At 42.8% G+C, this 144,179-nt stretch overlaps 2 protein-coding genes across 2 annotated transcripts; both read left to right on the top strand.

Annotated features, from left to right (window-relative positions):
* Positions 1-14,532: 14,532 nt before the first annotated feature.
* Positions 14,533-102,796, top strand: MLPH (melanophilin). The gene is made up of 16 exons (XM_063115868.1): positions 14,533-14,604; positions 28,195-28,322; positions 39,857-40,078; positions 41,806-41,960; positions 46,230-46,268; positions 48,785-48,876; positions 50,523-50,648; positions 51,105-51,303; positions 57,442-57,605; positions 72,710-72,793; positions 75,493-75,696; positions 89,209-89,364; positions 90,067-90,159; positions 92,371-92,463; positions 93,315-93,372; positions 102,657-102,796. Exons 2-16 carry the CDS (start codon positions 28,213-28,215, stop codon positions 102,794-102,796), a joined length of 1,935 nt encoding a protein of 644 aa, XP_062971938.1. The 5' UTR covers positions 14,533-14,604; positions 28,195-28,212.
* Positions 102,797-127,518: 24,722 nt separating this feature from the next.
* On the top strand, positions 127,519-141,528 carry PRLH (prolactin releasing hormone). Its single transcript, XM_063118541.1, has 2 exons — positions 127,519-127,621; positions 141,365-141,528. Exons 1-2 carry the CDS (start codon positions 127,519-127,521, stop codon positions 141,526-141,528), a joined length of 267 nt encoding a protein of 88 aa, XP_062974611.1.
* The last annotated feature ends 2,651 nt before the right edge of the window (positions 141,529-144,179 follow it).

Genomic DNA, 144,179 nt, shown 5'->3' on the forward strand with positions numbered 1-144,179 from the left:
GCTCGGCCCCAAGTGCCCACAAAACAAATAACAGTGGCCCTTAGGATATTATGTTTTAACCACAACACATTAAAGTACCCACCCCATAAAATTTATTTATTTATTTATTTATTTATTACATTTCTATACCGCCCAATGGCCGAAGCTCTCTGGGCGGTTCACAGAAATTAAAATCATAGCAAGACAATCAACAGGTTAAAAGCACAAATACACAATACAATATAAAAAGCACAACCAGAATAAAAACCAAGCAGCAAAATTGATATAAAATTAAAATACAGAGTTAAAACAGTAAAATTTAAATTTAAGTTAAAATTAAGTGTTAAAATACTGGGAGAATAAAAAGGTCTTCAACTGTGTAGGCGCCAGGCGGACCTCTCTGGGGAGCTCATTCCACAACCGGGGTGCCACAGCGGAGAAAGCCCTCCTCCTACTAGCCACCTGCCTCACTTCCTTCGGCAGGGGCTCACGGAGAAGGGTCCCTATAGATGATCTTAAGGTCCGGGCAGGTACATATGGGAGGAGGCGTTCCTTCAAATAACCTGGCCCCAAACCGTTTAGGGCTTTAAATGTCAATACCAGCACTTTGAATCGGGCCCAGACCTGGACTGGCAGCCAATGAAGTTGTAAAAGGACTGGCGTAATATGATCTCGCCGGCCAGTCCCTGTTAGTAAACATGCTGTCCTATTTTGTACCAGTTGAAGTTTCCGGACCGTTTTCAAAGGCAGCCCTTTGACAATACATTTTAGAAATAATTAGTCAGATTTAATTCAATTGTGTAGGAGTCATTTGACAATTCATTCGTGGATTGTGTCTTCAATGTAAACATCCAGTGTTGTAAGGTAGGACAGGATTTCTTTCCATTTTTCTTGTCTGAAATAGGAGGAAATTTTGTTGGAAGGAATCTTTTCTTGGTTGGATTAGCTGAAGTCACTGAATATTTTTGTTGAATCTATTTATTTACAAATATATAGACTGAAAATACAAGGATGAGAGTCACAAACTAACCTAATCCACACTCTTCCACTGCCTGCCTCTTTCATTGCTGCATCTATTTCTGCACGCAAACAGTGATACCAATATCTTTTCCAGCTCTGGTTTGAACCTGCCCTCCCAGAAAAGACATCCCAGGGACCACAGGCTAAGATGATCAAACTATCTTAGGGAAGCTCTCCCACCCTGCTTGTATCATCTGATCATTTTATCAAGTGATAAAGAAACATGTATCACGTATCAACAGCTAATGTATGGTTTTAAAAAATGGTTTTTCACAGCACTCTATCCATTACACAGGATGGGATAGTAGACTGAATAGGAAGAATTATAGACTGCGCAATTTAAGGTTGCAGGTGAGTGGTCATATTTTGGATTACCCATGGGAAACGATCCTTGCATGAAGTAAGTTAGCACATTTACCTGATGTGCAAGTTATTTATATGCAGGTTGGTTTTTGTTTTATTTTGAATGCCTGAAAGCATTAACAAAATGGAACCAACTGCTTCCCACTTTGGTCTGTAATGGTATAGAGCTCATGATTTCAGACATATCACTTCACCACCTCCAGGTTCTGCAGAACTTGATGAATGGCTCTGTCCTTTCTCTAACCTCCTTCAGAATACCAGAGTTTGGCCATGTTTAGATGGAACTTGGGGAAGGGTGGATAGGCTAACCTTGGTGCATGGTGGTTACACTAACCTCTCCACATGTGCCTGCCACCTGTGCACAGAACCACGGCCTGCAACATGGTTACCTTAACTACCCTCCACCCTAACCACCCTTCTTGAGTGTGTATAGCTTCTCCTTGCACTGCTGCAGGGTGTAGGAGTAACTGTCCTCCTGCAACTGCTTGGAGAACCATGAGAAGACGTCCTTGTGCCTGATGGTGCTGAGGATGCCCTGGCCTTGGGTCTGACCCAAAGTGCGATGAAGGCTCCCACCTCAGCCTCGGAACATGTCTGTGCCCTCGTTTATTTACACCTGTAATGTTGCATAGATGGGCCCTTTACGACTGCCATTTACGCAACATTTCATTTACAGAAAAGCAAAAACCACCGTTTTGCAGAGAAATGGTGGCTCAGTAAGGGAGCAGGCTTGCTGGGCATCCATGGGCACTGGTGGTGTGAGCCAGCAAACAGGGCTGGCCAGTGGGGCTTCAGCGAGAAAGGCGTGAGGTGGGCAGGGGTGAGTTCACCCATCCCTGTGAGGGAGCAGCTTAATTGTGCGTGTTGTGACTTTGCCCTCCCCCTGTTCCCCAGCATTTTGGTTGTGTGTGTGTGTTTCTGAAAGGGGTTGGAGACTCTGCATCCATGCAAGGGAGGAGGCAATGATGGCAGCAGTGGCTCTACCTACTGGGGCTTCACCTTTGTGGCAGTGGGACTGAGAGAGCTAGCACTTCGGGGGAAGGAGTGTGGTTTGAGCCAGGGATGACACTGCTTGGCTGGCAGGTGGGAATGCTTTCACTTGTCAAAGCAGACACAGATATTGGAGCCTGTGAGTGTGAAGCATTCAAGGTCGCTGTGCTGATAACAGCAGTATGAGATCAAAAACGTCTTTGCTCCCCACACTCTTCTTCAATACGCAGGCAGGGACGGAGAGCAAGGAGGCTGTCTCTTGGCTTCCTTGTCATGTGTTGCTAGGCAGACTTCTACCATGGAAATTTAGCATGCTGGCAGGAGCAGCCACTCTTGCTGTGGAACTCTATGGTAGTTTATTTATTTATTTATTTAATTATTACATTTCTATACCGCCCAATAGCCGGAGCTCTCTGGGTGGTTCACAAAAATTAAAACCATTCAAAGTATAAAACAACAGTATAATTAACCAAGGGGCCTGACAGGCATCACACTTAGGCCATGGAAGAGGCCAAACTATCCTGCAGCAAGGAGTTAGTGAGTGTGGTTTTATAGCAACAATGGTTTGGGAAAATGGCCTCCATACGACACACTCAAAATGATTAACCATCATAGCTTAGCACTATGGCTGAACAGGGGGGCATTGTTTATTGCCATTTCAAAATCCCAAATAATTCTGCCAGATCATTATTTTAATAAGAAAATCAACACTATGAGCTTCTCCACATTTAGCAAAAATCCCGCAGCCTTACCGGGGCTTTGACTTCCAGAGTTTTTGCGGATTTAACTATCAGCACAATACTTCCCCCCCCACCTTTGTTTTTGCTGGTTTCTTCCCATATGTTTGAGTTTTAGCACCAAGAGATCATGCTCCCTTATTGTGCAATTTTGATTTATTACTGTATTGTCAGGGGTTTATGAAATGGTGGATTCCCATTTGAAAACGACGGGAGAGGCATCAGAGGCTGAGGGCATCAAAACAAGGACCCGTAAACTTCTGTGAGTGACAATAAATCACTCATGTGCAGAAGCTCTATAAATTCTTAAACTGTTTAAGCAACATCACTATTAAAAAGGATTTAATTGAAAAATGGCCACCTTCTGAAATAAAAGAAAGAACAAGCAAAAGAATTCCATTTCCTTGCTATGTGTCATATTGATTAAATTAACAACTCAGAGAGCGAAAGTAAATCACTGCAATTCTTAATCCCATTCCAGCCAGCTGAGAGGAAGGGACCATCACGCCAGCCCGCATGCAGCTTGTCTGGTGTTCCAGAGAGGAGCAAACTAAATGGAAACTCATTAGAGGATGAGATCAATGATCTCACACATTTGAAACAGAAATTGGATTCTCCATGGATGACCTTGCCGGGAGCATTTCCACTGAAGCGCCACCCGTTTCCTCCTCCTCCTCCTCCTCCTCCACCCGCCTCACAATGGATCACTTAGTTATCACTTAAGTGCCTGTTATTTGGATTGTCCACAACAAAACCCTGCTATTTTATATTTATTTTAAAATTTGCTATTCCACTTTTCTTCCACCAGGAACTCAAAGTGGCTAACAGCATAGAAATACAGAACAATTAAAATGCCATCAAAATGATATTTAAAAAATGACCAAATAACAGCAATCACATCCATCCATCTTATCAACAGAGCAAAGATCTCCCTTAGCTTAACCTCCCCCAAAGAAGAAAAGATTTTTTTTTAAAAAAAAGTGTATATTGATGGGGACATTTTTGCATTCCCTTGGGAGGCATCCCGGATCATCAGCACTGCAACTTAAATATATTGGTTGATTCGTGTTTAGGTTTTTGCTTTTGGCATTGACAGATAATGTCCCACAATGTATCTTCAGGAGGACCCTCTGCTACAAAATGCATGATTATAAGCTTGAGAAGCAAGTACGCTACACCTATTATTATTATTATTGTTATTTATTTATATAGCACCATCAATGTACATGGTGCTGTACAGAGTAAAACAGTAAATAGCAAGACCTAGGAAGAGGCAGGTGAGGTGGGGGGGCAAAGACATTTTTCAGTACTGATGACTGTATTGACAAGAGGGCAAGTGGCAATGAGTTAAAATGCAGGGATTTAGAGAAATTAAAACATAAGGGACAATTTCTTAAGCATAAACATTGTTCAGTGATGGAGCTGCCTAAAATCCCAAAAGTAGTGTACAGGCTTTTGAGTCTCAAGTGAGATATTAAACAAAAACAAAGCAGAAGTATGGATAAAAAGAAGTTGCTGGGCACAACGGAAGTTTTAGAGCTTTATCACACCAATGTTATACTGTGCAATCACTGCGAACTGAGTGCAAAGGACTCAGAAGTTTTCCACCTTATAATCTGCTTTGATTTGTGAAGTACTCCCATGCATCCTGCCTTAATTGTGCTATTAAGCCAAAAGACTCGCTGTGTTTAGCCACTACTTTTTGAGTGTATCCAAACCGCCGCTGGGGTGCAGGAGCAGGTTTTTAAACAAATGCTTATATCTGCATAAGCTTTAAAGATAAAGACACTAAAATTGGCACAGTAATAGATATTAGGGAATGCTTTAAGCATACCAAATTTGAATTGGATTGGGTCATCCGTTGATTTTTTTATTTTATTTTTACATTTCCCCCCTTAAACTCACTTCCTGAGATGCAAAGGATCGCTGCCGCCTGGTAGCAACGACAACAACAACAAGGAAAGCTTAGCATTATGGGGATAATTTGAGGAAAGCAGGTACGTGGGATGAAGTTTACGGACTACAGTTTGTAATCTCCTTGAAATGGGATAGAGGAGACTTCAGAAGTGTAGGTGGTGTGGACCTCGGCTTGCAACGAGGGTGCTGGCATAAAGAAGCAATGGCCACTTTCCCTTTGAAAATATAAAATCCACCAGTGGTTTGAATGTGTATCTGGCTCTTAACAGGTATCCTGGTATGCAGCGAGCTTAAGTAAAGGAAAGCATTGCAATCCTTCCCTAACAAAGTTGGAAAGAATTTTAAATGTGGTGGCATTCATCGATTGTGAATGAATCAGGAGCAAACAAGCTTGCTGGCTCCCAGCCGCTCACTCGCTCCTGCTAAGCCAAGAAAAAGCCATGGGTTAAAAGGATGGGTGATTCATCTTGCAACAACCCAGAATTCCAGGTTCAGACATCATGGACCAGAGGAATGGGCAGACACCCATGAGCCACCACATTCGCTCTCACTGCTTTACAGTTATCAGGATTTGTTTAACCAAGGTTAGATCTACATAACTGCTTTATAGCAGTATTGAAGTGCACTGATAACTGTTTTATTTTATTAAAAGGTTTATATCCTGCCCTATATCACGAGGATCTCAGGGCAGGGCACTGTTAGGGCACATGGCACATTCCATATACCACTTTCATGCTGTTATTTCCTGCTTTTTATTCCACGTTATCCAAAATGGTGCAGGAAATGTCAGTGTTGTTTCAATGACATATAAACGCACAAGAGGGATATAGAGCTTCATCCCACTACACGTTTGTTCTGCTTTCCCCTCGAATTATCCCTCTTGAGTTATGTAGCGTTTATATAGCGTTTTGAAAGCTTGCAAACTTACATCTGTGCGCTTATAATTCTCAAGCCTCTTTACCCGCCTCCTGTAGCATGTTGCTGTTAACCTGCTCACACCTTGGTGTTTCCGCAGTCACCTCTGCCCATTGATATCCATTGATCTCCTTTGTACCTCTCCCTACAGTTCACTGGTTGGTGGTAGGACTCACTCTGTTCAATGTTGTAATTATTATTATTATTATTATTATTATTATTATTATTATTATTATTATTATTATTATTATCTGATCAGCTTCAAAACGTTTGGAAGAACAGAACAACTGGTTCACAAAAGCAAAGATCTGGAAGGCTCTGGAGGAGGGAAGGCAAAAGAGGGTGGTTGAATTTCCTCTTCTTGGAGGCAAATCAGGAAGAGGGAAATGCTGGTGAAAATTCTTCTGAAAATGACTTTCCCGGGAGGAGAGGGTTGGGGGAGGAGAAACGTGTGTGGAGCGGGGCGCCCTCTCCTGCCCTCTGAAGAAAGGATTGCAGTCGTGTTGTGTAACCGCCTCCCAGCCCATCACTAGCAGCACTTGCGAGGAGAGGGGGAAAGTCTGATCTGCCTCCCCCACCCAAAAAACCCAACATCCCACGTTCTTACAGATGAGGAAGATTGTGCCTTTCATACACACACACACACACTTTCCCATCAACTGTGGAAAGATTGCTGTTCTTGCAAAAGTGCTGGTATTAACATTTAAAGCCCTAAACGGCTTGGGGCCAGGCTATCTGAAGGAACGCCTCCTCCTGTATGTACCTGCCTGGACCCTAAGGTCATCCTCAGGGGTCCTTCTTCATGAGCCCCTGCCAAAGGAAGTGAGGCAGGTGGCTACCAGGAGAAGGGCCTTCTCTGCTGTGGCACCCTGGCTGTGGAATGAGCTCCTTAAGGTGGTTCGCTTGGCACCTACATTATATGCTTTTAGACGCCAGGTGAAGACCTTTTTATTCTCCCAGCATTTTAACAGTCTATAAATAAATTTTAACTTGGTGTTTTAAATTTGTAATTTTGCATTGCTGCTGTTTTTATCTGGTTGAGCTTTTTTATTGTATTTTATATTATGGTTTTATACTGTTGTTTTATACTTTGAATGTTTTCCATTTTTGTGAACCGCCCAGAGAGCTCCGGCTATTGGGCGGTATAGAAATGAAATGAAATAAAATAAATAAATAAATAAATAAATAAATAAATAAATAAAACCCGTGTAGACACACACACACACACCAAAAAAGGGTTCCTTGTGCCCCCCCCCGCCCCTACTCCCACTTTCAGATCCAATTTTCCTGTTTCCTTTATTTTTTCCTTTCTTTCTTTCTTTCTTTCTTTCTTTCTTTCTTTTTCTTGGTTTTTTTTGGGGGTGGGTGGGGGGAAGAGCTGTTGGGGGAGCAATATTGCTAAGCCAAAGGGGGTTACTTTTGAGTAAGGGAACCAGCACATCTGTAGTTCATGAACTTGAATATGCAAAGCATCGCATAATGAAGAGTATGCAAGACTGCTCCTCCGTTCCTTCGCAGTAGTGGACTGTAAGCTCCAAAGGGCTTGAGGGAGGAAATTTAAATTCATTGGTTGGTGGTAGTTAGACACTGCACCCTCCCTACCTATGATTTTAATACTTGTTGTCTAGGCTACAGCCGTTCATCTAACTCTGCCTGGAGGCTCCCTCCCTCCCTCTGTGGCTCCTCCTTAGGAAAAGAGCGCAGAAAGAGGGGAAATCTTTCCAGCCCCCCTTCCCTCCATTCCTCTCCCCTCCAAGCACAGACCAAGGGGCAGTATGTCATGTTAGCAGTTGAAACCAATGGGATTTACTTTTGAGTAAAGTAAATCCCATTGAAGATGCACAGCTTCAGATGTTCAAAGGGTTGAACATGGTGGCTACATAACCATGGTTTAAACACATTCACCAACTATTTGCTGCAAAAGAGATGGCGGCCTAAGCATGGCTTAGCGTGTCGTCTGAACAGGCCCAGTCTGTGTCTTCACTGAAGTAAATGCTACTGAGTTCATTGGGGTCCAATCCCAGGTGAATAGTAGCTGGAATGCAGCCTCAGTCAATCCAATGAACAAACAAACAACGTGCAGTCTGCCTTTTCCCATTGCCCCTTTTTTCCCCAAAGGATCTTTTGGCTCTGGTTTCAGAAACCACAGAATCAAATCGTTTTACTAACTTATTAACCGTGATTGGTGAACTCTCAATTTTTCAGTTCAGAATAGTTTAAGCAATTATGCATCATCAGAGAATGATTAAAAATCACATATTCTGAGAATTATTGGCTCATTATTCTTTGTGGGAGCCTCGTGTGGCGCAGAGCGGTAAAGCAGCAGTTTCTGCAGCTGAAACTCTCCCCACGGCCTGAGTTCGATCCCAGCGGAAGCTGGTTTCAGGCAGCCGGCTCGGGTCCACTCAGCCTTCCATCCTCCCGAGGTCAGTAAAATGAGCACCCAGCTAGCTGGGGGAAAGGTAATAACAGCCGGGGAAGGCAACGGCAAACCACCCCGCTATAAGGCCTGCCAAGAAAACGTCAGGGAAAGCTGGTGTCCCTCCAAGACTCAGTAATGACTCAGTGCTTGCACGAGAGGTTCCTTTCCTTCCTTTTCCTATTCTTTGTGGATTTTTTTTTTTACCCTTTCAGGATTCAATGCTTTTTGTGAAATGCATTGCAGGGGCCGGGAAAGGCACTGTATTGTAGGGCTGTGCACCGCCTCGGGCCGAGGCCCTGAATCCAAGGTGAGGTGGGCTGATTCAGCCCTCCTCGCCTTGGTTCTGAGGCAGTTCCGGCTTAGCCCGAGGCGCCCCAAAGCTGATTGTCTCCAAAGCTTCGGGGTGCTTTGAAGCGGCGCTGGGCAGTCCTCCTTATCTGCTGCCATCGCTGCCTCCTTCTCCTCTTCATCGCTCCTGCTGGCTTCCGGCTGCAGATGTCAGTAGTACCTCTATGGCCACAAACTACGGTGGCCATAGAGGTACTAATCTCCAGAGCCCCCGCAATATCTTAAAATCGTGAGCGGCCTGGTTCTACTGACATCTGGTGGTGGAAGCCGGCAGGACCAACGAGGAGGAGGAGAAGGCAGTGATGGCAGCAGGTAAACAGGGAGAGCAGGGATAGGGAGGCTTTTCTGGGTACCGGCTGCACAGCCAACACCTAGAAAAGTCTGAGTCGCCTCGGAGGGTCTGAATCTTGCCTCAGCTTCGGCACCGAGGTGAGTTGGGCAACCCGCAAAGCACCCCCAAGGCGAATCGGGGCTGCTTCGTGGGCTACAAACCTGCCTCCGAGGTGAATTGGGTGGGCGGTGCACAGCCCTAGTGCATTGCCTAGGCAACCAGAGGCAAGAATCATTTATTCCGTACCAAAGCCCAGAGCTGCAAGTCTACCCTCTATTCCCACCACCGGCTGCCCTGCCAGCACGCAAGCAAAGGAAGAAAACCAATAACCACTAAGTGGAGGCTTCAGCCTGATCCTGCTCATTTAGAGGATCTTGGTTAGCTAGGGCAGGAGCCAGTTGACATTCCATCTGACCAATCTCTCTGTGCCAAGATTGGCTTAGGAACGATGCATGCCCTTGGAAAGTACCTACATTTTTCAAACATGAAAATTTGCAGACTAATTTTAAAAGTTCTGGCCAATCAACCCTGCTTTCATCCAGTATAGGAGATACGTTTCTGAGCATGTGCCAACAATGGCTACCACCTTTGCTCCAAGTATGTTGAACGTAGGTGCAAAATTGGCAGATATAAAATCATAATATTCTTGATTTAAATTATGAGTACTGGAAGAATTTAATGGCATGGGTGCTTTCTTTGGAATACAGCTGGACATTAAAACCTGGGAAATTTTCACATTCCTAGTCTGTTTTGAAATGGCAGTAGCCTCATCACTTGCATTACCTATTCCAAGCATATAAATGAAGCCATAAATAGTTATCACACCAATGTTATCACTAGTTACACACTAGTTACACACTAGTTACACACACAATGTTATCACAATGTTATCAATAGTTATCACACCCTTGAACCAAGCAGACAAATTGTTAGCTGTTTGCAAACTGTTGTTCCAACCATAGTTCCCTAACTATGAAGTTCCTGTCCTTTGCTCCCATTCAGGAGGAGGCTGCAGCTGCTCTTCAGAAAAAGCAGATCACAGACACACCCACCCACACATCCCATCTAATTTGGCCTTAAGTCATGTGGCTCTTTGTTGAGCAAAATCATATTGGATTTGATTCCACTTATGACTGATAATCAGCCATGAAGAACAAAGAGGTGCTTGTTTAATCCCATGGGCACATCTAAAAATATATTTATGTTGATTTAAGAACACATGGGATTGTTTGAACTAACATGTAGTTGTTAACAGGCAAAAAAGAATATACCAAATTTTCAAGGCCTGAAAGAAATTTGTTTCACTTTTCACAACCTTTCACTTTCACACCACCTGCTTTTATTCTAAGAGAAAGGAGAAGCTCTCTTCCTCCTTCTCCCGGAATGTTTTGCTGCTCCTTGTTGCAAATTGAACAGGCCCTCATCTTGACAGCAGCGGGTCTGCGCCCTGAGGCCCCGGGCTCCTGAATTGCTGCTCCTTCCCACCATCTGCATGGGAAGGAGCGCCAATGTGGAGATGCTGCTGCTGCCGCCACCGCCAGCCTGACCGCCGAGAGCGGGAGGGGGGGAACAGTGCAGCCAGCTCTCCTCCCTCTGACCTCCCTCTGGCTGTCCCATTCCTCTCCCCTTCCCATTTTTTAAATCTGTAGATGTGAAGGTTGCCCCATTCCTCTCCTCCCACTTCTTTAAAAGCCAGAGGGAGGAGAGTCAGCTGCCCCATTCCTCCACCCTCTCCAATGCTCAGCCCGGCAGCAGTGGTGGCCTCCTGGCTGCCCCCTTCCTCTCCTTCCATCCCCAAGGTTTTTTAAAATTCATTTACAGTGAGGAGCCCAAATTGGAGCTCCCAGTCCGCCCCCATCCCTGTCCAGTTCAGCCGATGGTGACCAAATGCCCAACTTTTATAAAGCAGAGTTTCTGGGGTTTGCCCATGGATGGCTTCGCAATGGCAGCTGCATCATGTAGATGACCTGCTGCCACTCCGAATCCCCCCCTCCATCAAGACAAGCCCCAGGATATGGAGAGAGCAATCCTATGGGGGGGGCATAGGAAATTTGGATCCCTGGATCTGAGGTTGGAAACACCACTCTGACTTCAGACCCAGGGGTCCAGGCTACCCATTCCCACCCTCTCACAGGTAGCTGCTCTCCAAGGTCACAAAGGCAACACCGGAAAGGACAGAAAGGGAGCATTCCTGAAGGTAGAGATGGGAGGAGACAGGGGAAGCCCAGCTAACTCCGACCTCCCCAACATCTCACCTAGACCATAAAAACACACACCACCTTATCTAAGCCTCTGAGTTAAGAGGCTTGTGGCCTGACCCAAAGGATTGCGCCCTAAATGAGGATGATTTCTTGGGGAGGGTGTTGATTTGTATTTTCCCCCCAAAGATGTATGTATACACAACTTACATCGTTTAGATTGTATATGAAAAATGGCTCTCTTCCTCTTCCTATTTCGCATTGCTGATGTTGCAATGAGCACACAAACAACACCAAAAGCTGTAAAAAAAATTCCCTGGGGAAAATTGTCCAAAATAAATACAAAAAACCAAAAATACTAGTGGTAAATGCATACAATTAAAATTCATTAAACAAAAAACTACAGTTTACAAAACAAGTTAAGGCTCTACAGTTTTCAACCAAGCATCAAAAAGCAGGGAAATTGGGAGTTAAGGCTCACAATCCTTAACACCACAGCCTCCCTAAGGAGGCAGAAAGTGCCAGTGAAATTCTCCTTCTCCCAAAGAAGATAAACCATGAGGGCAGGATGGAGAATGTGATATGCAGAGGTGACTGCAGGGTTGTGGAAAACTGATGACAACAACTTAGGTCCACCTACTTCTCTTTTTTCATTTAGAGCTGCCTTTCTCCAACCTGGTGCCCTCCAAAGTTGTTGGACTACAGCTCCCATCATTGCAGGTCAGTATGTCCCATGGTCAGGAATGCTGGGTCGTAATCTCAAACATCTGGAGGGCAGCAGGATGGGAAATGCTGTTCTATATCCTTACCAAATACAGGGGCTGCCCAATATTTTTCTCTCACACATCTCACATATAGCAGCACAATGGATAACAAAAGGGACACTATTTGTTGCAGATGTAGAACCAAAGCATGTGCTGTCAGTTTGAACTTTTGGTCAATATCCTGCCCTTCAAGGGACCTTTTTTTTTCTTAAAATGTGAAAAGAAAAAAAATATTTTTCTTAAAATATACTGTTCACTCTCCACAATCCTGCCACAATACATCATCTCATCAAAGTGACAGAGGAGCAGAGAAGGTTTCGTTTAGTTTTCTTGAACACCTCTCAGATGACATTAGTTTGCAATCCTATACCACCTGGGAGGAAGCCTGAGTGAACTCAGCAGCACTGACTTTTGAAAAGACATGTATAGGATCCAAACATAATCCAACCTTCTCCAGCCTGATGCTCTCCAAGTGTGTTGCGCTGCAACTCCCATGCTATGTGTTATGGGGAAGGCAAAAATGAGAACCATCAATAGTTTTAAAATAATCCTTACACATGAAGGTATTAGTTTACAAGTTTAAAAAAATAAAATTAAAGATAAAGAGATGAAACTTCACCATGATAGCTCTTAAGAAGGGAGGTAACATGCCAAGTTTGAAGCAGATCTATTCATGCCTTGATTTTTATGGATTTTTAAAAATTCAAGGAATGAACGGATCTGATTCAAACTTGGCATGGCTAAAGCCCTACTTAAGAAGTACCATGGTGCCAAGTTTCATCTCTTCATCTTTAATTTCTTTTCTTTTTTTTAAACTTGTATTGCTCAAGGTCCTAGACCTTGAGTTTGAACTTTTTTTAAAAGAAATCTTAAAAATCAAGGCATGAATGGCTCTGTTTCAACCTTGGTATGCCTAAAGCTCTACTTAAGTGCTCTCAAGTGTCCCAAGTTTCATCTCTTTATCTTTTAAAAATGAGGCTGTTCTAAGCATTTTAGTTAATTTCCATAGGCTATAATGGGCTGTTTATTCCAACTTTAGAAGTCCCATTGTCTTCAGTGGGGCTTACTCCCAAATAAGTGTGCTCAGCATCATATGTCTATCTACATGAAGTTCTGGCTTTCCTGGGGGCTGCAAAGAAACAGTATAGCAGACGTCCTCTCTAATCCTTTGCACACATGCCAAGGAAGGCACATCATCATCAACATCATCATCATCATCATTGTTAGCTGCCTCTCCCTCTGGATCGAGGGACACTCTTTATCTTTTGAAATTGGTAGGACTTGCTTCTGAGGAAGCCTGCATTATTAGCCCAACACTAAAACCTTAGCATTGCATTCTAAACCAACAGAAGTGAGGAGGATCCTGCACCCAAGCATTGGATTATAGACTTCTACAAAAGAAAGAGTGTGGGTGGAAGCTATATTTCTATGGGATGGAAACGATGCAGAGGATAGATTAGCTTTCCCTTTCCCTTCAGCACTGGGGGTGGGCTGGGTATCTTCCTTAACTACAACCACCCCCAGGATGGTTTCCCTATGGGCAAACGCTGTCCGAAGTTCCCCTATGGACAGGTATGATTTCCTTATGTGGAATTACCATCCTGTTTCCCTATGGGCAAGCATGATTTTCTTATGGGGATGGAGATGTATTATCCTTTGTTTCCCTATGGGCAAGTAGTGTCATTTGTTTCCCTGTGGGCAAGTTCTGTCATATGGATCCTTATGGGCAAGTATGGTTTTCTTATGGGTAAGTACTGTCCTATGTTTCCCTATGGGCAGGCATGGCTTCCCTATTGATAAGGATGTTTTTAACAATGTATGTTATGTTTTAATTCAGTTTTATGTATTTTATCGTTTATTGTTGTTCCCCGCCTCGATCAGAATGGAGATGTGGGTAAGAAATATTATTATTATTATCCTATGGGGAGGTATATTTTTCCTTATGAGCAAGTACTATCCTATGCTGCCCTATGGGCAAGTATGGTTTCTGTATGAGCAAGTGCTGTCCTATGTTTCCCCTGCAGGCAAGTAATGCCAAATAGTATGTCCCAGAAAAACGGTCCACTCTCTCCACATTGTGTCACTTTGTACTTTCAGAGCTCCTCCCCTTCCTTGTGTTTCCTCTTCTTTACTGGCACGGACTGCTTACCTGCTTTCCAATCTCTTTCAGGTTCTATGCCTATGTATAAAACAAACACCCAACTTGTTATTATTGTTGCCTTTTGCTGTACACTGACCCAGTGCCTGCTTTGCCTAAGACACAAAGTGTGGGTTTCTTGTTAATCTGCTGCCAGCAGCAGCAGCAGCACCCAGGAAGAGTCTGCTGGATGGCTGGAATCTCAGGGGCAGCTGGAAAGCTACTGCGCCCGTTCTTCCCTTTTCTTTTGCTGCAGCAGTCAGCCGCTGCCCAGGAAGTTAACTCTGAGACAAGCACTAATCAGGCCACGTGATCGCTGTGCACCGATTAGGTAGTTTGTTCTCGTTCGCCCTAGGCTAAGGGAGAGGATGGCAGCCCAGCATTAAAAGCATGTGACAAAAGCATATTTTTATACCACCATCTAGGGCAGGATTTCCACTGAGAAAGAGGCAGAGATCTGAGCAACATCAGCACCCTCACCAGGTAACAAAAAATGAACATTAAAAATGGCAAGTTTAAAGTTGGAATGCTATTAAAGACTCCAAGGCATTGTGGCAAGGTGCGAGAACTTGATTGCTGATGGCAAATGTTATCAGCACAGGAAATGGTCTGATTAAAGTGTCAAGCCAAGTGCAGCTGCAGGCTGGGCAGAGCCTAGAGTAGAGTTGCTGGCACTGGGCAAGAAAAGAGTTGAAACAGGTGGCAAAGGTAAGGAAGCAAGGCTGAAAGCAGGTGGGTGACAGACAGAGACGTACGTAGCAGCAAAATATTTTGTGGATTAAGAAGGAAGATGTTACTATAGGCATTGAACTGAATCTCTGCATACAATTATTTCAAGGGTGCCCAGATTGTAAGCAACATTTCAATATTACTCTGTGACACTGAATGCTTTCAGGTTCAGAAAGAGGCTATCACTTCATGCATATGGGAACAGCTTCTAAAATACCAATTTCAGTTAAGTAGCTTGCACGATGGTTAGACATGGGTGGAGATGGCTCCCATTTGTGCTGCTTCTGATGAACTTATGAGTTTTGTTAAAATACAGCATCTTTCTGAAACTCTTAATTTCTTTGCTTCTGGATATTAAAAACATGAATTATCTGCAGAAAGAAGCTATTTCCCCCCCGCTATTAACCTTTTCTGGCAGTAATGCAACAACTTTAGTATCAATTTGTTTAAGGGGTGTGTCCTCCTGTATCACTGAAAAGGTTTCTACGTTTTTTATGACCTCAATGCAAATTAGGGGGAAATGTTGCTATCCTCCTGAGAGAAGGAATTCTACAAAACTGCATTTTGCTATCATGTCACTTTTGACCTATGTTTTACATGCTTTATACTAACTTTGCTGGTCTGTAACCATAATAAGCAAAATGATTGTGATTAATTATTTTTCTGTTGATGCATTGTCATGTGAGATACAGATTTCTAATTTCTGATTGACTCATTACTGGAAACATGGAGATAAATCCAGTGCAAATCTAAAATGCTGTTCTTCAAGGTAACTCCCTTTTCAATAAATGTTTATTGAAATGAAGTATTTGTGAAAGCAAAATATTTAAGGAAGTAAAATGTCTGATAAATTTCTGCCTGGGTTTGCATGCAGCACCCAAGGGCTTGATCTGGGAAAATGGTCCGAGTTGAGCTCTGTTTCATTAGATCCATGGAAGCAGCATTAAGTGGACTTACTCCCATTTATGAAATGCTATAGAAGGCCATTCTAGCAAATAGACCAAACCCCCAGAATTGTTTACTGGCCGTCAACTAGCAAAAAATTAAACAACCCTGCAAATCTGCCCACTCCCAATCAGCTCTTTGCATTTTGTTTTTCACATTTACAGAACAAACTATCAGAGGCTGACTAAAATTGGACTAATTTGTGTATTTGTTATTAATTCTCAGTTTTTCTAATTGTTTGCCATTAAACATTTCTGAACTGTGGTCAGTCAGATAGGCCTCCTATGATTTTTCATTTTTAAGATCAAAATTATATCAATTAAACACCATTAATTAAAATTATAATACTGAAACATTTCAATAAAGTTTATGCAATGAGCACCGGTGGCCTGGTTCACACATGACACTAAGCCATGATATGGTTTGTGATATTGTTGTGATGGGAAAAGGCATACGTTTCTCTATCAGTTTTGAGTCTGAGTGTGGTTCTACCTGTCTACCCACTTTTCCTTTTTTAGTTTGATTTTGTTTTTATATCATGTTGAAGACTTCCTGTGTTTTTGATGGTGCTAATTGTGATGATGCAATTTTTATAACTGTGTAGAAAACTCTTGTGAACCCCCCAGAGAGCTTCAGCTATTGGGCGGTATAAAAATGAAATAAATAAATAAATAAATACAAAGTTGGTGTGCATAATGCATAAATATTAGGTTGAGCCTGCAGAAAGCTTGAAACAATATTTTCTAATGTGCATTGGGTGTTAATTATGAGAATTACTCCTGACCAGTTAAATGCCAACCTGATTAATGTTTATACTGGCTGAAACAGCATAGTTGTATTTAGCTTCTGTAATTCCTTCATGCTCCCAACATGGCGGTGGAGTTATGCACTGTTAGTTAAAAACAAAAATACACCTGAAAAACTAGACTGATAGCACAATCCTATGCATATTCACTTAGAAGTAAGTCCCACTGTCAAAAGTAAGCCTGTGGTTGCAGTCCTATACAACTTTACGTGGGACTAAGACCCATTGACCTTAACTTACTTCTGCGTAGACATATGGATTGTGCTGTTAGGTGATTTTATATTAGTACAGTGATGGTTACATTGTTTTTGTTTACAGTTAAATGTTCAACTGAATTTAAGTCTTGTGGTATATACATCTATAGCATAATGAAACTTCTGGCCATAAATAGACTGAAGGAATAGATAAAGGCTAATATAAAAATACTTGTGTACTGATGTCTCATGACTAAATTATCTGTACCATGACGGTTCACAGCTGGGAGTGCAAATTGCCTCCATTAAAAATATTGTGGTTTTGGTGCTGTCAATTGATATAAAAACTCCCTATGGTATTTGAACTTACATTTAAGTAATTGTTTGATGTTGTAGGCCTTGAATGATGCAGGTACATATGTGGATTTGTCTAACACATCAAGGTAGAATAACTGAAAACTGAGCATTTCAAAATTGATTCTGTGCTTCTTTCCATAGCAACCCTGAAAGAGAAAGAGAAAGAGACAGAGAGAGAGAGAGAGAAATCATTCTAATTTACAGGTAGGGTACTGAGTAGGATGACCATATGAAAAGGAGGACAGGGCTCCTGTATCTTTAACAGTAATTTAGAAAAGGGAATTTCAGCAGGTGTCATTTGTATGCATGCAGCACCTGGTGAAATTCCCTCGTCACCACAACAGTTCAAGATGCAGGAGCCCTGCCCTCTTGACCAGATATAAAAGAGGCCAGGGTTCCTGCAGGTTTAACTGTTGCTATGAAGTGGGAATTTCACCAGGTGCTGCATATATACAAATGCCACCTGCTGAAATTCCTTTTTCTATACAGGAGCCTAATCCTCCTTTTCATATTGTCACCCTACATTTGCACAAGTTGACTAACATTGACCCAGAATTGTTAGGTTCCTCTCTGTTATTCTCTGCCTGTAGATATTGAAATTTCATTAGAGCACCTGTATTTGTAGAATGTATGAAATGTGATTTCATGTGATAATAGCATTGGTTAACGCTGATGTGTGCCCACCACCACCACGCTGCAGAGTGTTTGTAAAGCACTTAAAGCAGAATTTCCCAACCTAGTGCCATCCAGTTGTTTTGGACATCAGCTTTCATCAGCCCCAGCCAGTATGTCCAATGGTCAGGAGCATTGGAAGCTGTAGTGTAAAACATCTGGAGGGCACCAGGTTAGGGAAGGCTGACTTGGGTCCACACTTTCACATGTGCCAAAACACATTTTGGGGGTATGTGCCATGTTCATTGGCTTAGATCCAGAGAAGTCTGAGCTGCCCAGCACCACCAGCACCAGCCTCTTGTGCCACAAGGGATGCACTCTGGAGGGGGGGGGCATGACTTTTTGGAGATGTTTCTCAGGGATGGAAGGGCACTGCTGCTGGAAGGGAGAACCTGGGAAGACCCCCATGCAGGAGTGGAAGCAATCTGCCGCTTCCCTTGATCCAGGCTGATATAACTATGAATTCTACTGCTTTGGCTGTTCATTCCCCAGACTTCATTTACATTAAGTCTACAAGTGGTAATAGGTTAGAATGCCAGTCAAATGATATTAATCTCTTAGGGTGCAACCCTATGAATCTTTAGGCAGGATCTACACTACTGCTTTATAACAGTTTATAATGGTATTGACAACTGTTGGGGCCCAGGACTTATTCCACATACTGTTTTCAAACTGCTTTCAAAGTGTTATATCCTGCTTGGTGTAGATCTGCCCTGTATCTTTCCCATGAATCTGGGGTCTCGGATAAAATTACCCACCCACCCACTTTATGACTTATGTGTGCTTTGCAGGTATTCATTGAGAGAGATCAAACTAGTCAGCTGTACTTCCCATGATAGTAAATGGGTTGCATGTATCAAATCAGTGTAAAGCAACTGCCACTTGCAACTGCTTTCTTCATTGCCATCCCTATTATTATTATTATTATTATTATTATTATTATTATTATTATTATTATTAAATTGTCAATATTGATAAAGTATCAATCCATGACTCCTTGGAATAGGATGTATTATAACTGAAAGCAAGTCAATAAAATGTCTCATCCTAAAAGAAATGTGCCCATCATCTTTTCCAGATAAAAGTTATTTTAAAGTAGAATGTGCAGCAGATGAAACCCAGTTTCCAAATTCACCCACACTCAAGCATTACCACCAGAGGGGGGGGGGACTAAGATGGGGTGGGGTGTGCAAGTGAAGAGCTTGCGATCAATGATTCCAGGAACTGCATGAGACAAACTAAACACCATTGGGAGGGAGTAAAACCTGACCATGCCAAAAGATGTAATATTTGGGCATTAAATCTCACATGACTAGAATGATGAGAGGAGGTGGGTCCTACCTCACAGGGCCCAGCCTTTCTTTTTCACAACAGGCCACGCCACTGCATAAACTGCACCCATTATAATAATGGACATTTTGCTAGATTAACATAAAGATAATCTGTTCTTGGTTTCATTGCCTCTGTAAATCAGCTGTGGGTTGGAGATAAAAACAAGGCAGGAAATCAGCTGATAGTCATGCTGAAATCCACTTTCCTTCTTATAATAAGAGACAGTATATTTCTTGGGTGTTGGCTGGATGGACTTGTAAAGCTGTAAATTTCTAGTAATAGACTCTAAATTTCTGGGCCATCTCTCATAAGAAACAAGATATAGCGGTTTATCCCACATACACTTTTGTTCTGGTTTACCTTCGAATTATCCCATTTCGGTTATATAGTGCTTATATAGCATATGAAAACTTGTAAACTTACACCTCTGCTGTAGTGCATTGCAGAGATCCATTAAGGTTCACTCACACATGTTGTTATCCCCACCCCCCAGATCTTCTTTGTACCTCCTCCTACCATTTATTGGTTGTTTGAAGGAGGGACAACTCCCCCTCTGACAACAGGGATTGGGATTTGCTTCTCTTGTTACTGGACACCAAAGTAGAATGTTAGGTAAGACTGCAGTCAGCTCTTTTGCATGCTTACTCAGTAAATAAATCCCATGGAGTTCAACGGAATGCATTTCCAAATTAGAGCCCCTCAGATTGCAGTCTTAATTTTTGCAACTTTAAAAAGGAAAAAAAATGGGGGTGGGTGGGATGGGGGAGTGAAGCAAGGTAGGAATGGCCATCCCAGTGTATGGAGGGGGAGACTTCAAACGCAGTGCCAGGACCTCCAATGACAGAGAAATTGAGAGGGAAATCACAGTTAGTGAGAGGATTAAGCCATGCTTTCCCATGTGGGGGCTCCTAATAAAAACTGGACCCCCATTGTTAAAAAAAAAAGATAAGAAAAAGGTGGGAAGATGCAGGATCCCCCCCCCCCGGAGAATGTTTCCATCTCTGCTTCCCCCTGTTTGTGTTTCCTGCCATCCCCCACTCAGCTTCACATGCTCAAAGGAATGGAAGTACCATATTTCTTCGATTCTAAGACACACTTTTTCCCCCATATAAACATCTCTAAAAATGGGGTGCGTCTTAGAATCGCGGGTGCGTTTATTATTTCTTAGAATCAAAGCTTTTCTTCTGTTGGTGGTACTGAAATTAGTGTGCTTCTTACAATCGATGGTGTCTTAGAATCAAAGAAATACGGTACGATCTGTGTCCTTCCCCCACCAACTCCCATTCAAATAAGAACAAGAGCAACACATTTTTAGGGAGAGAAATCAATAAGGGAAGAGACACACAGCCTGCGTCTGTGATGTTGGGAGGCACCCCACCCCCATGGAGAACAAGGAGGGGATAGGGGAATGGGGCAAGTAGGATGGAAAAGGACACACACACACACACACACACACACACACTGATTCAGAAGCAGCCAAAGGACTTCACTTGAAACTGACAAGACATTTGGGTGAACTGACCAGCCTTGTCTTGCTTTGAAGAGTGCTCTTAAGGATCTAGGGAACAATGTGTTCCTTTGCAGTGGAAAATGGTTAAAAATACACATAGATCTAAAGAGTCTCTCCCCCCTTCCTATCCTCTCTCGCTGTCCTGTCTGCTTGATTTGTATATATGTGGGTGAGGGTTGCTGCTGCTGCTGCTTTTTGCTTGTTCAACTGGGGGATTTAGCCTCTCCTGTTTCCCTGCTAGGAGGGAGCAGGGGAGTTGCAGGAGGAAGAAAGGATTTGAATTTGCACACCCCTCTCCTTCATCAGCAATACCGCCCTTTGAAACCAAGCCCACAGTACAGCGCATTGAAAATGATGGATGAAAACACATATTGAAATTTGAGCGATGTGTTTTCGCATGCCCGGAAGAACAGGACTCTCCCTGCACCAAAATATTTCACTATAAGGGGAGGGGGGAGAACTGCAATCACAGCAGGACATAGTCAATGTCATCTGTGTCCTTCGCAGTTAAAGCAGACTATAATGTCAGCGTCATTTGAGTCTTTTGCATAGATTTTGCTGCAACTGCGCAATATAAGGCTGGTGGGATGAAGCTTACAATGTCCACCTTTAAATACTTGAAATTTCCATTGTTACATGGGAAATGTCCTTCCTGAACCCATCTTCCTTCTGCATGACCTGGACCAATAATATCATTCTGGAATCTCCAGTGTGGTGCCTGTGGGCACTAGTGTGCTCACGAACACCTCTCTTGGCACCTATCAGACTTCCTGCCTCTCCTAATTTTAATTTCATTTCTTAAGTTTTTCCCCTCTCTAGCACCATCTTCCTTAGTATTTAAAAGAGTGGTTTTGTGTTTTGGTGCTCAGTCCCTACCTTTATCTTGTACTTAGGTTTTTAGGTGAGTTTCACCAGTTTGCCTTGTGGAAAATGAGTGTTTTGTGGCCAGCCATTGCTATAACTCCTCTGTTACCACAGACTCTTATCTATCTATCTATCTATCTATCTATCTATCTATCTATATTTGCTCTGGAAAAATTGTGCGTTGTTATGATGGTAATTGTTATCTGCTGATTTGTTGATTATGTTCAACTAGTTGTCAACTACTTTCAAACCAGTTGACAAGTAACTGTCAATGGATTTATTGTTCAGCCATGTTGAACAATGAGTTTTTGATTTCTGGTGACGTGTAATAGACAGAAAACTTCAATTTTCAAAAATGTTTCAACAAAATCACATGCCAAAACTCCTCAGGGAAGTTTGCAGTTACGGGCTGACAGTACAGGTCAGTACAGGCGTTGGACTCGACGGCCTTATAGGCCCCTTCCAACTCTACTATTCTATGATTCTATGATCTTGTGGTTAAAAAGGAAAGAAGAATATAGGAATAAAAGGATAGTACAGAAGAGTTTAAATAGTGAGTCTACATTGGGACCAGTATAACTGAACTTACTGAAATTATCTGGCATTTGGTCCAATAATGGGGTAGCCGAGCTTGCAGATTACATCAAATTTTGGGGATAATAAAATCCCAAGCAGATCATGAAGAAATCCCAAAAGATACTTCCAGGCTGCATGAATGGGCAGCAAAATGGCAGGTGAATTTCGGTGTCATAAGGTGATTCACCCTGGGACAAAGGCCATTGGGTAGCGAAAATGAAGGATAGGGAGGGGTAATAAACAACTCATTTGGGCCCATTTTGATCTTCCCTCCAGCCTTAGACAGACTGGATCTGACTTTGACAAACCTTCCAGGTTTTATTCTACTGCTGATTTAATGTAAGTAAAATCATTGTTTTCTTCAACAATGCTGAGGAAACGGCCAACCTGATCTGTCATACTGAACACTGGCTGGATGTGTATGGTACAGAACTGGTCTGGCTGGCACAAGCCAAACTGTTACAGATTTATTTATTTCCATACTTCGAATCCCACACCTTCAACAGAAATTTATGTTCTCAGTGCAGTTTATAAAGCAGTAAAAAACAAGAAAAGCATAATTTCTTAAAATAGAAAATAAAATAATGAAGCATACGTAGTAACTAAATCACGAGTGCTCCATTCAAAAATCAAAAGTGTTCGAAGTTTTAAAAGCTAACATAAGTGGTTTATTTAAAGTCTGGGAAGAGAAAAGATTGGGCCTGGTACTTGCATGAAAACAATGAAAGCTTCACATGAGCCTCCCTGGGAAGGGCACTCCAAGGTCTTTTCCTGGTGGAACTATCTATCTCGGTGGTCACATCAGTGGAATTGGTGTAGTGTATAAGGTTTCTCTCCATTACCCCAGGAGATTTACAGATCCCATCAGTTTCCAGAGTATTCATGGGCCAATTCTACACCAAGCAGGATACAACTCTTTGAAAATGGTTTAAAAACTGTATATGGAGTGTGTCCTGGGACCCAACAGTAGGGTGACCATATTTTGGAAACCAAAAAGGAGGACAACATGGTCAGCCCCCAGGTGGGCAAGTCCAGCACCAAGGGGGCAAGTCCAGCACCACGAACATAGCCTCGGTCACATTTCTGATTTTACAGCACACAAATGCTACTCTGCTGTGCCCGGCATAGCCTGGGCGTGGGGAAGCAAGTTGTGGGTGGGGGCGGAACAAGGCAGTGTGGAGGTCAGTGATTGGCTGGCAGATTCGTGCCAGTGGAGAGGGGAGGGGACTCTGAGCCTATTTAAGGGCTCATGCCCCTCCTTTCCCCCTCTCTTCTAGAAGTGGCTCCCTCCCTATCTCCCTATAGGCAGTATGGGCTTGCCGGTTGCCTGTTCAGGGGGCCAAGTAGGAATTTTTTGCTCATAATCTGAATTGGTTATGAGTTTTTTCACCTACGTCATACTGCAAGACAGCCAGGGAGTATTAAATAGGTTAATTGGTTCAATTGGGTCACATTTATTGATGGGTAGGCGGGCATCTGCAGTTGGATAAGGTCGGTGAGCATTCCAAGGCACCAAGTGGTGATGGGTAATGCCTGAGGCTCAGCATCTCCAAGCCCTGTGGCCCAGCTGCTGAGATAAGGATTACCCTTGAGGCCAACCTTTCTCACCCACTCTGAGCCCAGCAGCATGAAGAGGGGTGACACTAGAAGGCCTACTACCCTGAAAGGGGGAGCCAAGGGGTGGCGATGGTTAGCCCCCCCCCCCCATGGCTCAGAATGTCTCGCCCTGATTATCAACAGCTTACGCCGTTCAAGGTAGATGCCCACTTAGGTTTTCCCTATGCAGATCCATCAAATAAATGTTGGCCCTTGTTTAAACCCAACTACTTTGTGTCACCTCTTTATTTCCGCACTACATCTTCCCGCAATTAAGACAAATCTGTTCTACATAACATCACTGAAATAAAGAACAAGTGAGACATTCAACTTCACTCACTCCTACTTTTGTAGCTTTTGCTGTACTTTGAAGCTTTTGCTATAATGTGTGATACAGTCTCCCCTTCCCTCAAATATCTTTTCTGGCTGTATCCTCACTCTGCTGTAAGCTGCTGCTGCTGTTAATGGGGTTTGCTGCCAGCCGGCTGACTGGCTGGCTTTTTTATGTTTAAATTTCAATATATATATAGATAGATAGATAGATAGATAGATAGATAGATAGATAGATAGAAAAGTGTATATGATTGTCACAAGTGAACAAAGTGAGGTGGAAGGGAAGGGTTAGCGAAGCAAAGCAACGCCATACCAGGTTCCAACATCCGCTAAGATCAGAGCCTCTCTCCCGACTGGCACCTCACTGTTGGTTGTGAGAGTTTTTCTCTAAGGATGACTCTTCATCGCCCATGATGTGGAACTTTGAGAAAAGGGCCTCTGGCCTGTTCTGTTTTGCCCTGTGGGCTGCTTCGACTGACCTCTCCTTTCCCATATTTCGATCTGTGGATGCCTCGCCCTAAAAATCAAAGAATGAACAGATGTGCTTCAAACTCAGCATGGCTAAAGCCTTCCTTAAGAGCTATCATGGTGCCAAGTTTCATCTCTTTATCTTTAAAAATGGCGGAGCTGTAAGCATTTTTGTTAATTCCCTTTAAAGTAGAGCTGCCTTTTGGGTGGGGAGGATGGGAAAAATCCGGATTTTTCTTTAAATTTCATAATTCCCATCCTTTCCCAAATTTGTTACTAAAAATCCTAACAACTCTGGGTTTTTCCTGTCATATGATCACCCTACAATTGTCAAAACCCTTATAAACTGTTTTAAAGCAGCAGCATAGATCCTGCCCTGGAGACCACCCCTCTTGTTCTCTGCAGTGGCTGCTTTGTCAATTTCCTGTTGGGAAATTGGTCAGTCACCATGTCCACCAATAGGCATCTCTAAGGAGACATTTGCAAGGAGTGGCAGCATTCAGTCCCCTGGTTTAATAGAAGAGACATGGGAAACAAGTGCAGATAACTGAGAATGGATGGATGCCGAATCTTGACAAAACTTGACTTAGAGTAAATTAATGGGACTATGCCAGTGCACTGATGGAGGCTTAGAGGGCTTTTGCTTCCCACCACCAGGGCATCCAATAGGAGTCATTACAGTCACATTGCTCTAGGTGGCACCTGGGCTATAGAAGTCTGGCTCATCCCACCATCAGATTGATTCATCCTCTGCCTGCTGTGACCCTACAGATAAAATTGCTCAGATTATCTGTGACCTGGATACTATATGTCTTGTTGCATTTGGTTGTTTCACTTTTCAGTCTACTGCTACACACAGGCCTCAGTGGATTGAAGCCTATAATCAGGGCATCATTTCACAAAACAGCAAGAAAATAGAAGTAGTTATATCATATTGTCTCTGTTTCATTATGACAAAACAGCTTCCAGCTCTATTCTGCACATTTCTTTCCTTTCTAAAACACACACACACACCTTTTTTTCTATACATTTGTGAAAGAAAGGTTGTATAGTACAAAATGTTACTATTTTTGTGTGTGGTAATAATATATTCTGGGAAGTATAGCTCGAGTCAATTGTTCCATTTGTCTTATCATATGGAAGACTGGCACCAGCCCTCCCAATTTAAATGTCTATCTTTGTTGTTTGATACCTAGATACAGTTTTTAATTTAATTTAAACCCCACACAAAAGAAATAACACTTTTATTTTTCCATATATGTACATGGTTAACATATATGGTCAGGTAATGGCTCTATTTTTCATTTTGCCTTTGGAAGAGTTGGCAGCTAACAAATTATGCCTCTCGCTGAACCCACACTGAACAAAGTTGGCCTGGTTGTATAGTATCAGCAGACTTTCTTGGCAGACCTATCTGTCTCTTCATCGGCATCCTCGTGAATTTCATTTTACTAGCCTACTTCCTGCAAAAGAACATCTGAAGTCATTTTTAATTTCTAGAACAAAATCCACACACTTTTTAATCTGACCAGTATATTATCTGAAAGCAGAAGAGCAGACACCAATCTATTTATTTCTTAATTGCATTTATATAACTGTCCCATAACATAAGTTCTCTGGGCAGCTCACAAAACAGATACAACATAAAACATTACAAACTATTAAAACTAAAATACATTTAAAACACACAGTGCTGAGAGGCCCAGACTGTTTTTAAGAGGTCTGTGTAAATACAAAAGGTCTTTACCTGGTACTGAGAAAAAACAGACATATGGTGCCAGGCAAAGCTCTCTGAGAAGTGTATACCATAACTGGGGTGCCACGACCAGAAGCCCTCTCCCCAGTCATCACCCTTCATTTGGTGGGGGCACACTGACCAGGGCTTCTAAGAACATATGAAGAGCCCTGAAGCTGGGACAGACCAAGGGTCCATCTAGTCCAGCATGGCTCTTCACACAGTGGCCAGTCAGCTGTTGACCAGGAATCCACAAACAGGACATGAGTGCATCAGAACCCTTCTGTCCATGTTCCCCAGCAACTGGTTACATAGGCATCCTGATACAAGAAGATCTTAAGGTGCATCCGAGAGAAGGCAGTATTTCAGGTCAAAGCCATTTAGGATTTTAAAAGTTAAAACCTGTGGCTGTGTGGATAGTCCTTAACACTACTGTGTCACGTTTGGAAAGTTTGCTTGGAAAAAAATGTGAAAAGGTGTGTGGGTGATGGGAGTTGATTGATATGAATTTCTCCCTGATTTCCTAATTATAGCTGCTTCCCCTGGTCCAGATGTAAGCACCCAAGTTGAACATAGCTCATTTACCATGAGCAGTGTTTCACCAGGGGTGGGTGGATGGGTCCATTATCCTCTTATGTTTGCTGCCTGCCCAGCATTGCAAAACCAGGGCATTGGCAAGCACTTGGCAAGCTATAATACATGGCTATTGGTGGTGGTCACAGGTTGTGGGAGCAGATCAGCATCTATCTCATCCAAGTCTATGGAGTGATGAAACTGAGGACCAAACTAGATGTGATGGAGGCAATTACATACTTTGGAAGGAAAAACAAATATTGCCTAAGATAGAATAACTACCCCTAAATATGACTCATTTAGTTATTAGTTAGTTATTTACAATATTTATATACCGCTCCGTAACTAAAATAGATTCTGGAGTGGTGAACAAAGGAATAAAGGAGTAAGAAGAAAGAAGATTAAAAACAGCAAATTAAATTTGTTCAATTCAAAATGAAAGACCAATAAAAACAGTGGCTGGTCAGTTGAGGAAGGCTTTTTGGGGAAGAGTTGTTTTCAGGAGGCGCTGGAAACAGCATAGTGTTGGCTGACCCCAAGGAGCAGGGAGTTCCAAAGAGAAAGGGCCACCACACTAAAGGCTCTTCTCCTGGTGGACTCTAATCAGGCTAAAGGTCCATGTGGAACCACCAGAAGCATGCCCTCCAATGACCTCAGTAGTAGGGCAGGTTGGTAAGGGAGAAGACGTTATCTCAGGTATCCTGGTCCCAAGTTGTTTAGGGCTTTGTACACTACTACAAGAATGTTAGAGCTGGCCCAGTAGCCAATAAGCAGCCAGTGCAGTTCCCTGAGCTGAGAAGAGGCAACTCCCAACAACAGCCGAGCTGCTGCGTTCTGCACTAGCTCCAGCTTCTGCAGCAGCCTTAAGGACAGCACCACATAGGGATGAATTGCATTGCAATAGTCCAGTCTTATTGTTACTAGCGCCTGTGGCCAAGCTATCCCTGTCCAGAAAAGGCTGTAACTGCCAAGCCAGCCAAAGACGGTAAAAGGCACTCCAAGCCTCTTGAGGCTCCAGTGACAGAGATGGACCTAGGAGTGCCCCCCAAACTACAAACCTGATCTTTTAGAGGGAGTGCAACCCTATCCAGAACAGGCAACGAGCCTCTCTCCTGGACTTGGGAACCACTCACCCAAAGGGTTTCCATCAACTTCAGTTCACTGGCCCTCATCCAGCCCATTACTGAGTTTAGGCATTGATCTAGGACTTGCACAGCCTCTCCTGATGCAGTTGTCACAGGGAGAGAGAACTGTGTGTCACCAGCATACTGATGGCATTTTGCTCCAAATCCCCTAATGACCGCTCCTAACGGCTTCGTGTAACTGTTAAACAACATTGGGGACAAAATGACACACTTTATCATATATTTGTTCTTGTTTACAGGTGCTCTACTTCCTAAAAATGGGACGGAAACTGGATCTTTCCAAATTGACAGATGAGGAGGCCAAACATGTTTGGGAAGTGGTTCAGCGGGACTTTGATCTGCGCAAAAAAGAGGAAGAGCGCTTAGAGTAAGTGCTAAGTAAAACATGGAAATATGAATTGGAATGTTGATGTCCATCAAAGGAGAACAGAGGGAAGACTTTACTATTTCATAGAATCATAGAATAGAAGAGTTGGAAGAATCCACATTAAAACATACCTGACAGGTAGCCGTTCAGTTGCATCTTGAATGCCTCTAGTGTGGGAGAGCCCATGACCTCTCTAGATGATTGGCTCCATTGTTGTACTGCTTTAACAGTCAGGAAGCTTTTCCTAATGTTCAGCCAGAATCTGGCTTCCTGTAAATTGAGCCCATTATTCCATATCCTGCACTATGGGATGATCAAGAAGAGATCCTGGGCCTCCTCTGTGTGACAACCTTTCACACAGTATTTGAAGAGTGTTATCATGTCTCCCCTCAATCTTCTCTTCTCCAGGCTAAACATGCCCAGTTCTTTCAGTCTCTCTTCATAGGGCTTTGTTTCCAGACCCCTGATCATCCTCATTGCCCTCCGCTTAATCCCCTCCAGCTTGTCTGCATCTTTCTTAAAGTGTGGTGCCCTGAACTGGACACAATACTCTAGATGAGGTCTAACCAGTGCCAAACAGAGGGAAACCAGTACCTTGTGAAATTTGGAATCTATAGTTCTTTTAATGCATCCCAAAATAGCATTTGCTTTTTTTTTCCAGCCACATCACATTGTTGGCTCATATTCATCTTGTGATCTGTCTTCCAGCATATTAGCTATCCCACACAATTTTATGTCATCTGCCAATTTGATAACCATTCCCTGCACCTCCTTGTCCAAATCATTAATAAACATATTGAAGAGCATTGATCCCAGGACTGAGCCCTGTGGTACCCCACTCATTACCTCCCCCCAGTTTGAAAAGGTACCATTGATAAGCACTCTGAGTAGCCAACTGTGAATCCACCTAATAGCTGTTCCATCTAGCTCACTTTTAGCATTAATGTCATGGGATACTTTGTCGAAAGCTTTGCTGAAATCAAGATATATTATGTCCATAGCATTCCCACAGTCCACTAGGGAAGTTACCCGATCAAAAATTGATCTTTATAATCTGCTCCAAATATTTCCAAAGGATGGATGTCAGACTAACTGGTCTGTAGTTCCCAGGTTCCTCCTTTTTGCCCTTTTTGAAGATAGGGACAACATTAACCCTCCTCCAGTCGTACGGCACCTCACCCGTCTTCCATGATTTTGCAAAGAGAATAGACAGCGGTTTTGAGTTTTTCTGCCAGTTCCTTTATTGCTTTATTTACAGTTTTCAAGTTGTTTTCACTGCTATTAGGCACATGGAAGAAAAATGCTACTAAAGAGATTCTGTTTTTTTTTTAATCTATTTCATTTATATTCCACCTTTTGTTCTCCCACTTATGGAGCTGTGATTTGCGCAAGTGCACAGGCTGTGAGAGAAGAGAGGAAAGGGTGGTGAGAAGCAGGTATTCGTCCGCAAAGCCAGCATCTTTCTGGGGAGAGGCCTCCTGTCCCAGTTGGTTTGATGGGAGTGGTGGACTCATTGGAGTGAGATCTCTCTCCATTATGAGAGAGGCCCCTAAGAGCAGGCCACCGACATGGCTGCAGTCTTGCAAACACTTACTTCCCCACACACCCACTCTGGGTAGCAATATGGCTAGTAGTGGCAGAAGTAGTAACCAGTTAATGACGATGGGAAGATTTTTTTTCCTGCATACCAATTCGCAAAGATAGTGCAGGGTTGTTATTATTATTATTTTGCCTTCTTTATTGCAAGATTCATTCTATTGTAAATAAGTTAATTTAGACTGTCAATGTTTTTTGTGTGTGGATGCTTTATTTTATAAAATTTGTCTCAACTATGTAGGCACGATAGGGTAGGCCTATGCGCGCTGAGAATTCCAATCCATTTAAATCAAATGGGAGTCTGCAGCATTGTGAACCACCCAGAGAGCTCCGGCTATTGGGCAGTATAGAAATGTAATAAATAAATAAATAAAATAAACAAATTTCCATTATGGAAAGCAGCAGTGGATGGTAATGGATTTCCCCTCCCAAATCTGGAAATATTTTATCCCACATCTTCTGCAGTGAAGACAGATGAAAATAATTCATTCTGCAATGCTGGAAGGGTATGCAGATGCAATATTCAGGAGGAAAACTAATGGAGAATTTGAATGGTTCAATAAGAGCTGATAATTAAAAGGCCGTTTAATATGATGGAGTTTGATGCTTGTACTAGACAGGGCAAAGTGCCATACCACAACATTTAAAAAATAAATAAATTATACAATTTTAAAAGCTTGGTTTTCCCTTGAGAAACTAAGACAAGGATGTGAAAGAAAAACATGCAGATACTAAAATTCTTGGGAAGAGAAGGGGAAACTTAATTCACTCCTGTTAAAGGAATTATTTATTTTGAGGGAAGAGGCAGGAAGTGAATCATCCAAATGGGAAGCTCCTTTAAAGAGTACATTTACATTAATGGTTTTAAAGTATCCGTAATCAGAAGACAATATTTTCCTGTGTCCATGATGAGCTGGCTACTATGAGTAATCCAGGAGGAGGTACATTTTTAATACATGATTGGCAAAATCTGAGAGGATCAATATGGTCCATGGTCCAATCACTTTTAGCCTTCTCCTGAAGGCAATTCACTAAAGATGTTGTTTGGTACATACTGTTTGCTACCTTTATCCCAAGCCCGGCCTTCATGGTGCTGCGTTGCCCCCACTTTGCCGCTAAATCCCATGTTTTCACTGCTGTGTGGTGTTGGGGTGGTGGTGGGGTAATCTAAATTACAGGAGGCTGTTCAGGCTTTCCGGCAGCTATTCAGCTTGCTGGGCCTGCATTCTGCCTGGCTTCCAGCAACCAATCAGCAGTCACCATCCACCCCAGAACACCCCTGACTTGATGCCAGAGTGAGGTTGCACGGTGGAAGGGCTTTAGTGACATCAGACAAAAGGTGGGGTTAGGCCCCTGAGTTTTCTAATGAGCAGCTTCGGGGAAAAGCCCTGTGGTTGCATCATATAACCAACACCTACAACTACTACTAAACTAGTAGTAGCTGCTCTACCTATTAGCTCACTCAAGGAAGTTGTTTCCCTCACTAAAAAAGAAAGAAAGAAAGAAAGAAAGATCTTATGCTTGTCAGTGGAGAGAACTGTCTTCTACTTCTCTTACATTATTCTATAAAGACTCATATAAATTAATTGTGCAATAGAAAGTAATGGATGAATAACACACTACTGAAAACCTGTTACAGTTTTATATATATATATCCAAGTTTATAGCCAATTTCAGATTCAGGTTTTACGAAATTATTAACACATTACTAAATAATACCACCCCCTATCACGAAATGCCTGCTCGAATGAGACAAATGTTGTCGATAAAAATGTCACAGCTGGGAAGCTTGTCGCCACTGTCACATTCATATTGGAGGCATCCTTCCTCACCCCTTCCTCACCCCGCTGCCCCACCTGCTGTGGGAACATTGCTGTTGCCCTCTTCAGATGTTTCCCTTCTTCAAATGTTAGACCAATGACTGAGGGGAGAATGGGGCAGGACCACGCTCACTAACTCCTTCCCCAACATGACACATGCAGATAAGTCCCTTCTGCTGGCATCTGTGCTTACAGCACGAACATCTGCAGGGAGCTGGGCGCAGCTGGACATGCAAAGGCTTCCAAGCAACCTGGATCTTGTGTGTCTGTGGTTCCGGGTCACAAGAGCGTCTGGGGGAGACGATCATTGGGCCCTGCTTCACTTGTATTCTCATAGGCTTGATATAACTTTATTACAACAACAGCTTGGATTTCTTATTATGGATTTCTTATCATCATCATCATCATCATCATCATCATCATCATCATCATCATTTTGCTCTACAGTTTTAAAGTTAAATGGGCAGAGGATCTGTCCTGTTTAGGGCCATTCGTGGCTCTTCTGCAGCCCCTCCCCCTGGCTTCTTATGGTAAATGCAGATACTCAGTACTAGCACAAGCTCAACAGCGTAGAAGGCCGATGATATCACCAAACAAATCAGAGTCTAAAACTGTCTGGCCTTCATGTGATACTTAGCTTTTCCATATGCATGAATGCTTATTTTTCCTGCAGCCTTGGCTGTGTAAGTACCCAGCTACCATCAGCCCCTTTTTGTCTGTCTCTACGGAGGTTTCAGTACTTGGTCATGCTTACAGACATTTGCTAAAGCAGAAATAGAAAATATTTCAATGAAGACTTGTTAGTGAACGTACCACAAGAGCAACGTTAATTACTGTTGTGTGAAAAAAATTTCCAACCCTGCCTACCTGAAAATAAGGATTCAAGGACCCTTCCTACAAATCAAACATTGCATTTCTTAATCATACTCCAGAAGGCAAATAGAGTGTGGTGTGTATTTCTAGCTGTACTGAAAGCAAACAGAAACTTGTTGGACAACCTGGCAGATTCTATGCTGGGCTTTCAGGCAGCAGTCTTTCCAGCCCTACCAGGAGGTGCCAAGCAATGAACATGAGAACTTCTGCATGTAAATCCTGTACTCTACCACTGAACTCTGCCCCCTCTATTCCATTAGTGTGATAAATAACTGGTATATCCTAGTTGAGAGAGATTATTAGTCTCAGGCGGTTCCCCTTAAGGCCACCACACTGGGGTCAATTCAAAACAAATATTCACTGTGTGAAACTGGTAAGATCCAAAAGTAATTGGGAATCTGGGCCGAAATTAGTGTGAACAATGATTAGGGTGACCATATGGAAAGGAGAGCAAGGCTCCTGTTATCTTTAACAGTTGTGATGAAGAAGGAATTTCAGTAGGTGTCATTTGAATGCCTGCAGCACCTGGTGAAATTCCCTCCATCACCGCAGTTAAAGCTGCTCTAGTTATACTAGTGTGACCAGATACAAAAGAGGGCAGGGCTCCTGCAGCTTTAACTGTTGTGATGAAGAGGGAAATTCAGCAGGTGCTGCCTGCATACTAATGATACCTACTGAAATTCTATTTTCTATACAACTGTTAAAGATACAGGAGCGCTGTCCTCCTTTCCATATGGTCACCCTGAACAATGTGTACAATGCTCTTGCAAACTGACCAGCAGAATATACTTAGCATTCAGCATGTTCAACATTCTCAAACTAAAAAGGTTGAGTGAAAGCTTGTGATAAGAAGATTTTGAAGACACAATTAGGGATGTTCTAACTGAACCTTCCCCAATCAGCTGCCCTCCAGATGTTTTGGACTACATCCCCAAGCATTCCTGATCCTTGGTTCTGGTGTTTGGGGCTGATTGGAGCTGAAAAGCTGCCCTAAGTCATACATCCTGATATATGATGAGAGGAAGTGAAATACCCTGGGCTCAGTATGGACAAAATAAAATTTACAAATGTCATGAGTTATGCTTTTGGGCATCAGTATTTGCAGCTAAATGGATATAAAGCAAAAACACACACATGAGAAATATGAATATATATTTGATAGGATTTTTTTAAAAAAATGGTTTATAAATCTGATGGAATAAAAGGATTGCAAAAAAAGTTTTATAATATATAAAATACTGAAGGGAACACAGTTGGTAATTTTAAAGAAAGGGAAATGATAGTTGGATCTTCCAGTTCTTAAGGGCTTGGATAAATGTTTTTAAGAAAGGGGCCAGCCCTATACAAGAGTTATAATAGTAAAGAAAATCATTACAAGTTTTTATATCAATGATACACAATTCCGCCAAGAGTGAATAAGATGTACAAAAGCAGAATGGATAAGTTTTGCAGATGTGATCATTCTGGACCTAATTTTCAACACATATGTTGGCTTATCCCCAAATTGAGGTTTTTGGGCGGGTGGGGGTGGGGAGGTTCACTATGTAAGTTGTTCAGTGCTAGGATATATTATCCAGTTTGAACTAGTCATTAAGAATTGGCATGGAATATGCTTCCAGCTGCAAAAACTTTGATTGGAACTCAATGGGGGAAAGAGCAGGGTCCCAAGATTAAAATATGACTATATAAAATATTGCATATGACACAAATTGTAAAACTGAGTATATTAAAATATACTCAGCCAGTGTGGTGTAGTGGCTAAGGTGTTGGACTGGGAGTTGGGAGATCTGGGTTCTAGTCCCCACTCGGTCATGGAAACTCACTGGGTAACTTTGGGCCAGTCACAGACTCAGCCCAACCTACCTCACAGGGTTGTTGTTGTTGTGAGGATAAAATGGAGAAGAGGCGGCTTATGTATGCTGCCTTGGGTTCCTTGGAGGAAAAAAGGCAGGATATAAATGTAATTAATTAATTAATTAATTAAAATTAGAGATGAGGAGAAATGGAAAGGAGAATTTTACAAGAATTGAAGTTCCTTTATACATTTTATGAGGGTGAGGTATAACATTGATTGTTATAAATAATTTAATTAATAGTTTTAAACAATACTTGTTACTATAAGAAGGAAAATGGGAGATCAATGTAACTCACTGTCACAAAGTCTGCCCCCTTCTGCCAAGGGGAACAGGTCCCTCTGTCATCTTTCTATCCCAAATTATTACTGGAACCACATGAATGCAGCAATTATAGACTTTATTAATTCCTGTTACAACACAGGATCAGTGAAATCAGTTGCTGTAGGATCAGGATCTCCTTTTAGCAACTGTAGTAAGTAGTTCCAGAATGAGGTCCAGAGTCTCTGGCTCAATAGCCCTAAGTCTCTGCAGGATCCTGGATACACTGTCACCACGGGCTGCTTCATTGGCTATCCGCACAGCCGTTGGTTAGCGTGTCATCTGGTGGCTTCCATTTATTATTTTAAATAAATCGCAAGGCAAGAGCAGCAGAAACCCTGGCCGCTCTTACCCAGCAGGGCTCCATGGGCAGGGAAAATAATCCCATGCTGGTGAGCACTTGAGGAGCTCTGATTGTTCTGTCCCTGGGTGGGGCATTGCCGATTGCAATGCCACACACGTTGCCACGGAAGAGCATGTCCCTGGCCACCACCTGCTGCAATCCTAATCCACCTGGAGATTGGCTCAAGAGGATAGAAGGAGTGCCTTCCATCCCCTCCAGTGGATCCCCAAATGGATCACAGGGCAGGGGGCTGGAGGATGCCTCCTATGGGTGGACATTAGCTAGGGAAGCAGTTGGACCGTTGGATGACAATGGAGTTAAGGGAGTACTGAAGGAGGACAGGGAAATTGCAGAGAAGCTGAATGAATTCTTTGCATTGGATACAGGACAGATGCCTGTGCCTGAACTGATGTTTTCAGGAAGGGAGTCTGAGGAATTGAGGCAAATAGTGGTGACAAAAGATGAAGTTCCCAACCTTATTGACAAATTGAAAGCAAATAAATAATCAGGCCCGGATGGTATCCATCCTAGAGTTCTCAAAGAACTCAAATATGAAATTGCAGACCTCCTCACAAAAATATGCACCTTATCCCTAAGCTCAGCCTCTGTACCAGAGGACTGGAAGATGGCCAATGTAAGACCAATTTTCAAAAAGGGATCCAGGGGGGATCCAGGAAATTACAGGCCAGTTAGTTTGACATCTGTTCCAGGTAAATTTGTTGAATGGATTATTAAAGACAAAATTAGTAAGCATGTAGAAGGGCAGGTCCTACTGAAGAAGAATCAACATGGCTTCCACAAAGGCAAGTCCTGTCTCACTAATCTACTAGAATTCTTTGAGAGTGTCAACAAACATGTAGACAGGGGTTATCCGGTGGACATTGTTTACTTGGACTTCCAAAGGGCTTTTGATAAATCCCCCACCAAAGATTCCTGAATAAACTTAGTATACATGGAATAAGAGGAGAAGTCCTCTTATGGATCAGTAACTGGTTAAAGAACAGAAAACAGAGAGTAGGAATAAATGGTCAATTCTCCTGATGGAGGGAAGTAAATAGTGGGGTCCCACAGGGATAGGTATTGGGACCATTTCTTTTCAACTTGTTCATAAATGATCTGGAATTAGGAGTGAGTAGCAAAGTGGCCAAATTTGCCGATGACACCAAATTATTTAAGGTTGTTAAAACACAAAAGGATTGTGAATTGCTCTAAAGGGATTTCTCCAAGCTGGGAGACTGGGCATCCAAATGGCAGATGTAGCTCAATGTAAGCAAGTGTAAGGTGATGCATGTTGGGGGGGGGGGGAAATCCCCAACTTCAAGTGTAACCTAATGGGATCTGAGCTGGCAGTGACAGAACAAGAAAGAGATCTTTGGATTGTGGTGGACAGTTGGGTGAAAATGTCCACCCAGTGTGTGGCCACTGTAAAGAAGGCAAACTCCATGTTAGGCATTATAAGAAAAGGAATTGAGAATAAAACGGCCAGTATCATACTGCCTTTATATAAATCTATGGTGCAACCACACTTAGAATACTGTGTACAGTTCTGGTCACCACACCTCAAAAAGGATATTATGGAGCTGGAAAAAGTGCAGAAAAGGGCAGCTAAAATGATTAAGGGGTTGGAGCATCTCCCCTATGAGGGAATCATGTTTCCATGCCCTTCCAGGACCTTCCATGCCTTTCCAGGACCACGTGATGGTTATACCCAGCCAACGTTGCCATATAACCTGGAAGTCAGCCAAAGCCTGAAAAATCTGTGTACAAACCAAGGTTGTTTCCTCCCAGGTGTACCACCAGCACCTGCAGGGGAGAATGCACCAGACCTTGCTGGAATAACGTGAGCAGGAGGCGCTCCCATCGCATGCCATGTCTGCCCAACCACTGGATGTTGGCACACCAGCTGAATCCGAGCTGTGATCTGCAGCCTGACTGGGAAGCCCTCCATCCAGCCCAAAGGACCATGCTGTGCCCACAGATGAGCACAGACACTGGCTCCCATATATTCCAGAGACCTAAGAAAAAGAAAAAACGTGAGAAACAGAACCCCGGCACCACTGAATACTTGGCAGTGGCCTGGCCTTTACACAATATGACCCAGAACGCCATCGGCCCATGCCCCATACTTCCCAGGATGAAAATCCCAAAGCTCCAGTTGTGGCCCTGGTGCAGAAGGAGTGTGTGTGTACCAAAGCAGAAGGCTTTGAGACCCATCGCTTGCAGTGCTACCTTTGTGATGGCCCAATGTGAACCACCCAGAGAGCTTCAGCTATGGCGCAGTATACAAATGCGATAATAATAAATAAAAATAAAACTGGTATTTTATCAAGGGTGTGCCGTCCAAATGTCGAAATAAGGGCCCGTCATCAGCCCCTCTTAATGCTAAAAAGTCCTCTAATGCTTTTACTGGGCACAACTCAGAGACATGGGCAGGTAAGAAGGAAACCCTCACTCTCCATCCCCTTTCGTCCGAGTTGGACCTTCTCAGCCACATCTGGGTTGAAGGAAACATTCTGATATGCTGGGGCCCTTCCTGTGGTGTCGTCTGTTGACGAAACCACCAACTCAGATATCCAAAATGCCCCCCAAAAGGCTATAACAGCTGCAGCATGGAACAAAGTAGCCTCAAATGGAGAATTGTATACTGACGGCCAGGTTCCCAATAAACACAGCAGTATGTCTGGAGATAGCGGCTGCGTAACGTCAGCCACCCTGGGTGCCTCCCTTGCCCAGCACTGCAAAGAGCGCCTAATCCTAAAATCTCTGGTGTTATCCGTAACACCTTTCATTTTGGATCAGAAGGCAAGTGCTGCCATCTAACCTCTGAAGGTTCTAGCTGATAGTCCCTTCCGCTGGGAATGGACACAAAATTGAAGGAGATGCTCCACTAGAATAGGCCACAACTGGTGCTGTCGGCTATGGAGTGCGTCATGGCTATGGCATTATCCAAACTAGTTATATGCCTAGCCCTGAACCAGATATTGTGGTGAAGACAGTGTAGTGTGAAGGCTTTGACAAAAGCCATCACTCTTGGGTTATGTGAAGATAGTGTATTGATGACCCCAACAGTGGCCAGATTGTCACACTAAAAATGGACAACTGAACTGGCATATCTGTTTTGCCCATAAATGCACTGCCACATAAATCAGGGGAAATTCCAGGAATGTAAGGTCTCTATCTATTCCTGCTTCCAACCACACCTTTGGCCATCTGTCAGTGCACCACTGATCTTGCCATATGATCCCGAAACCAAGGGCTCCTGAGGCATCAGAGTGGATCTACATCTCAGTTTCTAAGGTCAACCCATACCTCCCCCTGCCCCCGATTCCCCCACCTCAGCTGCGACCCCCCCCGCTCACCCGTGATCTCCGATCCCCCCATCCCCCTGGCTCCAGTTTCCCCCCCCCCATCCCCCCTAGCTCCGGTTTCCCTCCCATCTCCCCACCCTGCCCTGATGGCTGCAGCGCTCCTGTGGAGTGCTGCTCGCCGCTTTTCCCAGCTACTCACGAGTAAATGCGGTAGCCGGGAAAAGTGGCGGAACGGGCTACACGCCTGCGATCTCGGGCTCGGCCCGAGACCATGGGAAATACCGGGCCACAACCGGTGGCAGTTATCCCGGGCCAAGGAAGGGTTACCCCTGCCTGAGGCTAGGATTCCCTGTGCATCATCTGGACTCACAGGGACCGGCCCGGGGCTCGCACCGGGCTACTCCATTGTCTAGCAAGGCCCTTTGTCTCCTAACAGATATCCAGGTAATTGTCCCCCATCATTACTACATCACACTTCCTTGAAACACTGGCAATTTGCTTTTCAAAAGTTTCATCCTCGTCTTCTCCTTGATTGAGTGGTCGGTAGTAGACTCCAACTATCATGTTCCTTTTATTCCTTGCCCCATTTATTTTAATCCAGATGCTCTCGATGGGGCTCCCAGGCTCATCCGCCTGCAGGGAAAAGTACTTTTAACATACATTACGACTCTGCCTCCTTTTCCATTTCTTCTGTTCTTTTTGAACAAGTTATACCTTTCAATTGTTATACTCTGCTCATGGGAGTCATCCCAGCAAGTTTCAGTTATACCTATCAAGTCGTATTTGCCTTCATGTATTAAGAGTTCAAGTTCGTTCTGTTTGTTTCCAGTATTCTGGGCATTAGTATAAAGACACCGAAGTCCATGTTCTTTATAGTCTGGCTTCTTTCCTACCCAGATCTGAAACTCTAATGTTTTATTAAAGCCAAAGCCTGAAAATCATCTAGAAGCAATGCAAGAACTTGTTTTTTTTAAAAAATAATAATTGGAAAGGCAGTAAGTTGCCATTCCAAATTATAGCCTTGACAGAAATGGTGAGCATGTATTATAAAGTCAAATAAATTAATATGCAATTGTAAGCTTTCCTGGAATTATTTTGCAACTGAACTATTAAGTGTTTTAAATGAATAAATGTAAATGGAATGTTCATGATTGGTTCCTCAAACTGCTGAGACCTGGTGTAGTGTGGTAGCTAATGGGGACGGGGTGGGTGGGTGTGTTCCCCAGATCTTCCTGAACTGGCTGGGTTTGGGATGTCGTTGAAGTCTGAACAGACTATTTCTATGGCATACTTTGAATTTGAGTTCTAAATACATTTGTTGGAGTAAATAATTCAACTTTTCTCCTCTATCTTCTGGCTAGATGTTGAAGTTCTTCTTCTGGCACAGGTGTTAAAGATTCCTATTATAATTTTTTCAAAGGGAACTGAAAGGCAAGATTGAAAAAGAAAGCACAAAACGAGAACTATTGTCCTGTCAGTCTCACCTAAATGAGACTCACTGCATCCACTGCCTGCAGCCCTTCAAGTTCCTGGTAAATAGCAAACGGCAATGCCTAGACTGCCAGTTCTACACCTGTAAAAACTGCAGTCGCTACAATAAAAAGGAGCACGGTTGGGTGTGTGATCCGTGTCGCTTCTCCAGGTAAATGGGCCTGCAAGGCTGTCGTTTTTATGGCAAGTATTAGAATGGAGACTGTCTTGTCTTTTTAACAGGGTGGCCATGTGAAAAGGAGGACAGGGCTCCTGTATCTTTAACAGTTGTGTAGAAAAGAGGATTTCAGCCGGTGTCATTTGTACGTATAAAGCACTGGGTGAAATCCCCTCTTCATCACAATAGTTAAAGCTGCAGGAGCCCTGCCCTTTTGACCAGATACAAAAGGGGGGAGGGCTCCTGCAGCTTTAACTGTTGTGATGAAGAGACCAGGTGCTTCATGCATATAAATGACACCTGTTGAAATTGCCTTTTCGATGCAACTGTTAAAGATACAGGAGCCTTGTCCTCCTTTTCACATGGTCACTCTACCTAGAATAACGCATGAAACATAGGTTTCTGGGCTTATGAACCTAACCCTACAAAGTACATCCCAACTGATTTTTGGTGGTGTTTGGTGTTCCTTTGCATGAACTTCCTGCAACTCCCTCTATATTCAGAACAGGATAGAAATTGGAGGGCAGGAGACGGTGCCATGTTGGAGAACTTTTTCAATTTCACTTTTCCATTTTCAAAAGCAGGAAGAAGGGTAATAGTTGTTCTTACTATTACTTCAATCCCTCTGTTCTTCCATGAAACTCAGGTCAGCATGCATGTTTCCTAACCTTTTATCCTTAGGCTGGGAGGTAGTGATTGCCCCAAGGCCACATGGCTGAGGATAGATTTGAACCTGTCTCCCTAACCAAGGTCCAGCAACTGATACACTACAACAGCTGTCCACTTCAGTTGTGCTTTACTAAGGCCTGGTCTCCCTCCCCTCAAACGCCGTATGTTCTTCTTAGAACAAAGTGGCTTGAAAATGCTTCCCTTTGTCTTCTCCTTAAGTTAACTTATTTGAGGGTTTAGTTATTCACCTTTGAAAATGGGCAAATACTTAACAAAATGTAGGAAGGACTCTAAGGAATGAAATAATATGTTTTAATATATTTTAAGCGGTGCAAAGTTTGCACAGTATAACAGACATGTATAGTGTTGCAGAAGAATCTAGAATAGTGCTGAGCCGAAAATTCCTCAGGCTCGATTTTTGCCTCAAAAAGAGTGATTGGCAGGGTGGCTGGGACCCTGGGAAAAAAACCTTATCCTCAGTTTTATTGGTTGTTCACAACCACTAATTCCTCCTGCTGCTGCTGCTTCCACTTCAGCAGCCATTTCCCTTCTTCAGTTTCTGACTGATCTTTGGCCAATGATCATGTACAGGGCATGATGGTGTCACAATACTATGTGGCCAGTCTGCCTTAGCCCAGTCATTAGGGGCAAATGAAGCCCATGAGACTGCTTTTTGTACTGGCCAGATGGCCACTCCTAGCCAATCAAGGATCACTGTGAGAAAAGAAGCCCTTTTGCATCAGTCCCTGAACAATCGCTCGTTTTGGCTCAGCACCGATCTGGTTTATCTCCAATTCCAAGGGCTTGGTTACTAAAGCCCCTCTTTCCTCAAGAATACTTTGAAGATAGATATTAGCTGTATGCATGCACACCTAGGAGGAGGAGCCAGGCTGTACCATGGGCCCTGACATCCTATGGCTACGCTAGTTCCAGCCTCTGACACACTGAAAACCATATGATAAAGGTCAATGGGGGAGTTTTAATTGATTGAACGTGACAGACAATCCATGCTGGCTGACATTTATATAGTCCCTCTTTCTTATCGTGTACAGGATTGTGCAGACTGGATCTCTGGAATGGTTTTATGAACATGTGAAATCTCGTTTTAAGCGATTTGGAAGTGCCAAAGTGATGCGATCTCTCTATGGAAGGATGACACACGGGCAGAAAGTTAATCCTACCTTGCTTGGTATGAGCAGGGGTCTTGGTGAGATCCTTTCAGTAACTTTCTGTAGAACTCTCAGAAGATTCTGCAAAATAGCATGTACTGTATTAACTGTTACCACACATTGCTATAATTATCTCTGAGTAATCACAGTCTTTTCCCACACATTTGGAATTAGTGACATGGCTCCCAAGCCAAAAAAAAAAAAGTGGTTTCCTGGCTGGCTGGCTTCCCTGCACTTTGTTTTTAGAAATTAATCCCTACTGGTGAGTGGTTTGGAAAAAGTGTATTGCGATGAGCTGTTTGCCCTTTCACTTAATACTAAAATTAGAGGCACCTATATGAAAATTAACTGCAGTTGGTTTAAAATTAATATAGCAAAATTTTGGAAGAATGGACCATTGGTCACAACTACTGATAGGAAGTAATCACATGTTTACTGTTGAGTAATCTCATGTTTACATATTGTTAATATTTTAGCTATTCAGAGTGTTGTTAAGGCTTATTGCAGCATCTGAATCTGGTTACAACTGAAGGAAGGGTGCTGGGTTATGTAGATGATGGGTCTGCAACAGTATGGCTGTCCTTGGGTGCTTCTAAACAAGGCTTTTATTGTGTAATTGCTCTGCATCACTTGCAGAGTTTTACGCGGGGGTCCAGGTGACGTTGCCTCCCACTTGTAATCCTCCCGTGTTTTCCCACTGCTTCTTGCATCTTCTTCTTTATCACCAAAAGTCTGTTAAGGAGGGAAATATAGCCCTTTCTACACCGAAGGGTGTAGAGCAGAGCTTTCCAAACTTTTCATGTTGATGACACACTTTTTAGACATGCATCATTTCGCGACACAGTAATTCAGTTTTACTAGCAAACTGGAGGTTAAACTAACCCCTTATAAGAGATACGGACACATACATAAATTGTAATACGTTTGCACGACATACCTACACACTGCAGCCGACACACTAACGTGTCGCAACACACAGTTTGGAAAGCTCTGGTGTAGAGGGAGGGAGGGAGAGGGGAGGTTTGCGGACTTACCTGCATCCATGATCCTCCCTGGTCATCGAAACGGAAGCGCAATGTCCTGGGAGGGAAGAGGGACGTCATGCCCGCCATTTTTTAATTTTTAAAAAAGGCAGGAGCTGGAGCACAATTGCATTCCAGCGAAAAGTAAGTTTTAAAAAAGGCCTCCCCCCCCCCGCACACACACTGATGTCCTTGGGCTCCCCCTGGCCCAGCTCCTTCCCTCTGCTGACCCCCGCTACTCACAGGGAGGAGGGAAGAAGCCAGGATGGGCGTTCACACCGCCCATGGTCCTCGGGATCATGCCGGGACTGTGGGTAAAATCGGGATAACTGCAGAAGCAGTTATCCCGGGAAAATGGAGGGGTCATCCCTGCCTGCTCTCAGGATCCCCTGTGCATCATTTGGGGACGACCCAAGGAAAAAAAGGCAGGTGTAGACACAACCGTAGAATAGCTGCACAATGCCTTTTGACTGGACTTTGAAGCTCTCCGCCTGGAAGCGGACCTTATGTTCTTGGCTAACATTCTTCTTAAGCACCAACAATGATACTTAGCTGAAAACTGCATTGAAAATATACTTTACTTTGTAAGCGTGTGCATCCAGTCCATAATATATTACAAAGAATATGAAGTCAGCACTAGGGGTGTACAGATTTTATTGAATGCATTTCATCTGTGTGTATCTTTGAAAAGGAACGATACAGAGAAGATTTATAGGAGTCAATTTTTGGTAAGATAATTACTACCATAATTATTAATAATTAATACTGTAATTACTGTAATAATTACAGTATTAACAGGTTTTGGCAACCAATACTTCTATTTTTGTTTCTGATTTACAGGTCCTAATGGAATTACTTGTATTTGGGGCAAAAAAGTTTTTAATTCCCCCCCCCCCCCCAGTGATGAAGACCATGTGGGTCAAAATGCGTTTGGGTTAATTGTATGTTGTATGTTTGTGGACTATCCAGTTTATATTTTAATTGTATGTATTTATTTAATGATTAAATATATTTTCTACAGACATATGATTTTATTCTAGTATGTATAGCTCCATTTGAATTTTGAACATTGTTTATATCAGTTTCCTTAAACCCCTTTTGTTTTTTAGGAGCTAAACAACCCAGTGGTTATCCAAACAACAAACCACTAGGTTGTTTGGCCCCTAAATAACCCATCAACCTGAGTTTGGATGTTACACTCACAATTGTTTACAGAAATTGGAAGCGGCTCGAAGGAGTTGCGCATCCTTGTGAAATATGGATTAAATAGCCCATGATTTGCTGCCCGGATGTGCGAACCAGGTGTCCCCCTCTTATACACACACACACACACACACACACACACACACACACACACACACACCCCTTTTCCTCATAGCTGGTTGAACTAAATGGCAAAATGATACCTGGCCAAGAGGTGGCAGTATTAGGCAGTTTTACAGATTTCTGCTGTGACAACAAGCTGCTGTTTACAACACTCATCGCTCTGTGGTTGAGAATTATTTATTATTATTATTATTATTTATTTATATAGCACCATCAATGTACATGGTGCTGTACAGAGTAAAACAGTAAATAGCAAGACCCTGCCGCATAGGCTTACAATCTAATAAAATCATAGTAAAACAATAAGGAGGGGAAGAGAATGCAAACAGGTACAGGGTAGGGTAAGCAGGCACAGGGTAGGGAAAAACTAACAGTAGAAAGTAACAGTAGAAGTCTGCACAACATCAAGTTTTAACAGTAGAAGTCTGCACAACATCAAGTTTTAAAAGCTTTAGGAAAAAGAAAAGTTTTTAGTTGAGCTTTAAAAGCTGTGGTTGAACTTGTAGTTCTCAAATGTTCTGGAAGAGTGTTCCAGGCGTAAGGGGCAGCAGACGAAAATGGACGAAGCCGAGCAAGGGAAGTAGAGGCCCTTGGGCAGGCGAGAAACATGGCATCAGAGGAGCGAAGAGCACGAGCGGGGCAATAGTGTGACATTGGGAAACTTCTGGCTTGGTGAATGCACCCAAAATTTATTAAGGAAGGTGCTTCTTTCAAGTTTCTTTCAAGTGGAACTTTCAAGTTTTCAGCAGCGTCTTCTCACTCTTGTTGATGGTTCGATTGGAGAATTGTATTCCACCATAATCCTTTTAAAAAAAATGACCTTCCAGTACCTTGATATGAAATCATACAAGAGATGGGATCATCCACATTAGATCCTGTTTAAATTGAGCAATTATATGCAGCATTCTGAATAGTTAATTAATGGAGACCTAAATAGTTGACATGCCTCTGATTTTGGCATGCTGACATAGTTGAGGCAAAATTCCGTGCAAGGCAAACAAGACAAATCCACCTGGCTGTGTTGCCTTGCTGGTTACAGCCCTGTTGCAAAGGTTTTGCTACAATTTATCAGTCGTGTTATATTTGATTATTTCAAATATGCAAGGTTGAAATAATCACAGGATGATATGCATCCTCGATTCTGTACCCTCTTCTGGCGTGGGCCACATTGCATGCCTGTTGCTGGTATTGGAGCATCAACCCATGACCATTTGGCCAGTGGAAAACTATGAAGCTTGTGCAATGTTCCAGATTGTGACATGGGTGAGCCCAGTGGCCATTCCACAACATTTTCTTAAAGGGAAATAGCACCCTTTAAAAACAAAAACAACAGCGACAAAAACCTGACACAATATAGCTGTGTATGCTTTACACGAGGACAGCTGGTTAAAGTGGTGTTCGGGCACAAGTGCCTGTACAACTGGGATTGTAATACTACACGTAATTACAGCTCTAAATCTGTTCCCCCTAAAAAGTATAAACTCCAAGCATCCCCCCCCCGAAATTAAATTGCACGTGGTAACATGCGTGTTGGTTTTCAAAGCTTACTTGGGGATTCAAGCCGACATTAGTTGTTATTATTTTCAATTGCCTTTACCAAATCTGAATAGAGAGAGATTCAGGATAGATGGATAGATGGATGGAAGTACTTTTTTTCACATAGTGCATTGTTAAGCTATGGAATGTGCCAGTGCTGCCCACCCACTTGGACAGTTTTAGGCAAATTCATGGAGGATAAGGCTACACCTGGCTAGCAGTCATGATGCTTATGGGCTCAGGCCGGCCATGGTGGAAACATATAGGCCTTTGGTATGATCCAGTAGGGTGGTTCTTATTGTCTTGTGATTTTGCATCAATCCTCAAGAGGGTATTTGCTGAATTTTCGACTCTACATCATACTTATTGCAAAGAATATTTTAAAAGAATTTAATTTTACTCACTAACTTCCTCTTATTCTAGGTCTTCATGACAGAGTTTACAGCTTGCCAGACATTAATAGTAAGTTCCTTTTTTTAAAAAAACTCATTAAAAAAACCCTGCAGACCCTTTGAGCAGTGTCACCTCTTTGAAAAAGACCTTGACACTTGACCTCACCTTAATCTTCAGTTCCTTTGATAGCAGACTTCAGAAAAACATCTCATGTGATATCAAGGAAAAGAGTATCCATACTACAGAGAATAATGTGTCTAGTTAAATGAAACCTACATATGGACATACTCTAAATGATTGGGGAGACGGAAATACAAATATATCCTTAAGGAGAAAAGAATGAGACTAAATTGGTGTTAACATAACATGGGTATGGCAAGCATTTAAATTGCAATCCCATACCCACTTACCTGAGAGTAAGTCCCGTTGAACTCAATGGGACTTGCTTCTGAGTAGACATATATAGTATTGCTCTGAAAGTTTGATCAGAAATGAGGTTATATGCATGTATGACACTGCTTATTCTAGGTCAGACCACTGTCTTCTACTGCTCACATACAGTATCTGAAAAGGCCTTTTTATTGTTTTTAGCATCCCTCGCTAATCTTAGCTCATTCTCAGCTTTAGCCTTCCTGATGCCATTTCGGCACTTCTGTGCCAACTGTCTGTACTCTTCTTTTGTAGCCTGGCCTTCCTTCCAATTCCTATATGTATCCTTTTTTGTTTTCGGCTCATCTCTAAGCTTTTTTTTTTTTTTTTTTTTTTGCCACATTGGTTTCCTCTGTTGTCTTCTATCTTTTCCCCTTGTTGAAATTGTTTGTAATTGTGCCTTTAAAATTTTCTTTTTTAAAATACTCCCACCCATCCTGCACTCCTTTTCTCATTAAGCTCACTTGCCATGGGACCTTGCTTATCATAGTTCTGAGTTTATTAAAATCAGCTTTCCTAAAATTCAGAGTACATGTATGGCTGCACTCAGCTTTTGTCTCCTTTATAATCAAGAATTCAAGTATGACGTGGTCACTTTCCCCCAGAGTTCCCGTAACTGCCACTTTATCCACTAAGTCATCCCTATTGGTCAATAGCAAGTCAAGGATAGCTGATCCTCTAGTTCCTTCTTCGACTTTCTGTAGGAGAAAGTTATCACCCACACATGTCAGGAATTTCTTGGAAGGACTGCTTTTGGCAGTATTTGTCTCCCAACAAATATCGGGGTAATTGAAGTCTCCCATCACTACTACATCACACGTCCTTGAAATACTGGCAATTTGTTTCTCAAAAGTTTCATCCTCGTCTTCTCCTTGATTGGGTGGTCGGTAGTAGACTGCAATTATCATGTTCTTTTTATTCCTTGCCCCATTTATTTTAATCCAGATGCCCTTGATGGGGCTCCCAGTCTCATCCGCAGTCTGCAACTCCACCTCCCTTTCTATTTCTTCTGCTCTTTTTGAACAAGTTATATCCTTCAATTGCTATATTCCAGTCATGGGAGTCATCCCACCAAGTTTCAGTTATGCCTATCAGGTCGTATTTGCCTTCATGTAATAAAAGTTCAAGTTCATTCTGTTTGTTTCCCATACCGTGGGCATTCGTATATAGACATCGAAGACCATGTGTTTTATAGTCTGGCTTTGTTCCTACATTGTTGTGGGCACTATTGGAGCTGTTCTCTTTACTGTGGTGCATGGGCCTTCATCCATTGTTGCCTCGAAGTTTACATCTCCCGCCCCCATAAGATTCAGTTTAAAGCCCCCCATGATCAAGTTCTTCATGCTGTGGCCGAACACATTCTTTCCAGCCCTTGTGAGGTGCAACCCATCCCTTGCCAGCAGTCCATCTTCCAAGTAGCGTAGCCCATGTCCCAGAATCCAAAACTCTCATGTCGGCACCACCTTCATAAACAGTCGTTCATCCGGAGTATTTTTCTTTTCCTTTCTAATCCTCTTCCAAGAACTGGTAGGATGAATGAGAAAACTACCTGGGCCCCAAAGTTCTTCAGTTTCCTTCCCAGAGCTTCAAAGTCTGAAATGATTTCTTTGTAGCTCTGCTTGGTGACATCATTTGTTCCCACATGGATGAGAAGAAAAGGGTATGTGTCTGTGGGCTTTGTGAGCTTCGGTAACCCTTATCTGGACAGGTTGCTCATCTGTAACTGTGGTTCTTCGAGTGGTCATCTGTGCAATCATACAACCCAACCACTGTCCTCACTTCTTTGTCAAGGAATACATGTCTGAAATCTGATTTATACAAATTCAGTCCTCTGTCTCTGGGGCCACAATGGTCTCAGAAGAACTGAGGAATAGGGCATGAAACGTCCGAGAATGCACACCGCTCCGAGGGGGAGAGTTCCAGCCAAATTCTCAGCTATGGAAAGTTCCCAAAGGAAGCTCCATGCAGGCGCAGACCCATATGTGTGACTGCACAGATGACCACTTGAAGAACCAGTTACAGGTAAACAACCTGTTTTTACAACAATTGGAAACCTAAATGCAAAGCATGTGTTCTACCACTGAGTTTCAGCCCCCTTCCAAATTTCACACCTTACATGAACTGCTAGCATCAGTGCACGTGTCTTTCCTATCCAGGTGATTACCAACTCTGTGACCAGGATGATGAAAGTGAAGAGGAGGAGACCAGTGATGTCATGGACAGTGCAGAAGCTGCACGCTATACCAGGGTAAGGATATTGGAAGCAGATATTCTTCCATTATTCATCTGTGATTCTTTTATATAATGCTAAGCTTTCTTGGATAAAGGTAGTGCTCTCTCTCTCTCTCTCTCTCTCTCTCTCTCTCTCTCTCTCTCTCTCTCTGCATTTGGGAAGTGGGGCTTCTTTGGCTTTTGGTTCCTGATACTCTTTTCCTATTGAGTCCTTGATACAGAGGTTTGGGTATGGTTCCAGGAGTAAGTCCTCCCATTTCTGTATTCACAGTTTCTAAGAAAGATCTCAATTACCATTTCTTCTCCACTGAAAACATAAAGAGGAAGCACACCATTTTGCCATGCTATAACCTGCGGGGATTGAATATGTAAACATTGGTTAATATATATTAACAAACATGTTAAGTGAGTGTGCGTGCATCAACACAGTAGGGTAACCTCTCCAGGATAAGTGTTTTATAAACTGATACGTAGCAGAGAAGAGTACAAAACATTGCATAAAAGGACTATCCTTAAAATGATTTATATTCTAGAAGTCACCTCTCACTCCTTCTTTGGTAAAAGCAGCACTAGTTAAAAATGGTTGTCTCCATGACCAAGGGCTAAAAATGAGTGAAAATTGTAGGACTGGAGAGAATGGGTGTGTGTGATGCCTCTCCCCATTTACTCCGAAAGGTCTCAGAGACTGGCTGTTAAATAAAAGAATTCTGCACTATCCATCATCTGGATTATAATATCCCAGATGCCAAAGGGTGACGGAAAACCATACCAATGTAAAACAGAACAGAGCAAGTTTATAAATAGGAGACAGACTGATAGATGAAAGTAGCAAGGCAGTAACTCTGGAAGAAATTCTTTCTGGACCCTAAATGTGAAGGCTTTTCTCCTACTCAGGAGGGAAAAATTGGTGGTGTTCCAAATTCACATCCATGCTGGCCAGAATTCATTACAGATTTCATGTTGGCTTCTGAAGGTGTTTTTTTATTAATATTATTTAGCCTATCCTGCTTTTCCATAGCTTTTTCTCATCCAGCATGAAAATTAGCTTACTAAATGTTGGAGTAGATGCTTCTTGTGGAAGCCTTAAGTTTACCATCAGAACATACTTTCATCCACACTGAACTTTGGGGAACAGCTTTATTGCTGCATTTGAAATTGCGGAAATTAATACCCAGAATATGAATTGTGCCAAAATATGCGTTTGACAGTGGAATTTGAATTTCTCTGCAAACATTTAACTCAGAATTTGCCAGTTAGGTTAAAGGTCTCTCACTGTAATTTTAAATCCCCAAATTCAGATCTTGAACTTCAGACTTCGCGTTTCAATATCTGTATCTGGAAGTTGAAATGTGACGAAATTCGAATTCGAATTTCAGAATGTAAAACTCTGAATTTGAATATTGTTATTCCCATTTGTTTTTGCACTTTTGGGTAGAAATACATTATTTTAATTAGTGTGTTTACATGTTTTCATTATAGATGTATATGGAATAATCCTTAGCTGCCATTGTGGTACAATAAAGGCCAGCAAGTGTGGAATTTGAACTCAGACATAAAACCAGGGGGGTGCAGGGAAAATCTCCTGTAGCAAGAGGGATACCATCTATTATCAACTGTATTTGCAATTAAATCTGGATAATTATACTTCCTGTGCTTTCTAAGATGCGGAAGACAAAGCGGCTGCTCTCTGTCCATCCTTTTGATTTTGAAATAGACTCGGAATATTCTGCTCAGTCTCGCCGTCAATCTATGCAACTCTCTCCAGGTCCTGGGAATGAAGGCCTCCAGGTATCAGGAAGGTGGTGGTGGTATGCTTTTGTGGCTTCTTTTGCTCTTTAAAAATTTCCTCTCCCTTTTTCTTCCCAATTTGTAGTAGAAGGAGTTTTGTGAAATTTATTAATGAAAGCTTTGAATCTGAAAGAGACTAGGAAGTTGGAGAACAAATTAATATGTCAAAGACATTAGAATTATGTATGTCCCACCTGTCTGGAATCAATCAAGTTGGTTTAAAACAATTAAAGAAAACAAGGACAATAAACAAATATGAACATAAAACATTAAAAGCAACCTTAAAACCATAACAATTTTAAAAAAAACACAAGTTAAAAACATTTGGATTTCTAACGTTACAAGTTCTCTTCTTGGGAAAGAAGAGGGTCTGTGGATGTTTTCATGAGGGGGATGTGAGCAAGTGAGAGAATAAATTGCCTCTTATGGATGTTGATAGACAACCTCTCTTCTCAGACCTTTGCAGAATTTCCAGGTGCTGGGAAAGACATTCCTTCACAGAAGGAATCCATGTTAGCTGAAGCAGACCTGGCTGCTATGTTCCAGCAGACCCTGCAGGGGCAGCAGACATCTCCTCCAGAGCAGGAGTTCAGCACTGAGGTCCTGCTTATGATGAACTCGCATACTAAACATCTGGGGGGGAAACCCAAAGCTGGTAGGTTCTCCAGATCAGATTACAGACCATCTTTGTCAAACATTGACTTAGGAATGTATGTTTTATCCTTGATACAACTAAAATGTTAAGGTACAGTCTTTTAGAGATTTGTGTTATTCATTTATTCACTAATTTACATGCAGAGATCATATATTTCAGTTGTTGTTTTGCACACAGAGAAAGACCAGGCATCCCCTGAAAACCAGTGCAGACAATATGGATCTTTTCTGTTGAATCACTGACAATCCTCCCAGCCAAATAGGAACTAATGTCATACTATTACATTCCTAAAATGGGCCCGGTCACTGTGGAGTATATGAATACCTTTTAAATCCCAGATGTTTATGATAGTTATATTAATGTTGTTCAATATGGTAGTTCCCTTCACGTGCATGCTTTCACTGGGTGTCCTATATCCTCTACTTTGCTTTCTATGCAGTGGTTCATATCGTCTAAGCACTACTTACCAATAGCTTTGTTTTTTTCTGGACTCTGATGGCTGACAAACTGAAAATTCTATCATTTAATGTAAAGGGTCTGGGTTCCATAATAAAACGTGCCAAAGTGGAACTGCTGCTCAGGAAAGAGCAACCCGACATTGTTCTGCTACAGGAGACCCATCAGAAATCTCAATTGAAAAACAAAATTAAGGCCAGATGGATTAAACACTTCGTATGCTCCCCTGGTTCTTCCAGATGTTTATGATAGATATGATTTATTCTTTGCTGTATAAACATAGCTGACTAGAAGACCAGAAAGAATAAATTTCTCCAACAGTGAAAATGGTCTCTGTGATGGGATTTAGCAATAGTAAACCCTCAAGAGATACAGGCAAGTTTTAAAGAGGTGGATTGAACAAAAGAAGTAGAATACAAATAAAAGTCTTAGAATAAACAGGAAAGATGCACCATTTAATTATGTATACACACACACACACACACACACTATGGAAGAATATATGGAAGAACATGCAGTGGTCCAGTTCCAGTCATAAGTCATCCATTCAAGAAGAATTTCACTGCATGATGAGCTGTTTTTCTAGAGGGTTTTGTGGGAGAAAGAAATAGATCCACTAACTCTGGCCTCAGTCAATGCAGCTGTCCAAGTCATAATCTGCATGGCTGCAGGAGCATCTTCAGCTGATCCATTGGGCTGCCGCTCCCAGTAAAGAAAGAAAGAAAGAAAGAAAGAGAGATGGTTTGTGCCATTGTTGTGTTCTCTTTGGGAAGGGAACCGTGCTACTTTGGCTTCCTATCCTCAGGGGTTCTAAATCACCCATACAATGAGGCAGGGCAGGGGCAAGCCTGCCAGCTCCATCCCCATCCTTCTCACAAGCCGGAGACCGGCTGCCTTGGTGCTGGGAGTCTGCTCTTACCTTCGAGGGTTCTAAATCGCACAGGGGAGCCCCCAGGAGGAGAGCAGGTCTCCCCCACAGCGGACAGTCACCTTCCACCTCATGGAGGCTAATGAGTACAGAGCAACAGAGGGGGAAGGGGCAGAGCCACTGCACGTGCCCTGCTCTCCCTCACCTGAGGGAAATTAGTGCCTGAACAGGGCTCTGGTGTTCCAAAATCATAACATAAAGTCTTAGTACTAGAACATATCCAGACTGATTACGAAGACAGGCCTGCAATTCTGGCAGCTGTGAGTCTTTACTGCATAGCACTCTGTGGTACCACATTGATTTGCTCCATTTGGCTAGGTACAGTACGTCATGCAGCAGGACAAAGATACCCCTTGTTCCCATTTCCACATTGTTCACCAGGTGTACACATTTTTGTGAACTTGTCATTCTTAAATTTACTATGGATATTATTATTATTATTATTATTATTATTATTATTATTACTACGATGCATCAAGTCCATTTACCCTCAGAAGTCTTTGCTTTGTCATGGAGTTCAATGTGTTACAGATACTATAAATACCTAGTAAACAAGATTATTGGAAACTAAATTATCCCTAATGTGGTTTCTCTTAACAAGGTAACATAACAGAAAAGTGCATGGTACAAAGATTAGACATCTGCAGTCCCTCAAATATCATTCGATGTGTTCGTAGCTTGTTGGTAGGTTTTGTCAAAATGCAGGCGATTCTGCCCATTTAGATTTTAAAGTCTAGCTATTTATTTATTTATTACATTTCTATACCGCCCAATAGCCAAATCTCTCTGGGCGGTTCACAAAAATTAAAAACATTCAAAGTATAAAACGACAGTATAAAACCATACTATAAAATACAATATAAAAGCTCAACCAGATAAAAACAGCAGCAATGCAAAATTACAAATTTAAAACACCAAGTTAAAATGTATTTATAGACTGTTAAAATGCTGGGAGAATAAAAAGGCCTTCCCCTGGCATCTAAAGGCATATAATGTAGGTGCCAAGCGAACCTCCTTAGGGAGCTCATTCCACAGCCAGGGTGCCACAGCAGAGAAGGCCCTCCTCCTGGTAGCCACCTGCCTCACTAGAGTTGAGGTACTCTAGAAAATACTGAGACAAGAGCTATCCATTTCATTTACAGAGGCTCTACGGATACTTGAGAATAGTCACAGAGAGAGCAATATGTTTGGAAAGCTCTGCATAAGCAGCTAACTATGTTATGCAGCAGCAAACTAGGCTTGACATTAGTTGCATGAATGCAATGAATGTGCATGTCTTAAATATATATAGCAGCTTCAAGGGCTGCTAAACAGCATGGGGTCTGCAAGGGGTTGGAAAGGGGCATTTAACCTGGTTAAACACACCATTATACCAGATGTGGTCACAACAGAAAACCCAGACTGCCACCCCGCAAGCTGTTGTTTGCATTGGAAACAGCATTGCATTCGCTAATTAAAGACAGACAGCAGTGCCAGCAGTTTCACTACATGTGCCCCAGCCCTTGGACATGCCTGCACTAGCTCTTAGGATCCTGGCCTCTGATAGTATAGCCAAAGCTGAAACTGAAACACAGAAACTTCTTTAAATTATGGCAATAATTCACAATGTACAAATTAAGATTAAATTATGCAGATTTTGTGCAGTATAACATAGAAATATAGAATAGTAGAGTTGGAAGGGGGCTATAAGGCCATCAAGACCAACCCCTGCTCAATGCAGGAATCCACGTTAAAGCATCCCTGACAGATGGCTGTACAGGTGCTTCTTGAATGCCTCCAGGGTGGGAGAGCCCACCACCTCCCTAGGTCATTGGTTATTATTATTATTATTATTTATTTATATAGCACCATCAATGTACATGGTGCTGTACAGAGTAAAACAGTAAATAGCAAGACTCTGCCGCATAGGCTTACAATCTAATAAAATCATAGTAAAACAATAAGGAGGGGAAGAGAATGCAAACAGGCACAGGGTAGGGTAAGCAGGCACAGGGTAGGGTAAAACTAACAGTATAAAGTCTGCACAACATCAAGTTTTAAAAGCTTTAGGAAAAAGAAAAGTTTTTAGTTGAGCTTTAAAAGCTGCCGATTGAACTTGTAGTTCTCAAATGTTCTGGAAGAGCGTTCCAGGCGTAAGGGGCAGAAGAAAATGGACGAAGCCGAGCAAGGGAAGTAGAGGCCCTTGGGCAGGCGAGAAATATGGCATCAGAGGAGCGAAGAGCACGAGCGGGGCAGTAGTGTGAGATGAGAGAGGAGAGATAGGAAGGAGCTAGGTTCCATTGTCATACTGCTCTAACAGTCAGGAGCCCATTGTTCCATGTCCTGCACTTTGGGATGATCAAGAAGATATCCTGGCCCTCCTCTGTGTGACAACCTTTCAAGTATTTGAAGAGTGCTATTATGTATCCCCTCAATCTTCTCTTCTCAAGACTAAACATACCCAGTTCTTTCAGTCTCTCCTCATAGGGCTTTATTTCCAGACCCCTGATCATCCTCATTGCCCTTCTTTGAACCCAATCCTGCTTGCCTGCATCCTTCTTGAAGTGTGGTGCCCAGAACTGGACACCAATACTCAAGACAAGGCCTAACCAGTTTCAGATAGAGGGGAATAGTGCCTCACATGATTTGGAAGCTATATTTTTATTATTATTTTTTTTTAAAACCACACAGAGAGCATCAGCTATGGGGTGGTATGTAAATATAATAAAATAAATAAATAAATAAATAAATCAGTACAGCCTAAAATAGCATTTGCTCTTTTTTGCAACAACATCACACTGTTGGCTTGTGATTCACACATTGTGATTCACACATTCAGCTTGTGATCTACAACAATTCCAAGATCCTTCTCGCTTGTAGTATCGCTGAGCCAATTATCCCCCATCTCGTAACTGTGCATTTGGTTTCTTTTTCCTAGGTGTAGAACTTGCATTTATCCCTATTAAATTTCATTCTGTTGTTTTCAGTCCACTGCTCTAGCCTATGAAGATCACTTTGAAGTTTGTTTCTGTCTTCCAGGGTATTAGCTATCCCACCCAATTTTGTGTCACCTGCAAATCTGATAATCATTCCCTGTGCCTCCTCATCTAAATTATTAAAATGTTGAAGAGCACTGGGCCCTGTGGTAGTGGTACCCCATTCGTTACTTCCCCACAGTTTGAGAAGTGCCATTGATAAGCACTCTTTGAGTCCAATTCTGTAGCCAACTGTGTGTCTACCTTCAATGCATTCATTCATTTATTTCATTTCTATACTGCCCAATAGCCAAAGCTCTCTTGGTAGTTTGCAAAATTGCAACCCCAAAAATACAACATACCAAAAAATAATATAAAAACGTAACGTACAGAATTTTAAAAACAATTTAAAACATCTAAAAACTGTTACAAAGAGATACTAATATCTGATAACAAGTGACATTAAAAAAACCAATCATATAATATCAAGTGTTTGGGAGTAGAGGACAATCTTAATCTAGTGTCAAAAGTATGGCAATATTGGTGCCAGGCGGACCTTGCACAACCAAAGAGCCACCACCAAAAAGTGCCGGCCTCCAAATTGTCCTTGGAAGAGGCATTCAGAGGACCTCCTCTGGTGCTGATTATAGTACAGAGCTCTTTTTAGGGAATTTCACTGGGGTTGGTTGGATGGGGATGAACTTGAAAAGGCATTTTAAAATCATGAGGGCATTTTTAATCTTCAATTAAACACTTTTATTTCAATAAAGAAATGTTATTAAACATGTATTTTAATAGGAAATTATTGTGATTTAACAGGGCCAGTCCTACCATGAAGTGGTGGGCAGCTGGTCCAACAGGTGACAGAGTATGGGAAGAGCGGTGCTCTCTGCTCCAAAGGGTTGGCTGCTGCTTCTTGGTTCAACACGTGTGGTTTAGAGATTTCATCTCTGAATCCCTTATGATTTACAGAACACCAAAGAGGAATTAAGCAGTGAATTGGGTAAACGGAGAGGTTATGATATTGGTCCAAAGTTGGTCAAAAGGTGGATAGTTAGGATGAATTTGGCCATGTAGTTTGAGATGCATGATCTCTTCTACACCAACCTCCATGTTGGTGGTATGTTTGAAATACCCCCATATCACCCTTCTCCCACATGCCACCTAAGGGGGCTCCTGATTCAGATGGGCATTGCGGCACTGGGGGGCAGAGGAGCTAACACTTTACACGCAGTTGTGTTCCCAAGGAACACCCTGCCCACTGCAGCCCTGAAACCAACAGTTGTTCAGTCAGGGAAAACATCAAGGGTTGGTTTTCCCTAAGGGGCAAATTACACGGGGAAAGGGTTAAATGTCCCCTCTCTCAACCTTGCAGTCCCAAACTGAATTATGACCCCTCACAGCTGCTGCTTGTAGACATTTAATGAAATGGGGCATCTGCTACCTCATTTAATTTGGCCTTGAGATATAATGGGTTGAAAAAGAGGCATGGAACAAAACACCTGGTTATATTGGCGCACTATTCCTTTCTGTTAATCTGCTTCATGCTTTGATTTGTCCTTTGCTTTTGTAAACACATCTGAGGTCAAAGTGAATTATAACACCATTTCCAGACAGTTTCATATCTCATGCGGTCCTAAAATATTTTTCAGTGCTTTTGCTAATATTATAGACATTTTCCTGTTATTCCCTACATCCCATTTCCGCTTCAAATTGTCCTGAAACACAAAATATTAGCTTTTGAATCTCAAAACTAAGCTTTTGAATCCCAAGTTACCCAAACCTGTTCTGCTCCTACAGGCATTCTATGGAATGAGCAGCACCGATCCCCCTACTCAGCTGATATGGACACTTCTGATGAAGATATGAAAGGAACCCAGAAGTTACTTGCCTGTCAGCCACATCACACAAAACGCAGGAGCCGAGCCTTATCCCAGGAAACCATAAACCACTCTGGAAATCAGGTAGATAAGAAATTAGACACCCTCCTAAAAATGTGTCATAAATTTAATAAGCCTTGATGTGTATGTTATAGAAATTATTTCTTATTTCTTCTTATTATTTATTTGTTGCATTTATATCCCACCTTTTTCCCTCCAAGGAACCCAAGGCAGTGTACATAATCTTCCTCCTCTCCATTTTTATCCTCACAACAACAACCCTGTGAGGTAGGTTGGATGAGAGTCTGTGACTGGCTCAAAGTCACCCAGTGGGTTTCCATGGTTGGGAGAGGACTAGAACCCGGATCTCCTGATCCCCAGTCCAACACTTTAGCCACCAGACCACACCTTGGGTTAATGTGGTCAGGCAAATTCTGAGCTTAAGTGGGGGAGCTTTTTGTTTAATGTAGGTATCGATTTTCAGGTGCAAACCACCATTTAAGGAGAACAGAAGATTGCAAAAGTCAAATTTATACACAATATTTTATATATATATCATTTTTTGGCTGTTCAGGTTTAAGAAAATGCATGATCCAAAATAATTGATAGCTTCTCTGTCTTTTGATTAAAGACAAAAAAGTCTAGAATCACACCAAAAGAATGTTTAGAGCTATTTGCAAAGAACGAGAGTTCTGAAAGAGCAAGAAAGACATGGTAGTGGGCAGCCGTTTGGGTCAGCTGTTGGTGTTTGTGACTAGATGGCAGGTTTTACCAGCAGTTCCACACCAGCCACTTTATTGGCAGTTGGGCCCCTGTTGACATCACTGTAGCAATGAGTGTTCCTCCAGCCTCCTCTGGGCCACCTGCCTTCACCTGCAGTTGGAGCACAGGAAACTGGCGGTATAAAACAAGATCTTTGGATGGTGTTGAAGGGGTCAGAGTGTATAGGGCATGTCTGTTTGTCCTGTATGCTCCATATCCAGTCAAGAGCAGGATGTTTAGAAGGAGTTAGAACAGCCTAAGCAAAGTGCTGGTGTGTCTCACAAATCTCTTGACGAGAAGGGAAGGGAAGGGAGACCCAAACAAGGTAACAAGGAGGAGAAAATAGGGGTGGGGTGCAAAATAGAGCAGTAGACGATGGACACAACCAGTGGATAGTAGGTGCTTGGGGGCATGTTGCTTCTCCCAAGCTTCTTGAAAGTATCTGACTGGCCACTATGGGGATGCTGTACCACATGTGCCTTTGCTGCAACCCAGCAAGCTATTATGCTGTTTTAGAATTGTGACAATAAGCAATAGAATCTCCTTTTCTGGAGGCAGTATACCTCTGGATACCAGATGCTGGAGAGAAATGATGAGATGACAACCAACACACCTTAATCTTTTCCTGGCGGTTGATTTCATAGTGTGGATGCGGTCACCCTCCAAGCATCCCCACTCAGTGTTATATTTACAGTATTTTGCTCTGGATTTGTTTTGTGCATATGAAAATTTACGTAAGTGTACAAATGAGCCAATTACAACGGAGGCAATTATTTATTTGAGTGACAACCCTAATAAAATGCAATCTGCTTCTAAACTACATCATGAAATAATTCCAGATACTTCTTCTAGCCAGCAGTCTGATGACAAAACCTTTGTCAGTTCAAACAGGGATATATAATATAGTTCATTGACTGAAACATCATTGCAGGACTATGCTAATTTCATTGTCCTTTTTATTCAGTGGGTTTTTTTGGGGGGGGTTAATGTCAAGGCATGTCTTTTAAATGCATTGTAGTCACGTGCTTTGTTTTTGAGGACTAGGGAGAGCAGCACCTGGAAATGAGTTAAATCTACTTGGAATGTTATCAGGGAAACTGACACGGCTTTACCTGTTTTGTAGAGCTGCAAGGAGAAAAGTCACACCCAGCATTCCTTAATATCTATTACTGTGCCAATTTTGATGTCTTTATCTTTTTTAATGGTGCGCTGCTTTTAAATGTTTGAATTAGTTTTATGTATTTTATGTTGTTTTTAATTGTGTTGTACCAGAGGGAGAGGCGGGTAACAAATAAATATTATTATTATTATTATTATTATTATTATTATTATTATTATTTAAAACTTACACAGATGTAACCATATGTTTAATTTTCCTTTAAACAAATCAAATCCTGCACCTGCGCCCCCAGTGGCCACTCAGAAAACAACAAATGATTCCTCTTGAAATCTAGTAGCTAAATACCTCAATTCTTTCCCCTTTATAACACAATTAAGGCAGGATGCAAGGGAGTACTTCACAATAAAAGCAGATTATAAGCTGGAAAACTTCAGAGTCCTTTGCATGCAATTCACAGTGATTGCACAGTATAACTGCTGTGATAAAGCTCCAAGTCTCTGCAACAGGAACCAAGAATTTAAGGGATGTTTTACTTCCTGTAGGCCAACCATACCAACCTTGAGCCAGAAATGTAGGCAGCATCCTGAGAAAAGGCAGAAACTTTTTCCTCTTCAAGGCAGCCAAACAAGTGACCATGGAGAAAATAGTGCCAGGCTCCTTGTGTGAAAGAGTGTTCATGCTTTTACCCTTGGGTCAATGGGGCCTTTAAGGCCATGGCTATTGGCACAGACAGGAGGAGAGGATGCAGAATTTATGGACTCCCAAAAATGTGCCCTTCCCCCTATTGTGTCAGGGATTTGGGAAGGCGGAAGTGTGTGGGTGGCTGCTGAGTGCTTGCTGGGGCCTCATGGGTGCTTAGGGGGCATCTATGCATGCAAGAGCAGGTGCCCGGCTGGGTGCTGGCTTAGAGGCCCAATCAGGAGCTTGTGACTACCGTAGAAAGAGCATGGCAGGCTGCAGAACAACACCGATTTACACTTCACAGACTGGGAATGCTGAAAATAGCTGTGGTGCATTTAGTGCAGGGGCACTGAAACTCTTTCAGCATTCCAGCGGTGGTGTGGGCAAAAAGACCAGCAAACTTTAGTTTAAAACTCTTGCTGCCCTGTAACTATGCCTTAGGAGCAGCATCCCAACCTTTTAGAATGGTTTTTTTTAAAAAAATCTGTACAAAAGTCAGGAAGCAGCCCAACAATCGACGTTGGAGGGAAAGGGGGTGGAGCCAGGAGAAGAAGTAGGGTGGGGCCTCTCTGGGCAACCTCGGCAGGCCAGATTGGGCCCCTGGGCCTGAGGGTCTGCACATGTGTTACATGTAATTTGGCCCTCTTCAGCTATATATTCCTCTATGCTCTTATTTTCCCCAGGACTGAAGTGACAAAACCAAGCTGTATCAGAACTGGTTCTCTTCAGTATCAGCAAACCCTTAGTACCTAAACCTGAAGAGCAGACCGTTCCATCTTCGTTCTTTTTCTTGCTGAGAAATGCAAATGCAGCATTTTTATCTTTCCTTTTTTTCTTTTAATCTTTCCTTTTTTTTGTCCACAGCCTCTACTGATTTTTTATTTATTTTTTACAGATATTCTCACCTTCGGAAAGCCATCAGTTTTTCACAGCCTTTTACATATTTCTCCTGGCTGCTCATGGATCCCCCTCTTTGAGATGGGGCATCTTAAAAGTGACCTTGCTAGTGCTCTTGAATCTGAACAGATCTCAGAGTGGGGAATCTGAACTTTAAAAATATCACCTGCTTCTTGCCTCTTCTAAACACCCACACACCTACACACAGTCTTCCAAGTATCCCAACCACAGTGCACCTTGGTCATGATGGCTTATCACATGCCAGTCTGGGGGAGGAAGGTTTTTTTAAAAAAAAGGATATATTTTAACCTATATCAATTTTTGCTGTGTGGCTTTATCCTGGTTGTGCATTTTATATTGTATTTTGTATTTGTGTTTTTAGATTGTTGGTTGTTTTTATGCTCTTTATGGTTTTAATTTTTGTGAACTGCCCAGAGAGCTCTGGCTATTGGGCGGTATAAAAATGTAATAAAATAAATAAATAAAATTGATAAGCGTTCCCTGCACCTCCTCATCCAAATCATTAATAAAAATGTTGAAGAACCCTGGGCCCAGGACTGAGCCCTGTGGTACTCAGCTCATTACCTCTCCACAATTTGAGAATGTACCATTGATAAGCACTCTTTGACTCTGATTCTGTAGCCAACTGTGGATCCACCTAATAGTTGTTCCATCTAGACCAGTTTAGATAGTTTGCTAATCAGAATGTCCTGGGGCACTCTTTGCTAAAATCAAAATGTATTATATCTATCGCCACAATCCACAAGAGTGGTTAACTGAATTAAAAATGTTCTTGACAAATCCATGTTGACTTCTAGTAATCACTACATTGTTTTCAAGGTACTTACAGATTGACTTCTTTAAAATCTGCTCCAAAAATTTCCAAGGAATTGATGTCAGACTAACTGCCCTATAATTCCCAAGTTCCTCTTTTTTGCCCTTTTGAAGATGGGGACAACATTAACCCTCCTCCAGTCATCTGGCACTTCATGCATCTTCCATGATTTTGCAAAGATAGTAGACAGTGGTTCTGAGAGCTTTTCCGCCATCTCCTTTATTACTCTGGGATGTAGTTCATCGGTCCGTGGAGATTTGAACTCGTTCAAAGAAAGTAGGTATTCCTTGACCATCTGTTTATCAATCTCAAGTTGCAATCCAGCCCTTCAGTTTGTACTTCACATTTGCCAGAGGAAGCATACACCCTTTCTCAGGAGAAAACCGAGCTAAAGTAGAATTGAGCACTTCTGCCTTTCTTTCTTAGCTGTTATTATTTTGCCATTCTCATTGAGCAATTGATCCGCCATTTCTTTCGTCTGTCTTTTACTAGGCACATACCAGAAGAAAGCTTTTTTGTTGCTTTTAGCATCCTCGCTAATCTCAGGTCATTTTCAGCTTTAGCCTTCCTGATGCCATTTTGGCACTTCTTTGCCACCTGTCTGTACTCTTCATTTGTAGCCTGGCCTTCCTTCCTCTTCCTATATGTGTCCATCTTTTTGTTTTCAGGTCCTTTCTAAGCTTTTTGTGGAGCCACACTGGCATCTTCCATTGGTTTCTACCTTTTATCCTTTGTTGAATTGTTTGTATTTGTGTCTTTAAAATTTCCTTTTTTAGAAACTCCCACCCATCTTGGACTCCTTTTCTCATTAGGGCTACTTGCCATGGGACCTTACTTATCATAGTTCTAAGTTTTTTAAAATTAGGGTGACCATATGAAAAGGAGGACAGGGCTCCTGTATCTTTAACAGTTGCATCGAAAAGGGAATTTCAGCAGGTGCCATTTGTATGCATATCGCACCTGGTGAAATTTCCTCTTCATCACAACAGTTAAAGTGCAGGAGCTCTACTAGAGTGACCAGATTTAAAAGAGGGCAGGGCACCTGCAGCTTTAACTGTTGTGATGAAGAGGAAATTTCACCAGGTTCTCTCTATATACAAATGGCACCTGCTGAAATGGCCTTTTCAATACAACTGTTAAAGATACAGGAGCCCTGTCCTCCTTTTCATATGGTCACCCTATTAAAATCAGCTTTCTGAAACTCCAGTGTATGCTACACTCTGCGTTTGCTCCCTTTAAAATCAAGAACTCAAGTAAGATGTGGTCACTTTCCCCCAGAGAGTTCCCGTAACTGCCACTTTATCCACTAAGTCATCTCTTTTGTAAACATTACACCTTAATGAGAGAATATGTTTTGGGGTCATTAATGTTGCACTGACATATGAAGACGTTTAAAGTAGAGATGATTATGGCAGAGAGAGTACAGCATTTTACATGAGGGTTTATACATATAGTATCTGTGTTATAAATGTCAAGGAAGGAAGTGCTTTAGTCTGAATGCTTGTTGCTAGCTTTCATTATGTGCTCATTAAACCTCATAATTGGGGTTTATGAGGAAAGAACCAACCCCGCTGTAGCAGCAGAGATACAGATACTAAGTTCTAATGAATTGGGCTGAGGAAAGGGGTAATCCAGTTATTCCTACTACAGAAGTGGCTTAGTGTTTGCAGTGTCATTGGGGTTTAGGTACATGTAACCATATTATTACCACCACTTTTAGAGTCTAGCTAAAGCACCGGGGGCGGTATTCTGCACTCCAAAATATCCATGTAGTCCCCTTCACCTATTCATGTCTCTATAGTTTTAAATGGAAACAGAGCAACAGCACTGTTCTATTTAAGGTTTCAATTATAGCTGAGTCCAGAACAGAATTTCTGGACTCAGAGGTTGTGGGCTCTCCCACACTAGAGGCATTCAAGAGGCAGCAGGACAACCATCTGTCAGGTATGCTGTAGGGTGGATCCCTGCATTGAGCAGGGGGTTGGACTTAATGGCCTTATAGGCCCCTTCCAACTCTACTATTCTATGATGCTATAATTCTATGGCTTGTTCAGGCTTAGCGGCTTATGCGAGTCCTTTAATAGTCAGGCTGTCTTCTCTACAAGGCTTTGAATCTATTCCCAGTGTGTACTGGTGAAGCCTGGATTTTGTTTAGAGACTAGATAAAGTCGTCACGCAGTTGCAACTCTTCAGGCACTTTGCATTTTTTTCCTAGCTGTGTTCTAGCCTCCTCTTAGCTTGTGTTTCAAACCTCAAATGTGACAGTTTGGGGAATTCTTCCAAGGCTTTCTGTGGGGAAAACATCTTTATTGCCTGCTTAAGAGATGAATTTGGAATCTTTGTAACCCACTTTCTGATGGATATTGCTGAGGGAGGTTCTGGTTTGGGTATACTCTGTTCAGTGTCTTGTCCAGTTTTGTGGTTTTGCCTCTCTTTGGTTTCTTGGATTGGTTCCCCCCTTCTCTCTCTCTCACTTTTCCCCTACATTGTAAGTAACCAATCTCTATCTCTGTGGTGGATAGAAGCCCTTGGAAGTATGTTTGCAAGAAGGTGTAGTGCGGAAATAAAGAGGCGACACAAAATAGCTGGGTTTAAACAAGGGCCAACATTTATTTGATGGATCTGGATAGGGAAACCTAAGCAGACATCTACCTATCATGACGTAAGCCATTACTAATCAGGGCGACACATTCCAAGCCCCAGGGGCAGCGAGTATCCATCGCCACCCTTTGGCTCCCCCTTTTGGGGTGGTAGATCTTCTGGTGTCACCCCTCCTCCTGCCATCAGGCTGTGAGTGGGTGAGAGAGGTTGGCCTCAAGGATAACCCTTATTTCAGCTGCTGGACTGCAGGGCTTAGAGCTGCTGAACCTCAGGCATTGTCCTTCACCATTTGGTGCCTTGAAATGTTCACCTACCTTAACGAACTGCAGATGCCTGCCTACCCGCCATTGGGAGTGGCAAGCCTCCTGCTTAGTCACTACCATCTCCCCATCTGGCCAAAATTACCTCCTGCAAACCCTTACACAGATCCATCAAGAACAAATCATTACCAAGGTCCAATAAATGGACCCATCAGCCCTATAAAGCTCCCTCTGCACTGTTCTGATTGAGGGATGCTGAATACTTGCATCCCCATGACTCAGGAGTTCTTTATAAATTTCCCCATTGACTTTGCGACATGCATGTTCAATGGCGCACAGATTGCTAGCCCACTTCCAATTTAGCCTGGGAATGATGCAGGACCACAAAATAACAATTCCTGGCCACCTACTACGAATGGCCTGGAAATCCCTGGAAGCCTGGAGAATCAGATTTTTGCCCTTCAATAAACCTAGATCGTTGCCTCCAAGGTGTACCAGCAACACCTGAGGTGGAGGGTTAACTGCACACTGCTACGAAAGTGTGACCATGAGGTGCTCCCAGCGCATGCCATGCCTTCCCAACCACTGGATGCTGGCAATATTGCTTGATTTGAGCTGAGTTCCCATGCTCGATCGGGGGCCCTCCTTCCAGCCCAAAGGACAAAACTGTGGCCGCAGATTAATACACGCAATGGGTTCTGTCCCCTCCAAAGATCTAGGAGATCAATAAAGACCATTAACTCAGTCCTGGAACAGCCGGTTCCTTTGGCAGCTGGCGGATATAAGAGCTAAAGGCCCCAGACTGCCATCTGCCCACTTGTTGAATTTGATTGGACGAGAAACCAATAGCCACAACGGTGGAGGCCATGCCAATCCTAAAGGAGTGGGTACCAAATTGATCATTTCCCAGGCCGAGGGAGCCAAGAGCTCTCCTACTGATAGTCCAAAATTGGTGTTTGGTGAGCAGAGCACCATCATGATGTCAAAACAAATGGCCTGGGGTGCGCCCTCTCAGCTCGATGAATAGACTAATGGCTGTTACTGGGCATAGCTCCTTCTTGAATGAAGGGAACAGAGATACAATGCGGCCTTTGCCCAGCTGGTCAGTTTTTTACTTTCTGAGTTGCAGGTAAATCCCGTGCTGGGAGAACTGGAGATCAGCCAACTGCAAGGCTCTTCCAGAATTGTCACCTTTACTGGCGGCTACAAGCTCTGATATGCGGAAAGCCCCGAAAAAGGCAGTGAGGGCAGTGGCATGAAACAGCCATGCTTCATAGTTGGAGGAACAGAGGGCCAGCCAAAGTGCACTCAATCCTAACAGGATTTCTGGGGATAACGGAGTTGTTTTATCAGGAGGGGCCGGTCTGGCCCTGGACCAACCCTTTAAGGTTTTCCTGATTCTAAAATCATTGGTGGTATCCTCTACTCCCTTGGATATGGCCAAAAAGGCCAAAGCTGCCAGCTTCCCACCAATTTCCTGGGTGCCCTACCTTTCTTCTTCTCAGCCACACAGAATTGCAGAATATGGTTGATAGGTATAGGCCAGGTTTGAGAAAGATGTAACTGTTACCTAAATATTTGAAATTCACTATCTGCCTTTAGATAAGCTGACCTGGTGCTGGGAGCGACTGACTGCCAAATTGCTGTTTCAATCTTGTCCTGCCAATTTCCTACAAACTGCTTGGCATAACCTCTGGCTTCATTCTTGCCCAAGGGGCTAGTTGTCAAAATCTTGAAACCTGCTGATGCAATAATGCATCAGTGATGGAATTGTCCAAGCCCGGGATATGCCAGGTGCAGAACAGAATGTTATGCCAAAGGCAGTGTAGCATGAAGGCCCTGACTAAATTCATGACTTGTGTGTTGTGCAAAGACAACGTGTTGATAACGTGGACAGTGGCTTGATTGTCACACCAAAAATGGACAACGGAGTTAGAGAGCTCCGTTGCCCATAGGTGGATTGCCATAAAAATTGGAAAAAAATCCAGGAACGTCAGGTCTTTGCAGATATCGGATCCACGCCAGTCTTCTGGCTACCATTCCATGCACCACTTATCTCTCCATATGACCCCAAAGCCAACAGTGTGTGCGGCATTGGAGTGAATCTGCAATTCACTCTCCAACAGGAGCTCCTTCCTCCAAAAGGAAATTCCATTGAATTCCTTGAGGAAGGTTAGCCAAACTTTCAGGTTGTCACGGATGTTGCACGTAACTCAAACTTTGTATTGTGGGTGAGAAAGGCCTTTCACAGCATCACACAAGCAACGCACGAAGGCCCTACCTGGTGCAACCACTTTGCGCGCAAAATTAAGGTGACCTACTAGTTCTTGTAGCTGAATTAGGGTGACCTTCTTGAGGCTCCAAACAAACAGTACCCTGTTTTGAAGGTCCACTGGCTTGTCTGCGGGCAGCCTACAACATTACATCATGGAGTCCAATTCAATCCCTTGATATTTAATAGAAGTGAGAGGCCCTTCAGTTTTTTCCTGTGCTAGTGGCACTCCTAATTCTTCTGCCAAATCTTGGAATTCCCACATGAGGTGGGTGCACTGCATGGATCCCACAGGACCTGTAAAGAAAAAAAATCATCCAGGTAATGAGTGATTGCTTAGAGGCTGGTCCTGGCCTCCAGAGCCCATTCAAGGAAGGAACTGAAGCGCTCGAACATGGCACAGAAGATCGAGCAACCCATTGGTAATGCTTTATCGATGAAATATAGCCCTCTGAATTGGAAACCTAGTAGGTCAAAATCATCTGGATTGATGGGCAAGATGCGAAATGCAGATTTAATGTCGCACTTGCCCATCAAGGCACTTGTACCCTGTTTGCGTACAATGTCCACAGCTATGTCGAAAGGGGTGTACCGCACTGAGCACAGCTGTTCGGGAGTAGCATCATTGACCGATCTGCCTCTAGGTGCTGATAAATTATGAATTAATCTGAACTCGCCAGGAGTTTTCTTTGGTACAATGCCCAAAGGAGAGACCTGGAGATTAGGAATGGGTGGGGTGCTAAAAGGGCCTATCACTCTACCTACTTCAATTTCTTTGTTGCTCTTATGATTGACCAACTCCTCCATTGCGGCTATGGATTTCTGATTCCTGACAAGTGATGCTTGACGTGGGACAACGTATGGAATTCTAAAACTGACAGAGAACCTTCCCATAAGTAAACTGTGTCCTCGTGTTTAGGATAAAGTGCCAGGAGATGATGAAGCAGGTCAAGCTTGACTGGGCTGGAGCCCTTTGGGAGGGTATTGCTGGCTGCCTTGCTTCCTATTACCCTGACTGTCTTGGTAAAGGCTCTCCTACCTCGGTTTCTAGTACAGCTGGTAAGGGGGGGTGACCCCTGCATCTTGGACATTCATGTTTATACCTGCACTGGGGACAGGAACAGCTGCCCTTGGAAGAATAATCCTAGCACAACATGTGGTGTTGAACCACTTGCCCTGCAGCCCCAGTGGAGGGTGTTGCGGGATGCCATTTTGACAGTAAATGGCCAGTATCGGTTCTTTTGCCAAAACCTGGCCTAGCGGGGATCATGAATTGGAGCCATAAATCATGGTCCTTCATGTCCCAGCATAGAGAGGGGTCCAGAGTGGCCCGCATACGAAATATTCATCATATGCAAGCCACGCTCCTCCTTCATACTCCACGTAGGCCCTGTAAATCATATTGAGATACTTTGTCAGTATTCTACCTTGTTCTGGGAATCTTTGTAGGGTGATTCCCATATAAATGAGGAATCCGGGCAACCAGTTGGCACAGTTCCTAACTACTTTTTTATGCCAGACTCATTCGTAATCCCTATCAGTGGATTTGTTCTTGTCCTTAGTCTCTAGTTCCCGGAACAACAGAGTGAAAACATCAACATATTCCCCTCTGATGATCTTCTCATGAGTGGCCAGAAGTAGATGGTAGCCCAAAGGAGCCGCAGTGTTCCCTGTGGGTATGGCATGAGTTTCCAAGCTCACATATGGGTCCTTACTTGGCTGAGGGGGAATATCTTGTTTAGCGGCCGTAGCATCAGCTGGGCCTTGCCATACATTAGCACAAGCCCCAGCCACGGAGGGCTGAGGGGTGCTGCTACTATCATTATTCTTAGGAACCGTGGGGACATCAGAGGGAGGGACTACAGTCTGACGCCCTTTGACAGATGCTGTATTAGTGGATACGCCTGATGACTGTGGGGCCTTAGTAACCGATGTAATACTTGTCACTGTGGGAGTGGGTGCAGCTGTGGGTGCTAGTTGAGGTAAATGAGTCTCTGCACTGGGTAATTCACTATTTGATCCTACTGAGGGTCTTGGTGTTGTGGCCTGAGCTTGTTGTGTAACCTGTGTATTGACTGTATGTAATGGATTTGAGGACCAATCTAGACTGGACAGCCATTGAAGCAAGCCTCATGGAGTGGTAGCTCCTGATGGTGGTGCAGTAGGTTGTGTAAACATGTTCTCACCTTGAGATAAAGTCTGGGGGGATCCCACAATGGGAAGAATGCCGTTAATCAAAGGTGTTGATATGGAAGCAGTTGAAGGTTGAGTTAAAGCGAGACCGCCAGAGCCCAGGAGATGGAGGCAGTGACTGAAGTGAAGACAAGCTGGGAGATGCCTCGATTGCATCCAGTCGCACTGTAATAGATGACCATAACTTATCCTGAGTTTGTTGTCTGGTGGAGGGCCTACCCACAACCCTCCTACTCTGAATAATAGGCGGTACAGCGATAGGTGAGGGAATTCCTCTATCTTGTTCTGTTGCCTGAAATCTATTCAAAATATCAAAGAGATCGGGAGAATCACTGTCCTCAGATAAAGAATCCCTATGAGGCCTAGGGTGTTTTTGAGGGGGAGGGGCTTTCCCTTTACCCTTCTTTCCTCCAATCCCTTTCTTTGATGGCATGATAAAGCGGGTAGACAATGACAATGAAACCAAGGCTACAGTTTATCTCCCTCAACAAATGGGGCCTTCACCTAACTGAGGCCACAAAAAAATAAAAATTTAATAAGGGATTTTGATTTCCGAACATGTGATTTAAACTTGTTTTTAGAAGAAAAACAATGTTTTAAATGCCAAGGTATTAACAAGATGTAAAGGAAAGAAGTAACGAACACTGCAAATGCAGTAACTGAGGTCTAGCTGCCTGCAAGGCCAGGATCTGCCTCCAACCTGGTGACTAGGCCCAAACATAAGCCTTTTTGGCCCACTGTGTGGCACCCCACACCGTGCTAGGCTGCATCCCTGATTGAGGAGTTTGCAGGGCAAGGGCCTAGGAGAACCCCTCCCGCAGTCCAAACCTAGTTGTTTAAATCAATAGCATGGCGTGTGCTGGTTTACAGCTGCGCCTGGGCCTCCAGAAAACACCCACGATAAGGCCTGCCAAGCACATGGTCATGGGCGAGGCCTCCGCCTCCCCTTGACGTTGCCACGGTGATCCTCAATGGGGGGGTTATGATGCCACCCGCCCCACGATTGCCACCCGCTTTGTTTGCAGCCGGGCCTGGGCGAGACATGCTAGGCCAGTATCACTGTCCCACCCCACCAGGAACAAGCACATGCCTGTGAGGGGTAGGTGGATCAAGGCCACTGTGGCAGTCAATGTGGTGGTGCAGAGAGGACCATCCGGTCCCCCCCAAACCTGGGCCTTTCAGCCGGAAGGGACTGGGCGAGACACTTGCTCGCTCTGGACGACACCGCCTTGTGCTTCGCCATCACCAGGTGAGTCTGGCTGATCATGCTCCGCGTCGCTCTGTTCCACAAGCTGCTGATGGATCCGTTGATCTCGGCAGCTGCTTTAGAAAAGAGGAGGAGAGGAGGGGCACACGCCTTTAAATAAGCTCTACGTCCCCTCCCCTTCTCTTTTGGCGCTATTTGCCAGGCAATTGCTGGTGTCCATGCAGTCTCTTTCCTCCCCCACCCGCAATTAGCTTCCCCACACCCAGGCAATGCCGGGTGCAGCAGAGTAGCATTTCCGCAGACAAACACTTCAGGAGTAATTGTATGGATGCAATAGAAGGAGCAGTACATTTTTCTGTTACTTCCTTGCTTTAATTCCTCTGTAAGGATAGAAATAACTGAATATGTACCACTTGGGCCATAGCTAGACCTAAGGTTTATCCCAGGATTGTCCTGGGGTCAAACCTGTTCATCTAAGTGCCACACAGGGCATCCAGCGCTCAGGCAGGGACGAACCCGGGATGATCCTGTGGTAAAGCTTAGGTCTAGCTACGGCCTTGGTCACTGCAAACATAGCTCCTACGTGATGAACCAGCCACTTTTGGAACCAGTTGTTTGTCAGTTCCAACTGCATTGTGAGCACATTATATATCCTTTTCATTCTTCTGGCTGTGTGGTTGTTGTTCCTCAGCTTGGGATAGAGCAGGAAGGAGGAACAGCTGAGCCTGGGAGTGTTTGCGGAGGGGCCCTTTGCAGGAACAGGCAGAAGCCAGCTGCAGGAGAATGCAGCTGACCGCAATCCCTAATTACCACCATCCCTGATGGTTGTGTGCGATCTCCAGGTTTTGAGGTAATAAGCCTGTGTGCACCAGTTGCTGGGGAACATGGGCGGGAGGGTGCTTTTGCACCATGTCCTGCCTTGTTCATCCCTGGCCGATGGCTGATCAGCCACTGTGCGAACAGAGTGCTGGGCTAGATGGACCCTTGGTCTGATCCAGTATGGTACTTCTTATGTTCTTATACTATAAAAAAAATACTTCCTTTGAATAACCTGGCAGTAATTTCAGTAGCACGTTTAGAGTGTGAATTACTTATGCTATTCACCTCATTTATCTCATGAGATAGTCTTTTACCTTTTCTCATTTTCCAAATAAGATAGAATCTATGAGGCTGATGCCCAAGGAAACACAATCGCTAATCAATTACAGGCCTTCTCTCCATGGTTTAGTCTTATTAAGAAAGAACAGTACTTTTCAAAATATTTGCTTGACCTATCGTTTCCTGCCCTAAGAAAGGCCTTTACTGCCCTTTGTTTTCAGACAATGCCCTCTGCTTTCTTGGAGGGGAAGTATAAAAAAGTCCCCCATGCCCAGCGGATCTGTTTCTGTGGCTCTGGGGAGATCGAAGACCTAACGCATTATCTTCTGTGTTGCCCTCTGTATAAAGAAATCAGGGAGCGTTTTCTAAAGGAACTATTGTTAGCAAGAGCGGGTTGGCACACTAGAGACATTATCTGCGATCTGCTGGCGGACCATAGTAAAGTAATCACAATTAAGGTAGCAAAGTTTGCGGCTGCAGCCCAAAGAATCAGAAATAACTTTCTAAACAAAGTCTGCGTAGATTGTAAGGGGGACCATTTGATTTAATAGTTTTGTATAAACTATCAACAGAGATCCCACCTATCTGATAGTGCCAGATATTGACTGCTAGTGTTTTAGGTTATAATGTAATCACTGAAATTAACCTTGTGACTTAGGCATGTATGTCACCATTGTGATAGCAAAGGGTGGGTGCTGCAGATAAATGGAGCACCCCTAGAGTGACCCACTAACTGAGTCCTTGGTTGAGAAAGGATTGTACCTCGAATATTTTGAATATTTCAAATAATGTGTGTTGCTATATGTGAGCAATTCTGTATTTTGCAATGGTCTTTGTGCTACAAACAAATAAACTATTCATTCATTCATTTTCCAAATACAGAACTGGTTAAAATGTAAATGTTCATGACTTAACTGAAATTTAAAACCAGGCCCCACACCCAGTTCATAATATTGCCTATTGGTTCACAAAAGTGAAGCATCTGAACATGTAAAAAGATCTCACATTCTTAACCCTTAAAAAAAACCCTTTGAGTTATTCCAGTAATATGATGAGGCTTGCCTTGTTATTTCTGAATGATTTAAAATCAATTATTTAAATTAGCAGTGCTGTCACTATATAGCTGTGGTTGGAATTAGGACCTGCTGAGCCCTCCTTCTCAAGGTGAAGGTGTTAGGAGCTATTCTTTATTTTTTCCTTAACTGCTAAGAAAATAACGGTGGTGGGCTCTATCCTATGCTATCTTCTTTCTTCTCTCTTAGATACTTGAACTGAACAAACGCATGTCAGCTATCGAACACATGCTGAACCGTCTTGAGGGAAAGATCCTGGTTCACGCAAAAGAGGTAAACTCAGGAAAGGAGACTTTTTGCATGGGTGGACAAGAGCCCTATTTGGGCATTCAGTCCTCATGCAGTTATAAACATATAATGGGACAGGGCTTGCATTCTGATTGCCCAAACTTGCCACTTGTGTTGAAAGAAAAGGCCTGGAGTGGGGAGCCAACCGTACCCTCCTAGCCTCTGCATGCAATGGAAGAGAGGCAGGTGGCTACCAGGAGGAGGGCCTTCTCTGCTGTGGCACCCCGGCTGTGGAATGAGCTCCCTAAGGAGGTTCGCTTGGCACCTACATTATATGCTTTTAGACGCCAGGTGAAGACCTTTTAATTCTCCCAGTATTTTAATTGTCTATAAATACATTTTAACTTGGTGTTTTAAATTTGTAATTTTGCATTGCTGCTGTTTTTATCTGGTGGAGCTTTTATATTGTATTTTATATTATGGTTTTATACTGTTGTTTTATACTTTGGATGTTTTTAACTTTTGTGAACCGCCCAGAGACCTCCGGCTATTGGGGGGTATAGAAATGTAATAAATAAATAAATAAATAAAATAGAAGCTGGACCCTCGCCTGAGGCTGGCTTAGCTGGCACAGTGGCCTTTTCGGTGGTGTTGTCAGTGGCCATAGCTAGACCTAAGGTTTATCCGTGGATCGTCCTGGGGTCAAACCTGTTCATCTAGGTGACACACAGGGGATCCAGTGCTCAGGCAGGGGTTAACCCTGGATGATCCCAGGATAAACCTTAGGTCTAGCTGTGGCCTGTGTTAGGCTGCTGCATCCCTTCTGCAACTCAACAGGCCAGCAGGAATTTGACATTTGTGACTTCATTTTGGAAATATATGAAGTCTGTTACGACTGCTATGGTTTTTTTTATTATAATATGTTCCTTGTCTTCTTGTATAGTTTTTTGTTGTTGTAATTGAATATTATAATAATGTTATATAATGTGAGCCACTTCGAGAGCTTTTTAAAGCTTTATGACAGATAAAATATAAATAAATTATTGTCCGAAATTATTGTTCACATTAAAAGTGGAATGTGGCTGTGCTTATTTGGGACATTTTCACATTGGACACTAAAAGTAAGGCTGCATTCAGACAACGCAACAGTCCATGGTGGAGTAATAATAAACTCGACAGTTATTTATCTAGGGGGCACTCCCCACATGACATGATAACAATCAACCCTGGTGTGGATTAGGATCAGCTTGAATTGACGATTAGTCCACACTGAGTTGAGTCGCCCACTCTCCCCCCTCAGTACTCCCGCTAGTATCCCATCAGCTATTGCTGCTGAAAATCTATCTTGCCAGCTGGACTAGAGAAGCAGCCACTGCTTTGACCACTCTTGCCTTGCAACTCTGTGGCTGATAAAATAACCAATGGTGGCTGAGGAAATAACCAATGGTGCCCTCCACACAACACAATAACCAATGGTGGTTCAAATAGCCAACTCTGCACAGCATTGGTTATTTCAGCCAAATAATAATAATAATAATAATAACAACAACAACAACAACAACAACAACATATTTATTACCCGCCTCTCCCTGTGGATCGAGGTGGGGAACAACACTAAATAAAATATAACACATAAAATTAGTTTAAAAAGCATAAAAAACACAATATAATATTAAAATAATCACAACAGCTTAAAATTCTTAGGTTTAAAATTCATCTGGGTAGAAATAACCAACCATTAGTTAAAAAACACCCTCCACACAATAACCCATGGTGGGTTAATAACAAACTATTGACTATTTAAACCACCATTGCTTATTATGTTGTCTGACTCTGAAACCAGTCTTTGAGTCTGCCATGAACAGACACAATGTGCATAGGAAAACATTGTTAATGTGTAGGTTAGATACCAGAAGAAAATGAACATTTCAGCCAGTGTAGATTTTATGTGCCTGTTAAAATGCAAAAGAAAAATGTCATATGTTGTCCTTTGGTTGTGTTATCAGGCCTGTTTTTAATATAGACAGAAAACTGAATTGGAAGTTAGGGTATTGTTTCAATATAATTTTTCCTTTCATTATTATTGAATCTATGATTTGATTTAAAGGTAATGTTTTCCTTTCATGGATGGGAATACCCATCCATGAAAACCAGTTGTATCAGAAAGACATAATTCATGGATTTTATCAATTATCCTTCTTGGGTGCAAGTGGACAAGAAACTAGTTTCTTTCTCACAGATCTTTATAATAAATTTCATATAGAGTTTGTATCCCAATGTACAAAATTCTCCACAGTCCTAAGTCATTTTCTGCATACCCCAAGTCAGGACAAGTAAGTGAAATTCTGCTAGAATCTGTACCTATCACACAATTAATAATAGACAGTCATTTATATCCCATAACACAATTTAATGTACTACTAGTGTTACCAGAACTAAGTAGCGATAATTCTGGTAATATCACCACCACTGACCATACCACTAATATGTCCTTTTCTAAAGATCAGTGTTTTACAATCTCACAGACTTACCTTTGTAATTAAATCTCAACCCATCCTAGATGAGTCACCCACTTCCATGATGGTTTTTGTTTTGTTTTTGGTAGAATCATTGTTTCTAGTCAACCTAAAAGGCACCCACTGAAATATTCAAACAGTTTGGTGAAGCAAACTAGATCATATAACCTGAGTATTTCATTATTATTATTATTATTATTATTATTATTATTATTATTATTATTCTAGCCTTTGGCTCCTGAGTTGCAAACTGATCCTAGCATAGAAGAGAAAGAACTGAAGAAGAAACTGGAAGAGCTGGCAAGTAACATTAGTGACAAAGCAGTTTCATCTGAAGAAGAAGGAGGAGAAGGAGGAGGAGGAAAGAAGGATGAAGAGCCCAAACCAGAAATGAGCATATCCAGTGATGAGCTGCCTACTGATGCTGAGAAGGTATTGGTCCTTCCTTGCATTCTGCCTTTCCTTTCCCTCTGTTCACCATCTCTTACAGAAAGTCTGACCATGCATCTGAGTTCACCTCCCTTATGGCATAACCAACTTGCTTTGCCTGTACAAGTCAGCTACTTGCAATAACGCAAGTGTTAGGGTGGATTCAGACAGTCTAATCATGCCTCTTGCAGGAGATAATGCTCATTTATGACATTGTCCATACGATTGCATAGGATGGAACAGTGAGGCTGTTCAAAATCAAAATCACCATTGGATAATTTGGCTCTTCGAATCCACCCTTATGTACTATTAATAAATCACACTTGGGGTAAAACAAGATGTAATATTGGAGATCTCCCACCGTGTATTTTGTTTAATAGTTGAATAGTAGCCATGTGGGGAGGGGAAGGAGTGTGTGTGTGTGTGTGTGTGTGTGTGTGTGTGTGTGTTAATCCTTCCCCCTGTGATGTTTTCCCATTCAAAATTGCTTCAGTAAATTTATTTGCCCAGATGGGGCAATCATACAGACAGGGTAAATAGCAATTTTGAGGGCGGTGGCAGGGGGAAAGCTATTTTCTTCTCGAAAGAAAAGTAATAAGAAGGGTTTAAACCAGAGATGTGGAATCTCCAGCCCACAGGCCTAATCCAGCTCATGGCGGTTCTGCATCCAACAGAGCATCCTTGGGCTCCTCTAAGGAGTGGGGCTATCTCCAATTGAAATACCAGGAGGGGTGTGTGTAGGACACAGGATTCGGCTCATGCCAGGAGGGCCAATCACTCTTCCCAATGCTGGTAGGTGCGGTCGTGACCTCCCCACCTCAACGCTCCCCTATTCTGCATCTCTTATTTAAACACACACAATGCCCCAGAACTGCATTCCCAGTCAGAACCAGGGCTTTTAAACTTTGAAAAAAGGAGATTTGATAGCACATCTCTCAATGCCACATGTAGTTGCACTCTTATAATCCTAATTATACTTTTGATAAAAAAATAAGACCCATTTGAACCACGTAGGACTTCTTTCCCAATAAGGACTGGGTGCTTAATATAGAATCATAGAGTTGGAATAGGTGCTGGAGTCCATCTAGTCCAAGGCTCAATGCAGGTTCTGCAATGCAGAATGCAGCTACGGCAGCCCTGACAGATGGCCACCCAGCTGCTGCGTAATACCCCCTGCAAAGGAGAACCCATCACCTCTGGAGGCAACCTCTTCCACTGCCAAACAATCCTCAGTGTTAGGAAGTTTCTCTTACTGCTTAGCCAAAATCTTGCTTTCTTGCAATTTCCACCCACTGCTTTTAGTCCTGCCCTCTAGATCTACAGAGGGTCTGTATTTATACTTATTGTTGTTTTTCGCCTCAATCCAAATGGAGAGGCAGGTAAGAAATTATTATTATTATTATTATTATTATTATTATTATTATTATTATTTATCATCATCATCATCATTAAAACAATTCTGGTCCATCTCCTGTAAGACAGCTCTTTGGGTATCTGAAACCCACCACTTTGTTTCTCCTTCATCTTCTCTTCTCCAGGCTAAACATACCCCCTAGTCTTTCAACTGTTCCTCATACTGTATGTCTTGGATTCCAGTCTTCTCACCATCCTCATTGATCTTATCTGGATATGGTCCACTTTGTCAATGTCCTTCTTAAAATGCGGTGCCCAGAATTGAGCACAGTACTCCAAATGGGGCCTGACTTATACAGAATGTTTATTTATTTATGAATGAATGAATGAGTGAATGAATGACGTTCATTACTCGCTTTTCATTATAAAATAATCCTAAAGCAGAATAACTATTCCTTCCCCTGACCTGGATATTATACTTCTGTTCAGGGATGGGAGACTCAGGGATGCTCAAGCTTGCTGACATTCTCCAAACTTTACTTCAAAGCTCAGTTCATCTTGCCCCTGTTCTCATTTGTGCTTGTTTTTCGATTCATTCAAAAGTGGAAGGTGCACATTTTTTAAAAAAAAAAAAAACTTTTGCATTTTTGTGGTGTGAATTTTTTTAAAATGCAGTTTAAGTTGTGCTTTTTTAAAGTTGTGCATTTTTAAAGTGCACATTTTGCGATTGTGAACACAAGTTCAAGAATTTGTGAGCATTCTCTAAGCCAAGGATTCTCAAACATTCCATAAAGGGCCACCACATGTCAATACAGTAACTAAGAATGTAACTCTAAACACATTTGTTGGGTTATACATCCATTGAAGTCTGTGGGAGTTTCTTCTAAGAAAAATATGCCTCTGGTGATTTTGTAAACCTTTTGAAATGTAAGACCAAACTACCAGTGGATTCAGCATAAAACATTCACCCTTGTCCAACATGGTTTAGGAGACTGCTAGTCAGTCAACAAATAGGGAAGTGGATTCCTACATTTTCAGCCTAGCAGAATCCATTAGGCTAAGTAGGAAAATCGTTCTTCTTAAACTGAAAAGTCTTTGCAAAATAAATGTTATTTGTCACTGCTAATATAAAACTTTACCATCTTCTACCAAGGATTAATGATTCCAAGGGCCCGTCTACACTTGTCTAGATGAAACGTAACAAGTTGGCAGAGATGACGTCAGCAGTCACGTGATGCTGTTGTTGTTACGTTTCTTCTGACTTTTAAAACCGTTCCACTTTCTGTTAAAATCGTTTTAAAACTAACAATGTGCCCCAACCTTTCGTTGCTTTCAATGCCGTCTTTCAAAGTCATGTCTCGTGACCATGGTCTTTGCTTCCTGCTTAGGACAAGTGAGGGCTTTTCTAGGGGAGGGAGAGCTGGCACAACACAACGAGGGGGAGGGGGAGGGAGGGTGGTGAAAGAGGGGACAGAGGCTTAATTTTTTAAAAAAACCGCTTATCTTTCGGGGTGCACGTGGCCCCTTTAAGACGCTGCAGGGCTTCCCTTGTCCCTATGCGTCGCCCCGCCTCCCTGCCGGCTTATCCTGGCAGGTCTAGCTCAGAGTCACCTGAAGAAGGAGGTTTACTTCAGAGCCGGTATGAGCATAATGAAGAACGTTCTAAAGAAAAGTGTGCCGGGGTAAAACAATAGAAGAAAAGGTATTTTGATTGACTGGGCTCAAGTTGCATTTTGTAACGTAGCAAGGGAGGATGCAACAATGCACTTAAACAACGGTGTAATGAATAGTGTAGATCCTGCCCAAGAGCCTATGGATCTGGACTGATCGTTTTGGCTAAGCTCCTTCTGACGTTATAACATATGAAGGATTCAATTATAATTAATAGATGGAAGATCTTGTGTCCCTCTTGCTGCTTCCTAGTCTCTCAGTGGGTATTCTTCCTTCTGAGATGTTCCATTAGCACCAAACAGAGAGGTTTGCATTCCTTTGGGTTTCTAATGGCTTCTTTGTCCATCATTTCCCATTTTATTGTTGTCGCTGAGCATCATGATGCATCTCTTAATGAATAGCTTTGGCATCAAAGAATTGAACTTGAGCCAGGCTGTCTATACCAGTCCATGAAAGGCTACTTTCTTCACCATCTAAGAAAGGGGAACAAAAAGTGTAGGCCCTAGGCAGTCCCCAAGCTCTTTCTAACAGCCACTAGACCCCCAGCATCTGCCATCGCTGTGAAAATGGGGTGGGGTGTGGCAGGAAAAAGTGTGCTCAGGTTTAGCGTTCCTACTGCAGAGCAGGAACCTCATTCCTAGCAGTAGTTGAAAGTGCCTGCCTACTTTCTTGGATGCTCTAGGAATGAGATTACTTGTCATGTCTAACCGTACTGCCCATGTTTCGGGAGAAGGTGTTTCAGGTAATCAATCAGGATCAGAATCAGAACTAGAAGATGCAGTGCCAGACACCAGCAGGCCCATACCAGTGGGGGAGGAAGCTCTCACAGGCGATTCCCAGCTGGGAGTCAGCCCCCTCCAGAGGTTACCTCCTCAAGGCCAAATCCTACACACTCAGTGGGAAGTGAATGTGCTTCCGGGAGTGAGTGTTCTGAAACATTAACTGATGGTAGGATCTGCTGGAAGCTGAAATGCACGGCGCATAAAGAAGCCGTGAGAAAGTCGGAGAGATTACACCAGAACCTACCAACGCACCAGGCACTTTGAAGTTACGGGCATTTGAGAAGTAACTTCTTTCTCTTCTTGAATGGACAGTTGTCTTGCTTAGTTTGCATAGTTTTGCCTAGGGGGTTGTTTCAAAGAAGTAGACTCTATTTGGGTTGAAGAGACATTTGTTGCTTAATAAAAGCTTTGTAGATTACTTACCAAGCCTCATCATTTGCCTCCCATCAAAAGTATGAGCAGTCTGAGAGACACAACATTACTGCTATATGAAAGGAACCATAGAGCTTTTTCCTAGAGCATTTTCTTCTTTTTTGGTGATTAGATTGGGGTGGCTGTGTTGAGGCAGGGGGGACTGCAATACCTTGATGCTGTTGTTGAAAGATGAAGTTCTGTTGCTGCTGGGATGTGTATGAAGTGTGTGTGTACACACACACACACACACGCACACGTATCCCCTGCCACTACAGCAGACACCCGATGTGACTCCCAGAACTTAAATTTGTATTTATTTATTTAAAACATTTCTTGGCCGCCTTTCAGGTCAGAACTCAGAAGCTCTCACAAGATGGCTTACAACAATAAAATACATTAAAAACTATTAAAAATACTAAGAACAATAAAACATGAACATAATAAAATCGTAATAACACAATAAAAGCCAACAGTAAAAATAAGCAACAACAGTGCCAATAACAGCAAGAACTGTATACCCCTGAACTTTTAGCAAAATCTTTTTTCCATGAGATCTTGGTCATTCACATCTCTACGGGGAAGAGATAATTGAAAATTTAGTTGCCTGTGAAAACAAAGTGATAAGAGGTCAGAGAGATGAAGAATGAAATGATATTGGAGACAGATGAACACACACAAATTCAGAAATAGTTCAGATGTACAGAACTGTTTAACTGGACATTGAAATTAAGTTCAAATTTGGGGTATCTAAAATATCCACCACCATCACAACTGTCCCCACCAGTACTTAGAAGTGCATTAGCAATGACTTAATTGGCACATGCCAGAGCTTGGAGACAGCTGGCTGTCATATCATCAGCATACTCCATGGTCTGCAGTCCTCTAGACTTGCCCACATGCCCAATCCAACTCACTTTCTGATCAAAAGCAGTCTCTGGCATGTTAATGTTTTGGAACTAAAGAATCAGACTCCCAAATCCAATGTACTCTGTAATGTGACAGCAACTCTGTTTGATATCAACTCTGCATTCCCAAAATCCACCCCCCATAACATGCAAATTCTTTTAGTTTGTAGACCCTTTAACCGTAATTATGGAATTCATACATTCAAGATTAGAGGCTCCAATGAGTAAGCCTGAGACTCTGACAATGCCCAAAGGTCACAGGTTGCAATCTGAGCATGAATCTATAGCAAAATGCAGGGATTTCCATGTCTTAAGGATGAAATTCTTGGCACTGCACATCAGCCTCCAAACTTCGAGGCTCACAAGCGTCCTGGGCCTTTGCATTTTGGCTCCGTGGACTTCTTCACTTGGCCAGCTGAGGTGTGTTGGAGCAGGAGTGAAGGAGGCTGGCGGGGCGGGGGCGGGGTTTGGCCTAAGTCAGATCCTGACTTCCCCAGCCCCCTCCCCACACTGCCTTTACCTCAGAGAGGCAGCCGGGCGCAGCTCTCTCTCGGTGCCAGTGACGGGGGGCAGGACGAGGAACGCTGTCTCCGACCCAGGAATCTGGATTCTCCTATGCCCTTCCCCCAAACTCTGGCTAGGGGCCCCATAGGGCGGCTTCCTTAGGCAGTGTATAAGTATTGCAAATAAATGACATGTCCTGAGTCCTTTCAGCTGTGTTGACAAAAGTACTGAATTCAAGACAGCAGAAGTAACCATATCAGTACAAGATAGAGTGATACATATTTATTGGGCTTCCTAAATCAGAAATAATCATAATTTGCATTTTGGGGGCAAAAGGTCTTTGTTCTAAACTCCAGTGGTTTGGTATGAAATTTTGAGTATAATCAATGGATTTTGCATTTTAATACACAGATAATGCTGTCATTAAAGGCCATGCTTACTCCCTTGAAAAATCAAAATCTGAAAATAAGTTTTATGCAGAACTGCTAATAGGAATTCAGTAATTGAATGCTGTGGTGACATTTTGAATATGTATTTAAAATGTGTGAATTCACATTGTATAAATTATCTTTTTTTCCCCCCAGCCCCCACCACACCATGCTATTGAATACCTGGTATTCTCATTGGCAGAATGGAGAAGCGGTCAAATTAAAAATGCCCCCCCCCCTTGGAGACAAATGGCCACCACTAACAGTCCCCTTCCTGGTCTCTAAGGTATCAGATAGCTCCTTTGTGGCTTCTCAGAAGCCTCTGCCTAATGGTGGCTGCCTCTTCACTTGCCTTTTGAGGTGGTGCCTTTGTCGCAGCTTTATTCTGTGGAACATTATCCGAGATCAAAGTGCTACTTTGGCTCCTCGGGAGGCTGAGAGCCCTCCATGGACAATGTGGAGCCTTTCAATTAAAGCTTCCACACACTTTCCCACAGCTTCGCTGCCTGCCATTCTCTCTTATTCCCCCATTTCCGCTGCTCTGCACATGGGTTAAAATAACTCTCCTCCTGTGTGTAGAGCCTGCAGAGGTTACCAGGTAGGGCTTTTTGTGGCATCACAGCCTGAGCGCTTGAGAGCCATTAACACCATAGAGAGAGACCTGCATGACACATTGAAAGGATAGAAGCATTAGGGTGATCATTCTATCCTCTGCGCAGCTTGAGAAATGGGAAGGAGTTGCCCCAACCCTTTGAAGTACTAGAAAGAAACTTATGGCTTAGCAGCAAGCCTTAGAGGCCGATTTAAAAAGAAGAAGAAGAAGAAGAAAAGCATGCAGTCAGCCCATGCATGCAAGCTACTTTGACCTTGCAAGTGTGAAAATAGATATTTCAGACTAGGAAACTATTCCCTAAAGGTGCCAGGAGTTATGCACATAGCAACTTGCTGGTTACTAATGTCTTTTGATACATAAGTAAATATAAGAATGACTGGGTGGCGGCGGGTGGGATCAGATCCATAAATATAAGCCAAGTGGGAAAAGGTGAGTTTAGTACACTGTTTCGTGGTGGCTAATTGTCAGATTGGAAGTCCCAAATTCTAATCTCATCCCAACCATAAATGTACTAGGTGACTTTATGCAAAGTACTATCTCGCAATCTCCGCACCCACTCCATCCTCTCCAACATGAGGATAATAAAGTTAGCTTACCTCACAAGGCTATATGGTTTGCTGATATATATGAATATATTGTGTAATTATGGAAATGCCTGTCATGTGCAGTAAGTGGTCCAGGTACAAGACAACATTATTGTGCTACATGCTCTCCACTTCCAAGAAGCAAGACGCATCAGGCAGCCTTGCAGAATTTAGTTTCTTTTGGCTGAGAGATGGCACTGGAGACTTACAGGGCCGGTTCAAACATAACACATGCCTCTGGAGGTCAGACAGGCTCCAACCTTGTACTCCTTTCGGCGCCTCCTGAAAACATCTTTATTCCAAGAAGCCTTTCTTTAACATGCAGCCTTGGATTTCTGTGTTGTTGTTTTTTGCTTCTTTTTAAATTTTGTTTTAACTGTTTTATTCTGTTTTTATTTTCATTTTACCTTGTACACCGTTCCGAAATTTTTTCAGTGAGGAGCGGTATATAAAAATTCTAAATAAATAAATAAATAATAAATAAATAATAACACAAAGCCATGAAGGTTAAGCGTTTTGAGCTAACTATGATGGTTTGGAATGCTGTGTGTAACATGTTTTTCCTAACCATGGTGGCTTCATAACCATGGTTTAACCACATAGCACAAATGTGGAGGGAAAGGCACCATAAATGAATGACGAAGGAGGAGGCAAACTCTGGTGCTCAAGAAATAAATAAAATTTATTGTGCTCTGTGCATTTTGGAGAGGATGTCTCCTTCTTCAGGAGTTATAAAACAAACAAGTTTCAAGGCCTTTTCAACATAAGAATACTATATTTTCTTGAAATTTTTTAAAATGATTTAATAATAATAATAATAATAATAATAATAATAATAATAATAATAAATTCCCACTTCTGATTTTACACACATTGTTCCCATGTTTTTTTCTCATAGCTGATTTTTAACAGTAGTGAAAACAATGCTTTTTTATATTCACATATCACTTTCAACTAGGGTGACCATATGACCGGATTTGCCCGGTCATTTGCCACTGTAGCCAAACACATTCTTCCCAGCCCTTGTGAGGTGCAACTCATCCCTTGCCAGCAGTCCATCTTCCAAGTAGCATAGCCCATGGTCCCAGAATCCATGGGACCTTCATAGCTAATCATTCACCCAGATTATTTTTCTTTACCTTTCTAATCCTCTTCCAAGAACTGGGAGGATGGATGAGAAAACTATCTGGGCCCCAAAGTGCTTGAATTTCCTTCGCAGAGCTTCAAAGTTTGACATGATTTCTTCATAGCTCCACTTGGCAATATCATTTGTTCCCACATGGATGAGAAGAAAAGGGTATGTGTCAGTGGGCTTTATCAGCTTTGGTAACCCTTCAGTCACATCTCTAATCTGTGCTCCAGGGAGACAGCATACCTGGTGAGTCCATGGGTCTTCACGACATACTTGGATTTCAATCCCATGCAGAAGGAAGTCTCCCACAATGACAACTCTTCTCTTCTTCTGGGTCGACTGATGTTCTGCCTCTTGTTCACTATTGCATGGGGTTCCCTGTAATTCTTCCTCTGCAAACTGTCCTCCAATCTCATCTTCCAATAGCTGAAAGTATTACATAGCTCTAATGCTTCCACTGGTGCAGAATGTCATCTAGGTCTTCTGCTCCTAACTATCTCTCTTTTCCAGGGAGTTTCCTCTTCATTGGCTTCCCTCGCCTCAGCATTCTCCACTTCTACTTCAGCTTGCTGTTGCTCTTTAATCTCTTGTGCTTCTTGTTGCTGTTGCAGTTCGACTGTTCTGTCTAAGAACTTTTCGCCTTCTCTTATTCCTTGGAGTGTGGACACTCACTGCTCAAGTCCTCTCACTTTTTCTTCCAATAGGGTAACCAGCTTACACTTGTTGCAGGTGTACGCCACGTCGATCTCAGGCAGGAACAAGAACATTGCACACACTTTGCAGGTCACCACCACTAGAGACTCTTTTCCATTCATATTGTCTATTTCCATTTTGTTTCTTCCTTTCAGATTGTATTGGAATTGCCTGTGCTTTGTCGTCCTCTCTGAAGGTGCACAACAAGGTCCCCTACTATATGAATATGTCTTACGAGAAGAATTTTTATTGTTGTCAGGGACCTCCCCCTTGACCTCCCCTGCCGAACTCCCCCTGACAAACTCCTGTTTGCTTGCTCTGATCGCTCACTCTCTGGGGGCTGGCTTCCTTTTGTATTTGTATTTGTATTTGTATTTTTTTATTTATTACATATTTATACTGCCCAACAGCCTAAGCTCTCTGGGCAGTTTACAACTAAAACCATAAAATCCAGTTTAAAAACTTTAAGATCACATAACACCAGAATAAATGTGGCTGGTTACTTCTACCGCCACACTGATTTGTAGCTCCTAAGCCAGCTGAGACAGCTCCTCTTCTCTGCTTCTGCTCAGCTTGGAGTCAGGAATCAGAATGAGACTCCTCGCCCACTCAGCTGCTGAGAGCAATCACACCACACCCCTTCAGGCCCTGCAGCAATTCTCAGGACATGCCTCAGGACAGGCAAGATGCTTTCAATCCCATGCTGCTGTTATCAGCACAGCGACCTTGAGCTGTAAATGCTCAGCCTTTCGGTTTCTTTCTACCTATTCAAAGTCCAAAACTGCTGTTTTTCACCTACACATGCATAAGCACACATAAAGAGACTGGGAGCTGTCCTTTCAGGGCGTCATGAGATGAGTATTTTATTGCACGGTTTTCACTGGGCAATCATGGATTTTTGTGGGTCGCTCTCACCATGTTCTGCATCTCGCGCTCCACCTGCCCCTTCTAGCTTTCTTCACATAACAAAAAATACCTTGGTAAATCCAAATTATTTTTGAGACAGAACTTGCCGCTATTTCCTGCTGTGTGCAGAAGCAGCAGCACGATCAAAATGGGCCACTGAATGGGCCACTTGCACATTGTTTACTTCCTCTTTTGAAAGAAGAAGTAACGAGGGACAAAAGTGTGGGCAGAGAAGTGACGGTAAGGAAATGCTCTCAAAGCATCATCAGATGGGTGGATTTTCACATTTGCTCTGGGCTTCTGCTGCTGTCCCACAATAGCAACAATCTCTTCACATGGGGAGAGAACCATGTGGCTCATTCAGGGGGCATTTTTGTGCCACCTTTTCTGCACACAGCAGAAAATGGTGGCACATTCCATTTTTAAAAAGATATATTAAAAGCGGCCTATTTTGTGACAGAAAAATGAGTGGGAATAGCAGGAGGCAAATGTCATAATCTAAAAGATGGGCAGTAAGTGGGCAGTAGTGAGCATGCGATAAAATGCTTGCCTGATGATGTTCTCAGAGTACAAACCTGCAGGTAATTTCCTGATTCAGATGACCTTAATCTCCCTTTCTTCACACGATTCATATGGCATGAAGAGAGAATAAGGAGCTGCGAATTCTGGCCATTACACCACCATCGCATCTCCTGCTGAATCCGCCACCTCCGTACACTGGAGGTATGCCTGCAGAGGGGAAGCTGGCCGAATCACCTTGTCAATGTCCCTGTGATGGGACATGCAATTGGCAGACTTCTTTTCAGCAGACAGGTCCCCACAGAGTGGACAACGTAGATGCAGGTTTTTTAGGATCACTCTGCTCTCTTTTAATTGATGGCTGTATTACTGTTTTAAGAAATGTGATTCAAAAATATTTTAAATAAATAAAAAAGAAATAGAATTATGAGAAAGGAGAAAAATCCCTCTATCCACTTTCTTCATGCTATGCATGCAGGCATAGTTTTATAAACCTCAGTCATCTTCCTTGCCATTACCATATCATACTTTTCCAACTTTTACTCTGTACAGCACCATGTACATTGATGGTGCTATATAAAATAATAATAATAATAATAATAATAATAATAATAATAATAATAATAATAATAAGCCCAATATTCTTTAACCCTTTCTCACACTGTAAATGCTTTAACCCCTTGATCCTTTGGTTATCCTTTTCTTCACCCTTTCTTCTACTTCTGTTATACCTTTATTGAAATGGGGCAACCCTAACTGTACATACTATACCAAGTGTGGCCACACCACGGAGTTATATAGAGATACTAGCTGTACCTGGCATAACATACGCCGTTGTAGCATATCTTAAAGTTTATTAATTAAATATCATCGTGGGGGTGGGGGCTGCTTGGAGGCTGCTGATACAGTGCTGTCTGGCAGACCGGGGGGCAGGGAGGTCAGAGGGAGGGGGAGCAGGTGTCCCCCTCTCCCTGGGGTTCCTGTCAGACTTGGGCCGCCCACCCAACTGGCATGAGGTTAGGCCGGGGCCTGGGCTCGCAGCAGGTGAGTGGCCTCCCACCCAGCCCCCAAGGGCCCCAGCCGTGCCTCACTCATGCTCCAGACCGTGGTGCTGCCCCCTTCGTGGGAGGGAGCAAAGAGGCAGAAAGGGGGGTAGGATTACCTTGGAAGGCCTGGAGGAGTTGGGCAAGGGGCTTAGCAACCTGTATCAGCTGACGTTACATGTTGTTACTGTTGCTTAGCAACCTGTATCAGCTGATGCCTTTACGGAAACATACCTAAGTGTTAGATAGATAGATAGATAGATAGATAGATAGATAGATAGATAGATAGATTATGATACTGGCAGTTTTATTTTCAGTGCCTTTCCTAATAATCTGTAGTGTGGAATTTGCCTTTTTCACTGCTGCCACACTAAATTAATGTTAACCACCTCCCAGCACAGACCCAATAAGTTTGTATTTAAAGTTAGTTGTTGTTTTTGTCCCAGTGTGCCTTATTTTATAGTTACTTACTGTAAAATACTCAAGTTACTTATTCAATTGCAGTTTTGTTGCCTGTTTGTTTGGAAATGTTTTTTGGAACTCTTTGTTCCAAAAAGAACACTGAGTTCTAAAAAGAACACTGAGTTCTAAAATGAACACTGAGTTTTCATCATCCTGAATAATTTGGGATCATCCATAAATTTGGCTTATTCACTGCTCACTTTTAACCCTAGGTAATTTATAAATAATTTAAACAACACCAACTTCAATACAGATCCTTGGGCAGTTGGCTGGGAATACTGAGATTTGTAGTCCAACATATATGGAAGACACCAATTAGGGGGAAATGATCCTTTGGTGATCCCATTTCTTACTACCCTCCGTTACAAGAATTATCTGTTTCATCCTAACCTCTGCTTCCTGTTATTTAAGATTAGTTACTGATCCATAAGTGGCCCATGAGAAAGGCCTTATTCTGCTTAAGGCTTTGGAGAGCCACAGCTAATCTGAGTAGGGAGTATTGGGCTAGATAGACAGACAGTCTGATTTGGTATAAGGCAGCAATAGATGGCCATAGGATGGATTGTGTGCGTGGGCTACAAATCAACAGTACCTACAAGAATTTGTTTTATGTTTATTCAACTAGATGTACGTGACCATTTTCCATTTGAAAGAATCTAGTTGGAATACAGATACTATGTGGTTCACAGATAATGCTAATCTATGCTTTATTTAACCCATGGGTTGTTGAATTCTGGGTGTCATGATGTGCAAACCCACATTATTAACAAACCATGGTTTGTTAAATGTGAACAATCCAAAAAGATAAGCCATGGTTTGTTGTTGGATTGTGAACTGTGGGTTGTTTAAACCATGGATTGTCATTATGTGTGAACCCAGAATCCTGGATTGTTCATGGATTGTTTCAATAGACTACAGAGGCAGCGGGCAAGAGTAGTAAAAAATAAAACTTAGCCACTCTACATTTGAATACTACAGTGCCATAAAGGCACCCAGGATATAAGGAGGGAGTGGGTGAAGGAGGACAGAAACAACCCCAGGATTGAGAAAACAAACCAGATAAAACCTGGTTAGGCAACAAACCATGGGTTAACTGTGAAACAAGTCTATGTGTTTAGGAAAGCAATGCTTCTGGCATTTTACAAGACAGTTCCTCAACTTGTTGCTTGACTTAGAAATATTAGGGAGGCAAGGAAACACTGCAGTCATTTTGAGTCGGGCCATGGTGAGATGTAAAGAAACTGTCAATTCAGCAAGACAGATGCTTGGAGCTATAAGCATTGATCTTCACCAGACCAAAGATCATTTACAACAAAGCATATACATGTGTATTCAAAGTAAGCCCCCATTGAGTTCATTGAGATGCACTCCCAGGTAAGTGTGTATTTGATTGCACACTTAAGCATGTCCTATGAAAACGAAAAGCATTACAAATTCAAAATAAATCCACTGATTTGGAAGATAACATTTAAAATACCTAGCTTGGACTTGTATTGTTGATTTCAGGTGTATATTACTGCTGGAAAGGCAGATGGGCTAGAGGAGAAGCTAGGAGACCACGATGACGGTGCCCGACACAGTGGAAACACAGATTCAGAGCTGTCCGAACTGGAAGACAAAGTGGCTTCCGCAATGGCTCAGGTGCAACACACAGAGAGTGAGGTAAGCCTTGTTTTCTGGAGATAAAACTATTTTGTCCCAGAGTTCTGGTGACTCCAAAATAAGAGGAGAAAATAATTGGTTCTAATAAAAATATAGTTCCTTCCTGTAGTATCTTGCCATTACTAGCATAATGCTAGCACCATGACCATCATGTTAACACTGAAAATGGAGTTCAGCTTATTAAAAATAAAAAGCATTAAATTGCATATTTTTGAGAATGCCTGGAGATGGAATGTTTGTCAATAGGCAAAACCACAACACGTTTGCCCCACTTACCAGGTTCAGAATGCTACCACAGCACTGGCCACCATTTGCACCACAACAATTAAAGGAAATCATCAATAGGATCAGTCCACCTACATAACAAGTGCCAACTGAAATGGCACTCTTGTGGCATATGTTTCATATGTTTCACCATCAATGTACATTGATGGTGCTATATAAATAAATAAATAAATAAATAAATAATAATAATATGTAGCTCCTGACGAAGGACAATGTCCGAAACATGTTGAGTACATTTAAGAACTATTTTAAGAATAAAAATATAGATTTATAGCCCCAGAGCTTTGCTCTCCCCTTTTTCTCTTCACTATTGCTACAATGCCTTGAAGTGTGTGTGTACGTGTATGTTGTATTTATGTTGGTAAAAAGAGTTGCATCAACTTTAGAAAGGAATGACATGTGCTATTTGCTCTAAAGGTATCTGATATAGAATCCCGAATAGCAGCTCTGAGTGCTGCTGGACTGACAGTTAAACCAGTGGAAAAATCCAAGAAGAAGTCAAGCACTCAGGTGAGTAGACCTATATTTTACAAAGAACAGCAGTGTTTACTTATAGCCAGCCTTTGTGCTTTCAGAAATGGAGATCAGCCATTGTTCCTGCTTCCCCAAATGCCCTGCTAGATGTATTCTGTTATCTGTAACACCTACTATTGGCTAATGGAGACTGCAGGTCTTGTTATTGAGAGCATTGTTGTTTATTCGTTCGGTTGCTTCCGACTCATGGCCATAACACCAGGCCAATTTCCCCCTATTTCCTGTTCTTTTGCCTGATGAAGAGTTCTGGGAAATCTGAAACCTTGCACAATTTTGAGGAATTTTGGTTGGTCCTAATAAAAGTATGGATTGTGGATTTTTTTTCTTATGGGCTACCATGTTGTTCTTTTTAAGTGGTTATTTATGAAAGCCAGAAGGGGACCCTTAGATTAATGCAGTTAGCTTAAAACTAAATATTTCCTGCATTACACAGATGCATAAAATTCACTTGCAATAGTAGTGCGCTCACATTTAACGTGTATGTGAAAGCGAATAAGAGCTTAGAGTCATAAAAGGCTCAAAATGAAAGGATTTCTAGCGAAGAAGCCCTGGATACTTTTCCCATGGGCAACACTATATCACCTCTAGGACTGAAATTCTAAACAAATTCTAGAATTGGACTTCAGGGTAAACACATGTCGATTACATGATGTGTCTGCTTAATTAATAATTGTATTTATTTACATAGTGACATCAGTGTAGTACTTTACAGAGCAACACAAGCAAAAGGCAGGTCTCTACCCTCTGGATTAAGACAGGTTTGGGAAGAAAGGAAATGGTGGGAGGGAGACTGAGGTGACTGCAAGCCAAGGCTCAGTTTCTATTGGGGATTAGGACTTAAGCCAAAGGCATCCTAGGAAATGTAAGTTTTGTACCGGAGCTTGGAAGAAGGAAGAGAGGTGGCATCATGTAGACATTCTGGGAGGGAGCTGCTGGCATTAGAGTTGTAGGCAGCAAAGAAAGCTGGGATCATTTTATAGATCAGGCTTTTGAGGGCAACAATGAAAGTGATTGCTACGAATAGATTTGAAGTTAATGCTTCAAAATATTTATTTATTTATTTGGTATTTCCTAAATATAATAAAATCCCTAAGCAGTTCACATATAAAATGGTAATACTAGTAATGAATATTACTAATTAATAAGGACACTAATAATACTACTACTGATTGGTGGTGACACTTCTGATCCACAGCTCTCAAAGCACTTCACTAATAGAAATCACATATTTATTTATTTATTTATTTATTACATTTTTATACCGCCCAATAGCCGAAGCTTTCTGGGCGGTTCACAAAAATTAAAACCATAATAAAACAACCAACAGGTTAAAAGCACAAATACAAAATACAATATAAAAAGCACAACCAGGATAAAACCATGCAGCAAAATTGATATAAGATTAAAAATACAGAGTTAAAACAGTAAGATTTAAATTTAAGTTAAAATTAAATGTTAAAATACTGAGAGAATTAAAAGGTCTTCAGCTGGCGACGAAAGGAGTACAGTGTAGGCGCCAGGCGGACCTCTCTGGGGAGCTCATTCCACAACCGGGGTGCCACAGCGGAGAAAGCCCTCCTCCTAGTAGCCATATAATTAAGATATAATTATATATCTTAATTATATAATGATATAATTAAGAGTTAAATCAAATTATACATGCAGCAGAGAGAGGACTTCATGAAAACTCTTGGACCTGTCTCTGTCATTCCTTTCCCTATATTATATAAATACATTGTTTTCGGTTGGCTTCTCCCATCTTGGGTAGTATTTTTAATAGCACATTGTACCACTTTTCCATGGTGCAGATCTAGAGTGGTCGAGGCACAAAAGCCAGAAGCCACGTAATCTTTGGACTGAACCCATCAGCCCAGTTAGCTGAGGTGTCCATGAAGAGACCCATCAGCTAACTGCACTGAGGGTAGCAGAAAACCTACCACAACTTATTTATTTATTTATTTATTTATTTGTTACATTTATATACCGCCCCATAGCTGAAGCTCTCTGGGCAGTTTACAAAAGTTTAAAACAGTGAACAATAAAAAGTATACAAAATTTAAAAACATAAAAACAACAGTACTATAAAAACATCTGCTGCCAACATTTGGCAGCATCTAGCTGAGTTTGGTTTTGGTTTTTGCACTACAACAAACCAGAGCAATGTCTTTCATGTCTTCCACCTACCAGGTGTTCACTCTCCAGCATCCCAGAAATGCACATGACTCTCTAGAGGACCAGTGTTCAGACTCTCCTGTTACAGCATCACCTGATGACTTCAAAGTGAGTTGCACATTTACTGAGATGCCAATGGGACACATCAAAGCCAAAGTGCTGTAGTTGTGTTTCTTGTGGGGATGGAAAAGAGTGGGTGGGGTTTTTTGCTGTTAGTTGAAATCCACCCAAGTATGTGACTTATTTTAGGCCATAGCTAGACCTAAAGTTTATCCTGGGATCATCCAGGGTTCGCCCCTGCCTGAGCACTGGATCCCCTGTGTGTCGCCTAGATAAACAGGTTTGACCCCTGGATGATCCAGGGATAAACCTTAGGTCTAGCTGTGGCCATGGTCTCACGTCTATCAGACTAATTTGGAATTACTTCAGAGCAAGTGACTAGGGCCGTAGCTAGACCTAAGGTTTATCCCAGGATTGTCCTGGGGTCAAACCTATTCATCTAAGTGCCACACAGGACATCCAGCGCTCAGGCAGGGACGAACCCGGGATGATCCTGGGTTAAACCTTAGGTCTAGCTCTGGCCTAGTACATTTTTGCCCAATTTAGTGTTTAAACTATTTGTTAGTGATTGATAATGAACACAGCCCTCATGATTTTTCTGACACTAGCATTGTAAACTGCAAGTTGCAAACGGCACAATGCTAAAAACCATGGTAGAGGGGGGAAAGGGAGCCACTAAAAACCATGGTAGAGGGGGGGGGGGGAAGGGAGCCACTTAACAATTCTAATTAACAATTCACAGTGAGGTAGGCATGGCAGGCATTTGATTCGCTAACTGATACGTCCATCAAATTTGTGCGAGGGTAAAGAAAGGCGAGGCTTAAACTGTGGCAGAAGAACCTCAGTGACTATTGATTTACATGTTGGTACACAACCTAATAAGACTTTATTCCTTTTAGGTAATGTCTATGCCACATGTGTTGAGGAGAAAATTCACCACTTCTCTTGAAATTGCAAGTAAGACCTCTGCCCATTTATGTATGAACTGGAGGAAAATGCTTAGTGGTCTGAGAAATGATTATTTACAACCTGCCTAATGATGGTTGTCCAAGGTAAAGCTAGTGACACATTCTGTCCTGGCCACATAGAAATAAATGTTCTGAGCACCTAAGGAAACCTCAAATTGCTGTCCATAAGTCAGTATTTTTCTAAGAGGTTTCTGATAATATAAAATGCAAAATGTGTTAGAAGTGTCTATGATCATCTCCAAATTGATGAGGAATTTTTAATTTCTTATTCATAAGGAGTTAAGAAAAATGGCAGAATAAACATAAAATCAGATTTAAACATTTTTGTCCTTCCCCCCACTCACTTCATATGTATTATAACCTCTCTTTTTTCATTCTAAAATTGAATTTATGCTGATTTATAGCCAAGTAAAACTTCAATGGTTTTAAGTATACCAGCACCAAAGTGTTGAGGTCTGACTATATCAATGCTCCAATTGCCCATAATGCCTGATCCTACCATTCAGTGCTCTGTTGGAAGAACACCTTGGTGCACTACACTGGAAGAGGCATTTATGACTGTGGATGGATATCAGTGTCAACAGCCTACCTATTTTATTGGGAGCTCTAGCAAAGTACACATTCACATAGAAATCTGACCAAGGTACACTCTGCTCTTGCCCGTAAACCCTAAAGTGTGGTATCAGAACTGAACCAATATATGGATACAGGTGTCTTTGTAGTTCCTTTATCATGATGCCTCTAATTTCTCCTCCTTATTGATTTATTTAAGATAATAGCATTGGGGGGGGGGGAAACTTAAATAGATTAGCCTTATTTTCTCATTTTTTTTCTTTACCTCTGAAAATAAGCATCAAAGAGTCAAAGAAATGCTTTCCCACTATTTCCTTAAAGAGAAATGTGTGTTAATCACTTGAAATGCATGCAAGATATAAGTGCTAAGTATTATTAAATGCTATTTATAAAACCTTCCTGTGGAAAGGGTGGTGGGAAATGGGCAGAAGCAATAATTCTCCTGGAGAATGGTCAACCTAAAACAAGCACTATTTAAATGCCTCCCTCTGTCAGGGAGTGGTGCCTGCTGCCTTGAAAGACGCTGTAGTGCGCCCTCTCCTAAAGAGAATCTCCCTGGAACCAGAGGTATGGGAGAACTACCACCATATCGCTAATATCCCATTTTGGGGCACAGTGCTTTAGCATGTGGTGGCCGGGCAACTTCAGACATTCTTGGAGGAAACTGATTATCTGGACGCATTTCAGGTTTCACGCCAGGGCACGGCACTGAAACAGCCTTGGTTGCTCTGACTGACAACCTACTCTGGCTGAAAGACAGGGGGAGTGCTACCCTGTTGTTTTTCCTGGTTCTCTCACCGATTTTTGATACCATTGATTATGGTATCTTACTGGATCAGCTCTGCGAGATGATAGTAGGAGGCACTGTGTTACAGTGGTTCCACTCCTATTTGCAGGGCCGTTTCGTGTGGCGCAGAGCGGTAAAGCAGCAGTTTCTGCAGCTGAAACTCTCCCCACGGCCTGAGTTCGATCCCAGCAGAAGCTGGTTTCAGGCAGCCGGCTCAGGTCCACTCAGCCTTCCATCCTCCCTAGGTCGGTAAAATGAGTACCCAGTTAGCTGGGGGAAAGGGAATAACGGCCGGGAAGGCAACGGCAAACCACCCCACTATAAGGCCTGCCAAGAAAACGTCAGCGAAAGCTGGCGTCCCTCCAAGAGTCAGTAATGACTCAGTGCTTGCACGAGAGGTTCTTTTCCTTTCCTTTCTTTCGAGAGAGTGGTATTGGGGGATTGCTGTTCCACCCCATGGCTATTAAGCTGTGCGGTGTCACAGGGCTCTATTCTATCCCCCATACTGTTCAACATCTATATGAAACCACTGTGAGAGGTCATTAGGGTTTTGGGGGTTGGGTGCCATCAGTATGCTGATAATACTCAGCTCTATTTTACCTTCTTGTCGTAGTCACCTAGGGCACTGAAGGTGCTGGACCAGTGCCTGGAGGCTATACTGGGTTGGATGAGGGCTAATAAACTGAATCTGTTGGTGGTTCCCGAGTCTGGGATTTGGGTTCTTGATGGGGTTGCCCTCCCTCTGAAGGAGCAGATGCATAGCTTTGGAGTACTCCTAGATCCATACTTTGCACTGGAGGCCCAGGTGGACTCTGTTGCCTGGAGTACTTGGGGTCAGCTTCGGCTGATCCACCAACTATAGCCTTTCCTGGACAGGGACAACCTAGCCACAGTAGTCCATGCGCTAGTAACTTCCCAATTAGATTACTACAACGCACTCTACATGGGGCTGCCATTGAAGATGATTCGGAAGTTGCACTGGTGCAAAATGCATCTTAGAAAGACCATATAACACCAGTCTTAAAAGAATTGCATTGGCTGCCTATACTCTTCCAGTCAGAATTCAAGGTGTTGGTAATGACATCCAAAGTCCTAAACAGCTTGGGAGTTTGGTACTTGAGGGAGTGCCTCTCCCTATATATGCCTGGCCAAGATTTCAGATCTGTTGTAGGAGCCCTTCTCTGTGTCCCACCAACATGAGACATACATTATGGTGGGATGTGGGAGAGGGCTTTCTCTGTTGTGGCACCCTGCTTGTGGAATACCCTCTCCTTGGAGGCCTGGCTGGCACCAACACTGGCTTCATTTTGGCACCAAGTTAAAACATGGCTTTTTATCAAAGCCTTTGAGGGCTAAATTCTCCATGGTTACACTTAGTTTTAATTGTTTTGTTGCTTTTTTAAAAAAAACACTACTGATTTTAACTTGTTAAGGATTTAATACATTTTTAGCTGTGTAAATGGTTTATGTTTATATTGTTCTGATTTTATCTGTACGTTGCCCTAAAATCCCAGTGATAATAGAGCAGGATACAAATGTTTTAATAAATACATAAATAATATTTATCTTACTTGATGCTGAGTGAGAAGGCCTTTGACTGGGTTGATCAACAGTTGTTATTTAAGGTATTACAGAGATTTAATATGGGAGATACATTCCTGTAAAATATCAAATCAATTTATATTAAGTCTCAGACAACACTTGTGGAGAAGGATCTAACATGGTTGAAAAGAGGAGAAGGCAAAGATGGTTAAAGGCAAAACCAAGATCCTACCTTGGTTTTGCAATTTTCATTGAGCCACTTGCTATAAGCATTAGATCTAACAGGAGGTTTTCTGGTATTACAATTGAATCCTGTGAACACAAAAAGATATTATATGTTGATGATCTAGTGTTAACTACAACCAATTTTGTGCAAGCTGTGGAAGGAATTCTGAGTTGTATTTACACAGCCTTCCTTAACCTGGTGCCCTTGTTTGGAATCTGACTCTTGTCAGCTCTAGCTGGCCAATTGTCTAGAATTGTCTGGGAGTTGTAATCAACAACAACAACTGGAGGGCACCAGGTTGGGGAAGAGTGTGTAAATACATATAGTTCATTACAATTATACTTGAGTGGTAATGGACATGTTTGTTGATCTAGGCCAGTCTTACCCAACCTGGGGCTCTCCAGATGTTTTGGGTTAGCTCCCTGTATGGCCAATGCTCAAGAATTATGGGAATCATAGCCCAAAACTTCTGGGGAGCCTTGGGTCAGGGAAGGCTGATCTATGCCTTGCATGTCCCCTCTCTGTTATTAAGGAATAAGTCATCCAGCTTCACTCTTTGGGACAAGAAGATAAACTGGACTTTTCACTCTGGTTGTGCAGACAGAGTGAAATATTGTCAAATGATGTAAGGAGAATATCGTAATCACTCATAGTTTCCAGAACGGATGAAGGGTGGGACCGTATCTTCTTTCTATTCTCCCCCTGGGGTCAATGATGTACAAAATGGCTCAAGGAAATATGCAGATAGGGAAAATTGGAAATAGGATATAATGAATTGCAAGGTTAGTTAGAAGAGGCTCAAAGGTCCAATCTCGTAACCTGATGGCTTTTTTTAGGTGATGTAGGTGATTCATGTAGGTGATTCATGGAGATGTCTCTTGAGTCTGTCGTGGCCCAAATCACAACAGAGATGCCTTCTGTGTTCCAACACACTTTTATTTGATAGAAGGGAATGTACGTTACAATGGAAAAATGCACTTCTGTCAAGGAGCTACCTTCTGACCCTTTCTGGGTGTGCCAGCTGTTTTATTAGCAATTTTGGTCATGTAAACATGGAATAACTGAGCATGCACAAAGTACTTTGTTGAATCAATAGGGAATTTAGTCGAACACGGGTTTCTGTAGAAAGCCGAGCTCTTTCCTGTCTGTCCTGTAAGAGGAACTTGCCTAACAGCTGTTTCAAAGTTCACCCAGAGTGAGTATTATTTCTACACTAGGCACAGGATTTTTTTAATGAACAGTTCAACTCCAGTACCAACATGGCTTCCCTTAGGCCAAGATATGCCTGTGGCCACCACAGGTTTTTAAATGTAACACAGCATTTGCAACTCAGCACTATTTTCATAAGCCCTACTGTTGGATCCCCAATTTCAGTACGGTATACAAGGACTTGGACTATTGCAAAAAATGTTTAATGAAATAGTTACAAGGCTATGAATGAAATAGTTACAAGACTATGAATGAAATAGCTACAAGACTATGAATGAAATAGTTACAAGACTATGAATGAAATAGTTACAAGACTATGAATGAAATAGTTACAAGAAATGGAACTGTTAGAAAGAATTTCCTGATGGTATAAACTGTTTGGCAGTGGAACAGACTACCTCAGAAGATGGCAGGCTCCCTTCTAATTTCTTCCTAAGTGATGTGGTCTAGGGCAAGGATACTGACTGCACAGTGTCCGGAAAGGTGTGAGTTTGCTATGGTGGAGTGAACAGAGTGTTTTGCTTAAACCAAGCAGTTTAAATCCCTCTTCAGCCATCATCATCATTATTATTATTATTATTATTATTATTATTATTATTATTATTATTATTTATTGCGTTTGTATACCGCCCCATAGCTGAAGCTCTCTGGGCGGTTCACATTTAATTAGCCATGAAGTAAATTAAATAATTGCAGTCTATCTCTTAGCCTACAAGCATGTTGTGGAGATAGAATTGAGAAAGCATCAGGACTGTCTCTGTAAAAGGGGAATGGACCATTCTGAAATTTGGATACCTGAGAGAGCGCCTTCTCCCTTACCAACCTGCCCGGTCACTGAGGTCATCCGAGGGCCTGCTCCTGGTGGTTCCACCTAGATCCATCCTCCGATTGGAGTCCACCAGGGGAAGAGCCTTCAGCGTGGTGGCGCCCCTCCTGTGGAATTCCCTGCCTCTGGAGGTCAGGCAGGCTCCGACCTTGTACTCCTTTCGGCGCCTCCTGAAAACATCTTTATTCCAAGAAGCCTTTCTTTAACATGCAGCCTTGGATTTCTGTTTTTGCTTCTTTTTAAATTTTGTTTTAACTGTTTTATTGTTTTTCTTTTCATTTTACCTTGTACACCGCTCTGAAATTTTTCAATGGGGAGCGGTATATAAATATTCTAAATAAATAAATAAATAAATAAATAAATTTGCTATGCACTCTGTATCTCAGGGGCAGAGCCACCTATAAACCTGAAGTTTCAGCTGTTTCTGTTGTTTGACCACACTTGATTTGGAAGACCACTGCAAGTTTTAAACAGGACCTTTACTTAATATCAACAGGCGTCTTCCTACAATTAAAGCAAGCAAAGTAAAGTAGGTGAAGTGAAACCAAAACCAGCACCAAAATCTCTGCTTGCATGTGATGATGATGATGATGATTTAACCATTTAGTGAGTTTCAACTAGTTATTTCCCCCTCCCTACAGTGAATTTAACTAATGGCTGTTGCTTATTCCAACACCCCTTCTCAAATTGCCATGCATTGACTTCATTCCTTTCTCATTTGCCTTAATCCAGTTAACGGCTTCCCTTTCTGGCATATGTGAAATGTTCTGCCTGGACAATGATTTAGACAGTCTGGGTTTGCCTTTATTCTCTTTGAGCTCAACATTTGCAGGTGATTGCTTTGGTTCCTGAATTTCAGTTGTCTGTAAGTTTATTCCAACTGCTTGCTCAGAGGGTCCTTCCTAGATGATTCTCTATGGTGTTCTTCTTCTCCTGGTTCATGTAAAGCCATTATGGGTGGAGTCAAGACTCTGTAACCTTTGAAATGCTCACTGTATCCCAACAAGAATCCCCTCTTCTGATCTGTTTTGTAGTTTTCTGTGTTTCTCTTCTGGGATATATGCATATGCCTTGCAGCCAAACACTTCGATGTGTCTGACACATTTCTTTCTTTCTTTCTTTCTCCATGCCAGAGTTTATGGAGGGTTCTTCACTGTACTAGAATAGAGTGAGTTTTGTAAATATGTAGCTGTGTCCACTGCCTCATCCCAATATCTATCTGATAGTTTGGAGTCTGTCAACATACATCTGATCATCTCCGTTACAGTCAAGTTCTTTTTTTTCCTTTCAGCTATCCCATTTTGCTCAGGCATCTAAGGCACATTCTTTTGGTGCTTAATCACATGGGTTCTCAGGAAGTCCTCCACTTTCTTCCTTGTAAACTCCCTTCCATTGGCAGTTTGCAGTGCGAAATCTGTTGCTTGTCACTGCTACAGAACCCCATAGCTTGTCCAGCACTTTAGCCTTACTTTTCTTGAGATATTTGACTGTAGATCTTGAATAGACATCTGTGAAAGTCACTATGTATGTGTTGCCTCCTGGGGATTTTCCACATGGAGGACTTTTTACCAGGTTTTGTTCTCTGCAGCTTTGCAACCCATGATCCACTCTGAGCCCCTTTTTTCTCGATAGGCAGAGCAAGATTTCACATCCACACAAAGAATGTGTCCCGGTGTCCTTTGTTTCCTGGCCCCTCCCAATGCCTCTGGAGTCCGTTCCTTTATTCTGGGAATCTGCACTGGCCTGTACATGCCAATTTGTTTTTTGTTTTGCTTTTACTGGAACTGCAGTACTTTGGAATTCCTTAATTTAGAAATATGGAGCATGGAGCTCTCCTGCACCTGCTAACTTCCTGCTCAGATTCCCAACAAACATGGCTGCTAGAAAGGGGGCCTGCTGGCTGGCAGGCAGCTGAGAGCAGACTGAGCGGATTTCCTGCGTTCTGCTTTGTGAAAAGACAGCCAAGTCATCTCCCCACACCACACCATTGCAAAGCGGCCTCACATTAAAGCTTTCAAATGTTTATTCATAGTCCTGCAATACCGCTAACATACATTTTTAAAAAAGCACCAAAGCAAACTACAAAGTTAAGAAGGCAATTTCCATACTGGTGCTAAACTCATTATGCACAACTGTTCTGCTCTTTCCTTCCTTAATGGGTTTTCCATATTAAGAGAGAAGCCTGGAGATTTGCTGGGAAAAGCATGGGCAGATTCCAAAAAGGATGATGACATCACCTGGTCCACCCATGAAATGTGAGGGGAATGAGCTGTGGTGATTCCTCAATACATCCATATCTGGAAAAGCCCCTGGTGTGACGTGCCATTGAGCTGTGCACGTCACTGCGTACCAGGTCAAGAGGTTTTGAGGCTCTGTTTTAGCTTGGCTTAGAGAGTGATGCTCTGATACAGCAGCCAGATCTCATGGTCATGGGGCATGCTGATACCTTAAAGTCCTTTATCAGCGGTCGTCTCTGCAGTGTTGATGCCACAGGTGCAGTTAGCCTTGCCTGTTCTTTTCCTTTGCTGGAGTATGCAATCCTATGGCCCCTGGGCAAGTGTCCATAAGATTGTTCAGGTTCCCCATTTGGAGACAGCATCCCAATCTCAGAAGAGGGAGTTGGAGATCAGACCCATCTCCCCTGCCCCCTCACTGCTGACAAGGAAACAACTGTGGCATATGCCTCCAAGGTTGGAAAAGCAACCTCACGGGATGAAGAAAAGGGGTTATTATTATTATTATTATTATTATTATTATTATTATTATTATTTATTTATTTATATAGCACCATCAATGTACATGGTGCTGTACAGATTACACAGTAAATGTTTACACAGTGTTCCATGGGCATGGAGGGGAGGAGACCAGAGAGGCCAAGATACAAGTTAGCCTGAGCCTCCTCCAGCCTTCTTCTTTCTCTCGTCAAAGTGCCCTTTGAAGAGAGGTGGAGACACTTCTTGGCACGTGGGCATGGTTTACAGGTCAGAGGACCTGTCTGTCAAGTGACTTTGAATAGGCCTTAAAGACTGGTGCAAAGCTGAAAAAGCTTTGCTAGGTTTCATCTTTCCACGCAACACCTGACCTGCCTCCTGCTTTGGATTCCATCCCTGCTTGGGACTTTGAAAGCACTCTGCACATGGACGCTTTGCTCTTTGGACTTTGGATATCTAAGAACTGTGCCATGAAAAGTAGTGAGGCTTTTCATAGACTGTGGATTCTGTGTTCATGCCCAGACTCAGGTGGCAAGGAGTTCCCAGTCCTTAGCAGAAGGATGTTACAACCCACTTCCAAGAGTGTTTTTCAAAACACTCTGAAGTTCCCAGAGAACCAGCTACTTCAAGGTTGAAGCAAAGGAGTGAACCAGCTACGCCCAAGGGAACTGCTTACACAGATAAGCTTGCAGGGAAATCTGACATTCTCAAAGCATTTCCTAATAAATCTAACTGCTAAGTACAAGGCCTATACCTGACAGAATCTTCCTTTCCTCATTATGACAGCTAGGAATTCAGTAGGGTGGCCATTTACACATCACCAGAAAAGAGGACAAAAGGGGACACCCAGTAGCCTATAATTCGTATATCCTAATTTATATGTATGCATGCAAATCTTGAAATAATGACAATAATTTAACGGAAATAGATGACATTCCACTATAGTGGGGAAGGCTGACCAGGTGCCCGGCCAGCCAGGTCCTGCTGAGTGTTGATGGGCAACGTTGTTGATGGGCAACGTCGAGGCACCTATCCTGGTCTCCCTTCTTATGGTTCTTTGTAAGTCAAATTGAACAGCCCTCCAGATATGGGATTAGGAGATCAGCCCACCCTAGAAGCAGGTCCCTTACTGCAATGACCCTAAGGCTCTGGAATGATCTCACTGTGGAAGGACCTCCCAAAAGACCTGCAAAGGAATCCATCTATTTTTAGAGATTGACTTAATGGGCATTCTAGGTTTGAACTCCCTTCTCATCATGTAACTCTTCTTATATAACTTGGTCCATCCTTTCCAAGTACTGGCACTGGACAACCACAACAGTAGTAACTTAGCATTAGTGATTTTATCCTGACATTGGCAACTCATAATGAACGTGTGTGTATGTTTAATTTTTCCAAGGCAATGATGAATCATTTGCTCGGAACTCCTATTACACAGGATCTTTGACACAGCGAAATCCAAATGGAAGAAACAAGAAAGCGGATCGCATCTTTGCGGCAAGTATTCAGGATCTAGCTCATTGCCTTTGTATAGGTTGAGGGCAGGTTGGCAAACAGGGATAGTAGAGTAGTCAGCCATGAACACCAAAGACACAGAGGGAGAGTACAAGTACAAGGACTTAGGGTAGTTCACCAAATATCAACTTGCCTCAAAATGCCCTACCTAAAACAAACAGAAAGAAGCAGTGTTGTTTCTTGATGGTAGGATATAAATATGTAGTCAATACCAAGTAGGAGAGATGCTGAATTTTATTAGTCCGACCTCTTTTAATATGAGAATGTGCAAATCTTTGAGTTATACAACCTTCATCACACAGTAGAAAGAATTCATTATTAGTCATCTTTTAAAATGTTATAGAGGTGGGACCAGAACCCAGGGGTCACAGAGGAATTCATTCCATCAAATGAATGAGTACTATGTTGTGGGCTTATTCACCCCCCCCCCAAAAAAAGAACTTACACCTTGATATTGGGGGTAAAATGGGGGGATTCCTCCAAATCTACCCCTCACCTTTTTTCACTGTCACCCAAGTTCTTACCACAGTGCTGGTGATGACAGACATCCTGTGTGTCCTGATGGTTACCCCAGGAGTAACCATTTTTACCCCAGGAGGCATCAAACCAAGTGTGGGAAGCAATGCTCTTGCCCACATTGGCTTCAGAATGACATCAACTCAATCAAAGTGAGGGCAGTGTTTTCGGCACTCACTCTTATGCCCCCTGGGGAAAAATGGTTCCCACCAACCATGGGAACATCCAGGACTGCCAATGATAAGTTTACTACCTTCTTTCATCTCTGCCACCAAAAAGCCCTGACTTCCCTGCAAATGGGAATAGGAAAAATGAATAGGCAATTTCATTCCAGCCCTATATGTAATTATGCTAGTTAATTCCAAAAGAGTTCACATCAGTGTTTTGATACTTTACAGAAACCTGTGATGACTCATTCGTCTTGAAAATAACGAAGTTTTCCCAGCCAGTAACGTGACACCTCGGCTCAACGTTTCATTTCCTCAGTTTTCTCTTTCTTTTCTCTCTTCCACCTGATGTCATAAACAGAGGGAAGAAGCAAGTTACTTTTGAAAAATTTGGGTCCTAAATTCATTACCACAGTACCAGATGCCAGCTTAGTATAAGGAGTTTCTTCCTCAGGATTGACTTAATTACCGGCCCGCATCTATTAAATAGCACTTGCAGCTAAAGTATTTTTTCTTCATGTAATGCATAAGTATGTGCTCATATTCTGATTATTTGGGCAAGTAGATTAAAGCCATGTTCTCTAGCCTGTGGTGCAGATTGCTCATTTCATTACTCTGAAAAACCTAGGGTTTAATGCTGTCCTGCAAGAATCAGGAGGATATGAGAATGGGAATGGGGGCAGGGGGTGCTCAGTCAGTATATGGAACTAGAAAACAGAATACTATCTACAGCTGTTTTTCAGTACCTGGTGTTAGACCCTCAGTCATACGTGCACGTGTCTTGCTTGCCTTAATTAAATCCCCATGTTCTAACTGAAGAAAGGAGTCTTGTGGGACTTTGAAAACTTATTCATTGTAACATAATAAATGGACTAAAGCCCGTTTTGTGAGGAGCTCCCGATGCATCTGGCCAGCTAGATTCTTTTTTTTTAAAAAAAAAAATCAATACTTAAACATACATCAATACAATAAAAAGAAACAACATAATACATAAATGCTTGATAACCTTAATAACATATATTCTAGCTTAATCTGTTAACATAATCATACTTAACATAGAAGTGCACCCCCCACCACGGGATCTTATTCCTGTTTCCAAAATCTCATTGTTTCTTCTGGAGGTGGTTTCCCACTCCCCTTAGATAAGACAAATTCTAGGAACTGTTTCCATATTCCCTCAAAATCATTCATTTTTGTCATTCCTCGTCTCATTTTTATATTACATGTTAATTTATCATTAATAGCAATATCCCATATCTCTTTATACCAATCTTCAATATGGTAATCCCCTTGAACCTTCCAGTTCCTAGATATCATTAACCTTGCTGCTGTTAGCAAATTCGTTATCAGTTCTTTTGTCTCTTTGTTACAATTTAATTCTCCATATAATGATAACAATGCCACCATAGGTGTCTCTGCAATCTCCATTCCTAAAATTTCTTTTATCTCATTAAACACCATTTTCCACAATTTTTGTACAAATTCACATTCCCACCACATATGTAAATACGTTCCTTTTTTTTTTTGACAACCTCTCCAGCAATTTGCTGAGTTCAACTTATTTATTTTATTTAATCTCACCGGGGTTAGATACCACCTCCATATAATCTTATAATAATTTTCTTTTATCCTCACAGACATATTTCTTAACACTCTTTGTTTCCATATTCCTTCCCAGCTCTGTTGCCCTATTTGTTCCTTCAAGTCAGTTTCCCAAACCATCTTTGGCCAGCTAGATTCTTATGCCACAATAAATATGTTATTGTTAGCCTTTAAGGTTCAGAAAACTATTTGTTGTTTTGGTACACCAGAGTAACGAGACTATATTTCTGGTCAGCCAGGAGCATGGTCTATTTTTATAGACACGTCCTAAGGGAAGATTTCTGCTTGGATTTCTCCAGCACAAGGCAGTTCTTCTTCAAAGAAACAATGTCCTTGGTTTCCCCTTTGTAACAACAACAAAAGGATGAGAAACAAATAAACAAGAAAAAGGTAGTAACAGTTGCATAGAGTAGAGCAGTGGTAAAGCATAAACTGCAGAATTTCTCAAGTTCAATACCTTGAATGTTCAGCTCAGAGATCAGGTAAGTGATAGGAAAGGCCCAGCTCTGCAGTACCTCTGCAAGCCAGAGTAGACAACGCTGGGCTAGCTGAACCACTAGGTCCAGCGTCTGCTTCCTATGTGCCTCGTTGTCACTAATACCATGGAACCACGTCCTTCTAAAGCAACATTAATAGGCTTCTTTTTATCATCTAGTCCTTCCTTCTATTTTATAGTATCATATATATTTGCAGGATGTTAGGCAGGGAAAGAGAAACCAGCTTACAAGTACCAGAAGTTAAATGAAAGAGGAAGAGAACCCCATATTCCAGACGCTTGGAGAGTGTCTCAACATCACAACAAAATGGATTCTGATAAGCACATTATTTGATGAATGTGTTAAGAAGAAGCTGAATGAGTCACATTTGAATTATTATTGAAGTTAAGCGTAAGGTTAGGTAGTAATGCTGAGTTGCGTTGCAAGCTTCTTTCCTTAGAACATTGCCAGGGTAATTAAGTAGTATGATATTATTCCTGTTCTAGTGCCTTTCTAACTCTATACAGGATAACGAAAATGTTATGGGCTGTTTATGACCTAAACTTACATTTTCATCCCCAAGGAAAATGGTATTATGAACCAAATGGCATTGTTGTAATTCCACCTTCATGTATGTATCTTCAGATCTAGATCTACAATAAAAGTTCATCGAACTCCGTATTTGATGTATTTCCATATATGTATATATTAACAAGCTCAGATATACATTAACAACGTTGGTATTAATTTGTTTAAGGGATGTGTCCTCCCATATTACTGAAAGGGCCTCTAAGGGCCTTGCTAGACCAGGCATTAGTGCGTTTGTGAGGCCCGGTTTCCTTCCTGTGCATCCAGATGACGCACAGGGGAATCTGGGGTCAGACCGCGCTGAAACTTGCCTTAAGCCGGCATAAGTGAATTCGCATACGAGCGCTGTGCCCATCGGGCCGGGGGGGATCCGGGGGGGATCCGGGGGGGGAGAGAGGGGCCGTGGGGGAAGGCTGGACCCAGCAGGAGACGGGGGGAGAAGGCACGGGGCATGGGGGAGGGAAGAAGGCACGGGGCATGGGGGAGGACGGGCGAGCGAGGGGGGAGGGGGTCATCGGGGTCATCGGGCATTGGGGGGAATCAGGGGCGGGGGGGCTTTATTGTTTTTTAAAAAAGCACTTACCTTCTCCGGCAGCTCCCCGGCGCACATGGTCCCTTTTAAAAAAAATGGCCGATGCTACCGGGCTTCCCATTGCCCCGTCGCGTCATGTGTCTAGAAGCCAGCGACGGCGCATGCTAGCTCTAGCGCGCCGTCGCCCCTCCTCCCTGCTGGCTTATCCGGCAGGTCTAGCAAGGCCCTAAGTTTCTCATGATCTCAAAGCAAACTAGAAAAATAACATTGCAATCCTTCTGAGAGAAGCAACTCACCAAGCTGTATTTTGTTTTTATGTCACTTTTTATCTATCCTTTGCATATTTTGGTGTTGATTTTGCTGGTCTGTGACCGTAATAAATAACAATGAATGAATGAAAAAAAAAAAAAAAAGCTCAGACCTTGTTACTGATATTTTTGTTTTGGCACCAAACACAAAGCCTTGCTAAAATCTAAGCTGTCCTCCAAATTTGGAATTCCATCCTCAAATTCTAAAGTTTTGTTTTTGTTTTTGTTTACACAAGCCAATTTCCATTCTGTGCTTTTACTTTCACCAAGTATTTGCAGTGATATATCTAACATTCAAATTCCTAAGATTATATTAGCAGGGCAGAATCTACACTACTGCTTTAAAATGGTTTATAATAGTAGTGACAGCTGTTGGGCCCCAGGACACACTCCATATACAGTTTTCAATCCATTTTCAAAGTGTCATATCCTGCTTGTTGTAGATCTGGCCCAGGTTTTGACACAAAATTTTGATTAATGGAAGATATTATGGAATTCTATGACCTGGAATGCTTGGACTATGCTGAAACACATGGCTCAGATGCTGGCCTACATGCCAAGACCCACTAAATCTTTGTGCATGAATTTGTTGCATTCTCAGGCAAGAAAACTGTGTTCAAACCACTTCCTCCCACTGCATTTTAGAATGTCTGACTGTCTTTATTCCAAGAAGACCAAGTGGAATATGTTGACCAGGGCTGAGGCTACTTACAGAGCTCTGGCAGCACCTTTCAGATCGCAATTCCTGGCTTCATCTAATTGCCGCCATCCCTACTTGAAAGTGCTGCCTGAAGCAAGTTGCTTCACTCGGTTGCATATCAGGGCCGTAGTACTCAATGGTGTTGTAATTTGCTTATTCATTCTAGACTTCCTCACCTAGAAGTCTCTGCACAGGTTACATAACAATAACTCTATAATATACTATTCTATAAAAAGTGGTGGGGCGGGCACTTGGATATGCCTCTAAATGCTAGATGTGCCCCCCCCACACACACACACTCATTCACAAACTGGAAGTCCAATGATAAATGGAGCAAGGTATATAGAGACTTTTGTACTGATAGGAATTGTCTTTGAGGACCAAACACTACTCTTCCCCCGCCCTCTAATTTGATGTTTTATTGCTTTACACTAGCTGGATCTCTGTATAGTAGCATATTTAGTATCATGATGACTCCAACTCTAGCATGGTTATGTATTATATTGGCTTCCCACCTCTCACTAAGAAGCTCAGAGCAGCATTTTTGTCTGGTTCACAACAGCCTTGTAACAGGAATTACAAAAAATGCATATATTAAAGATAAAAAGATGAAACTTAAAGATGGTCACTTGTTCATAGCCACTCACTGAACCTCAAAGCTGAACAGAGATTTCAACTGGAATGTCTAAACCTACCACCACTCTAACCATCACATCAGATTAGCACAGGAAGATGAGAAATATATCACCAATGATCAGGACATAGAATTATAGAATAGTAGAAGGGGCCTATAAGGCCATTGAGTCCAACCCCCTGCACAATGCAGGAATCCACCTCAAAGCATCCCTGACAGGAGGCTGTCCAGCTGCCTCTTGAAGGTCTAGTGTGGGAGAGCCCACAACCTCCCTAGGTAACTGGTTCCATTGTCATACTGCTCTAACAGTCAGGAAGTTTCTCCTGATGTCCGGCTAGAATAATACTGAATGGCACCATAATATAAGGCAATCAATATTAGTGGACCCATAGATTGTAACACATTAATCTAATATATTACTCTGTGAGAATCACTACTTTCCAGGCCAATTCAGCTAAGTCTCTAGGTGTATAAATGCATCTTTAGCAAACTTCAAACTAAACTTTGGGAAATAGGCTGCTAAATTTTCCCCTCCTCCCTCCCAATCCCCATTCCTTTTGTGTCATGTTGTGTTTTTTAAATTGTAAGCTTGTGGGCAGGGACTGTCTTAAGAAATATTTTGTAAGCCACCTTGAAAGCTTTTTTGGCTAAAGAGTAGGATAAAAATCCTAAAATAATAAATAAATAAATATTTGGATAGAATAGAAATATGTATTTTTAAATGCCCTGGTTAGTAAATTTTGGTATGTTGACCCAAATGTTTACTTGTGTAATCCCTGGTATACTAGCTTTTTATCTAAATGTCCCATAGAGGAAACTTTCTCTCTTTCTGCTTGAATTCTTCAAACAGTCCTTCATCATTGGGAAGGGAACATAGTGTTGCATAGTTATAGTTGAAACATGTTAGAGAGAAAATAGCCTGATGTATTCTTTTTACAAGACAACAACATAGGTTTTAGCTTATAGTTAGGGTAACATCACTATTTTCTAATCCTAAAGAATTCCCTTCTCAAATGTATCTAACATAAAACACAAACACCACAAATCCCAGAAATCCAACTTTAGCTGTAATGTTTATGTATTTTAAGTATGAAAAGCTAAACATGGCAGATCTTGGCAATCAAAATCTGATGGAGCGCATAACTACAAAGCACAACACGATAAAGAGTGAAGAGTTTGTCCAAATGAAATTTAATCATGCATACAAAAACAAAAAGCTACTGATTTTTACTATCATTTGTGTATTACTATGAAAGCAACTAGGGGGGTTGCAGAGCAGTTCTTCTCTACCCTAAAATTTGGGGCAGAGCTCCACTGAGTGGGTTCTCCACTCTGATTTCTGGAGAGAGTCCGTCTCTCTGCACTGCCGGATTGCTCATTGGAAAACCACTCCATTTTCAGAGAACTGTGCTATTATTGGCAATGGGAATTACAAAAAATGCATATATTAAAGATAAAAAGATGAAACTTGGCACCCTGGTAGCTCTTAAGTAGGGCTTTAGCTATGCCAAGTTTAAAGCAGATCACTTTGTTGCTTGATTTTTAGGATTTTTTTTAAAAAAAATCCCCCTCAAACAATTCAGGAGGAGGGGCCACCACTGCTGCCCCATGCGCCCATTCATCCACCCCATTTTCCCCTCTTTCTGCTCCCCGCAGCCATGGGGTAGGGAGAAAGCAGTCGCAGAGGGGGGAAGTCACATCCTTGCTCTAATTTTTTTACCCCTTCATCTATAACTGAGCAGGTGGGAACTAGAAGAAACACATCTCCTTCCACTCCCTCTCCCAACATGGCTAGAGCCAGCAGCAGCACCCATTGCATGCCTCATGATAGAATAATAAACCTTTGTTAATCAAAAGAAAATGTGTGCGGCTTGTGCATGATTTTTTTGGGGGGGGGGGAAGGTGTGCTGCAACACACACTCAAACTAGGCAGACTATAGAAAACACAACGCAGAATTCACTATTATATATGGGATGTGCTCCGCTTCTCCACAGACCGGAGAAGCAGGCGCGGATCGGGGGGCTTTGCCTCCGCTTGAGGCGGAGGCGAAGAGGATCAGGGGAGCCACGGAGCATTGTGGAGCAGATCGAGGTGAAGGCAGATCCTTCGCCTCAATCCGGAGCTCCGCAAAAAAAGTTAAGGGGGGAGGAGGGAGGGGGGCCTTACCTGGGGCCACTCCCCGCCACTGCGGAGCTCCAATTCGGAGCCGGAGCTCCGGAGCGGCCCCTAGGCGGATAGAGGCGGGGCGGAGCAGGCCCGATCCGCAATTTGCGGAACGGGCGCAAAGAGGATTGGGGGGTCCGTGCACACCCCTAATATATATATATATATATATATATATATATATATATATATATTGGAGGGGCGGACTACACACACACAATGTAATGGGATGAAATGTAAGATAAAGGATTGAAATGGAAAGATAAAGAGCTTTTTTGTAAGAGAGAGAGAGAGAGAGAGAGGAGGAGGAGACTAAATACTTTATCTTACATTTCACGTGTAATTTCATTACACATGAAATGTAAGATAAAGTACTGGAATAGAAAGATAAAAGCTTTTTTGGGTATTTTTTTAATATAGGTTTTTTTTTTTGAAGGAGTAGACTGGGTAACAGTAAAAAACACACAGGGGTGGGGTGCTTTCATTTCTTCTTAAATTTCTCAATAGGGGTAATAGGGTAGAACAAGAACACACACACACACACACACACACATACTACGTTGCCCTGAGATCTTAATGATATAGGGCGGGATACAAATGTTTTTTAAAAATAAATAACGGGCCAGCATGGGGTAAAAGCAGACAGACACACAAAGAGAAAAGCAACCCAGCCCAAAAGAAAGGAAGGAAGGAAGCAGGATCTCTCTCTCTCTCTCTCTCTCTCTCTCTCTCTCTCTCTCTCTCTCTCTCTCTCTCTTCAGCTAGAAATGAAGCAGACAGAGCAAGCGAGCACAGCTAGACAAACTGTGCTGTCTTTCTCTCAGAATCTCTTCTCCTTCTCCCCCTTCCCAATGCTCCAAGAGGAATGAGTTCCAGGACAAGAACAAAATAGTTTTATCATTTGCAATTCCCTCTCCATAAGCAATGTGATAGGGAGGAGTCTCCACCACCACCCTTCGCCCCTCAGCATCTTCCTAATATGGAAGTGTTCAGTTAGCCATGTGACAACATGAAACAAACCCTGACATCGCCTAAAAAAACCTTCAGATACCTACAGATCCATTCAGGGCTCTGAACGATCTTCTAACTGTACTGTGGGTTTCCAACGGTTTTAAAACCACCCCCTAACTGCACTGTGATTTTGGAGGTTCATCAGAGGTCTAAATCTATGGATTTTCAGTGCAGAGCACACACCCCTAGGAGCAACCTCAAACCTGTTCCACAGTGTAGAACAAACACATGGTTTCAGAGAGACCATTGTGGCTTTACATATTCATCAAGATCCTGCTGATTCTAGAGATCAATGATCCATTCCAGATAAGCTCCTGTTCTGGGTACCACAATTGCTGCTGGAGTTTGCTTCTATCAAAGATGAGTTCTATTCAGAAGTTTGGTTTCTACATCATCTGGAAAGGGTGAAGAGGAAAGGCTTTGAGGAAGAACAGTGAGCTCCATCACACCTGCTCTTTTTATCCAGTCCTCATCCATGGTTTCCTCTCAGTTTCCTTAGCGACTCAAGCGCTGGGCACTTGAACAGAGAGAGACTTACTTCTGAGTAAACAGAAGTAAGACCTCAGAAGTAAGCATAGGGTTGCAGAGCACTTCTTTCCAGTTTGCTGTTTTAGACTTTTTTTTTTTAAAAAAAAAAAAAGCTGAGTGACCACACTATTAAAATTCATTTATATGTGTGTTTACTCAGAAGTAAGTCTCTCTCTGTTCAATGGAGTTTACTCAAAGGTAAGCATGCATGGGATTTTAATTCAACTCATCATCGACTTTATTATGGTCACCGACCAGACTTTACACATACAAGAGAGTAGGGCAAAATTACATATAGATTTGAAAAATATGCAGCAGAATCAATTTTAGTATGACTTGGATGTAAATGCAGTTGAAATCAATGGGATTTACTCTTGAGTAAAGGAACCAGCATATCTCTATTTTATGAACTTGGAGATGCACAGCTTCGCATTATCAAAGTAAAGGAAAATAGATCCTTCACCAATGCAAACAGGTGGGATTTTGCACTGGTGGACTATTAGGAAAAGGGTTTAAGGGGGATTTTTTTAAAAAAAAAATCCTACAAAATCAAGGAATAAATCAATCTGATTTAAACTTGGCATGCTGAAAGCTCTACTTAAGAGCTCTCAAAATCCCAAGTTTCATCTCCTTATCTTTAAAAATGAGGGAGCTGCAGGCCTTTAAGGTGAAAATGCACCCCTGACATAGAGTTAAATGGGACCTCTCTCCCTCCCCCTTCATGGTTGAGTGGCAAACTGCTCCACCCTCATGTTAGTGAGACCACCCTTTTACACACACACACACACACACACACACACACACACACACACACACACACACCAAAGAATGGAATGGTTGGGTGGAACACAACAAAAACGAAAAAGTGGGCTGCAGTTGGAAAAATATGAGTAAGAACAGAGCCCAAAGAGCACCCAACTGCATACACCGAATACAGTTAAACACTTCACAAAGGAGCATGAGATGTCCGTGTACTCTCCTACACTTATAAATTATTATACCAAATGCAAATTAAAGTTGCAGAAAGTGTTTAAAGCAAGGTAGCCAGTTATATCAACACCCAAAGTGATATGTCATAAACATAATAAATTGCATTTACATATAACAGAATTCCTATACATTAAATGGAATCATAAACATAATAAATTGCATTTACACATAACAGAATTCCTATACATTAAATGGAATAAACTCCTTGTTGGGTTCATGTGTTTTTGATATACAAAAGAAGTAACGTTCTTGTTATATCAGGAGTCCGGTAAGTTAATCCTGTTTCATCTTGTACGATTTCTTCAGATAACCCTTCAGATAAGTAATCTTATCATCGCTGTGTGCTATCATGCCGTGCGGGAGTAGCCTCAAGCTAATGGCTCCCAAAACTATTTTCTATTTCGTTTAGAGATACCCTCCACAGAGAATGTTGTCTTAATCACCAGCTTACAATTCTGTGAGCCTCGAGGAGTGAAAATAATGTTGAACATGATCCACCCCTATCCCACCCACCCCCACAAACACAGAGTTGTACCTACTAGGCCGGGACCCCGTGGCAGATGCATATTTATGTAAGAGGTGTGTAGGCCTCCCATCACAAATAACGGCTGGTGTGATGTGGTGTACATACATGGTTAAAGATCTTATGAAAAGAAGGATGGGGGGGGGGGGAAGGTGGTTCACCTGAGCCTATTTGAGCAGTGTGTAAATTGCCTCTCACAATTCTCCACCGAAAATCTGGTCAAAAGAAATATGGAAGACATTTTTGATACAGCACTCATGCTAATCCTCTTCACACATCCCATCATGGGGTGGGGGCTTTAGATTATTCCCACCATTTACATTGCTGTTATACTAACAGTATGTGAAATAAGCCCCCAAGATGTGGAGAAAAACCGTGTAATGAAAAGGTAGATTCCCATTTATAATTACTCCCAGCTGTAAGGAAATTGATGGTCAGATGTGGGACCTCTACAAGTCACAAATATGTGTCCCATGCTCCTGAGAACCACTGTCTGTCCTTTCATACACTTAATGTGACTACACAGGGAAGCTCAACTCAATTAGAACATAAAAGCTATTTGTTTCTGGAAACAAATAGCAGCATAAAATAATATATACACATACATGCATGCAATTAGGCTTAACCTTTTCTAGCGACGCAATGTGAATTATCAGGCCACAAAATGTAAGGGAGTCAATCCAGATTTAGTCCTACTTAGAGAAGAACCACTGAATCCAATGGGGCTTAGGTAAGTCATGAATAACTTCAGTCCTATTGATTCAGTGAGTCTACTCAGAATATGAGTACCTCTGGATCCCATCCAGCAAGTCTTTTGTGGGGAGGGGAGGATGAAATATTAAATTAAGGCAGATCATTGGTAATAGTGTCAGGTGTGCAGCTAGAAAGAAAGAAGAAAAAGGAAAGGAACTATTTGAACACCTGCAGTTTAGGAGTTTCGTCCTGGCTTTTAATGAACAAAAATACATTTTAGAATATCTCAAAATAATACATAAACACTGAAAGCTCAAGTGCAAAATAAGAAGCAGAAAGAGTTCATCTGGTTCCAAGCTATCCAGTTTGTTTAAAGGAAGAAAATATGAAGTCCCCTTTCTTGAATTGAACACAAGTCATTATGGGAGGGGAGATAATGCTGAGATGCCCTGTCCTCATGCTGATGTCACAAGCAGCCATACATAGGCAAAAGCAAGGCATAAAAAGGCAAAGAAGGACCGCCAGCTCGCACCGAGTCCCGTCTCTGAAGAGATAGAAAGACAGTGCCATCCTCCCGTTCTGTTGGGGGAAAGTAAGTATGTTTCTTCCATTTATTAGTCCTGTGCCTCTCTAATCCTTGTCCTGTTTCAGGAAGTGGGAATAAGCAAGTGTAAATAGAATGCATAGCATGCGTAACACCTGTAACCTCAAAGTGATTTGGAGAGCTTTCTAAATACAATCACTTTTCATTCCCAGGTGTATGTTTTTCTTTGCATTTTTTCCAAGTGCATTTCTGTTTCTGTATGAACAACAAATTCATTTTACACTGACAATGGTGAATGGTTTGCTAGTGAAATAAAAGCCAAAGTAGTTGCTAATTAGGTATTCTACAAGATCAGCTGTCCCATTTTTTAAATAAATCAGTGTTACTCTCAGTAAAGCAAGGGAAATTGTAATTGATGCTAACACATTAGAATTTTCAGGATTCCTAAGAAGGAAATTGTCACTTTGATTATTTTAAGAATATGCAATACTATAAGATATTAACATGAATAGCAATCCATGATACAATAGGTGATGGATGTGGATAATTATTATTCCAGTTTTCCAGTTGGGAAACTTGAGGCTGGAAAATAGCAACTTGCCACAGCTAGTCCATGATCTCCATGTCTAAGCTGTGGTTTAACTCTCTGTCCTTTTTATCATATTGGGTTTCAGAACAGACAATGTCTACTGTGTTTTTCAGCTAATAAAAGGCCAGTTACATTTGTACAGATGTCTAGATGGCTCAGGGTATAAAACTGTGATTGTGTTTCATGCTCATACGTAAGTGACATGAAAGTAACAAGATGAAATTCAACCGTGATAAATTATGAATCAAAAGCACAGGTATAAGATGGAGAACCTTGGCTTGACAGCAGTACATGTAAAAAGAAAAAGTGCCCTTTTCTGAATATGAGCCAGCAGTGTGATTTGGCTGCTAAAGAAGCTAATGCAATCGTAGGCTACATTAACAGAAGCATAGTATCCAGGTAATGGGAAGGAATAGTTCCACCCTATTGTGCATTATTGTGTTCAGTTCTGGACACCACATTTTAAGAAAGATATTGACAAGTTGGAGCACATCCAGAGAAAAGCAACTAAGATGGGAACTAAGTCCAATTAAGAAAGGGTATGTTTAGCCAGGAGAAGAGGAGATTATGGGAATATAGCAGTCTTCAAAATGTGAAAGGTTGTCATGGAGCAGTATTGTTCTCTGTTGCTTTAAGGGCAGGACTAGAACAAATAGGTCGAAATGGCAAGAAAGCAGATTTTAGCTAAACATTTGGAGAAACATCCTAACAGTAAGAGCTATTGAGCAGTGGAACAAATTGCCCCGGGAGGTGGTGGGTTCCCCTTTGCTGGAAATGTCCCAGCACAGGCTGGGTAGGGAATGCTCTAGCTGCACCTTGTATTGCATTGAGCAGGGGGCTGGACTCAGTGATCTCCAAGGTCCCTTCCAACTCTATGATTCTATGAAACATGTCAAAACACATAAAGATGCAGGAAAATATGCCTCAATGTTTGCAGCACGGATGATTTGAACGTATGAAAATGCTTCCACATCCAGATCAAGTATTATGCTTGGAAACGGTGCTACGGATAGGGAGAACCCCACAGCCAGCACTCAAGAGAGCATGCATTAGGCTTCTTGCTGGATCAAGACCACGCGTAGATCAGTTTCCTTAATACCAATCACACATCTGAGATTGTAGGAAAACATTTTCTTCCAGCTCTTCCTTCCTTTCCCATTCACCTTTGCAGTAGGTAATCGGAGCTGTCAGGGCTGATTAACCTTCAGTTTGTCTGTCAGAGCCAAGCACACAACTTGCTTCTGCATATGAAGATTTGTAGATTGTGCTCTGAGGAGTTAAATGCTGAGAACCTCACTGAGTTCTCCTACAACCAACATCTCTAAAGCTAATTAAATATTAGCTGAACTCTCTTAATTGTAGCTTCTGACCATTTTTCAAAACCTTGCTAAGATCAGCCTGGCTGTAATCCTACAAAGCTATTGTGTGTGTCTTTATGAGGGATGATCACACACACACACACACACACAGGCATGTCTACACCAGGCGATATCCCGGGGATCATGCCAGGATCGTCCCTGTGCATCCACATGGAGCAGGGAGCAGGGAGGGATGATACCTCCATTTCCCCAGGATATTGCCATACCCTTTTTGGGGGCGGTTTTTCTCCACTGTCCTGGGATGATCCCAAGGACTGCGGGTGGTGTGGCCACCCATCCCAACTTCTTCTCTCCTCCTCATGAGTAGTGGTGGGTCATCAGAGGGAAGGAGCCAGGACAGACAGAATCCAGGGCCATCGGGGGGGAGGGCTTTTTTTAACTTACTTTTTCACTGGAGTACAGGTGTGCTCCTGTCTATTTTTAAAAAATGACGGGTGTAATGCCTGCCTTCCTCCCTGGATGTCGTGCGCCACGTGTGAACCCAGGGGGAGGATCTTGCGATCAACATATTGTGAGATTCCCCCCCTCCCCTCCCCTGGTGTAGACATGCCCACAGAGAGAGAGAGAGAGAGAGATTCAGGCCTTAGCTAGACCTAAGGTTTATCCCGGGATCGTCCCTGCCTGCTCCCGGGATCCCCTGTGTGTCATTTAGATGCACAGGGATGACCCCGGGATGATCCCGGGATAAACCTTAGGTCTAGCTAAGGCCTTAGTTTCTAGTACAGCTGTTCTTACAGCTGAATAACAGTATATTTTAAACTAAGAAGAGGCTTCCCCATTCATCGTACTGTGGGAGTGGCTATAGTAGAAACCTTGGAAGCACCTCAAGTTCCACCCTGAGTACTAACGCTTGTAGGATACTTGTAGGATTGGAGGCGTAGCCATGAACAAATGCACTTTGGTTGCCCCACCACCCATTTCTCATAAAGAAAAATACAGATAGAGACATGGCAAGAAAAATCCCAGGTGCCTGAACAGCCTGGTGCCTAAAAGTTTGTTGCTGGGTGTTTCAAATACAGAATTCCCACCCACCCATGCCCACATCCTGTGCAGGGTTGAATCCTTAAAAATTATTCTGGTTCCTAGGAATTTTTACTCCTTTAAAAAAAAAAGTTTATCATAATTTATTTCCCCTTAAATTCAACTTAAAATGTGTGATGCACAAATGATGACTGCTATTCTGCCAGAAGAGAAAATACTGATCATTATTTACCTGCATAAGTTAATTTACAAATACAGAATAACGAACTTAATAAAATGGAATTTGCAAATACCCAGGAAGAAGAAATCCATTAAAACAGCTAGTTGTCAATCTAATGGGAATAAAAATGCTGGTCTGAAGTAAGTCTTGAACCGCCCAGAGAGCTTCGGCTATTGGGTGGTATAAAAATGATTTTTTTAAAAAATGAAATAAATAAATATAAAGGTTTCAATGTAAGGGGGGCCTCCCAATCCAAATATGTCTATGTGCAGCTACTGGAGTCTCCTGTTTAACAATCAAAAATTGTGCCACTTAGGACTTGGCAGAGTGCAGCAGCAGGGGAGGGGAAAACTCAATCCACCCACCCACCATCCAGCCATTTATCAGTTGCTAGCCTATTGCCCATTTTCTAGGTGGCTCTACTAATACTGCCCCCAGCAGCCAGGTCAGCCTGTTTAATGAGGAAGAAATTGCCATGGTGTGCAACATATAATAATAAACTAAAGAATTCACCATTTGTTGCCTTTTAACAGTATCCCTTCAGCATCTGCTATTTGAGGCAGGTCCCCACATTCTGCTTAACAAGGCTGCCTTCTCTTTCCTGCTCAAAGGGTTTGAAATCTTTTCAGGGTCCAGACTTTCCCATTCTAGCAAGGTCCAACATGGTGCTCTTAAGGATGGAAACACCCCCACCCCGTTGCACACCCACATACTCACATAAGAATATACAATCCTACGGTGAACATATGGAAAGGAGGACAGGGCTCCTGTGTTTTTAACAGTTGTACAGAAAAGGAAATTTCAGCAGCTGTCATTTGTATATATGGGGAACCTGGTGAAATTCCCTCTTCATCACAACAGTTAAAGCTGCAGGTGCCCTGCCCTCTTTTAAATCTGGTCACTCTAGTATAGCTCCTGCAGCTTTCACTGTTGTGATGAAGAGGGGATTTCACCTGGTTCCCCATATATACAAATGACACCTGCTGAAATTCCCTTCTCTATGCAACTGTTAAAGATAGAGGAGCCCTGTCCTCCTTTTCATAGGGTCACCCTATACAATCCTATAAATATGTTCCAGATAGAAGATGGCTTTGCTGCAGACGATAGCCTAGCCAAGAGAGATAGCTGAGCTGTGCTTATACCCATTATACCCTTAAGGTACGATCTAGGCGCATCAAAACCAAAGGGAGTTCAGCAGTTAATTTCTGTAGCTTTGTTTTGCAATTGTTAGTATCATAAGGGCTCCTGTGATTTTATACTTGTGTATAAATGGGGAAATGGTGGCAGAGGCAGATGCTTTCAGCGCAACAGTAATAAGAAAGAAGAATATGCATCTCGCCAGACAAAGGAAAAGCTGCAACATTGGGATCTGCTAAAACAACAATAACAACAACTCAACTGTATTTGCATCTTCCATGGAACTGAAAGTGTATTAAATCAGAATTGGCAGAAAGGGCAGCTGAATGAAAAACTAACCAATCACAGAACCATCGGCAAATAAGCTTTTGATGTACATGTGAGAAAGAGATGGCCTTTTTGTGCCTTTCCTTCTTAGCTCCTGCAGCAAGAGTCCTACATCCATACAGGCACACACAGGGGTTGGCTCCCTGCAGACAATTAACTGAATGCAAGTAGTCAGGAGCAGACTTGCCAGTGAGATCCTGTTCCTCCCTATATGCATGTTTCCACATCATCCTTTCACAATAACATAGGCTGCTTGAGTGTGGAAGAGTGCAGTTTGGGACTTTAGAAAAGATAGGAGGCGAGCAAGTTGAATTGAACAGATAGAATTCCAGCCAGCTTCTGCCATAGGGAAGCACTCTAGTTACTACACCACACACTGGCTCTGTTTATGAGCAATTCAGCATTAAAGGGAATGAATACATAAAAGCAATAGAAACGAGGCACAAAAGGGGGAGACTACAGTGACAGTACAGAAAGAGAAAAGATGAGGTCTACTCCATGGTGAGGATGTCAGTAGAGGGATACTTTACCACCACCGCTGCACCAAGACAAAATCACTGATGCCAATGGAGGGCACTTCTGGGGGAAATCCCTGCTGGGGAAGGAAGGGCTAACACTCCACCCCCATCCCACCCCTTGAAAAATCACCCACCCCCATCCCAGACATGCTTGCCTGGAGCTAATTCAAGCCTCAGATGAAACAAGGTTCCTCACCTCAATTTAGATCCATTTCAGCCTGGTTCTTGTCACGTTTCTCAGGAGTACCTGGTAATCAGCTCTATATAGGCAGACTAACTTCCTGACTGTTAGAGCAGTACGACAATGAAACCAGTTACCTGGGGAGGTTGTGGGCTCTGCCACATAGAATCATAGAATAGCAGAGCTGGAAGGGGCCTACAAGGCCATCGAGTCCAACCCCCTGCTCAATGCAGGAATCAACCCTAAAGCGTCCCTGACAGATGCTTGCCCAGCTGCCTCTTGAAGGCCTCTAGTGTGGGAGAGCCCACAACCTCCCTAGGTAACTGATTCCATTGTCGTACTGCTCTAACAGTCAGGAAGTTTTTCCTGATGTCCAGCTGGAATCTGGCTTCCTTTAACTTGAGCCCATTATTCCGTGTCCTGCACTCCGGGAGGATCGAGAAGAGATCCTGGTCCTCCTCTGTGTGACAACCTTTTAAGTATTTGAAGAGTGCTATCATGTCTCCCCTCAATCTTCTCTTCTCCAGGCTAAACATGCCCAGTTCTTTCAGTCTCTTTTCATAGGGCTTTGTTTCCAGACCCCTGATCATCCTGGTTGCCCTCCTCTGAACACGCTCCAGCTTGTCTGCATCCTTCTTGAAGTGTGGAGCCCAGAACTGGACGCAATACTCAAGATGAGGCCTAACCAGGGCCAAATAGAGAGGAACCAGTACCTCACGTGATTTGGAAGCTATACTTCTATTAATGCAGCCCAAAATAGCATTTGCCTTTCTTGCAGCCATATCGCACTGTTGGCTCATATTCAGCTTGCGATCTACAACAATTCCAAGATCCTTCTCATTTGTAGTAATGCTGAGCCAAATATCCGCCATCTTGTAACTGCATTTGGTTTCTATTTCCTAAATGTAGAACTTGGCATTTATCCCTATTAAATTTCATTCTGTTGTTTTCAGCCCAGCACTCCAGCCTATCAGCATCACTTTGAAGTTTGTTTCTGTCTTCCCGGGTATTAGCTATCCCACCCAATTTTGTGTCATCTGCAAATTTGATCAGCGTTCCTTGCACCTCCTTGTCCAAATCATTAATAAAAATGTTGAAGAGCACTGGGCCCAGGACTGAGCCCTGCGGTACCCCACTCGTTGCCTCTCCCCAGTTTGAGAAGGTTCCATTGATAAGCACTCTTTGAGTCCGATTCTGTAGCCAACTGTGAATCCACCCAATTGTTGTTCCATCTAGCCCACTTTCAGCTAGTTTGTTAATCAGAATATCATGGGGCACTTTGTCAAAAGCTTTGCTGAAGTCAAGATATATGACGTCCACAGCATTCCCACAGTCCACAAGGGAGGTTACTCGATCAAAAAATGAGATCAAATTAGTCTGACAGGATTTGTTCCTGACAAATCCATGTTGGCTTCTAGTAATCACTGCATTGATTTCAAGGTGTTTACAGATTGACTTCTTTATAATCTGCTCCAGAATTTTCCCAGGGATGGATTTCAGACTGACTTGTCTGTAGTTCCCAGGTTCCTCCTTTTTGCCCTTTTTGAAGATAGGGACAACGCTAGCCCTCCTCCAGTCGTCCGGCACCTCACCCGTCTTCCATGATTTTGCAGAGATAATAGACAAAGGTTCTGAGAGTTCTTCCGCTAGCTCCTTCATTACTCTAGGATGCAGTTCAATGGGCCCTGGAGATTTGAACTCATTCAAGGAAATTAGGTGTTCTTTGACCATTTGTTTATCAATCTCAAACTGCAATCCTGCCCCCTCAACTTCTGCTTCACTTTTTCCAGGGGGGTCATAGACCCGCTTTTGGGAGAAGACTGAGGCAAAGTAGGAATTGAGCACTTCAGCCTTTTCTTTGTCATCTGTTATCAATTTGCCATCCTCATTAAGCAGTTGAACCACCATTTCTTTCCTCTGTCTTTTACTACTCACGTATCTGAAGAAAGCTTTTTTATTGCTTTTAGCATCCCTCGCTAATCTATGCTCATTCTCAGCTTTAGCCTTCCTGACGCCATTTCAGCACTTCTGTGCCACCTGTCTGTACTCTTCTTTTGTAGCCTGGCCTTCCTTCTACTTCCTATATGTATCCTTTTTTGGTTTCAGGTCATCTCTAAGCTACACTAGAGGCCTTCAAGAGGCAGCTGGACAACCATCTGTCTGGGATGCTTTAGGGTGGATTCCTGCACTGAGCAGGGGGTTGGACTCAACGGCCTTAGAGGTCCCTTCCAACTCTACTATTATATGATTCTATGATTCAATAAACTGACTAAGTGTAATGCCAGCAAGACTTACCATTCAGTCTGAGCTGGACAGGTTTGCATTCCCCTTGCAAGATCAGATCCATGCCCTAGTCCTGTCCTGGTCCTGGCATTGCTCACTTATTCTCAGGTGACGGTTGTGCCTGAGAGGGCAGCTTGCTAAAGGCCAACCTGAAGACATCATGGCAGGGGAAAGGCTTGAGTGCAATTCACATCACATTTTTTAAAAATCAAAATAGCAGTGGTAGGTAGGGTGGTGGGCTCGAGCAGCAGCAGTGGGAGCAATAGAATTGGAGAGGGAGGTGGTAACCCTACCCTACCCTAACATGGTCCCAATGAAAGTCTCCTCTTCAAAGCTGCTACCTACATTTCAAGTGAAGTGTCCATTGAGGCCAAAAGTATTTCCCGCTTTATCCGAATATCAGTGTCACAGTGCAATTGTACACAAGCCTACTCACAGGTAAGTCCCATTGAGTTCAATGAGACTGCAGCTTCAATGAGGAAGTGATTTTCAGCAAAGGAGGACAAGTTAAACTCTTCCACTGCACTCCCTGTTTTATTTTATTTTATTTTTAACGTGCATCTTAATTGCACTCATGTTTGGTGTAGTAGTTAAAAGTTGGACAGGGACTCGGAAGACTCGCGTTCTAGTCTCACTGGGGCCGTTGCTAGATGTAGGGTGACCATATGGAAAGGAGGACAGGGCTCCTGTATCTTTAATAGTTGCACAGAAAAGGGAATTTCAGCAGGTGTCATTTGTATATATGGAGAACCTGGTGAAATTCCCTCTTCATCACAACAGTTAAAGGTACAGGAGCTATACTAGAGTGACCAGATTTAAAAGAGGGCAAGACACCTGCAGCTTTAACTGGTGTGATGAAGAGGGAATTTCACCAGGTTCTCCATATATACAAATGACACCTGCTGAAATTCCTTTTTCTTTGAAACTATTAAAGATACAGGAGCCCTGTCCTCCTTTTCATATGGTCACCCTACTAGATGAGGTGTTAGCGTGGTGTGAGGCCCGGTCTCCCTCCTGTGCATCCAGATGACGCACAGGGGATTCTGGGGTCAGGCTGGGCTAACGCCTCCCTTAAGCCAGGATAAGCGGATTCACTAATGGCCCGGCTTTTCCGCAGCCCCAGCCTGAGGCCGGGGCTGCGGAAAATCTAGCAGGGCCCATTGCTTTTCCCGGCTGCTCACTTACTCGCGAGTAGCCGGGAGAAGCCACGGACTGGGCACAGCGCTCATAGGAGCGCTGTGCCCATTGGGCCAGGGGGGGAATCACAGGGGAGGAGATAGGGGCCGGGGGAAAGGCCGGACCCGGCAGGAGTGTGGGGGGAGAAGGACGGGGGACAGGGCACAGACATGGCGGATGGGAGATGGGGGAAGAAGGACGGGGGACAGGGCACGGACATGGCGGACGGGGGATGGGGAAGAAGGACAGGGGGCAGGGCACGGACATGGCGGACGGGGGATGGGGGAAGAAGGACGGGGGCAGGGCACGGACATGGCGGACAGGGGATGGGGGAAGAAGGACGGGGGACAGGGCATTAGGGAGGGGGGAGGACGGGCGAGCGAGTGGCCAGGGGGGCCATCAGGCATTGTGGGGGATATATTTATTTTTAATATATTTATTTATTTTTATTTATTTATTTTATTTTATTTGTTTTTATATAATATATAAATATAATATATAAATACAATTTTTATATAATATATAATATAAATTTATAATAAATTTTATTTATTTATTTATTTTTATATATATTTATTTTAAAAATCACTTACCTGGTGCGGTGGTGCGCTCCTGCGCACATGGCCCTTTAACTGGAAAAAAATGGCGGACGCGACGGGGCTTCCCCTTGCCCCGTCGCGTCTTACGTGTGGAAAAGGGCGATGGCACGCACTAGCCGTAGCACGCTGTCACCCCGACTCCCGGCCGGATTATCAGGTAGGTCTAGAAAGGCCCTGGGTGACTTTGGGCTAGTCACTGATTCTCAGTCAAGCCTACCTCACAGGGTTACTCTCAGGGTGTGGATAGAATGGGGAGGAGGAGGATCATGCAGGCTGCCTTAAGTTCCTTGTAAGAGTGGAGGGGAGGCAGGTTATAAACATAAGAATTAATAAATAATAAAAATAATTTTTAAAAATCATGCCATTAATCTCATATGTACTTTAGTCCTCATAGCCACTATGCTACAACAGCTCAAAAATTCCAAGCTGCTTATTTCAAATGGAAACAGAGAATTCAAAATTAATATTAGGGAAGTTGAATGCCAGTATTTACACTTCAAATACCTTCACAGTTGCAACCTTAAATGAGTAAACTAAGAGATTATTTATATCACAATAAACACTGTAAAAGCAGGTCTAGTGAGTCTGTCAAGCTTGATTTTGCTCTGGTTCTCATTTTTCCAGTGCAAAGTTTCTTCCACTCCAATTCTACATTGGATTGTGGTTTTATTTTATTTTTAGTCTGCACAAAGCTTTGTATATATTGATACATTTTTTCTAATTTATACATTTTTGTGCACACTTTTTTAAAAAGTATTTTCCAAGAAATTTTATTCATTTATTTATTTATTGCATTTCTATACTGCCCGATAGTAAACGTTTGTGTGTGCATTTTTGTGAGCATTTTAAAAAATATATACATTTTGTGTATACTTTTTACATTTATGTGCAAACTGCACTCAAACTTTGGATCCAAACTGCTTTCTGATTCATATTCAGTAGGGCTGTGCTCCACTCCATTTCGGTTCCCCGAATCTGGAGCGGAGCAACCCGATACGCCTCTGTCAAAGGCAGATCCGAATTGGGTCGGGGGAACTGCGAATTGAGGCAAAGCAGTTTGCCTTGATCCGGCGCTCCGGATGCAGGTAAGTGGGGGGGGAGGGGGCTCATCTGGCGGCAGCGGCGGCATAGTCTGTGCAGTGACAGCAGTGGAGCCAAGTAAGGGGGCAGGAGGGAGGGGGACTTACCTGCCTCCACCTGAATGGTAAGCCCAGGCCTCAAGCTGGAAGCAGAACTTGAAGCCTGGGCCTCAGTTGAAGCTGGCGCCAGGCCGCAACGGACACAGGTAAGTGGGGGGGCTTACCTGACAGCACCACCACCACCGCAGTCCTTGCGGTGATGGCAACGGAGCCAGGTAAGGGGGCAGGGGGGAGGGGCTTATTAGGCCCCCATTTTGTCCCCACTTACCTGCTTCTACCATCTGCCACGGAGGCAATTAAGTGGGGAAGGGGGTGCAAAATCTCAATCCTGCCCTCCGGATCTTGCTCCGCAGAGCAGAGCAGGGGGGGGTCAGATCAATCCGAAGCAGTTCGGGCCTGATCTGAAAGTTCCAGATTGGGCCACAAAGCTAGGGTGACCATATGACCAGATTTGCCCGGATTTGTCCAGGGTTTTAATGGCAAATCCGGGAGGGGGAGGGGAAATCCGGATTTTTTCTCAAAGAGCAGCTCTAATGGGAATTAACAAAAATGCTTATAACTCCATCAATTTTTAAGATAAAGACATGAAACTTGGCACAATGGTAGCTCTTAGGAAGGGCTTTAGTCATACCAAATTTGAAACAGATCTGTTCATCCATTGATTTTTTAGGGATTTTTTTTAAAATTGAGGTTTTAAAATTATTATTTTTAAAATCATCATTTTTAAAGATAAAGAGGTGAAACTTTGTACCATGATAGGATTTAGGTAGAGCTTTAGCCACACCAAATTTGAAACAGATCTGTTCATCCATTGATTTTTTAGGAATTTTTAAAAAATGAGGTTTTAAAATTATTATTTTTTAAACTATCATTTTTAAAGATAAAGAGCTGAAAGTTGGCACCATGATAGCTTTTAGGTAGAGCTTTAGCCATATCAAATTTGAAACAGATCTGGGGCCAGTAGCAAACCCTGTTAACAACAACAGCAGCTTGCAATGAGTGAAGGTACAGTCAGAAAAGATATTTGAGGGAAGGGGAGAATGTAACACACAGAGTATAGCAAAAGCTTCAAAGTACAGCAAAACCTACAAAAGTAGGAGTGAGTGAAGTTAATTTCAGATATATTGACTCTCCCACTTGTTCTTTATTTCAGTGATTTTAACATGAAGATGTTATGTAGAACAGATTTGTCTTAAATGTGTGCTGTAAAATCAGACATGTGACCAAAGCTATGTTCGGGTGGGCACACCCCCTTGGTGCTGGACACCCCCCCTTGGGGGGCGACCATGTTGTTCTCCTTTTTGGTTTCCAAAATATGGTCACCCTAATTAAGTGCAGAAAACTTGGATGGAGGACCATCTCAGATGTTGGAGCTTCTTGGCACGCCCCCTTGGTACTGGACACGCCCTCTTGGGGGCGACCATGTTGTCCTCCTTTTTGGTTTCCAAAATATGGTCACCCTACACAAAGCAGTTCGGGGGGTCCATGCACAGCCCTAACATTCAGGTTCAGGAAGAGCACATTTGGTAAGTTTGAATTGAAATTGACCTAAATCCACTCTAAGAAGCATATAAAAGTGCAGCATTTTGTACACTGTGATTAAATTAAAGATCCAATGTTCCAATCCCCTGGAAGTTCAAATTGCTGCAATTAAGACGGCTCCTCAATCATTGTCACTTCTCAATGGAAGTCCAGTTTTCTAATCGGTTTGAGAAATGATAATAACACATTGTTAATAGCAGTTATGTGATAGTAGTCATTGTAGCGCTTCTTAGATACTTAAAAACAAAGCACTGTTCAGTATAATAAACAGACTCAATGATAAACTCGAGCCCACAGGCTGATAATCTAAATGAAAAGACAAATGAAGTATTCAATAGGAAGAAGGAAGGAAGGAAGGGGTAAAGAAAGATATTTTGATGATAGACATTGATGTTTCCAATGGTCATCAGCAATCATCGACCATCATGAAAAGTGTATGCCTGGTTTGTATATCAATGGTTAAATTTTTGTGACAAACCTCAGTTACCAATGATTTTTTTTTTCAGGTAACCAAATAGTTCTTGAAATTCAGCTTTCAGATTTCTTGTACTTTTGTAGAATTGTGTACTGGTTCTGTCCTATACTGAAAACCTCTTTTGAGGCATACTTTCCTTGCACAATTCTTTCTCCAATGTTCCTGCAGGCTGGGTGTGCACTTCGCAACATCTTCGGCACAAGTCACAAGAACTTTGAAGGGAAATGAGGCTCCCCGTGGTCTGCCTCTTGTGTTTGCTGCTGCTGGACTGCCTGGTGCTTCCTGACACTGAATGCCGAATCCTTGAGCGATCCATGGAAATCAGAAGTAAGTTCTTGTAGTTCAGGTAACCAGGGTTAGATCTGCACTAGCACTCCTTATCAGTATTCAAGTGCACTGATAACGGTTAGGGCATATGATGCATTCCATTATACCATTTTTCAGTGTTATTTCCCACATTTTATTCCATATTAGCCAAAATACTGCAACACAGAATCATAGAATCATAGAATAGCAGAGTTGGAAGGGGCATACAAGGCCATCGAGTCCAACCCCATGCTCAATGCAGGATGCAGATCTCATTGTGTGTGCTACAGGAGTATAAATGCATAAGAGGGCTACCTAAAGTGGCTAGATTCTTGGGCAGAACAATACATACCGAATCCAATCAAGGCTTTCTACTAGGGGTGTGATCCGCTCCGATTAGGAGCGTAGAAGCAGTAGCGGATTGGCCTGCTCCGCCTTACCCAGAGGCGGAGTAGGAGCGGACCGCGGACCCCCTAGAAGCAAGGCGAAGAGAAGCGGCCATTTTTCGGAGCTCCTAGTTCAGGCGGAGCGCTCCGGTCGCCATCTTGAAAACATTTCGCCCATAGGATTGCATTGCGGCAAATAATCGCGCATAACTAGGTTGTTTTTGAAGCTATCGTTCTAGAAATTCTTGTGCTCAGAGAGTCGTGGATGGGGGTCATTTTGAGACCACTCTCACCTCTCTGCGTTGTCTGGGTTGCGTGCTATATTTTTGTGAAAATCGGGTCAACCGCGAGGCTCAAACGGCGTTTTCGGCTTTTCGCCCATAGGATTGCATTGAGGGAAAGAATCGGGGATAACTGGGGGGGGTTTAAGCTATCATTCTGAAAATTCTTGTGCACAGAGAGTCGTGGATGGGGGTCATTTTGAGACCACTCTCACCTCTCTGCGTTGTCTGTGTCACGTGCTATATTTTTGTGAAAATCGGGTCAACCGCGCGGCTCAAACGGCGTTTTCGGCTTTTCGCCCATAGGATTGCATTGAGGGAAAGAATCGGGGATAACTGGGGGGGGTTTAAGCTATCGTTCTGAAAATTCTTGTGCACAGAGAGTCGTGGATGGGGGGTCATTTTGAGACTACTCTCAACTTTCTGCGTTGTACGGGTCGCGCGCTAGAAGTTTTTAAAAAATCGGCGGGAAAAATACCTTTTTCAAAGGGCTGAGGGGCAGAGTCAGCTCCCGGTCATGATGATCCCAAAGTTGGAGGAGGGCATAGGCAAAACAGGTAACTTGGGATTCTGGGAAACTTCTCTTTCTTCATCTGAACGGGCTTTTCCCCGTGTTTTTTAACACAGTAGCCCCACCAAATGCACAAACACAACCTGAAATCATATACTAAGCCAAGAATAAGAGATAGAAACACAGCACTGCTCCCCACCCTAACCTTGGTGAACAACTGAATAGATGTGGTGCAAGGGGATGAGCTCCCCTAGGGCATCTCATCGTGGACGTGCCCCCACTCTCTCCTGCACTGGAAGGCCATTAGAGCCTTCCAAAGAGAGTAAAACGGTGGAGCAATGCCTATCATGAGTTGAAGTGAATGGTCACTTTTCAGTGGTGGAGCAATGCCTGTTATGAGTTGAAGTGAGCGTTTTACTTCTTCTCAGAGCTGTTGGTGGCTGTCTTGAACTGGCAGCTACTTCCCCCTCCCCCGGGCACGTCCCCCTATTGCTGGTAAAAGACAGATATAGCCTTTTTAAAAAAATTCTTCTTGCTGTTTATTGAGCAACACTGCTGCTTTTAATTCCACCCCTCCTTTGTTTATTGATTGATTTATTCCATTTTATATGCATTACTGGCTTATCCTTGGCTCACTTCCTTATGCCCCCAGAAATGCCAGCTGCATGCCTGCCTGCCTTCCCTCCCTCCTCCCCTGCCCACCTAGCAGGGATGTTGTGTGTGGGGTGCCCGATTTTCAAAAATTCGCCAAAAATCAGGGGATGATGGGATTGCTTTGAAACTTGGTGTGCGTGTGTATATCCCCATGAGGTGTCATGGTGCCAAACATGAGGTTTCTAACTTGAACAGAAAAAAAGTTGTATAATTTTTTAGCTTTCAATGCAAGCCTATGGGGGGGGAAACGGAGCTCCGGATCCGGATCCGGAGCTCCGAGCGGAGCGGAGCGGAAGTGGGTGGAGCGGGGGTGGGGCGGAGCGGCCCGATCTGGAAAATGGCGGATCTGCAAGTGAAGCGGAGCGGGGGGTCCGTGCACACCCCTACTTTCTACAGTGAATGTCCAGTGGCCAATACATTCCCCTTGTTACTGTGCCTGGAAAGGGCTTGTAGTCTAAAGACTGGTATAGAGAGAACACACCTCAACTTACACTCCTAATTACGCAGTGTCCAGCAACCCCTTTTTGCTCTGTAGAGCAGTCTTCCAGTTATGGAAACTACAAAGAAAGGTGGGTCTTCCCTGTCATTGTCCTCCTCTGCAAGGGCATATTCCGCAGGGCAGCAGAAAACTTTGCCACTGGAAACTGGCTACCAACCAGGGAAGCCCTTTGTACCAGCTGCTATTAAAGCTTGCTCCCCATCTCCTACTTTAGACTTGGGGTAGCTAGGGAGATGTGCTTTTGCGGGCAGCTGTGTGAGCTGCCTGGGCCCTTAGGGCACTTTGGAACTTTTCTCCTACAGATGTAACCTGCAGAGGAAAGGAAGATTCTCATTGGGAACCAAGCTTTAGTCACGCATTGACTGAGATAGAAAAAGCCCAAAGAGGAAAGAGGAGCTTATTTTAAAGTTGAAAAGCTGCCTGGACAAGAGATTGGGCCTTGCCTTGCTCCTCCCTCACCATCCCATGTGTTCTGCTCTCCCACTCCCAGCCAATGAGTGAACTTGCCTCCTCTCCTCTTCCTCCTCGCCCATTCTGAAGTGCTTTTTCTCACTGCTGCTGCTGCTTTCCTCCCAACCCTCTGATGTGTCCATTGAGTGCAGCAGTGAACCACAGTGCCCACAATGTGACAACAATAAACCTGTGTCCAGCAGCTGGCCACACTTCCTACAGGTATGGCTGGTTCACTTCACTCTCATTGCACTGCTGAGAATGAGCCCAGCAGATACATTAGAGGGTCACAAAAAGAATGATTGAGACATTCTTGTAATGGGGTTGGAGGCTTGCTTTCTGGGGCCAGGACTCATTGGCCCCATCCTAAATAAGGGCCTGTTGAGGGCAAGCTCATATGGCTTTTACAGTTGTGCTGAAGAGGACATTTCTACAGATCAGAGTGGGGGCAAAAATCGGCCTGGGCCCACGAGGGCAACTGATGCCCCCACATCTGGTCCTCACAGGCCCAGGCAGATACAGCCAGCAGATTTTTGCCCCGATGCCACTGAAAGGGCAGAACTCAGTGGAGGAAGAAAATACACAATTTTCCCAGCCTTGGGGAAATTGTGTTTCTCTCCCCCCACTCCTGTGCCGATGAGGCTTTAAAGGCCCTTTAAGAGGGCTTCTAAGGCACCCATCACCGAGGTGGGGTGAGGGAAAGAAATGTGATTTCCCCAGGGCTGGGGAAATCATGTATTTCCCCCTTCCACTTTAATGGTGGTGGCTGCCATTGGAGTGGAGGAGGAAAATACGTGACTTCCCTCTTCACCATGCCAATCATGGCCTTAAAGGCCCTCTTAAAACCTTGGCCTCTGGAAAGTGCACAACTCCCCCAGCATGACATTAGAAAAAGCACACTTTGCCTCCCTCCCCTTGCACACCAATTGTGGCTTTAAATCCAAGGTTTTAAGAGGACCTTTAAGGCCACAATTGGCACAGTGGGGGAAAGCAAAGCATGCTTTCCAGGGCCTCCAGGAAGGGCCCAATTCCCCTGGCCATGCGAATGGTGTGCCATGGAAATTGCACGCTCTCCATGGAAAGTGCACTTCCCCGAGCGCTTGACCAGGTTGGTTCCCAGAACAGGGCCAGCTGAGCAACTCTACAGCCCTTACTACAGATGTATTTCTTCTCACCATCACAGCACTGATGGACATCCCAGCACGTGGCAACTACTTGTAAGTGGTTTGACAGCTGGAACAAAAGGATGAATCCTCAAACCAGATAGGATGAAATATAAACTTTACAAAGGAATTCAGATCATGGTAGAGGCAGTTTGTTGATCTGTATGTAACCTTTGCTCTTGGGAGGTTCAAGGGAATTAAGGTGGCTACTGTGTGGGATTAGAGAAGGGTTTGTCTACATGGGCTTTTCTCACTAGACCCCCAATTATGTTACTCCTCCCACTGGCCCAGAACGACAGGAATAGCATTTAGATGTTAGACAGCTGTGTGTCCATCATCAGCTCTCACTGGTCATGGAAACCAATGGCCAGAGTCCTTGTATGCTTCCCTTTTACTGGTTGCTGCTTCTAGTAGAAATCATCATCAATCAGTGCACACAGGACTCCTGTCATGAGTGGATTTTAGGTTGGGTTTGTGAACAACCCCAAATTGGAAAAATGTGTGTTTGCCTATGTGCTGCCCAGGCTCTAAAAATTCTCCTTTTCTTTAAAAACAAAGAACAAAACAACACTTTTACTATCAATGAAGGCTACATTCTCTCTCTTCCTCTCAACTTGCCATTCAACCCTCCTTCCTCTTTCCCCTTCCTATCAATAAAGTTGCCAGCTTTATGGCCTTGGGGGGGGTGCTCCACCCACACGGTGTTTCTTCTCAGTTGTAAATATTGGCGCCACTGTGTATTCCAGACCTCATTTGAAATGTAACAAATGTGGGGTAATACAAAGAAATCCTGAAGAAACCTTCCCTGCACCCAGAAAATCTTAGTAACTACAGGCCGTTGGCAAATGTTCTATTCCTGGACAAGGTCCTTGAGTGGGTGGTTGCAGGCCAGCTCCAGATGAGACTGGATGAGACTGATTACCTGGATCCATTTCAGTCAGGTTTCAGGCCTGGTTTTGACACGGAAACAGCCTTGGTTACCCTGTACGATGACCTATGTCAGGAGAAAGACAGGGGGAGTGTGATTCTCCTTGATCCTTCAGTGGCTTTCAATATCATCGACCATGGTATCCTTCTGGAACAAGTGGCTGAGTTGGGAATGGGAGGTACCACATTGCAGTGGTTCCGCTCCTACTTGGCTGGTCGGCTCCAGAAGGTGGTGTTAGGGGAACATTGCTCGGTCCCATGGATTCTCCAGTATGGGGTTCCACAGGGGTCAGTTTTGACCCCCATGCTGTTTAACATGTACTTGAAACAGTTGAGTGCGGTCATCCAGAGTTTTGGAGTGTGTTGTCATCAGTATGCTGATGACACACAGCTCTATTTCTCCTTCTCATCTTCATCAGATGAGGCTGTGGATGTGCTGAACCGGTGCCTGGCTGCAACAATGGACTGGATGAGGGCTAATAAACTGAAACTCAATCCAGACAAGACTGAGATGCTGCTAAGGGGTGGTTCTTCTGACCGGATGGGGGGTGTTCAACCTGTTCTGGATGGGGTTGCACTCCCCCTGAAGGAGCAGGTTCGTAGCTTGGGGGCTTTCTCCTAGAACTAGGGTGACCATATGACCAGATTTGCCCGGGTTTTGATGGCAAATCCGGGAGGGGGAGGGGAAATCCGGTTTTTTCTCCAAAGAGCAGCTCTAATGGGAATTAACAAAAATGCTTATAACTCGGTCATTTTTTAAGATAAAGACATGAAACTTGGCACAATGGTAGCTCTTAGGAAGGGCTTTAGTCATACCAAATTTCAAACAGATCCGTTCATCCATTGATTTTTTAGGGATTTTTTTAAAAATTGAGGTTTTAAAATTATTATTTTTAAAATCGTCATTTTTAAAGTTAAAGAGATGAAACTTTGTACCATGATAGGATTTAGGTAGAGCTTTAGCCACACCAAATTTGAAACAGATCCGTTCATCCATTGATTTTTTAGGAATTTTTTTAAAAATGAGGTTTTAAAATTATTATTTTTTAAACTGTCATTTTTAAAGATAAAGAGCTGAAAGTTGGCACCATGATAGCTTTTAGGTAGAGCTTTAGCCATACTAAGTTTGAAACAGATCTGGGACCAGTAGCAAACCCTGTTAACAACAACAGCAGCTTGCAATGAGTGAAGATACAGTCAGAAAAGATATTTGAAGGAAGGGGAGAATGTATCACACAGTATAGCAAAAGCTTCAAAGTACAGCAAAACCTACAAAAGTAGGAATGAGTGAAGTTCATTTCAGATACATTGAATCTCTCACTTGTTCTTTATTTCAGTGATTTTAACATTAAGATGTTATGTAGAACAGATTTGTCTTAAATGTGTGCTGTAAAAGCAGACATGTGACCAAGGCTATGTTCAGGTGGGCACGCCCCCTTGGGGGGCGACCATGTTGTCCTCATTTTTGGTTTCCAAAATATGGTCACCCTACCTAGAACCATCTCTTTCACTTGAGGCCCATGTGGCCTCAGTGGCACGGAGTGCCTTCCACCAACTTCGGTTGGTGGCCCAGCTATGCCCCTATCTGGACAGGGATAACCTGGCTTCAGTTGTCCATGCTCTGGTAACCTCAAAATTAGATTACTGCAATGCATTTTATGTGGGACTGCCTTTGAAGATGGTTTGGAAGCTGCAGCTTGTGCAAAATGCAGTGGCCAGATTGATAACCGGAACCAGAAGGTTCGAACATATAAGAGCAATTCTGGCCCTCTTGCATTGGCTGCTTATATGTTTTCAAACCCAATTCAAGATGCTGGTTTTAACCTATAAAGCTTTACATGGCTTGGGACCATAATACCTGATGGAATGCCTCTCCCGACATGAAGCTACCCATACACTATTATCAACATCTAAGGTCCTCCTCCAAGTTCCTACTCCAAGGGAAGCACGGAGGATGGCAACAAGGGAGAGGGCCTTTTCAGTGGTGCCCCCCCCCAATTATGGAATTATCTCCCTGATGAGGCTCGCCTGGTGCCAACATTGTTATCTTTTCAGCACCAGGTTAAGACTTTTCTCTTCTCCCAGGCAGTTAACAACATATGCTGAGGGTTTTTTTTTAACTGACCCCAGAATAGTTGTTTTAAATAATACTGCTGTTTATATGCTTTTAAATTTTTGTATATTTGTTTTTAATGTTCACTGTTTTTAACTTTTGTAAACCTCCCAGAAAGCTTCAGCTATGGGGCGGTATATAAATGTAATAAATAGATAGATAGATAGATAGATAGATAGATAGATAGATAGATAGATACATGCCAACATGACCTCGGATGTAATGTGAATTGTAAATAAGCTGATTGTTTCTGTGTTACCAAAAGATGCAAATGTCAATGAAGAATATCAAGGAAGGGAGGATGAGAGAAGCAAGACTGCCTCTCCTATGTGCCTTGATGGGAAGAAGGTGCAAAAGAATGTATATGGCCTTAAGGTTCTGGGAAAGACAGATGAAGGGGGGAAGGGGGATATATGCCAGGCACCCCAAAGTCTCTGAAGTAACAGGACAGAGATGGCCACAGAGATGGCCAAGGGTGCCAGATGTTCCCAATAATAAAGGACAAAAGGTGCCTTATGCCCTAATCCAACCTTGGGAACTACCAGGGAGGAAGGGGATGCTGTCAACCTATCAATAACAAAGCAATCCATTCCAGAATTGGACATGATGTATTATCAACAAAGAGCATCCCAGGCATCTCCTCTGAGGGCATAAGCCCCAACAAGGAACTAAGGGTATGAAAACCATGAGTTCCCTTTTTTCTGGGAGGTCATGGCATTTGCGGGGGGCAGGGGGGATGATCACAGATGCATCAGAGAACAGAACCCCCATCCAAACTTTTTCAGCTCTGGCTTCCTCCCTGTCCAGGAGGTGAGTTATCTGAATCTGTGAGCATGTTTTGGGTGAATGTTGTGGGTGGAATTCATTGCCCAGGGCAAAGATAAGGGTGGGCTATCTTGCCTTTGTCATATTTATTTATTTATTGCATTTCTATACCACCCAATAGCCGAAGATCTCTGGGCGGTTTACAAAATTAAGACAATTCAAAACAAAACAACAGTATAAAACCATAATATAAAATACAATATAAATGCACAACCAAGATAAAAACAGCAGCAATGCAAAAATACAAATTTAAAATACAAATTTAAAACAGCAAGGTTAAAATTAATTTATAGACTGTTAAAATACTAGGAGAGTAAAAAGGTCTTCACCTGGCATCTAAAAGAATATAATGTAGGTGCCAAGCGAACCTCCTTAGGGAGCTCATTCCACAGCCAGGGTGCCACAGCAGAGAAGGCCCTTCTCCTCCTGGTAGCCACCTGCCTCACTTCCTTTGGCAGGGGCTCACAGAGAAGGACCCCTGAGGATGACCTTAGGGTCCAGGCAGGTACATATGGGAGGAGGCGTTCCTTCAGATAGCCTGGCCCCAAGCCGTTTAGGGCTTTCAATGTCAATACCATCACTTTGAATCAGGCCCAGACCTGGACTGGCAGCAATGAAGCTGGAAGAGGACTGGCGTGATGTGGCACAAATACTATACCGGATCGTAAATCCAGCTGAGGAGCAAGGGGGGGAGTGCTGCCTTCACATGAATGCCCTCCCCAAGAAGGCCTCACTGGCACTGGCACTGGCTTCATTTTGGCGCTGGGTTAAGAAATGGCTTTTTAACTGAGCCTTTGATGGCTAAATCCATCAGCCTGAATGCTGTCTGGTTTTAATTGAATTTTACTGTTTTAAAATTTCAAATTGGTTTTAACATATTACTGATTTAATTTGTTTTAGAATTGTATATTTTTTTTAATTTTATATGTATAAAATTGTATATTAGAATTGTATATTTATTCTATTTTATATGTACACCGCCCTAAGATCCTTGTGATATAGGGCGGGATATAAATATTTTAATAAAATAATAAGTTTTCTGCCCAGAGAGGGTGTGAGACTCTCTGCGAAATACTTGCATTTGCTTTTCTTGTATTCTTTTATTCATTGCTATTTCTCTTTCCCAAACTAGTTTGTTTATTTATTTATTTATTTATTTATTACATTTTTATACCGCCCAATAGCCGAAGCTCTCTGGGTGGTTCACAAAAATTAAAAGCATTAAGAACATAATAAAACATCCAACATAAAGCTCATAAAGCCCACGGACACATACCCCTTTCTTCTCATCCATGTGGGAACAAATGATGTCGCCAAGCAGAGCTACGAAGAAATCATTTCAGACTTTGAAGTTCTGGGAAGGAAACTGAAGAACTTTGGGGCCCAGGTAGTTTTCTCATCCATCCTCCCGGTTCTTGGAAGAGGATTAGAAAGGGAAAGAAAAATACTCCGGATGAACAACTGGCTTCGAAGGTGGTGCCGTCGTGAGAGTTTTGGATTCTGGGACCATGGGCTACGCTACTTGGAACATGGACTGCTGGCAAGGGATGGGTTGCACCTCACAAGGGCTGGAAAGAATGAGTTCGGCCACAGCATGAAGAACTTCATCAGGAGGGCTTTAAACTGAATTTTACGGGGGTGGGAGACGTAAATTTTGAGGCAACAATGGATGAAGGCCAATGCACCACAGTACAGAGAACAGCTCCAACAGTGTCCCAAAATAGTGTCTGCAACAAGGTAGGAACAAAGCCAGACTATAAAACACATGGTCTTCGATGTCTATATACTAATGCCCAGAGCATGGGAAACAAACAGGATGAACTTGAACTCTTATTACATGAAGGCAAATACGACTTGATAGGTATAACTGAAACTTGGTGGGATGACTCCCATGACTGGAATATAGCAATTGAAGGATATAACTTGTTCAAAAAGAACAGAAGAAATAGAAAGGGAGGTGGAGTTGCACTATATGTTAAAAATACCTATCCCTGCACAGAAATACAGGCAGATGAGATTGGGAGCCCCGTCGAGAGCATCTGGATTAAAATAAATGGGGCTAGGAATAAAAAGAATATGATAATCGGAGTCTACTACCGACCACCCAATCAAGGAGAAGATGAGGACGAAACTTTTGAGAAACAAATTGCCAGTGTTTCAAGGAAGTGTGATGTAGTAGTGATGGGGGACTTCAATTACCCTGATATCTGTTGGGAGACCATTACTGCCAAAAGCGGCCCTTCCAAGAAATTCCTGACATGTATGGGTGATAACTTTCTCCTACAGAAAGTGGTCGAAGGAACTAGAGGATCAGCAATCCTTGACTTGTTATTGACCAATAGGGATGACTTAGTGGATAAAGTGGCAGTTACGGGAACTCTGGGGGAAAGTGACCACGTCATACTTGAATTCTTGATTATGAAGGAGACAAAAGTCGAGCGTAGCCATACACGTACTCTGGATTTTAGGAAAGCTGATTTTAATAAACTCAGAACTATAATAAGTAAGGTCCCGTGGCAAGGGAGCCTAAAGAGAAAAGGAGTGCAGGATGGGTGGGAGTATCTAAAAAATGAAATTTTAAAGGCACAGTTACAAACAATTCCAACAAGGAGAAAAGATAGAAGACAACAGAGGAAACCAATGTGGCTCCACAAAAAGCTTATTGATGAACTGAAAACAAAAAGGGATACATATAGGAAGTGGAAGGAAGGCCAGGCTACAAAAGAAGAGTACAGACAAGTGGCGCAGAAGTGCCGAAATGGCGTCAAGAAGGCTAAAGCTGTGAATGAGCTGAGATTAGTGAGGGATGCTAAAAGCAATAAAAAGGCTTTCTTCAGATATGTAAGTAGTAAAAGACAGAGGAAAGAAATGGTGGTTCAACTGCTTAATGAGGATGGCAAATTGATAACAGACGACAAAGAAAAGGCTGAAGTGCTCAGTTCCTACTTTGCCTCGGTCTTCTCCCAAAAGCGGGTCTATGACCCCCCTGGAAAAAGTGAAGCAGAAGTTGAGGGGGCAGGATTGCAGTTTGAGATTGATAAACAAATGGTCAAAGAACACCTAATTTCCTTGAATGAGTTCAAATCTCCAGGGCCCGATGAACTGCATCCAAGAGTAATGAAGGAGCTAGCCGAAGAACTCTCAGAATCTTTGTCTATTATCTTTGCAAAGTCATGGAAGACGGGTGAGGTGCCGGATGACTGGAGGAGGGCTAACGTTGTCCCTATCTTCAAAAAGGGCAAAAAGGAGGAACCTGGGAACTACAGACCAGTCAGTCTGACATCCATCCCTGGGAAAATTCTGGAGCAGATTATAAAGAAGTCAATCTGTAAACACCTTGAAAACAATGCAGTGATTACTAGAAGCCAACATGGATCTGTCAGGAACAAATCCTGTCAGACTAATTTGATCTCATTTTTTGATCTGGTAACCTCCCTTGTGGACTGTGGGAATGCTGTGGACGTCATATATCTTGACTTCAGCAAAGCTTTTGACAAATTGCCCCGTGATATTCTGATTAACAAACTAGCTAAAAGTGGGCTAGATGGAACAACTATTAGGTGGATTCACAGTTGGCTACAGAATCGGACTCAAAGAGTACTTATCAATGGAACCTTCTCAAACTGGGGAGAGGCAACGAGTGTGGTGCCGCAGGGCTCAGTCCTGGGCCCAGTGCTCTTCAACATTTTTATTAATGATTTGGACAAGGAGGTGCAGGGAACGCTGATCAAATTTGCAGATGACACAAAATTGGGTGGGATAGCTAATACCCTGGAAGACAGAAACAAACTTCAAAGTGATCTTGATAGGCTGGAGTGCTGGGCTGAAAACAACAGAATGAAATTTAACAGGGATAAATGCCAAGTTCTACATTTAGGGAATAGAAACCAAATGCACAGTTACAAGATGGGGGACACTTGGCTCAGCAATACTACAAACGAGAAAGATCTTGGAATTGTTGTAGATCACAAGCTGAATATGAGCCAACAGTGTGATATGGCTGCAAGAAAGGCAAATGCTATTTTGGGCTGCATTAATAGAAGTATAGCTTCCAAATCACGTGAGGTACTGGTTCCTCTCTATTCGGCCCTGGTTAGGCCTCATCTAGAGTATTGCGTCCAGTTCTGGGCTCCACAATTCAAGAAGGATGCAGACAAGCTGGAGCGTGTTCAGAAGAGGGCAACCAGGATGATCAGAGGTCTAGAAACAAAGCCCTATGAAGAGAGACTGAAAGAACTGGGCATGTTTAGCCTGGAGAAGAGAAGATTGAGGGGAGACATGATAGCACTCTTCAAATACTTAAAAGGTTGTCACACAGAGGAGGGCCAGGATCTCTTCTCGATCCTCCCAGAGTGCAGGACACGGAATAACGGGTTCAAGTTAAAGGAAGCCAGATTCCGGCTGGACATCAGGAAAAACTTCCTGACTGTTAGAGCAGTACGACAATGGAATCAGCTACCTAGGGAGGTTGTGGGCTCTCCCACACTAGAGGCATTCAAGAGGCAGCTGGACAACCATCTGTCAGGGATGCTTTAGGGTGGATTCCTGCATTGAGCAGGGGGTTGGACTCGATGGCCTTGTAGGCCCCTTCCAACTCTGCTATTCTATGATTCTATGATTCTATGATCTAAAAACCCAAATGCAAAATACAATATAAAAAGCACAACCAGGATAAAACCACACAGCACAAATTGATATGGGATTAAAATACAGAATTAAAACAGCAAAGTTTAAATTTAAGTGTTAAAATACTATGAAAATAAAAAGGTCTTCAGCTGGAGGTGAAGAGAATACAGTGTAGGCGCCAGGCGGACCTCTCTGGGGAGCTCGTTCCTCTATTGTGGGGTGCCACAATAGAGAAAGCCCTGCTCCTAGTAGCCACCTGCCTTACTTCCTTTGGCAGGGGCTCACATAGAAGGGCCCCTGTGGATGATCTTAATGTCCAGGCAGGTACATATGGGAGGAGACGTTCCTTCAAAATAACCTGACCCCAAGCCATTTAGGGCTTTGTATGTTAGTACCCGCGCTTTGAATCGGGCCCGGATCTGGACTGACAGCCAATGAAGTTGTAAAAGGACTGGCGTAATGTGATCTAGTTGTGTTTCCTGTCTCTGCCTCATAAGATCCAAGCTGTCTCAGCCTGATCAACTGAGGGGGTTATTTAAATCCCCTTTACACACTCCCTCTGCGTACATGGTACTGTGTCAAAAAGGGTTTGCATGTGCTTCCTTAACATATGCAAGCACTGCATCTCCAAATCAGGAATATGGCAGGCCCATGAAGGTATTGCAGTATGGAAGTGAACAACATTCGCTTTTCACTGGGTTCTCATTGTCTGGATTCAGACAAGATGATAACCAATAGTGGTTTAAATAATAGACGGTTGGTTATTTAAGTCACCATGGACTACTGTGTTGTGTAGAGGAAGATTTTTAACACCAACAGTTGGTTATTCGGCCGAAATAAGCAACACAAATAACCAACACTGTGCAGAGGTTGTGTTGTATAGAGGACACTGTTTGTTATTTCCCTTGTTAACAGTAGTTATTTCTTCAGCCACAGAGTCACAAGGCAAGAGCGGTGAAAGCGGCAGCTGCCGCTCTAGTCCAACCAGCAGGATCTTTTTCACCAGCAATGGCTGATGGGATATTAGGAGGAGGACTGAGGCGGGGAGGGAGATGAGTGAGTCATCTCAGTGGGGACTAATAGACAACTCAAACCTGATCCATTTTTTTGTTATTGTGAATATCAACAAAACAGAACAGAAAATACATCATGAAAACGGGGGGGGGGGGGCTGTACCAAAACAAAACCCCATTCTAATCCACAGCACAGTTGATTATTATCAACCCTGTGGGGAGTACCCCTTAAACAACTGTCGAGTTAATTATTACCCCACTGTTGACTGTTGTATTGGCCAAATGCCATTATTATCACCTGGGTTTTGCCTTCCAGATCCTGATATTGATCCTTCCTGGTATACAGGGCGAGGGATCCGACCTGTTGGACGGTTTGGTAGAAGAAGAGCAGCTGGGGAGAGAGGCCAGAAATCCATCTACAGGCATCAGCAAGCTTGCTTCCCTATAGAAGATAGCAATGAATCTTTGCAAGATGAATGATACTGCAGAAATGAATAATTTGCAATGATGGCAAGACAGAACACTAGTGCGTGAGCACATGCCTACCCCTCCTGAGGCCAAATAAAAAAGTTGGACCTTGCTGGAGTCTTTCTTTTATGGCTAATACCAAAAGAGTAATGCATCTCTAGAAGGTGTTGGGTTCTAGAGCGTCATTCTACTGTATTTCTCTACACTATATTATATTACTTTACTGTGTAAAATGCACCAGGAAATGCTGGGAAACACTTTAAGAAATGTTCTTAAAAAGAAGACAAATTCTTACAGTGATAGTTAACTTTATAGCAAAGCATCCTTTGCTATAATGCAAATGGATGCTTTGAGCACAGTAGCTACACTTTCTCATACAAGCGGCATTTTTCCCTTTCATTTTATATTTCATCGTTAATAAACTGAAGGATTAGTCAGAATGGCTAGAATTTGACCTGAGTCATGGACATTCATAGTGGTAGCTTTGAAAAATACCTCGTCTATCGTCACTCTTCTGCTAAAATGATCTAAAGTGTTAGACAACATAATAATAATAATAAAAATATATAATACAGTCAATAAAAATATAAGTACAACAAGGAATTCCTAAAAACAATAATACAATACAACCAATACTTAAGCGAAACACAAATCTAGTGGCAGCAAGTCTAAAAGATATTATGCATTAAAAGGCAGCCTGACAAATTTTAATCAGGAAGGCTGTGGCACCATTACACAGAAGGCCCCTTCTCTCCTGCTCATGCAATGAATTTCTCGAGACACTACTGAGAGCAAGGCCTCTTGACAATGGTCTCCTTTCCTGGGCAGGCCTAGATGAGAGCAAGCATTCCCTGAAGTAACCTGGTCATAAGTATTTCAGGTATTAGAGGGCAGAGACAGCTTTTTGAATTTAGCCTGAAAGCAAATAGGAGGCCAGTGGAGTTGCCCTAAGATCACAGTTATACGCACTGACCAGCAAGCACCATACAAAAATCTGGCTTCCACATTTTGGTCCAATTAAAGCTTCTGGGCTATTTTCAAAGGCAGCCCCGCACAGAGTGCTTTACAGGAATCCAGGCTGGAGGTAATTGAAGCATTGGTGGCTGAAACCTAGGGGTGATCTACACTACTGCTTTAAAGCGCTTTAAAGCACTTTGAAAACATTTTGAAAACTGTATATGCAGTGTGTCCTGGGCCCCAACAGTTGTCAAAACTGTTGTAAAGCACTTTAAATCAGTAGTGTAAATCCTCAAGTCCGTGTTCTTCAGGTGAGACAGCAGCTGCACATCAGCTAAAGCTGCTAAATGTCACTCCTGGCAAAGCCTGCAGTCTAAGCATCCAAGGCAAAGGGATGTATCACAGAATACCCCCAAGCGATGTGCCTGCTCTTTCGAGTGTGAGCCCAGCCAGGCTGAACCACTTCACCTTGATCACCATGTTTTTGACTAATAGTACCTCAATTTTGTCTGGATTAAATTGTATTTTGTCAACTTCAATCCACCCCTAAATTATCTTCAGGCACTGGTTTATCACTTCCACTGCCTCCCTGGGATTGGATGATGGGAATGAGAGGTAAAACTGTGTGTCACTGATATTCTGGTGATAGCTGAGCCGAAACCTCTGGATGACATCACACAACTATTTCATGTAGATATTAAAAAGCATTGGGGGGCCAAATGGAGCTTGCAGAACCCCACAGGCCAAAGGCACCAACTTCTGGGCCCATGAACAGAGCCACTGAAGAGCAGTATTACGTGCACCCATCCCAGCCAGATGGCCCAGGATACTACAGCCAATGGAACTGAAAGCAGTCAAAATATCTAGGTGAATTAGTACAGTAGTTCTACTCTTGTCCATTTCCTGTTTGGATAATGTACCAGAGAGACCAAGGCAATTTAAAAAAATCATGCCTAAAACCAGACTGGAATGGATCCAAATAAACAATTTCATTCAAAAAAAAACAGGAGCTGAAATCGTAGAATCATAGAATTGTTGAGTTGGAAGGGACCACAAGGATCATCTAAGTCCAACCCTCTGCAATGTGCAGGAAAACCAATTAAACCATCTACAAGAGGTGGCTGTCCGGCCTTTTCTTAAAAACTTCCAAAGCTGGAGAATCCACGACCTCCATAGGTAGACTATTCCACTGTTGTACAGATCTTACTGTCAGGAAGTTTTTCCTTATATTTAATCAGAATCTAGGTAGCTGTAACTTATTTCGAATCCTGCTTTCTGTGACCATAGAAAATAGTTTTTGAACATCTTCCCTGTGTCATTCTTTTATGTACCTGAACACTGCTAAGATGTCTCACCTCACTCTCCTTTTCTCCAGACTGAACATTCCATGTTCCCTTGGCCTGTCCTCAAGTCTCTGTATCATCTTGGTTGCCCCCCTCTGAACCTGTTCTAACCTGTCAATTTCCTTCTGGAAATGTGGTACCCAGTGTAACGAAGGTCCGAGTTAATCGGATCTCCCCACTGGGCTGACTTAGGGGTTTCACTGTCCCCGAGCCCACCGGAACACCCCACTCCCTAGACCCTTGCCAAAATGGGACCGGAGGTTTCTGGAATAAAGACACACAGACACACCGTAAGGACTAAAGCAAGTTTTAATACATGGGTGCTAAAACTAACAAGTAAGGCCTTGGCCGAAAATAGCAGCA

This window comes from Elgaria multicarinata, chromosome 2 (genome assembly GCF_023053635.1).
Source record: "Elgaria multicarinata webbii isolate HBS135686 ecotype San Diego chromosome 2, rElgMul1.1.pri, whole genome shotgun sequence".
NCBI classification, from domain to species: Eukaryota; Metazoa; Chordata; class Lepidosauria; order Squamata; family Anguidae; genus Elgaria; species Elgaria multicarinata.

Bases quoted from the DNA above. Each gene is read 5' to 3' on its own strand.
- MLPH (XM_063115868.1), top strand. From the start codon at position 28,213: ATGGGACGGAAACTGGATCTTTCCAAATTGACAGATGAGGAGGCCAAA. The intron at 41,961-46,229 runs GTGAGATCCTTT...CTCTTATTCTAG, and splicing joins TGGTATGAGCAGGGGTCTTG to GTCTTCATGACAGAGTTTAC. The intron at 90,160-92,370 runs GTGAGTAGACCT...TCCACCTACCAG, and splicing joins AGAAGAAGTCAAGCACTCAG to GTGTTCACTCTCCAGCATCC.
- PRLH (XM_063118541.1), top strand. From the start codon at position 127,519: ATGAGGCTCCCCGTGGTCTGCCTCTTGTGTTTGCTGCTGCTGGACTGC. The intron at 127,622-141,364 runs GTAAGTTCTTGT...TTTGCCTTCCAG, and splicing joins GCGATCCATGGAAATCAGAA to ATCCTGATATTGATCCTTCC.